Genomic DNA, 144,179 nt, shown 5'->3' with positions numbered 1-144,179 from the left:
GTAGATCAGCAGTTTTTGAAATACTCACACCAGCCCACATGGCACCAACAACCACGCCACATTACAAGTCACTTAAATTATCTTTCTTCTCCATTCTGATGCTAAGTTTGAAATTCAGCAGATGATCTTGACCTTGTCTACATTCATTGAGTTTATGCCATGTGATTGGCTGATTAGCTATTTGCGTTAACGAGCAGTTGAACAGATCAAGTCGTTGAGTGTATACCGGTGAGTGTATACTATATGTGTGCACACTTGGAACTAATTTCACTGAATTAAGACAGCTGCCAGGCGAGGGCATATCACAGGAGCAATATCATCAATTACACTCTTAACTTTTGAGTTAAAAGAATCAAGGAGAAAATCAACAGAGTCAGCAGATATGCTTGTTGTTAAAGATATAGCCTTCATAAACAGTACACTAGTGTTCTCATTTAAGCATCTCTTCTTGACAGACACAGATCTAGCTTCAATGGCAGGAGAGATCAATATATCAAAGAAAATGCAAAAATGATCAGACAGCGCTACATCCTTAATAACAATCGATGAAATGTTTAGACCCTTACTGATAAGTAAATCTAGAGTGTGTCCACGATTATGTGTGGGTCCATGTACATGCTGAGTCAGATCAAAAGTTTTTAAAACAGTTTTAATTTCTTTCGCCATATTGGTTTCTGCATTATCTATGTGAATTTTAAAATATCCAGCAATGATAAAACAGTCAAACTCTGAGGAAATTCTTGATAACAGTTCTGTAAAGTCATCAGCAAAGGCTGGAGAGTATTTTGGAGGCCTGTAAACAATGATAAGTAAAATGCGTGGAGCACCTTTTAACACAATACCCAGATATTCGAAAGACGGGTAATTCCCAAATGATATTTGCTTACATTGATAGACATCTTTATAAAGAGCAGCTAAACCTCCGCCTCCTTCTGACAGCTCTGCAGACACTCATAAAAGTAAAGTTAGGAGGGGCTGTTTCATTGAGGACTGTTGCACTGCAGCTGTCTTCTAGCCAAGTTTCATTTAGCAACATAAAATCCAGGTTGTATGTGGTTATTAAGTCGTTGACTAGAAGTGATTTGTTTTTAAGTGAGCGGATGTTTAAAAGTGTTAACTTAACAGTCTTACTTTTTCTCCCCACAGCAATCTTAGTTTGTCGTGTAATAGGCACCAGATTAGATGGGTTTGCTGTACGGTTTTTGAAGGCCTTAGACTTTCTATCATGTAATCGAACAGTAATAGCGAAAGATACAGGCACACTGGGTTCCCGCTTGTTCTGTAAAAATTTGAAAAAGTTATTGTTATCATAGCAGGACCCGACTAGTGTTGTCACGTTACTAGAATTTCTAACTTCGATACGATACCTTGAAAAATATCGATATTCGATACCATTTTCGATACCACAGAGAAAAAAACTGCCACAATATTAAGGGGTTTTTTTTTTTTATTTAAAGCTAAATATTACAAGTCTAGAACATGACAATGAGGTATATTTTACATGAACAAAAATGTCCTGAGTTCTATCTGTTAATATTTTTTCATTGGACCAGAGCTAACATGATCCGTTGTGTTTTTATTACCTACTGTTATCAAAGATTAAAATATACAGTAACAAATGCATTGGTCATCGGTAATAAATGCTGGTTAATACATTAACTTAATTTGATGAACAGATTTAAACGCAAACGTGTGTGCATCACACACGGAAACAATGCTCACTGGATCAGCATCTAGTCAAGTTACCTTTATTTATATATTGCTTTTAATAATACAGATTGTGTCGAAGCACTTAACTGTATCAAATTGGAGGATAGAGTGTCAGTAATGTATAATAATAAGGTTAAACATTCAATTTTCAGTTAAAGGCATTTCATTATTGAATTCAGAGATGCCATTGTCTAGCTCAGTTTAGTTTAATTAGTATATGTGTAATCAAATTGATGATAATCGCTAATGAAGGCAAATTGCAGAATTAAATAATAATTTTTGAATAAAGTTAAACAGACACAAGTTAATTTACATCTGACCACAGTTACAATATTTACTTGTCTACAATTCCTCAGTCAGATTATGTTAACTTTAAGAATTACAGTGAAAAAACGAAACACAGACTCATATCAACAACAATACTAGGCCATCTTGGTTAATGTTTCAGACAAGTAAAAATGAGAAGAGTTACAGTGTTAGGATGTTTTTAGCAGTGGTGCAGGTCTGTCCAAAAAACAAACACCCCTGATGCTGAGCATATGCTTGCTAAATGGTACCCCTGGAGCCAATTCCTTAAATGTTTTCATCTATAAAATAATTTTACAAAATGAGTGATGAGAGGGATATTGATAGTCAAACAATCTTTTGGGTGCCCGCAGCCCGCTCGCAGTGTGAAGCGCGTGTCCGCGCTATTCTCCGACATGCCCGCTCGCGGTGTGTAGCGCGTGTCCTGTCCACGCCATTCTCCGACATGCCCACTCGCGGTGTTCTTTATCAATCAACCAAAGCCGGTCGCGGGGACGCCGCACTCGCCATCTTTCCATTCACTTTTGCTATTTAACCAGAGCGAATGAGACGAGTGCGTCACGTGTGGTGTTTGTCAACGCGCCTTTGGAGAGAAGTGAAAGTGACTGCTCGGCTAGTATTGGTGTATCGATACTTCGGGAAATTAGTATTGGTACCGTTCAGATATTTCAGTATCGATATTTATCGAAATATCGATATTTTTGACAACACTAGACCCGACACATATCACTGAGAGCTGGTATCAGTTGTTTTTGGTTCACCTCGAGCAGATGGAGGGGGGTGTGGGCCCTGGCGCTGTGGCAGAGGCCGAAGAGCTCTCACAGGGGGAGGGGGGGGGGGGGGGGGGGGTGGAGGGGAAGGGCGAGCTGGGCCCGCAGGCTTTTGTGGTTGCAGGGTCTGGCGTTTTTTGGTTGGTATCGGGGGCTCGCAGCAAAAGAGTGGGATAGTCTAGTTCCAGCATACACCAGTTGTTCCATTTTCTCTGAGAAGCACAGAAGTGGAGATGCTGGAGAGAGAGATAACATGTCTGGTGAGAGGGGCTGTTGCTCTGGGGTTATCGGAGGCTGTGATATGCTGTCCTGGTTTCCTTGGCTGTTTTCCAGAAACTCATCCTTGGGTGCTGAATCTTGGAGCAGTGCTAGTAAGTCACAGTCTGTCTGTGGTGAGCCCTGTCAGGGCTCAGCTGAGATTGTGTCCGTGAGCAGAGGCTGTTGTGGCTGAGTGGTGTTATCATTGTCCTTGTGTGATGTGTCGACCGCATGTCCATTCAGGTGCTGAAGTGAAGTCCTGTGGTCATTCATACTGTATCCAGGTGTGTGTGTGCCATTCAGGTAGAGTGGATTGGCACACACTTCAGAAGGATGACGGAGGGAGAAGTAGATATTGTCCTTTAGCACTCTTGAACCAAGTTTGTTTGGGTGGTGGCCATCCTGTTGAAACAGTTGCCTATGACTCAAGAAAGGATTGAAGTTGTCAATGAAGTTCACTCCTTTTATATTGCAGGTTTTTTGCAACCATGTATTAAGCCCAAGCAACCGTGAAAACCTGTTTGTTCCTCTTGCTGGGAGTGGTCCACTGATGAATGTTTGAACTTTCAGTCTTTTAAGTGTTTCAAAAAGTTCATTGAAATCCTTCTTAAGGAGTTCCGACTGCTCTTTATGAATATCATTCTTTCCCACATGAATGATGAGTCGATTTGCAGTCTTATGTTTCATCAGAATGTTCTGAAGTTCCCTGTTTACATCAGATGTTGTTGCTTGTGGAAGGCAGCATGTAGTTGTATCCCTGCTGCTAATGTTTCTGATTACGGAGTCGCCCACTATCAGAGTCCTGGGCTCGGCTGCGCTGTGAGCTGAGTGCCGCTGTCTGCTCGACCTTGAGCCCCAGTTAGCATCAGTGTTAGCTACTGGCTGATTCAGTCTGTGTTCATTCATCAAATTTGGGGATTCCTCATTCATTAATACTTCAAATCTGTTCTCAAGATGTATAGGCGGTGGTAGGAGACCAGTATTTGCCATCCTTGTCATAGCCATATCTGGGGTAGAGGATGCTACTGCGGCAATATGTGATGCTCGTGACAATCTGATGTCTCGAGTGCCTTTGGGTCTCGCTCCCTTAGTCTAATAGAATTTGTAAAAAGAAACAACGGTGTTATACTAAACCTTATGATCATTGACACTTCTCAATAGCTTTTGACATAGTTGTGTTGACCTGATCAGACCTTGTGGCTAAAATTATAAGGTGCCGATTTTAGAGCACAACCTATAAGAGTGTATGCTGGCCAGTGTGTGTGAGAGTGACTGAGGGTGAATGGAGTGAGAGATGATGTTTGAAGAGACACTAAGGCAAATCAATTATTTTGCCAATACAGCTGTATTTCAAACTTAATATGTGGGCCCACAGGGCAAATTCTGCCCAATAAAATAATGACCATGGATGGATTTGGTTAAATTTCCTGGTCAGGAACTTTAGAGGCAATAGGAAAAAACAAAGAAGGAAAAAATAAAATAAAAATAGAAAAACCAGTGCCAAAATTGCGCAGCACATAACATATCTGCCTTTCTTTTTAGCATATCATGATGGAGCTTATCTTTGTCAAAAGTATGAAATATTATCTTGTAACTTTTGTCTTGTAACAAAGTGGGTTAAGTATTGTCCAAGATTCCTAATAAATAGTGGGCTAATAGTGGAACTCAGGACAAAGAGATAAATTAGTTGAATTGACTAATTTTAAGAGTACATTGGACATTTATTATAAGAAAAATGCAAAGAGATTGCAATTATGATGATAAAAAGCCAAACTGTATGAAAAACAAATGAGAATATATGGATTAAAGCACTGCTGTTAATGAAAGCAGAAAGGACACCACTCAGCCCACACCATTTTACAAGGAACACCAAGAAGGACAATGGGCCAGATGAGCAGATGATTGAAATCACATGTTGTTGTCACTAAAAAAAGAAATTAAGCTATAATTCACAGATGACAGCAGCTCAATTCCAGGACAGTTTCTGGGACGTTCTAACAAAAAGAGCCAGTGACTATGCTTTGTAATTTCAGAAGAAGTGATCAACAGACTGACATTTGAGTCCATGCCTCTCAACCTAAAATACACCAACTGACTTCAGCAACCCCCCATAACAGGAAGTGAGGGACAAAGGACATGCTGACAATGAGAGAAAAGAGTCCATTGCAACGACTCAAAGAGTCACCCTGGTGAAAAATGTAAAGATGACAAGATGACTTGACCAAAAACACAGGAATGAGAGGAGCAAAGAAGAGAGACTCTACATAGATGAGTACAAGCTCAAACAATAGTCAACATCAACCAAACTTTCCTATGATTGAATGTTCAGCCCTTGAATAGATTCAGTAGCAACTTAATAATAACCCCACCAGAACAAAAATTATGTTTTAGAAAAATATATATAAAGCAACGTAAAAAGATGATAATGATAAATTAAGAAAATAAACTAAAATAATGACAACGATTAATTTAAGAAATTAACATAACACAGTGGGAATTAAGACCATTTATGAAGGAAAAATTAGAACTAAAAAGAACATTTGAAATAAATCTTAAGGGGTACTGAGATGAAACTTTTCAATACAAGGGTATACTTAATTAATTTGAGGCAAGTTTAAATTTAAATTAAAGCAAGTATTAACATTGGGTATTAACAAATATTAGATTTCAATTTTAATTTATGCGATTACAATTTGATTCAATATGCAATTGATTAATTACAAATATGTCAAATAGTGCTGATAGAAAGTTTGTAGACTTACAGGAAGTTATTGAAACAATAACAAACAGGCCCTTCTGAACAATTTAAATGGTACAAGAGGGGGGTCAAAAAATAAATATTTGGCATTTACATGAAGGATAGATTGTTGAACCAACAATACTTTTGAATATTCTCAATCCAAATGCGCAATGGTATTAAACCAGTGCGCAAAGGGGGGAGTAAGGTAAGGAAATTCAAATGAAGGCAAAATTAATTAACAATAAGGAAATTAAATTAAAATGAAGTTAAAATTAAAGGCATTTTTGCAAAGTTTTGTGAAATTTGTGCCAAAAACAAAGTTAAGAAAAGAACAGCAACAAAAACAGGCCATATGTCAGTATAAGGACTATTAAAACATTTGGTAATGGATTATGTGGACATGTGGACTCAGCGTTTATATAACTCACACTCTCAGTGTTAATTTAACACTGGGGATTTTACTGTGTACAACTTTTAAATCACAATAATTTCATTTATATTTCTTTTGTTTGTAGTTACTGCATCTGTAACTTTCATAGAGCCAGATCTGCACGAAGTGATATGGAGTGTCAAGATTTATTTGCACGTCTGCAGGAACTCAGTTTGTCCAGTGTGAAACCACACAGACTTATCATGTGCTGCCTCATGATGAGCTCAACAGTTTACATTTTACATATCACAATCCTGCATCAGCTGTTAAATCCCACAACATGCACATCATCAGTGATATAAAAAAGCCACCTTCCTCATCTCTTTTAAACGTCGTTGTCGGCTGTGAGTGACTGACTTTTCTGATCTTCTCCTCTCATCATTGAGCTCCTGAAAAATAAAATAAACAGACAAGAATATTCTCAGGTAAATTTGGAAGTAAAGTAAAAGGTTAACATATCGATATAGATCACAGGTTTAATCGCATATTAGACGTTTTTTCAATCCAACAGAAAATACAAACGCATTTTAAAAATCTTTGGTGTACAGTTTAACTGTGAGACATACAGTACAGCTATTGCAGTCATAGATTTAATATTTGTGAGATGCTGAGGTGTTCAGCATCTGTTCTTCACTAGATCTACTAGAGTCTAGATCATCTGAGGGATTTGACTGGATCAAGATGCTGCTGATCATTGAAGCTCTTCTCATTTTATCTGCTCTAGGACAGGTAAGCTTGTGTTCTAGTATGAATATTACAGACATTAATACTGATGATGTGATCATTATGATTTCTGTTTCTGCAGGATCACAGCGCTGCTGCTGCTGCTGAAGGAAAGATATATCCATTGGATATGGCACCGGATTCTGTTGATGATCAATATGACGGTTGTAGAGAGAAAATGGCAAACCTGGTGAAGACAAAATATCTGAAGGAGGAAATCAATAAGTCTCCTGAATTTAATGATACTTGGCACGACGGTGAAATTAACGCCAAGAACCCACAGGATAATTTGGAACAGATTCATTCAGTCGCCATTTATGTGTACTCTAACAACAATTCTAATGTATTTCGTAAATTCAATAATGCTATCCGTAGTGAGAAACAACAATACAAAGAGCGGACATTCACATGGTATTCACTTCACTTTCTGGTAACAGATGCAATACAGATTCTGAAGAAAAAACAAAACAAATGCTATACAACTTATCGCGGCACTACAGTTGAGTTTGATAAGAATGTTCGGAACAAAGAGGTTCGTTTTGGCTCATTTACATCCTCCTCTCTTGATCGTAAGGTAGCAAATGATTTTGGACCGAAATCTTGTTTTGAAATCGAAACTTGTGAAGGTGCTAATGTGATCAAATACTCCAAATATCCTGACCAGAAAGAGGTGCTTATTCCCCCATATGAGAAGTTTAAAGTCATTGATGTCAAGACAAAAGGTCAGGAAGGTGCCTGGTGTGACACTGTGTTCAAGTTGAACAGTACTGGGAAAATAAGTTACCTGAACTGTGGTGTTGATAAAAAACTGGTACAGGACAGGGACAAACTTTAAATCTTCACTCATTGCGTCTCTTCAAGACGTTGCTTTCATTATAATGTTTGATGGCTTCATTAATTCTAAATTATAATCATCTTTACCATTTTTAAGTAAATCAACATTGAATTCTTCTGCTTTGTTATCGTTTGATCTTGTTTCTGTTTTTACGTGTAACTCTGTGTGTTGTGCTAGGGGATGGTGAATAGGCAAAAGCTTATAGGCAACATTTTAATTACATGTTAATAATAATATACCAGCTCACAGGGTTCCCTGTATATTTTTTTTTTCCTTGAGAAAAATTAACATGTACTGTACCTGATATATTGAAATAAATCGTTATTAAAAAGAAACTGAATCGTAAGCTTATGAATCAAAATCAAATCAAATCCTGAAATTTGTGTCAATGCCCAACCCTGATAAAAAACACAGTAGGCCTACCATTGTAGCCTACCATGTAAACATTGTAATGTTTTGTCAGGAAGCCTATTATGAAATTCTGTTCAGTTACCAAATGTTTTTACAAACACAATACAGTTTTTGTGATGCAAGGTTTTTGTGTTTTGTTCTTTAAAAAACTCACTCACCCACCGCCCACAGGAATATACTCTCAACTCAAAATTTGGCAGCCCTTGTATTTATTGGTTGAACTTCGTAGTAAAACTTTGTTTTGTCTTGTCTGTCGGCGGCTTGTCAATGTCCTCTTTGCTCCACAATGTTTTTTCACTACGTGAGAAAATGGATGTGGGGTGAGAACAGTGTCAGTTGCATCAATTGAGTCTCAAGCTGTGTGTGTGTGCGCGTGTGTGTGCGCATGTGTGTGTGTGTGTGTGTGTGTGTGTGTGTGTGTGTGTGTGTGTGTGTGTGTGTGTGTGTGTGTGTGTGTGTGTGTGTGTGTGTGTGTGTGTGTGTGTGTGTGTGTGTGTGTGTGTGTGTGTCTGTTTCATACGGAGCCCCTAAAGGGACATTTGCAAAAATAAAAATATACAGACTTTCGAGAAACAAAGACAGACTTTCCAGACTTTCCAATCAAAACAATACAAAAACAATAAAAGAAGAGAGGTGTTCAATCTCAAAGGGTTAAACTTAATATCATATGAGCTGATTCATTTCATGTTCACTTATTTTGACTGCAACTGCAACACAATCTACGATGCCTAAAAACTGTTTACAAACCTGAATTTGTTAGCATCAAAATCAAATTGACAAAATTCATTATTTGTCACAAAAGCAAAAAATAATGTATCCAAACATGATCCTTCTGCAGGTTCTACTGTATGTAATGTAGTTGTCATTTGAATACAGTACCACCCACTGGTCAAAATGTATGCATCATATTTAGAAAAAAACATTGTTAGAACATCATTTTGCTAGATGGGATTGCATCTGTAACTTTCAGAGTCAAACTGCTCAAAGTACAACTGATATGGAGTAAAACACTTTTTTATTTATTTATGTTTTTACTTTTTAGCCAAGAACTTTGTCCAGTGAGAAACCATGGACCTTCACAAGTTCTCTATTATGATGAGCTCAGCAGTTTAGTTGGTCTGAATCCATCCAGATCACACTTCAGCTATTATGCCTCAGAAAACACACACACACACACACACACACACACACACACACACACACACACACACACACACACACACACACACACACACACACACACACACACACACACACACACACTACTAGTGATACAAAAAGCAATCATCATCTTAGTTTGAAGAGTTGTCATCTGGCTGCAAACAAATTACTTTTCTGATCTTCTTCTCTTGTAGTTGCTCCTGAGCTCCTGAAAACATAAAAAATAACAGAATTTTACATACAAAAAAGACAATATATTTAGGAGGTAAAGCTTATTGTGCAATACTATGCACATTGCTAATTTCTCTCTTTTTTCTTTTCTTTTTTTTACATCAGATCCCCGTCCTGACACTCAATTTGTCATATCCAATGCACACAACCTGAATGTCTTCATGCTGACACAGGGAGAACCTGCAAACTCCACAAAGAAAGGCTTTCTAGCTCAGCCAGAAAAAACACTTTTTGACAGAACACTTCTTGCTGTGAGGCGACAGTGCTACCCACTGAGTCACCGTGCTGCCCCTCTATGCACATTGCTATGGAGTCATTTATTTAGTATTGGTGAGACGCTGTTGTGTTTCTGGTTGTCTTTCAGCATCTGTTCTTCACTAGATCTACTAGATAATCTGAGGGATTTGACTGAATCAAGTTAACAGAGTTTTTTGTAACTTAGAGTCAGAACTACTGACTCTATTTTTTCTGACTGGTGGTTTATACTTTCATCGCATACATTAAAATTCTGTTTCATTTTTTATTTTATTTTTTTACCATATGCTAACACAGGCTAGCAATTCACTAAAATGCTACTTTAAAAAAATATATACTTGTTCTTGTCTCGTTACACAGACTTTCATTGTTGACTGATAGACTGTATTGATATACAGGGAGAATTTGTGCTTGTGTTTGTGAAACCACAAACACACCAGGGCTTCAGAGGTGTTGCATTTTCAGATGAGCTGAACACTTTCTTACAGCTAAACATGAGCTGGATGCATCAACATCACACTTCAGCTATATATAGATTAATCACAACAAGCTAAATAATATCTGATAATGAATATTTGCTCCATCGTAACACATTTCAATTTCGATAAGGATGTTTTGAACATTTTGTCTTTTTCACTGCTCTTTAGGTTTTTAAACGTTTGATGCCGATAGGGGGACCAGAAGTCCCGAAATCTGAAGTGAAGAGAGCGCAAGTTGCAGCAGCCGCGAGCTCAATGGATGAATGTGCAGCAGCCAGTCGTAAAGGTGTGTGATTGATTTGTCGCGGCAAAAAAAAATACTTCGGCAATGGATATAGACAGAGCGTATTTATTTAAAAGCTGCTGTGTGACAAGGTGTACAGCAAACAAGCTAAATATCCCAGAAATATTTTTTCATAAGCTGTCGTCCCCCAAAAACGTGTAGCCCCCTGACGTCACTCAGCTAGCCGTGAGTGGCTAAACAACTCATTTGCGTCTAGGCCAGTTTCTATAAAACAGTCTGCACTGTTTGGCTTAGAGATTCTCTGGTGTTCAGATACATTTTCAGTCTGTTACTACTTGGGTATGTGGTTCTCCTGTGCAACGAAGGTATGATAAATGTTTATATGGTGTAGCAAGCTAGAGCATTTATATTGTATCTAATACTGGGCTATGGAAAATAGGTGTTTGACTGATTTTTTTTTATGTATTACTGAAGGTATTATTTGTGCATTTTACTGTTAATTATAATGTGGGTGTGATTGTTGGGACATATGCATTTTAATGAGCACATTTGCGTACAGGTCTTGGGCAAAAGCACCCGCCGGGTATCTGTACCGCAATTAAGCAGCAACAGCAAGAAGGTAAATGTTTATTGTTTATTGTTTATTGTATTACGAGTAGATCCAGTGTATTAGGACTAAATGTTTTGAACACATGTAAAATGAGTCTGATTGTGTTGCCACAATGCATGGCTGTGTTTTATTGTTAACTCTTAATATAAATGTATTTAATGAAGATGCTGTGTGTAACAACTGTTATAGGATTATGAAGACTGGCGCAAAGGGCTGTTTTCCACTGTGTCAGTTTGTTTGTCAACATTGAGGTAAAATAAAATAATATTTTTATGAAATGTTTGCGATGCTACGTGACTATTTGTGCATGTGTAAATCAAATTTTGTGTCTGCAGGCAGATTGCTCGTGCTGCTTTGCCTTGCCTAAATTAAGTTTTATATATATCTTTTCTTTTCTTTATTGTGGTTATTTTTCCATAGCCTCCGTCTAATGTTTTGTCTGACCGATGTGGTATTGGCTGTTCTAGTAGTGTATAGTTTTACATTCTCTATATACTCTGCTAGTGATAAATTTATCGTCCTTTTATTCCTTTTTTTCAGAGTACTAGAGTGACTGCTCACAAGAGAGGGTCCTGGTTCCGTCCTCGTGCATTGCACCACGTATTGTAGTGGTAAACTGCACTTCACAATATTGATTTAATCATTGGCTTGTATTGCCCAGCCAGCACAGCCATGTGGGGCCCACATGGGTTTGACCTGGGCTATCTAACTGGGACCCAGCCAGTTTTGCCCCCGGTTTCCATGTAGGCCCCACATGGGTTTGCACAGATGAAATGAACACTGCTCAGTGTGCACACTACAGACTGTTAAATGTAACACTGATCAGTGTTGGAGTTAATGAGATAATTAAGTGATTGAATAATGATTGAGCATTATTGATGAAGAAAAGAGAAACACAAGAGCTACTTCCAGTCACAGCCTTAGATGAAATCAACTGAAGATAAAATACACGAAATCTCTCAAGATCTGATTAAACAACTCCACAAACAGCATTACCAGCTTCACTTATTACCAACCAGGTTTACTTTATTTATGTTATACGTCTACAGAAGTTCTTATTGAGAATTAACAGAGTTTAAGATGTTGATTATTTATTGAAAATAATAGTTGGTGTTTTAAAAATCATTTGATGTTCTGATAAAAATGTGCTGGCCCTCTTGCTGTAGAATCACAGTTTTTAGTAAACTTTAGTACTGTGCCTCTAGTATGATGGTGTGGCTCTTTTTTATACCATTGTAGAATAAAGTTATTGTTTTTTTCTCCTGAAAGCACATCTCTGTCTATTTTATCTTAGGTGTATTTCTACAAACCTGCTTGCCTTAGATTAGGTTTTTAGCAGTTAAGGTGCAAAGTATATCTTGGTGTGAGAGGCACCAGGTGGCGTAGTCAAGAACCTTTAATCCTAGATCTGGTTACAGATACATCAGGTCACAAGGACATCAAATTGGATTAAATTGAGACAGAGCGCAACTTCTCGAACTACTCTGAGAACTACGCCCACTGGAACACGACATGATATTGTAAAAAAAAAAAAAAAAATCATAATTTTAACCATGTCGATTGCTTATTTCACCACCCTATGTGAACCTGAGAGGAGATATATTGTGCACACGTAGCCATAGAGTGTCAGGATCCCGCAATTTACCTATTCTTCCTGCTGATGCTTCACATCTTATTGCCTGTATCCACACTCAAAAAAAATAATTTGTTGTTGTGTTGGCTTTACTTAACTTTTTTATGTAAACAGGTTCCATTGGTTCCACATAAATGGGTTTCGTTAAACAAACATAATATGTTCATGTAACTTCAACATCATGGATGTCATTTTAAGCGATCCAATTACACACTGAGCTGAGTGTTAAATGAACACTGAAGCAGTGTTAAAGCTAATGAGATAATTAAGCGAATAATTGTGTGATGATTGAGCATTATTGAAGACACCTGATGATAACAAGCAGAATCACTGAAGGAGAAAACTGTAATATAAAGTCACCATTATGGAGATCAGTGTTTGTTTTAGTTGGGCTCTTGACCCCCATATTATTTACTTAATATTTTATCTGGCTGCTGTATTTGAATTAAAACAGTCAGATGAACAATTCGAAAAGGTGATCTGATGGTGTTGATTGTGTTTTAACAATCATTATATCACAATCATTTGACCTGATTCACTGAACTCATATAGATGCGCATTTCTGACCTAAGTTTACCTTATGGATTATAGCAGCACTGCCATTGTAGAGCATACAATTTTTTTAGCCTTTTCAAAGAAATTCAAATGATCAAATCAATAATAAAAATAAAAAAATATTCTAATATAACATTTGTATGCAGGCACACACAGACATCAATACTTAGCATATGAATCTCAGCAATGGTGACAAACAGATCACCTCTGAGCATAATCACATTATTTATTCATGTGGCAATGCATGATGGGAGCCATGAATGAGTTTGATTGGTGGCACCCAGAATGCACTGCAAAATGCTTTATAATTGTCACCATTGTTGAGATTCACAGTCTGATTCTTGATGTCTGTGTGTGCCAACATAAGCAATTTTTTTTAGAAATTTCTTTTGGTAACTTTTTTATTGATTTGATCATTTGAATTCCATTTAAAAGGTTAAAATAATTGTATGCTCAACAATGGCAGTGTTGCTATAATCCATAAGGTAAACTTAACATAACTCATAAACTTAATTGGCTTCTATATGAGTTCAGTGATTCAGGTCAAATGATTGTGATATAATGATTGTTAAAACACAACCAAAATCTACAGATCAAATTTTGTATCTGATCATCTGGCTGTTATAACTCATGTACAGCAGCCAGAAAAAATATAAAGTAAAAAATGTGGGGGTCAAGAGCCCAACTAAAACAAACACTGATCTCCATAATGGTGACTTTAAATTCCGGTTTTCTCCTTCAGTGATTCTGCTTGTTAACATCAGTTGTCTTCAATAATGCGCAATCATTACTCAATAATTCACTTAATTATCTCATTAACTTTAACACTGCTTCACAGTTTAATTTGATTGCTTAAAATGACTTCCATGATGTTGAAGTTACATGAACAAATTATGTTTGTTTAACGAAACCCAGTTATGTGGAACCTGTGGAACCTGTTTACATAGAAAAGTTAAGTAAAGCCAAAACATCATTTTTTTGAGTGCACTTTTGTCTCCTTAAAAGCTTTTTTTTCGGTTTGGAAGCTTATAAAAATGTATTTCTCGATTTTGTAGCTTGTTTGCTGTACAGCTTGTCACACAGCAGCTTTTAGGCATTTTTCTGTCTTTTGTTATGTCATAAATGACAAGGAGGCACTCAGCCTCTCGCAATGCAAAGTCAATGGAGACGGTTGGATTGTTTCTCCTCCGGGTGGGCGTGGTCTTCAGAATATGATGCGTTTCGCTCTGCCTCTATGACTACATATTAGACTCCCCCCAACCCCAACCATGCTTTATATAATAAACGTCTAAGTTACTAATGTAACCCCTGTTCCCTGAAGGAGGGAATGGAGACGTTACATCAGTGAGATGTAAGAGACTCATTGGTTCTTGCTGAAGCTCAAACGTGCTGTGTAACACACAAGAATGAACTTAAATGGTTCTTGCGGAAGCTCAAACGTCCTGCGTAACATGAGAATGAACCTCATTGGTTCTTGCAGAAGCTCAAACGTGCTGCGTAACACATGAGAACCAACCTCATTGGTTCTTGCAGAAGCTCAAACGTGCTGCGTAACACATGAGAATGAACCTCATTGGTTCTTGCAGAAGCTCAAACGTGCTGCGTAACACATGAGAACCAACCTCATTGGTTCTTGCAGAAGCTCAAACGTGCTGCGTAACACATGAGAATGAACCTCATTGGTTCTTGCAGAAGCTCAAACGTGCTGCGTAACACATGAGAATGAACCTCATTGGTTCTTGCAGAAGCTCAAACGTGCTGCGTAACACATGAGAATGAACCTCATTGGTTCTTGCAGAAGCTCAAACGTGCTGCGTAACACATGAGAATGAACCTCATTGGTTCTTGCAGAAGCTCAAACGTGCTGCGTAACACAGGAAAATTAACCTAATTGTTTTTTTGGAAGCTTAAATGTGCTGCGTAACAGGAGAATTAACCACATTGGTTCTTTGCGGAAGGTCAAACGTGCTACGTAACACATGAGAATAAACCTCATTGGTTCATGCAGAAGCAGAAACTGAACACACATCTGTAAACTGTATCCAGTGTAGACAGAGTCAGTGATTATAATGGGTTTATTTGCTTTTGACGTAACGCTCACATCCAGTATAGGCAAACATCAGCTGCTAAGCATCTGAACGCCAGTGGGCGGGGCCTGTGATGTTAAACTATTTGTCGATGTCTTGCTCTGGAGGCAGTCATATGCAAATTTGCCTGTGTGATGTCACAGATCCCGCAATATCAAAACGAGCCGTTTTTGGAGCTTGACTAAATAAATGCTTTAATGTTTATTGAGGAGGATATTTCAAGCTATACAATTTGCAGATTGTTTTAATAGTCTTTGACCTCTTATATGTCAAAAGATCAAGGAAAATTTAATTGATCATTTCATGACCCCTTTAAATATCTCCAAAATATGCTTACATGTATAAATTCTAGAACAATTTCCTTTAATACAAAATGTGTTGCCCTTTAGCTTTAAGTGCACTGCTGAATGCAGTGCCATCAACTATAGAAAAAAAAATAAAAATTGTTGTTTAATGCAAACGTCATTATTCATTCCTTACAGATAACACATTAAGAAACACACATCTGCATATTCAAACTGAATCACATACCTTTTTTCACTTTAACTCTGACAAAGCTTCAACACCATTCTCCCGAAAACCCCATTGTCAGTGTCATTGCACAGTGCACAGAGAAACAAAACCACAAAAGTTTGGTTATTACACTATCAAAACCTACTGGAGGTGTTGTGTCTTTTCTTCTTAGCATGCAATTATGACTACAGACAACTTGAATTAAAATAAAACTGTTTGCTGAGGTTTTGAGCAGTATTAAACAGGGATTCAATTGTTTCTGCAGCGCACATATTGAATCACGTTCTTAGTTCCCTACCCTGTTCCTCACAGCTCTTACTCTCTCCAAAGCATTATGGCATAATATCAAGGCAGTTTACCCTGCTTCTGTAATTATTCAGCACTATTATGAACATTCAAAACTATTAATATTCTAAATTATTCACAACAAGGGTGCATGTCATGTGTTTGTCTCTGTAATTGCTGCAAGCAGCTGTACTTACTCTTCAGATCTTAATTTGTACATCAGTAGATGCATCTTAAAAAAACATTATTTAGTGTTGTCCTTAATATGAGTGAACTGAATTATGCACATTTCCATGATCATAATCTGTTGTCAACCCTGCTTTCGCTGGCACTGACATGACAGGAAAGAGTTTGTCCTTGAAAACCACACATACACCAGACTTTCACAGGTGTTGCATTATGGAGAGTTAAACTAATCACATGAACTGTTGCACAGTTGTTCAGTACTCAAGCACAGACATTTTCAGCCGTATAAAAAAGCCACCTTCCTCATCTCTTGGTTTAAAGAGTCGTTGTCGGATAGCTGAGCGACTGACTTTTCTGATCTTTTCCTCTCTTCATTAAGCTCCTGAAAAAATAGAAAAAAATAGACCACAATATTCTCAGGTAATTTTAGGGGATATTTTGCCATTGGAGTAATGGATTTAGTGAAACGCTGTTGTCTTTCATCATCTGTTCTTCACTAGATCGACTAGATCATCAGAGGGACTGAATCAATATGCTGCTGATCATTGAAGCTCTTCTTCTCATTTTAGCTGCTCTAGGACAAGTAAGCTTGTGTTCTAGTTGAAAATTACAGACATTAATACTAATGATGTGATCATTATGATTCATGTTGCTGCAGGATCACAACGCTGCTGCTGAAGGACAGATATTTCCATTGGATATGGCACCGAATTCTGTTGATGATCAATATGAAGGTTGTAGAGAGAACATGGCGAATCTGGTTATGACAAAATATCTGGAGGATGAAATGTCTGACTCTGAATCTGAATTTACAATAGCTTGGAAAATTGCTGAAAAGAAATACAAGGCACCAGGGGATAACTTGACAAAGAATCACTCAATTGCTATTTATGTGTACACAAGCTCGATTTTAAAGCTATATAAGCATTTCAATGATGCTGTTCGTAATGACAAGAAAAAATACAAAAACAAAACATTCGAATGGTATTCACTTAACTTTTTGTTAACAGACGCAATACAGATTCTGAAGAAAACACAAAAAGGATGCTATTCAACTTATCGTGGTACAAATGTTAAGTTTAACAGGAATGTTCTCGACAATGAGGTTCGTTTCGGCTCATTTTCTTCTTCCACTTTGAATCGTAACAAAACAAGGTTTTTTGGAAATAAATCTTGCTTTGTAATCAAAACTTGTGAAGGTGCTGCTCTGACAAAATATTCTAAGCTTCCTCGTGAGAAAGAGGTGCTGATTCCTCCATATGAGAAGTTGAAAGTCACTGCAGTCAAGACAAGAAGAGATCAGAAAGATCTCTGGTGTGACACTGTGTTCACTTTAAAAAGCACTGGAGCAAGAAGTGACCTGAACTGTGCAGTGGCATTTAATAAACCATAACAAAGTACTAATAGTACTATTCTAAATGTCATAATCATTTGTTAAAAAAACAAGTATTCATTACTTCAATGAGATCATTGCCATCATCTTTCTTTAATTATTACATTGTTTAAATTAATACATTTTTAACTAACTGTGATTTTGTATATGTACATTTCTGAAATACATAACTTAGACAGTTACCTAAAAGATCACTCTAAATTGTAATGTGGACTCGTGCATTTTCTGTAAAGCTGCTTTGAAAGGATGTGCATTGTGAAAAAAGCACTATAAATAAATGTGAATTGAATTGAATTACTATGAATCATACTGAAAGTTCTGAACAAAGTGCTTTGAATTGATATGATTTAATCATGTACATCAGCTCCAAAATCACTTTGGTTTAGTTCATTAATACGTTGTCAGAAAACACAATTAACATAATTTCAACTAAATGAAATAAAGTTATTTTTAAGTGGCCTCAAAGTGATTTAATGTGTCTCTAATTCATTTCTCCATATACTTGCATCTTTTTGCATCACATTACTAAACATTTGTAGTGCTTTCTATAACTGTCAGCAATAGCATACTGACTGAATGACTTTCTAAGTGCAATGCAGCTTGCAGCAATATTTTCAATATTTTAATATTATCAATACGCTAAAAAGTTTTTGCTTTTGTTGAATTTAATTGGTTTCAATTAACTTTGAAAATTATTTGTTTATTATTTAAAATTTAAGGTAATATTTTTTAGTTTAGTGATGTTGGAGTTCTTGTGGTTTTCATTGTGCAGAAGAGTGAGGCTTGTGGTTTTGATGTGTTTGGCTTTACTAACACCATGACGCTTTATGAAATGAGCAATAGCTGCTAAACCCTGTGAAATGACGAGTCTCTTCTTAAGTGTTCATCCCTTTACATTCAGTCAAAAACTATGTTGCTAACTAGCAGAAAATGAAAAATATTCATTTCATTTCAAAACCATTGAGAAATTGGATTTCTTTCAACAAAATATAATTTGTTTGAATGGAAATATTCTATTAATTTATATTAAATGGGTGGAAATGTAATTGTTCATTGAATTAAAAAAAAATAAGCTTGTGAAATATATGCAAGATTATGACACATCCTAAGCAGAGAGAAACTCAGAGTTTGTCCTGCATGAAACCACAGGTCTTCACAAGGGTTGCATTATCAGATGAGCTTGATGATTCATGATTATTTTATTTAGATGACCTAGATGCATCACAAACACACACACACACACACATTATCAGCGGTATGAAAAGGCAACTTCCTCATGTGTTTGTTTGAAGAGTTGTTGTTGTCTGACTGTCAATGACTTTTCTGATCTTCTCTCGTCATTGCTCCTGAAAAACAATGAAAAGAAACAGACAGAACCGTACAAAAAGAGACAACAGTATTTTCAGGTGAGTTTAGGGTTAAAGTACAAGGTCAATACCCACATGGCAATCCCATATGGTCCACACAGTCCCTTTTCCCACGGCCCACATGTCCCAAAGAATGATGGCCCTAGAGTGGCACAGATCTGGATTAAAGACAAGAGCCACAACTGGCCGGGTCTCAACCAATTACAAACCCCTAACTGGCTCTGCACCAGGCCTGAAAAGTTTTTAGTTTTGGTACCGATTCTCAGCCTTAAATAAACCAGTAACTGCAAAACTGAGCCACACCTGAGCCTTATCTACATTGTAAAAAACAAAACAAAAAATCAATGACTGTCAGATACAGCCATCAAAACACAAACCATAAAATAACCTAAATTAAATAAAACGCAATTAATTTTTTTCCCAAAGAAAAAAGCTGTTATTTCACAGATTAATATAACTGTCACTGCATCAGCAACTTCAGAGTTCTTAAACAAAGCAAAATGCAGTATAACACCAATGAGTCATGATCTTCTCCTGGACTGAAGCACAGGCTCTACTCTTCAAAATCCAGACTTTTTTTATTTCATACAAAAATTCTTATTGCTAATGAACTGGTGCTTAGATGTTAATGTTTTATTGAAAATAATACCGTTTTTGATGTCACGATTACGGTGATCAGTGTTTGCATTAGTTCGGATCTTGACCCTTGACTCTTTAACATTAGTTTTTTTTTTTCTAGTTACTTTAACTGTGTGTCTCTGATACATGTTTGTCATAGCAAAAAATGCAAGAGAAACTCTGATCAGATAATTTTGTAGACTCTTTCGTGTTTATCATCATCATGTAGTGGCCTGATTAAATGATCCTAGAATCTAATCTCTGATTAATTTGTTTAATTAAATCTCTTATTTCTCATGCCAGTACTGAGGAAGAGGATACACATCCCTGAATCTGTTCCTGGTATAAAAAAAGGATAAAACCATCATCATCCCCACTAAGCAAAATGACGTCTAAAAGATGAATTGTCAACAAAACCAACAACTGTCACAAAAACTGTGTTTTACAAACACAGTGACAGTAGCCAAAGAAAAGCTTCACACAAGGTCGGGGGCCAAGAGCCAAACTAAAGCAAACACTGATCATCCCCAATGGTGACTTAAAATGAAACAAAAATCAACATCTAAACCTCTGTTGATTCTCACTAAGATCTTCTGTAGATGTCGGACAGAAATAGTCCAAGTATCTGTATTTTATGTCTGTGATTAAGGGCAGCACATGTCTCTGAGCCAGAAAGTCTTTCCTTCAGATCTGGTTTCTCTCATGATCCAAAGATGTGTCATTTATATGTTTCCTTTATGTTCATTATTTTTGGACAAACAAAACTGTCTGTGAGTTGCTTTGCAATTACAAATGGAAATAACATTGAAATAAACACGAGTTTTAATTCAATGCATCCTGAGAGTGTTTATTTGGTCCAGAAACAGTATAAATTATACTAAATGAGACCTTAAATGATGTTGAAAATATGTACACAGTGGCCACATTTGCACTAGTTTTTAACCTTGTACTAAGGTTCCATGAACGACTATATCAGACGTGCAGAACACGTCAAAAAAAGACATCATAAAAACTTTTATTATGGCTCCTAAGTCGACGTCTTTTCAACATACGACTTTTGTGACAACCCAGCTAGCACAGCCATGTGGGGCCCACATGGGTTTGACCTGGGCTATCTATGGGACCCAGACAGTTACCATGTAGGCCCCATATGGGTTTGCCCAGATAAAACGAACACGGCTCAGTGTAAGTAAAGTAAGTAAAGTTTATTTCTAAAGCGCTTTTCACAGATAAAATCACAAAGTGCTGTACATGAGAAAGGTAAAAACAAAACCTTATATAAACAATATAAAATGTATATACAGTACATATGTAAAATCAAAGTGACACTAGTTAAAACCCACCAACAAAAAGCTTTCTTAAATAAACAAGTCTTAAGATCTTTTTTAAAAGAGTCAACAGAGTCAGCCAGACGCAGAGACAGGGGTAGGGCGTTCCACAGTCTGGGGGCAACAGACTGAAAAGACAGGTCCTCTCGGGTCTTATAACGAGTCTTGGGGACCATAAGAAGGTTCTAGACCGAAGAGTGCGGCTAGAGGAGTGCGGACGCAAAAGGCCCTTGATGTACTGTGGGGCCTGACTGTTTAATGCCCTGAAAGTCAGCACTAAAATCTTAAAATCAATCCTATATTTTACAGGGAGCCAGTGGAGAGTCAACAAAGTGGAGTGATATGAGACCTTCTGGGGGCACCAAAAGTCTAGCAGCACAATTGTGGACCATTTGCAGTTTGTTCAGAGCAGACTTATTCAAAAAGGTAAAGACAGAGTTGCAATAATCAAGTCTAGTTGATACGAAAGCATGAATAATAATTTCCAGATCCTTCTTTGACAACATATTACGTATTTTAGAGATATTCCTGAGGTGATAGAAGCAGTTTCGGACAAGCTGTTTTGAGTGTATCTCCAAAGCCATGGCCTGGTCAAACACAACCCCCAGGTTTCTGAGGCTGGATTTGACAGAGGAGCCAAGATAGCCAAGGTGCTGTTTGATCACCGGGATCTTATGGTCTGGAGCAAAGATCAATGTTTCAGTCTTACTTGCATTTACCTGCAAAAAGTTAGAGCCCAGCCAGTCTTTGATAGAGGACACACACTCTAAGAACAGTGACAATCGATGTAACTCAGCATAATTTGAAAGAACAATACAACTGGACATCATCGGCATTGAGATGATACGATACATCCTTAAAACAACCCATAATATGACCAAGTGGCAAAATGTACAGTAAAAACAAAACAGGGCCTAAAACTGACCTTTGTGCCACTCCACAGGACAAATTGGTAGCATCTGACTGTACATTAGTTATAGAAACATTAAAGGTTCTGTCTTGAATATAGGAAGAGAACCATTTGAGCACATATCCAGATAGTCCCATCTCATTTTGAAGCCGGTTGATCAGTATACTGTGATCTACCGTGTCAAAAGCACAACTCAAATCGAGAAGTACAAGTACAGTGTAGCGGCCAGTGTCCGCTGCCATCATGACATCACTAGAGACTCTGATAAGAGCTGGTTCAGTGGAGTGCATTTTCCGGAAACCAGACTGAAAAATATCAAATAAGTGGTGCTGCGCCATAAAGGAAGTCAGCTGGCATGCCACTACTTTTTCCAAAATTTTTGAAATAAATGGAAGTTTTGATATGGGCCTATAATTATTAGGTTCTGAAGGGTCAAGATTGGGCTTTTTAAGGATCGGGTTTACCACAGCGTGTTTGAAGTAGCTGGGGACTGAGCCAGATGTAAGTGACAAATGAATTATTTTTACCACACAGAGGCCAACGATTTCGAACATTTTCAACAACAGGGGTGTTGGGACAATGTCAGCGGGGCTGGAAGATGGTTTCATATTTCCTATTAATGTCTTCACATCCTGTAGGCTAACAGGAGTAAAAGACGACAAGACAACACTATTGAGCATTTAGTAGAACACACAGTGATTAAGGGAACTTTGACACTGGCCCTAATGTTGTGTACTTTGATCACAAAAAATGACAAAAAGTTGTTACAGTCTTCATGTGTGTACACAGGCACCAGAGGAGCTGAAGGTGCAGTTAGATTTTCGATGGTGTCAAACAAGACTTTAGGATTTTTCTTATTACCTGACATAAGTTTGGAAAAATAAGATGATCGAGCGAGCCTGCTTTATAAACTCATTCAGATTGTAGTGTGCACACTACAGGCTGTTATATGTAACACATATCAGTGTTGGAGTTAATGAGATAGTTAATTGATTGAATAATGATTGAGCATTATTGATGAACACCTGCTGTTAACAAGCAGAATCATTGAAGAAAAGAGAAACACAAGAATTACTTCCAGCCACAGCCTTAGATTAAATCAACTGAAGATAAAATACACAAAATCTCTCAAGATCTTTTGTAGTGCGGGATTTTTAATTTATAAACTAAAATTGTACATGTGTGATCGATTAAGGGTACAATAATTACATAAATAATATCTAAATCATAAAAAATATTATTCTTAATGAGCATTACTAAAAGCCGGATGATTTTGTCTTTAAAAATAATTTGCTGTGTAGTGATCTTTAATTTGGAGTGGAAACAGGTGGAGTGACTTTATCGCATAAGACATGCGTCCCTTTGCTCACAGCTGATTGGACCAAGTTCGGTTTGCAACTTCTTACCTGGAACATAACCTGCCCCCGGCTCAGGTTAGCTATGGAGCGTAAGTTACTATGGTGATGAACACTGCTAAAAGCCAAACCACTTTCATGGTGCCTAAAACCCAGGGTTGGCATAAACTAAACTGAAAAATATCGGGCTATCATAATTCACTAATCTTATCTCTGACCAAAAGTGTTTTTTTGTTATTAATAGATTATATTTACCAACAATATTTTCTTGCCACAGATGAGATATTCTGAATTTTAAAATACATTATCGTGACAAGCTTCATACTGCAATGCATGTTCGGAGGCACCATAGTATAAAACCAGCATGCATGAAGCATGTCACCATTGTTGAGATTCATATGCTGATTCTTTATGTATGTTGTGTCTAAAAAAAAAAAATCTTACAATGTACTTAAAAATAAAAATGCAGAATGCCTGTTATGTGGCAAGCATGTGTTGTTGGTGAATATAATCCATTAATAAGCATGATTGGTCAGGGGAAAAATTTGTGAATTATTCTCATTCTAGTTATGCTGTAAACTATAACACCAGATCATCTTTGTTTGTGGTTTACTTTGCAACAAATTATGTGTTTTGATAAACACTGTTACAAAGACCACAAACTCACATGAAAATCCAAGTGTCAAACTGCCCCATTTAAGGAAACACTTTTTTTGTAAAACATCGGGGATTGACTGAGTGCACTCAATAACGTTCACTATGGTTGGGGACACCACACCAAATGACTGTCCCTTCAAATAGTGCTCTATTTAAGGGTATAAGGGGCAATTTTGGACACATCCCTTGTGTTTGCAATCCTGTGCCAGTTTGTCATCAAATGTTCCAGTCATGTGTTGCCCAGTCAAGCTGTTGCTCACGTTTTCTCACATTGGGTAGTTTTTGTTTGTTGTGTTTTGTTTAATGTTATTAATAATACATAGCCCATCTTAAGTTCTCGCCTCATCCCTTTACCTCAACCCACACTCAGGGATAGATTTAGGATTTGGATTAGGGGATTGATTAGGGGATGTGTAACGAGCCACAAGAGACCGACACTAACTGCTTATCGATCACCACACAAGCCCAGACACCAAAACTCCTGGGTAATCTGATCGAAAAGGGCATGGCACGCAAACTCTACCTTGCCAACACTTTGAAAAATGAGGTGAGTCTCAAAGCCCTGGTGGACACCGGCACAGACCTCACTTTGATATTAGCTGAAGTCTTTAAAAGACTCAGATTTGAAGCTAAGAGACAAAATCAAACTCTAAAATCTCAGAATTGTGTGCTGAATGTGCAGTCATCCATGGATGCCAACTAAAGCAAATACCGATCACCATAATGGTTACTAAAATGTGATTTTTCTTTTTTGCTGATTCTGCTTGTTAACATCAGGTGTCTTCAATAATGGTCAATCATCACTCAATCAATCAAACAAATTAGCTCATTAACTTTAACACTATTGAGTGTTAATTTAACACTCATTTTAACACTTTAACACTCTTGAGTCTGGAGCCAAATGAACTCCTAGGAAAGTTAATTTAACACTGGAGTTTTTGCTGTGTGAGTCCATGGGTGGAATAAAAATATGGCAGGACTTTTACTTGCTGACCCCTGCTTGACAGAGGTGGAAAGTCCAGGGTTCAGAAAGTAAAAGTCCTGCCATATTGTTATTCCATCCACAGCAAAAACTCCAATGCTAAATGAACCGTCCTGGGAGTTTATTGTGTTCCAGACTCAAGAGTGTTAAAGTTAATGAGATAATTAAGTGAATATTTGAGTGATGATTGGCCATTATTGAAGACACCTGATGTTAACAAGCAGAATCACTGAAGGAGAAACTCAATATTTTAGTCGCCATTATGGCGATCAGTGTTTGCCTTAGTTGTGCAGTTGACCTTTGAATGTTTAACTTAAGTTTTGTTTGGCTGTTGTAATTGAAATTTAACAGCCAGATGAACAAAAAGAAAAGGTGATCAGATGTTGTTGGTTATGTTTGACATAATCTTCATTGACCTCAATCACTGAACTCAGATAGAATCTAATCTTTGACTTTAATGTATAATGATCATAACAGCATCACAGTGATTCTATATCATTAGATCCAGATTTTTCAATATAAACCAAATGATATCTTAAAATTTGTTCTGATAAAAAAAAAATATATATTTTATCCACACATAGACATCAAGATTCAGTGTATAAATCTCAACAATGGTGACAAACAGAATATTCAATTAAGAAAAGGAAAGTACTAAGACAATTCAGATCATAATTATTCATACCGCAATGCATGAAGGGATCCATGAATGAGTTTTGATTTTCTGGCACCCAGAATGCACTGCAACATGCTATATAATTGTCACCATTGTTGAAAATCACAGGCTGATTCTTGATGTCTCTGTGTCCAAATAATGTGTTTTTTTTTTTTTTTTTTTTAAATAGAACAACTTTTAAGAAATGTTTTGGATAATATTCAAATTACGGAAAATATTATATTGTGTAATCAAAAGGTTAACTTCTACAAATGAGTTTTGTGACAAATGATGACTATGTCAAAACATAACAAACATCACCTCATGAGTTTTCCATGTTGTTAATCTGGCTGTTATAACTCAGGTACAGCAGTCAAACAAAAACTAACATTAGCAGTTTAAGGGTAAAGAGGCAATCTAAAGCAAAGACTGACCACCATAATGGTGACTTAAAAAAATGTGACTTTCTCCTTCAGTGATTCTGCTTGTTAACATCAGGTGTCTTCAATAATGCTCAATCATCACTCAATTATTCACTCAATTACCTCTTTAAATGTAACACTCGTGAGTCTGGATCCAAATAAACTCCCAGGAAAGTTCATTTAACACTGGAGTTTTTGCTGTGGGTGGAATAAAAATATGGCAGGACTTTTACTTTCTGACGCCTGGACTTTCCACCTCTGCTGCTTGATGGCAGGGACTTGAGACTTGAACATGTGTGACTTACTCCCATCTCTGCTGTACATGCTAAGAAAGAATTATTTTTCTGTGGCCATGAAAGATACCCTTTTCTTAGAATAAATGAATAATCAAAAGAGATCGTTTGACGAACTGATACATTGATTGTAATGTAAATTTAGCTACCTCAAGTTAATCCAATTAACTGACCCAAATATTCAAAATTAATCATAACAAGTTATGAGTTATTATTAATATTTCCCATTTGAGCTAACTCGTTACAACAGAATGAGATCCTACAGCATTTTAATCAGAAAAGCTGTGGTAATTAATGAAAACCAAAAATTGTGCACTATACATTTTAAACAACACAAACCTCAAGAATAAGTGCAAATGAGTTTGTATAATGCACCCAGAATGCACTGCAATATGAATAATTTCACCATTGTTGAGATTCATATGCTGAATCTTTAATGTCAAGTGTCAAACCACACAACTAAAATAACTGATTGAAATGGTGATGTCAAACAAAACATCTAAATCTCTGTTTATTCTCAAAAAGAACTTCTGTATACATCTGACAGAAATAATGTCTATCTGGTTAGTTATAAGTAAGCTGGTGATTAGGGCACTGCCATGTTTTGCAACTTTTTTATTCCAACAAGAATTTGACGCCTATCCAACGTCAAGTAACCTTTTTCCAGCATAAATGAATCCCTCCCTCCCCCTCCCTCCCTCCCTCCCTCTCTCTTCCCCCCCCTCCCTCCCTCCCTCTCTCTTCCCCCCCCTCCCTCCCTCCCTCTCTCTTCCCCCCCCTCCCTCCCTCCCTCCCTCCCTCTCTCTCCCTCCCTCCCTCTCTCTCTCCCCCCCTCCCTCCCTCTCTCTCTCCCCCCCTCCCTCCCTCCCTCTCTCTCCCCCCCTCCCTCCCTCCCTCTCTCTCCCCCCCCCTCCCTCCCTCTCTCTCCCCCCCCCTCCCTCCCTCTCTCTCCCCCCCCCTCCCTCCCTCTCTCTCCCCCCCCCTCCCTCCCTCTCTCTCCCCCTCCCTCCCTCTCTCTCTCCCTCCCCCTCCCTCCCTCTCTCTCTCCCTCCCCCTCCCTCCCTCTCTCTCTCCCCCTCCCTCCCTCTCTCTCTCCCTCCCCCTCCCTCCCTCTCTCTCTCTCTCCCTCCCCCTCCCTCCCTCTCTCTCTCTCTCCCTCCCCCTCCCTCCCCCTCCCTCCCTCTCTCTCTCCCCTCCCTCCCTCCCCCTCCCTCCCTCTCTCTTCCCCCCCTCCCTCCCTCCCTCTCTCTCTCTTCCCCTCCCTCCCTCCCTCCCTCCCTCTCTCTCTCTCTCTCTCTCTCTCTCTCTCCCAGACAAAGTGACCTTCAAAGTGACTTTAGCTCAGTTCAACAGTAAATCATTCTGTTTCATAATGATTATAAAACCATCAACAGGTAACCATTATCAGCTGATCTCATTTCACTTTAGCTTACTTTGCTCCTCCAAATGTGTTTAACAAACACACTGTCACAGCAGCCTAAAAAGACAATAGATATAATAAGAGTTAAGAGCCCAACTAATGGAAACACTAATCACTGTTATGGTAACTTTAAATGGAAAACAGAGTTAAACCCCTGTTCATTTTCAATAAAACTTTTGTCGACATCTGACAGAAATTAAGTCAGTATGGTTAGTAATAAGTATTATATAGAAATAAGTTAATCGAGTCACTCGTTTATAGTCTTTTGCATTTATTTGATACAAATTAGTTAGGTTAACTAATTTACATTCTGTTGAATGGACGTACTCAGTTTGAGTTGGGCCTACAGATATTTATTGGATGGAAATCCTGCCCACAACTTAATTGAGTTTATCTAATGAATAATTTTTTTTGTGTGGTGTCAAGGAGAAAGAGCCCAACTAAAGCAAACACTGACCTCCACAATGGTGACCAAACCAAACTATTACTTTCAAATAAACTTCGCCATCTAAAGCTCTTTAAAGAGGTGTCTGCTGGGAAACTTCCCGCTAAACCTTTATAAGAATGTTAGGGGATAATGTTCTATCAATGTTTTCACTAAACATGTTATAAAATGTTTTCAATAAAAATAAAATTAGCAACAGAAAACATTACAAGAACATAATACTTTCAAAACATTCATAGGCGAGGTTACACTTTTAGCTCGAACTCACAATGCTGATGTTGTGACCACATGTTGACGTCACTGTGAGATCAAAGTGTTGACTAGGCTGACTTCCAGCCGTTACACATTATTGTACTTATTACTGACCAATTTGTCTTTATTTCATACATCTACAGAAGCTGTTGTTGAGAATTAACAGAGGTTTAGATGTTGATGTTTTATTGAATATTCCGTTTAAAGTCACCATTATGGCGATCAGTGTTTGCTTTAGTTGGCATCTTGTCTCTTTACCTTTTAATATATATATATATATATATATATATATATATATATATATATATATTTTTTTTTTTTTTTTAGTAGATGAGACAATTTTGTGTTTATAAAGAACATTTGTTATGGCAACAAACAAAGTGATGAGTGGTCCTTTCTTTGTACTTTGTTTAATACATCTGAGATGAATCAGATCTGAGATGTCAGATCTTTTACTCGGGATAATTGATCCCTGGCTATTTTGGCTTTTCAAATGATTTATTATTATTATTAAAATATCTGGATTAAGTTGTCTGAGATTACTACGCATTCTTGTGTTCATTGGAAAGGGCAGATATATCAATACTCGAAATCATGAGCAGCAATGCAGTGATTGGCTGGCGGCAAGACAGCTACGTAATGACATCAAAAATATTATATATAAAAAGAGATTTTCACTGAATCAGCAACTCTCATATTCTCATATTCTCAATGTTTCTAGTTCTGTTCCTGGAATGAAGCACAGGCTCTACTCTGCACCACAAAGGTGACCAAAATGTTTTTAATTTTACAGTAAACTACAACAGTGGTGTTAGTATATAACTGTATTTTAACTTCCAGTTTATTACTGTTAAAATACATTTTGTGGGTGTGTCTTTTTATCTTATACTGTTAACCCTTTCAACCCCACAGGAAAATCATGTAGTGTTCACAATAGTTCACAGAACTCACCTTTAAATTTTGTCGTCTTATAGTTTGATATTTAAAATAATCCCTCTAAACAGATTTGTGTTGATAAAGAGCAAAAGGACCGTGCTCCAGTTGTGTGTAGCCTGCTTCCCGCAGTCGCTGCGGAAAATTCCCAAACGGCTGAAGAGAATGAATGAAACAGTAATTTGGCCTGTCATTGTACCCTTGATTTAAGAACAATTATGTACCTTCATTTCAATTGTACCGTAGAAGGTTCTAAACAGTATAATCAGAGGTCTTTCCTGTACCATTAAAGGTACTATTTTTGAAAAGGTACAAAACTGGTCTTGAGGAACATAATTTCAACTTCTTTTCTGAGAGTGTATCATACTGTCAGAATTTGGCCGTTTCTCAGTTTTTCTACAGCAAGGTTTTACAGTGCATAATGTAACATTCATTTGTTTGTCTATAATGAAGTATCAGCAAAGATTCCTCATCATAAAAAAAAAAAAATATATATATATATATATATGTAAAATTATATTTATGAGAAATCAACATTTATCCACAGCTATGCTTTGCTTTTTTCCACTCATAAACAGTGAAAGAGACTTGAAGAGCCCTCCAGACTCAGTTAAAGACCAGAATGAAGAGTCTTCTACCCTCGACCTTCTGAAACAGATCCTTCGGTCTGCAACTAACCGAAACGAGAGAAGACATCTCTGTCCTGGACCACATTGGCAAGAATCATAGATGTGATTTTCTTGGTTCTTTACTTAATCACCATTATTAGGGCCCGAGCACCGATGGTGAGAGGACCCTATGGTTTTTGCTCCACTTATTATTCTTCTTCTTCTCCTAAATGAATCGCTTTTTAGAGGGCCTAAACATGCTCGAAAACTCATGAAACTTTGCACATGCTTCAGAAGTGGTGAAAATTTACGTGTGATATGGGTTTCAGAATTGGGTGGGGCAAAATGGCTTAATTGCCCGCCCTAAATTATTGCCCCGGCTCTAAGCTTCATGTAGAGGTATGAAATTCGGTACATACATGTAATGACCCAATACCTATAAAAACGTCTCTTGGAGTGTAGCCCTAAACACAACTGGAAGTCAGATATTTTGAACTTCCTCTCAGATTTTGTGCAGTTTTTGCCATTTCCAGACATTGTACTTTACGAACTCCTCCTACAGTTTTGATCCGATCCTCTTCAAATTTGGTGAGTGTAATCTTAAGGCCTTTGCAACGTTAAATTGCGTAAATTGAGTTTTCACCGAAGGATGTGCCCTCGGCGGCCTGACAAATATAGATGTTCAAACCCAATTTCAGCCTCTGGGTGAAATATGCATCATCAGAGTAGTTCTCTGTCAATTTTGCTTGGAGTTCAGATGTTGCTAGGCAACCACAGACAGCCTGCGGTAACTCAGGCATATGATGTCCAATCTGCCCCAAACTTCACATGTTTGATAAAAGTCCTGTCCTGAACACATGACCTTGCTCATATTCGGTTATAGCAATAGCGCCACCTGCTGGTAGCAGAAAGTGTGGCAAATACAAATTACTTTAACATAGTCCTCCTATATTTAGATACTGCCCGCCGTGCTCTGTTTTCCTAAAGCCGCCGGGTGGTGGTGGCACACGAGGAAGGAGCAACCTCAGCAGCAGGAGGGATGTAAAGGTCAGTAAGCTGGGCTGAGTTGAGTGGGGGACGGAGGGGGGTGACTCTGGGACCCCAGAGTCACGGTCGAGCCCTCTTGGTGTGTCGTGGGCTAGTCGACGAAACACTTAGGATGGAAGGTGCCCACACGAAGACCCTAGAGATGTCCCCTACTCAGCTCAATCCAGAGGGTTGTTATGGGGCGACCGCACTGTGGTTGCAGCCGTTGTGTGTGCTGACGCGCAAAATACACTGCAGCCATTAACACCAGACAGAAGGAGATTCAAATCACCATATGGAAAGAAGCGTAAATGGATGGAGAAGCATAGGTTACTGTAAAGCTACGTCTTAGCTGGTGCTTATCTTGGTTAAAGCCGAGTACAAATCAGCATGAAGTTTTCACATCTACCTTCGTGTAATGGAAATCATGAGTGATGTGTCTTATGTAGAAAACTGTGTTTAGAGTTTTGCAAAAAGTTTGTTTTACAATTGCGTTTTGTGAGTGTAGAGTGTATAATGTGCTTGGAGACTTGGTCTGAAGATTAGGTACATGTGTGAATGGTTTCACTGAGTGAGCCTCAAGTTCCACTTTTAGTGTGTAAGAAATTTGAAAAAAACTGTAAATGCCACAATAATTTCCCGGTCACCTACACCCAATGTGTTACGATCCACACACGGGAAACAGGGAGATCCAATTGCAGTAAGAATTTATTGGGGAAATCCGTTATCATACATCCAGTCCAGGCAGGGGTCAAAACCAAAGTAGCAATCCAAAATAAACAAGAACAATACAAACGGGCAAGAAGGCAGTACTCAGAAGTGGGGTGATGAAAAACAAGGACTCCATAACAAACACTAAACAGGCAGGGTATTTATACACAAGAACTAACAATCATGATGTGGAACAGCTGGGTGCAATGAACAGTGATGAGTGCAGACAAGGATTGTGGGGAATGCAGTTCCAATGTGAATGACACCGTGGGGAAGAGGACCTCTAGTGGACACCCAGGGAAACATAAACCAGACACTGTGACACAATGATGTGTGAAAACCCAGTTGATCGCTTAGTTTTAAATTTTTTGAGAAACATATTTTTCACCCTTGCATTTCTGTTTATTTTGTAAATATATCCTGAATATAAATATATCAGCAATTCATCACCTTTATTCCTGTAGTGCTTTATACAATACAGATTGTTTTAACAATAGTAACAAATCAAGTTCTCTTGAAAAGCAGCTCCAAAATGCCCAAAGTGTCATTATTCAGCTCAAGTCACTCCAGTGTTGATTCAATTCAGTTCAAAAACTATAAAATGTATCAATTGTGTATATAGTGTATTGGTGCACATACATGTACGTGTGACAAACTCATGTAACTCCACTGCACACGGAACAAGCAAAAGACAAGAAAGTGGTGTTTTACGTTTTTCACAAACACGTTTTTCACGTGTTTTTCACACGTTTACACATGTGTAGTTTGGCGTGCATGTAGCTAATCATTTGACGTTTGTGAGTTACCACGCAAAAACACAATTTTTGGAAGAATTAAAATAATTTTGATTGAAGTGTGTGCCTTTGCAAGAGATGGCTTGCATGTTGTGTGCATGTTTCATGGTTTTGAGTTTCAAGAAATGGAGCCAGAATTTCTGAATCAGAAACTTTATTTTTCCTTTGCATTTTTTTTTTCTTGCTCAATATTTTATTTTTGTTTTGCAAAACTTTATTTTCTTGTGCAATACTTTATTATTTTGCAAATATATGTGGCATGGTTGTGACTATATATATATATATATATATATATATATATATATATATATATATATATATATATATATATGAGTCATTCCACGAAACCGGTATGAATTGAGTCCCTCTGATCTTTTTAAGAGTATTTTATCTATTGGGTCACCAAAATGTATTTTAAAAAGTTTTTGTATCAATTGAAATGTCTCCTTGAAAACATGACATACATTTTATCTTTATATTAGAAATTATCTCCTTTTTTTCAGTTGACACTACCTATTTTGTCATGTCCCTCATGGCCTTCTATGAAAGTGTACTTGGGATATGAACAATAAAATTAGAAAAAAGTCCATACATATTGGCATTCCCATAAATATCTATCTGTGCTTTTTTGCTGTTAATGTTTTTTTTTAGAGTAAGTTCATGATTATTCATTAAAATCACATTATTTAGTCCCGTACCTCAGTAACCCCTCAACCCCGTTACGCACATCATTCTCCCCCCATAAAAATAATGGACTGATCCTTATGTGGCATCAATAACAGGAAGTGACATCATTGAAGTCTTCAGAACAACATTCAATGCAGACACAGGCAAGTTACCCCCTTCTTTTATACTTATAACTTATTTATATATTGTGATATTGTGGTTGTCAAGCTCAACGACTCAACCCCGTTACATCAAATAAAGATAGAAAACTATTACTTGTGAAATTTATCTTCGCTATTTCAACAATATACACAATTCCTTAATATCATGCATGCCATGTGCTCTCCTTTTATTCACTACATATAGAGCAGTGGCCATTTTGAGCAAAAAATCACAACCCCGTCACACTCAACCCCGTTACTTCTTTGATCGTAACGGGGTTGTGAGATTGTGATGGGGTTGTGTTTTTAACACTTTGGTTCTGAAGTTATCCAGTAATTTAAATGAATTATTATACAACTGCCTATATTTCCATATCTCAGTGTTAAGTAAATTGCTCTGAAAGAATGTTTATTTAATTATATCAAATTAAACATCTACAGACATCTATGAGTCTGTGATGGCACCGACAACAGCGGCAGAAAGGCAGAGGCAGTATCGTGCACGGCTAAAAGCTGATCCTGAAAAAAGGGAGAAATATCTGCAAAATGAACGCCAGAGATGGAGAATAAATGTAGAGACAGGAAAAAAGAAAGGTATCAATAAATTAAGTAAAAGACAACAGCGGCTGAAGCGTAGAAAGTGGAGAGAAGCTTACAAAAGAAGCAAGGAGAGGAGAGAGGCACTGAAAAACATAACCACTCCTCCACAAAGTCCAGATCATGCCCAAGAGATCATCCCCCAGATCATGCCCCATCCACCGCCAGGATCTTCAAGGTAGAGCAACAGTGAGCAGTTAAGAGTTTTAGAAAATGACTAGGCTGTGTTAGAAAGTGTTAGAAAATTCAAAGTATAGTTAATAAAAGTAACCTACTATTAGTTGTTTAGGTTGCATGTGATAGGTTTACTGACTGAAAAAACATCCGGTTGATGGCTGCTCGCTGTTTTGGCAGCCATCAACCGGATTCATTTTTACCCTTCTACAGAGCCCTGATTTCTTTCATCCTTTTCCATAGTGTTCTTCTCGAGGCAACTTCTTCCTTTTTAGCACAGAATTAGACAGAAGAGGATTTAAGGCTGGCTCTTGGAATTTTTTTGAGGCTAGTCACGGCAAAGGAGCCCCGGATGGCGTCGGGGGAGCCTTAAAAAGAACCGCTGACATGATGGTGGCAAAGGGACGTGATATCCCGGATGCACATGAGCTGTTCAAGGCCTTGACCGAGACGAACACAACAGTGAAACTGTTCTTTGTGAAGAGTGAGGATGTTGAGAGTGCAATGGAAAAAATGCCAAAGCAAATACCAGCAGTCCCGGGAACAATGAGAATCCACCAGGTGATTACTCTGGCCCCAGGAGAACTGATACACCGTGATGTCAGCTGCATGTGCACAACACAGAAGCAGTTTAACTGCAAGTGCTTCAACACTGTTTCAGTTTTGGGCAGAAGGTACCAACTGCTGCGCCTGTACCACAGCCAGCAAGTGAAGGGAATCCAGAGCCACAGCCAGAAAAGGAAATCCAGTGGGGAAGTCCAGAGCTGCTTGGGCAGTGGTGCATGCTCAGATATGATCAAGAGCTGTATCCAGGCATCATCCTTAGCACAGATGAAACGCATGTCCAAGTGAAATGTATGCATCGTGTTGGGCCAAACCGATTCTTCTGGCCGGCTCGGGATGATATCCTCTGGTACCTGTTTGATGACGTCCTTGAAATCATTCCACCCCCAAAGCCTCTGACAAAGCGCCATGTGGAGATCTTGAAAGAAGTGTGGGCCAGATTTTGAATGCCACTCGTACACGCACACGCACGCACGCACGCACGCACGCACGCACGCACGCACGCACGCACGCACGCACGCACGCACACACACACACACACACACACACACACACACACACACACACACACACACATCAAAAAAGCAAAAGTTATGTTTTATTTTGAGGACCTATTCAGTCCGTTCTAATGTATACTATGTTATTGTTTTCCTGCAGTCGGGTTAATAAAACTCCGTTCAATTGCAATTTATATTTGTTGTCTTTCTTTGTTACATAATGAAATACAGTGTGTATAGAAAATGTTACAGTCAATTTGAGCAAAAAACAACTATTTATATGTTAAGCTGTATTTGTCTCTTCAACCCCGTTACCCTAGTCTCAACCCTGTCACACGTAAGTTTTTATTAATTATTTTTTTATGTTTATGAAAAAGTAATTTAATGTTTGTTGAACTTAGTCTAGAATGTTTAGAGCAATCATAAGAATACTGATTTTAGTTAAAATTCTTAAGTTTAGCCACATCTTTGATAAAAAATTATGAGGTTGCTGTCACAAAAAGTGCCCATTTCAGGCTTTAGTATAGCAAAAGTGTGACATTTTATGTAACTTTTATATTTGCAATTACTAAATTAGTGTGAGGGACATCTGATTAATAGGAAAATGTTGATTTCATTACAAATACATTTTATAATCATATTCAAAGAGCTCATATATTGTCCATAACGGGGTTGAAGACTAATAGTGCCCATATCTTAAAATAATAACCAATAATAATAGGGATTTGATGCCTGAGGTGGGAAAATATGTTTTTCTGGAAGTTAAATATGTCATTAATGTTGTGGGCTGTTCATAAAAGTAATATTTATTGGTAAAAAATCTAAAAATGTGTAAGTCCAAATCGTACCGGTTTCATGGAATGACTCATATATATATATATATATATATATATATATATATATATATATATATATATATATATATATATATGTATGTATATATATATGCATATACAGTATTTATGTATGTATAATGTTCTCCTAAAAGGTAGGATAACACTCTCTAATAACATTTTTAACATGTTTAGGGAAAACATTGCTAGAAAATTATCCTCTAACATTCTTATAAAGTTTTTGCGGGCAGTTTCCCAGCAGACACAGGACTGAACCTCTTAGAAGAGCTTTAGATGCCGAAATTTGTTTGAAAGTAATAGTTTGGTTTGGTCACCATTGTGTAGACCAGTGTTTGCTTTAGTTCGGCTCTTTCTCCTTGACTTTTTGATGTCAGTGTTTCTCTGGCCATGGTAAGAGTTTATTATAACAAGAGAAAAAGTGATCAAGTATGTTGGTTACTTGTTGATGATAGAGTCCTTATCATAATGTAATGGCCTGATCATATAAATCCAGGATTTATAAAGCATGAGATCCTGCATCATTTTAATGAGAACATCTTTGAGAATGTAATATTTAAAAAAAATAATACAGGGTTCAACTTTAGCACCATTACTGTTTTCACTGTTCATGCTACCCATGGGTTCTACATTTAGAAGATTATGTGCTATGCCGATGATACGCAGCTCTACATACCATCTATGCGCAATAACAGGTCTGCCGTAACTGTCTTCAAGATTTCAAAGCATGGCTAAACAATAACTTTCTCCATTTGAAGAATGACAAAACTCTAATTGTCCTGTTTGGGCCCGAGAAACACGATTTGAGCAATGTTGACTTGGGTTCTCTCACTTCACATTGTTCTTTTGTTGTAAAGAATCTGGGTTTTACCCTGGATAGTGGAGTAAAATTGAACAAACAAATCAATACAGTTGTCAGTTTCAGCTTTTACCACCTCCAAAGATTAGCGAAAGTTAAACCATTCCTTAGCAGGAAGAGTTTTGAGATTGTAATTCATGCTTTTATTTCATCATGGCTTGATTACTGTAATTCGCTATATCAAGGGCTGCCTGTCTCATCTATTCATCGACTTCAACTGGTCCAAAATGCAGCAGCCCGTTTGCCTATTCCACACCTTGCCTATTCCACGTCCACTGCACTAGCTACCTATTCAGGATCATATTGAATTTAAAATTTAGCTGTTTGTATAGAAAACATTAAACAATCTCGCTCCTCAATATCTTACTTGGTTACGGAACACAAACCAGTCAGATTGCTCAGATCACAGACCAATCATCTATTACGAGTACCCAGATCCAGATTGAAATGCAGGGGTGACAGAGCCTTTGCAGTAGCTGGCACCAGGTTATGGAACAAATTGCCGTCATCTATCAAAACAGCGTCCACAGTGTCTGAGTTTAGAAGTCTTTTGAAAACGTAATTGTACTCTTGTGCTTTTAATGTCTTGTGAATGTTTATTTTAATTTTGGGGATGGACCTAGATATTTCTTGTACAGCACTTTCGTTAACCAAGGTTGTTTTAAATGTGCTTTATAAATAAATTAAACTTGAATAAGGAGTTTTGTACATATATGACAGAAGCAAATCTGGTTAGTGATAAGTGAAGCTGGTAATCCTGTTTGTGAAGTTGTTTAATGATGTTGGAGCCTGACATCAAATGTTTAAGACGTCAACCCAATTTTAATTTTTAACCAAAAACGTGTTGACTGGGTCCAAATGGGGAAAAAATACTTGGAAAAATACGTGTCAAACCAAGGCTGCATAAAACGTGGATGGACACGGTTGCACCATTATGAAAATAAATGTCTAAATATTTTGACAGTGTTTTTCTATCTTTTATGTTGTTTTATTTAAGCCTCTATCTGAATATTTGTGTTTTGCCCATTAATTGTTTTGTGTTAAACTCTATACAACCTAATATAAACTCTGAATAAAAGTTAGTATTGTGTGCTATAGAAGACATCTCTATGGAAACCAATGATTTCTAATCACATAAAGAAACACAATTAAAGCTGCAAGCAGCGATGAAAAGGGCCCTCGCACCCGTGCCACCGCCACCAGGCGGCTTTAGGAAAATAGAGCACAGTGGGCAGTATGTAAATATAGGAGGACTATGTTAAAGTAATTTGTATTTGCCACACTTCCTGCTACCAGCATGGTATATGAGCATGGTCATGTGTTCAGGACAGGAGTCTTATCAAACATGTGAAGTCTGGGGCAGATTGGACATCATACTGTTCGTGGTTGCCTAGCAAATCGGAACTGCAATGCAACATTCATAGAACTTATCTGAGGACCTAGGACACGCTCTTTGACGAAAACTCAAGATCTTCACAATTTAATGTCAAAAAGGCCTTAAGATTACACTCACACAATTTGAAGAGGATCAGATCAAAACTGTAGGAGGAGTTTGTTAAAGTAGGAGGCCTGAAAATGGCAAAAAGTGTACAAAAAGTAGAGGAAATTCAAAATGGCAGACTTCCAGTTGTGTTTAGGGCTATGATCCAAGAGACTTTTTAATAGGTATGTCTCATTACATGTATGTACTGAATTTTGTCCACATTAGTCAAAATATTTGTTTGCCCCACTTTTTGCCCTTTTGCCTTACCCAATTCTGGAACCCATATCAGATGTAAATTTCGCACCCCTACCTCGCTGTTCTGCTTCAGTGGCCAGCTGAGCATACCGCAGTGTCCTCCTCTCATATGTCTAATCTACAGCATCCTCCCATGGCACTGTTAACTCTATCAGAACTATGCGTGCTCAAAAAGAACAGCTATTTAAATGCCACAATCATTCCCCGATTACCTACACCCAATGACCATGTGTGAAAACACTTATATGTAAATTGATCACTTAGAAATCAAAACTCAAAAAAAAAAATTCAAAACTAAAACAAAGATAAAAACAAAAAGTTTTTTTTTTACAGTACAATTGTAAAAACCTGACTAAAATGGTAATGTACTGTACTATAGGTTTCACAAGAAACTTCTGAGAGTGCAGTTAGACACAAGAAGTCCTACTGTCAAATTAGTTTGAAAGTAATAGAATTATTAACCTGGAGCATACTGTAATCTCACACATCTAAAAGTAACAGTATTTCTTTTTTTCTCAGAAAAGACTAATTTGACAGGTGGAAGATTTCTTTTTCCTGTTTATCTACCAGACACGGTGGCAGAGTTTCATTAAAGCCGCCTTAAAATGCTCCCCACTCTCTTGTGTTTGCAGGTAAACACATGGACAATACCTTGAAATTTGATAATCCATCCATTAAATTCATGCATTGTAATTCCTAACACTGATTATACAATTTTTGCTGCTCCTGCTGTAAACAAACAAACCATTTATTTTTGCATTTTGCCTTGGTTGGAACATATTTTAATTTATTTTAAATAGTTCATATATATATATATATATATATATATATATATATATATATATATATATATATATATATATCGCCATACGACCATGGCTAGTGGAATGTGTTTGTTGATTCAATGCCATTTATAACTTTCATACAATGCCATTATCATGACAGCATCATAGATTTATTACAATGTTGATTTCCCTGAAGCAATGTGGACTTAAGTGTCTCGCTCCAGGGCAAGATCTTCCCTGAATGGCCAAACAACATGACTCGCAGGTCACATATACAGACTGTGTACAGATCAATCACTATAGGGTGGGGGGGCAGCTGCTGACAGAGTTTTATTTTATTTTATTTTTATTATAGTTTAATTGAGATTATTATTGTTTTAGCACTTCCACTAAACGTGCTGATGAATCTTCTTGAGAAATGTCTTGGAGTCAAAAAGGTTGAAAACCACATTTTTCCTTTTGCCTTTGAGCAAACACTATCGGTGGAGAATGTACTGTCCCCATGAGGTACACAGCATGCCTTTGAAAATAGCAATAATGATAATAATAATAAAAATAAATATACCGTAAATATATATAAAAACACTCAAATTGTTATTTTTTGTCATGTCATTTTGCTTTACGTGTCTACAAGAATCATTCATAGCCCGTATTTTAATTCAGCAGGAAGTGATTGTGAACAGGTCAGTAGAAAGGTCTCTTTAGTGTCCTAAGTTACTGTAACTCTGACCTTAATTGTCTACTGCTTGTAAACTGTTAGTGTCATAAGGACTGTTCCACAGGTACATGTGCATTTATTGCTTCTTTGAGAAAAATAAAAGAAAAAAGATTTAGGTTTGGAACGACATGAGGATGAGTAAATGATCAAACTGTCAAACTGATTTGTAGTGTTATTTGTTCTTACATACACTATTTTGTAGAACTAAGAGGTGACTGGGGGAAGTAGAAAAAACCTTTTGTCAGAAGTCTAAGAAACTTCTAGAGCTAATGTGTTCATTGACAATAATACAATTCTTAGAGAAAAATCATTAAATAATCACGTTTTTATAACCTGACCGAATTAGTAATTCTACCATTCTACTATTTAGTAAAAAAATAAAATAAAACAAAATTAAAAAAATTATAGAACATCTCTTGCCGTATTGCTCGTTTACGAAGATCAATGAGAAGGATTTTGTCTAAGGTGGCAAGCGCTTAAGTGATTGCAAAGGCCGATCTTAGATTTGCAGACTTTAGAGCAGGTGGGGCTGGCAAAGGTTGGGTCGTTGGGTATCCAATTCTTTATTTTGTTTAACAAGTTTGTTTGCCCATAAAATCTTTAACATATTAGGTTAACTTCTTTGGCGTGCTGTCCACTCCTTCAATTCAAGCTCTGATATACCCCGACAGTTACTAAATGTAGGATATGATTACGAAGGGCAAGGTATACCTAAGATTAAGGTGGAGTTTGGAGAGTTGGAGGGATGCTGGAACAGCAGATACTGGAGAGAGGTAAGCGGCTGCTTATATATTCTGGCGGTTGATTAAAAGATTAGATGGGCTCGCCACTGTTATTCAAAGCGAACCTCCCTATGCCAGAAGAGGGAGCCTATGGTATATAGAAAAAATGCAGAACTGCCATTCTTCTGACGCAGGCGTTTATATCACGTAAAGCTGCGCCCAAGGGACATACAATCCTTGATGCATCCCCAGTCCGCTTGTTCAGATAGGAGTCCCCACACTGCAATCCGAACGGGAGAGCCTCCATGGTTAAAAACATGAACGTTCACCCAGCTTTTCGGAGAGAAAGAGCCCCCACAGACCGGGAGAGCTACCACTGCGTTGTGAAGGAGAGAGCAAGCCAATATGTATAAATAGGAAGTTCACTCTGCAATCAAAACAGGGGAGCCCACACTATAAGTTGAACGGGTGAGCCTGCACTGCATCTGGACAGGGGAGCCCTCACAGCTATTCGAGAGGGAGAGCCCACTCCAAGAGTGGTAGCACACCCACATCCGAAAAGAGAGAGCTCTAACTGCATTCAGATGAATACAAGCCCTGCTGGGCTAGGTAAGCAAACAGATGCAAAATAGTAGGGAGAAGCGGTCCAGACTGAGAAAGATGCTATGTTTGGTGTGCTTGTCTAATGGGATGTATCGAATATGTTTATCGAATATATGTTTCAAAGGCATGGAACGGCCATCGACCTAGCATTTTTTTTTTATTTGGTGTTCGGATAGGCCCCTCTGCACTGCTGTTGTGACTGGCCCTCTGCTTAAGGAGTGGGAAGAGAAATGTTTGGTTGGGATGCCGGAACTGTTGAGGATGGATTTGAAGTTCTTTTGAAACCAATAACTGGAGGCAGGGAGGATTTTATCATCGATATAAAGAGGGTCGAGAGGAGAGGTAATTTGGGAAGAAAAAGGGCTAGGGAGTGGTATGGTTGAATGGGGGTTTGCAAACTGAAAATGAAAATTGAATGACCCTGTTTCAATTGATCGATTTTACTTGTTGTTGATGTCAAAACGTATGGTGTCTTGGTTTATTACTTGAAGGTCAGAGATTGTAGGATGTATAGTTGGGTTGAAGTTTGAATTCTGAGACTCTGAGGAAGCTAAAGAGAGCCAAATTGAACGTTATCTAGGGTCCTTGTTTTGTTGGGGGAAAATAAACCTGAGCGGAGAGTGATTAGGCAGATTCTTAGAATGTCGATGGTTAAAGGTGGTCTGGAGTCTACGTTTCTTGAAAACCTTTGATGAGGAGGGATATCCGAGGATTTTAAATGTTGGGGCACGTTTGGCTATGGATGAGTTTTAAAAAGAAATGAATGCTGCTGAGGGTAGACTTTGATTGTTCCTGGCTAAATTGAATTGATATGATGGCAGTATATGATGAAAGAAGATTGTTACCGTATAAAACATTACTTGGTTTTGTATATTGTTTTTTATTGTTCCCTTGAGAATGGTTTATAAGGGGCCAACATGTGTTACCACTAGCAGCCACTTGAGGGCGCTAGAGTTATTTGATTACCGGATATAAGCCTGATCACAGACGAGCAAGTTAGTTTGTTTTGGTAGAGGGAAACCTTGCGGTTGAACTCATGACTGCCTACTTTCTCATAAGTCCTGTTTGAGAACTGTTTAAGTTTACACTCAAACTGAGTATAAATGGTTTAATACATGTTAAATATGGGATATATTGGAAATTACAAAGGCTAATGTGAACTATTTTCTTCCTTTTATAGAAAGGACTTTTTGGACAGTTGGGATATTTGGTGAAAGTTGTTTGAAACCTTTGTTGGTCCATGCTGCAGTTGATCACTTATTTGATCACTATATATCATTCGTTCTTCCATAAGAAACGGGGTTTGATGCTAAGGATCAACAGGGCTGTTTATCTCCATTTCACATTAATTTGGCTTTCTGGATTATAACACTGCATCACTCTCAAAAAATGTTTTGGATCCTAATAATTTTAATCTCCATCATCTTCTTATTCATTTAACTCTGACCAATCATGATAAGTTTACTTTATGATTGACTCTCTTTGATGCGAAAAGACAAAGACTGCTCGGTTGTTTATGTTGTTTATGTTGTTTATCTGGTTTATCTGCTGTGCACTTGGGAATAAAACAAAATAGAAAGGTATTTGTCTGATGAAGTTTTTTTTTTTTATCAGTAGCAGTCGAATTCTGTCGAACCCCTCAGATGTATCATCTTAAATAAAGAGAGGTTTTACAAGATATTGAAATGAGGGATAACTCTGGAAAAACCATGTTGTGTGCTCTGTGGAAGATTTTGAAGGAACTCCAAGATAAGTGTGTGTGCTCTGGGAGAAACGGCTTCTAATATGGTATTTGTGGATAGGTTATGGAGATGTCTGATGGGGTGGTCTAGAGTAATATGAGTTCTGAATAAGAAGGAACTGGAATTGGGTTGGAGTCTGCTTCCGGAGCCAATGTTCTGAATTTTTAGATAGAATCAGGGAGCCGAGGTGGGGTGAGACATGGCTACTGCGTTGGGAGGAGTTGGAAGATGGGCTGCTCATGCGAAAGAATGAGCTGGCAAGCGGATTAAACCTGAATAGTGTTATTTTTGAAAAAAGAAGATACTGACTGGTATCCAAGATGTCTGGCATGGGCTGAAGTGAGAAGATTGGGAGGGTTGGTGGGCAAAAAAGAGTGGAAAAATCCTTTGTTAAGGCAGCATTACGCTAGGATCTGTACCGAGAAGAATGTTAGAAGAAAATTGGGGAACAGAAGGCGCAAAGCGAAGGCAGCCTCGAGCTAGGATCCACTCTCTGAGTAGGTTGGTTTGGGGGAGAGAGAAAATTAACCATCGGCAAGGACATCCTGGCACATGGGTTATCATGAAGAGAATTGAAAAGAACTGGAGAAACAGAAGGAAGTACAGTAGAATATGTTTGGATAGTTGGCTCTTGCCTGGGGAGTTGAGCTGACTGCATAAGGAAGTTCATGAGAGCTGGAGAAGTGTTTTTCGCGACCGCTGTTGTTGGGCTAAGTCTTGGTTTTATGAGATGTTGTAGTGTTTGTTGGAATGCTTGAAGTATTATGGATTATGGATGGAGAAGCATTACTGAAGCATTACAGGTTACTGTAAAGCTATGTCTTAGTTGGTGCTTATCTTAGCGAAAGCCGAGTACAAATCAGCATGAAGTTCTACTCTCGTGTAATGGAAATCATGAAGATCTGGATACGTCCAGTGACTGCAGTGAATAGTGCTGCTGGCAACAAGGGAAAGACCCGGAGAGACAGCTGACAGGAGGAAAGAGACCCCAATGGGGCTGGTAAGGGTTATTTACCCTTGTCGGCAGTATCCAGCTCTGTGTTTACAGGATGGTGGAGACACCCGCCCAAGGCTTCTGAGAAATTAAAGAGAAAAATACCCCTAGAGTCTGCGAGAGCAGGGGCGGAAGATGACTCAATGAAGGACAACATGGTTAACGACATTGGAATGGAAACGGATATGAGTATGGAGAGTACTTCACAAAAGACTAGTTCAGGTTCTGCAGTTAGCAAAGTCATTGAACTCCAAGCTTGTGTCTGTGGCTGGAGAAAGGCGACAACATTCAGGGGGTTGAAGATTCATCAAGGGAAATTGAAATGCTTGAGGGAGAAGGGACGAGGGCCTCGCATTGATCAGTACTTCTTACGAAGTCAGTCAAGTCAGTCGAATGAAATCCAGCGACAGGAAGCAAACCACAGTTCGCAGGATATCAGTACCCCTGTTATAGAGGAGATGAGGGTTTGCACAGTTAGTGATGAACACATTGATACTTGTGAACCCCGTCAGACTAACCAGCATAAGAGAGAAAAGAACCTCAACGGGCATAGTTCTGGAGTTAGATGGCTTGTGAGAAAACTGCATGGGACACGGTAAACACAGATCTATGCTTTGCATTGGAAAGATTAACTGGTACAGTTGAAAAGAAGCTGGATAAATTTGGGGACATCATTTACGCATATGGAAGTGAGAGGTTTGGTGTGGAAAAAAGGAAGGAAAAAGTACAAACTACTCCTGCTGTATCTAGACGGCAGCAGAAAATTGAAGGGTTAGTTAGAGAAAGGAGACAGCTGAGGAAGCAATGGAAAAAAGCAGAACAAAGTCAGAAGGAGGGACTCAATCTCTTACAAAGGGCCATAAAAGATAAGCTTGCAACATTACACAGAGCTGAGCGCCTACGGAAACGCTACAAAAAGAAGGAGCGTGCGATGGCTAATTTCTATAAAGACCCATTCAAATTCGTAAAGAAGTTATTCACCAGTGAGAAGAATGGCACTTTAAAAGCATCTAGGGTTGAGCTAGAGAGATATTTGGAGGAAACGCATACAGATGCAAAAAGGCATGAGCCTATGTCAATTCCGTCAGATATCCCACCTATCAATCCACCAGAATACCAAATGGAGGTCTGTGCACCTAAGTGGAAAGAGATAGAGCAGGTTGTGAGAAAGGCAAGGGCTTCATCATCTCCAGGGCCTAATGGAGTTCCGTACGGAGTGTACCAGAGTGCTTCAGGTGTTCTACGAATTCTGTGGAAATTGATAAAAGTGGCATGGGAAAGGCAGGTTGTACCTAGAGCATGGCGCCGAGGAGGTGGAGTCTTTATACCTAAAGAAAAAGATGCTACAAGCATTAGTCAGTTTCGTCCTATTTCACTATTAAACGTCGAAGGTAAGATTTTCTTCAGCATTATTGCGCAGAGATAGTCAACCTACCTATTAAAGAATGGCTTCATTGACACTTCAGTTTAAAAAGTGGGCATTCCTGGGTTCTCAGGATGCTTAGAACATATCAATGTTATCTGGCAACGAATTCAATCAGCTAAAAAGGAGAGAAAGGAGCTCCATGTGACATTCCTGGAGTACCAATGTCAATAACAAATTTAGTGAAAGCCTATTTTGGAGATTTGCAATTTAGTTTCTCAACTCCAAAATTCAGCACCGTTTTATTCCAACTTAGACTTTGGAATAATGGCAGGATGCACCATTTCATTACAACTGACTTCAGACACAGTCTTAGATGAAATCCACTGAAGAGAAAAGAAGACATTAAATCTGTGAAGATCTCAGCAGAGGAGGAATAAACAACTCCACAAACAGGATTACCAGCTTCACTTATTACTAACCAGACTGACTTTATTTCTGTCAGACGTCTGCAGAAGTTTTATTGAGAATTAACAGAGGTTTAACTGTTTAATTTGAAGTTACCATAACAGTGATTAGTGTTTCCATTAGTTGGTCTATTAACTCTTATTATGGCTTTTGTCTTTTTTGGCTTCTGTGACAGTGTGTGTGTTAAGCACATTTGCAGCAGCAAAGAAAGCTAAAGTGAACTGAAATCAGGTGATGATGGTTTCATGTTGATGGTTTTATAATCATCATGAAATAGACTGAATCACTGATGTCTTTTGAACCTAACAATTGTGTTGTTCAATTTTTAAAAAATTAATAAGTTTAACTAACCTTCACAGTAAATTAGAGAGAGAGTTAGTGGTTATTTACAAGATCCTCTTTGTTGTCTGAGGATGCACCACAGTCGTCACGGCAACTCAACTCTCTTAACCATAGACAAAATAAATACATAGACGCCCTATTGGCCGCTGGATCGTACGTCAACTTTCCCATACCTCTCATTACGGGAATTGAGAAAAATGCCTGCTTCGTGTGCTGCTTGGGGCCACACAATTGAAAACAGGTCTCGGGGAATTACCTATCACAAACAATACTGAACATTTTTTTCAGGTTGTATTTGGTCATTATATAATTAGTAATAGTAACGTACACCACGTACAAACCACTGAAATCGGTTGATAAATGTAAACGTTATTATTGTTTTTATCCAGGAAAACCGCAGCTCACCCATTTAGCCTACTTGCATTTGTTTACAGTGCAGTCATGCCCTCAGCAAAATGGCGGACTCGTTGGCGTATTGCAGCAACGTTCCAAAGCGGCCAATAGTGCGTCTATGTATTTATTATGTCTATGCTGCTCTCAACTGCCACCCAGAATTCCGAAAATGCGGCTGAGCTGCCCAATGTAAACTCATTACAATACACCAATCTAATTAATAATAAAAAATGTATACACATATAAACTGAAATAAACATATCTAGGTAAAAAGAATTAAGAAAGAAATATACAAACAATCCAATATCCCTGTGACCCAATTACATGCAGGGTGGTCACATATACCTTTAAGATAAATGTTAACGTGTACCCCCTAAAAGCACAAGTGTTGCCTGTTTCATCAAACCCTATACTTTCTGTGAAGTTTCAAGATGGACTTTTTAAACTTTAATCAAAAAACATCATAAGACACATTTCAACTGGGTCGCTAATCATTCGGGCCATTGTTGTTTGGATCTCGATGATTGCCGCGTGTAGCTGTTTTGTCTTTAATAATAGTATAGATTAGTATAGATTATATTATGATATTATATTTAGTAAAAATGATTGAATGTTTTGGTGTTGCCATCCCCTCACAGTCCTCATGCCATCCCCCTTGTAATTAATAATAAGGGAGGGTCATTGTGTAATTTCAGAAGGAGCTTTGACTTTGAAAACCCCTGTATTATATTAAACTGACAGGTCTGTTGCCCTGTAGCAATATGAATAAACAACACATAATAGCTTTGGTCATTTGGTCATCTGTGAGCGGTAGCTTTTCTCTCCCTGCAGGGGTGTCATCTCACATTACATGTAGAAATGCTCAAAAGATTATTGTTTTAAGTATAGTCATATATTTGGACAAATATTTGACTTTTTATATGTTTAAGGCATTATAATTCCTGTCTGTGATGCGAGTCCCCGGGTGTTATGTCAAGGTTATTGATTCTCGTATTTGGGAGGTGGTGCATGTTTCTCACAGTGCTTAAATATGGCCATATATCTGCTCAAGAGTGAATCCTCATCCTTTAGCCGAAGCATTTGAGGCACTTGGGATCTATTGAGCATGTATGTACTCTGGCTAATGTTTGCTGCTACCTCAGTCTGTAAGTACATTTTTAAAAACAAACTAAATTCCAATTAAAACACCTTACAAGTGAGGTTAAATTCATTAATATTAGTTAATGTATTAGTCTTACCAACACGTGTTCACTCAACATTTAAATGTTTTTAACACTTATTATTTTGGACATATTGCTTCTACACCAAGAGAAATCAGAATTGCTTTTAAAAATGCAAAAAAAACATCATTGATTCAATGGAATAACCAATTAATAGTGATTAATGATATGTTGTTTTAACCCTTATAATCAAGCGTAGCGTAAGTTCTGGCAGATCACGTTACTGAAGCTCGCATCAGTGACTCTCAGCTGATCCACGTCTATAGGAATACGGCGCCTAACACTGTATTCATAAGCTCCTTCAGTATTATCAGCAGCTGTTGCGTTCTCAGGAGTTTATTACCCTCCTCCCTCCCCAGCTCCACCTCTCGTCAGTCAGGATTTGGCATTCTGATTCCCCTTGAATCTGAATAAATTCTCGAATTATGTTGTACTTTAAAATATTGAATTAATGACACCTGCAAAACATTCCTGTTGGTTCTGGCAGAACCACACCGCCAATCCAAACTGTATGCTAATTGTCCATTGTATTCGACCATAGTGGTCCTGACAGAAGTGATAGAAAGTACACTTTTTTAAACAGAATGAGTGTTAATCCTAAAAGAACACACAATTTCATGTTTCAGCTTTTCCACAAGAGCAAAAGTTATTGAAAAAACTCAATTTAACATTTAATACAGCTCAATATGAAAAAACAAAAACAAAAAAAAAACACGAGAAATATAGGTTGAACTTACACATCAAATTTCTAAGAGTATTGTGAATTTTGAACTCTATACTATTGGTAATTGCATCGATTTAATTGAGAATAAAATAAGATTGAAACCTCAATCACTTTTAAACTGGACACGCATCATACCTCAACATTTAGGAATATCTCAAGTGTTCAGTCTGTAGCTCACAGTCAGTGTTTAAAATCTGCTGCAGTCGTTGGAAACAGTCTGTAAGTGTGTTGTGTTCAGTCATTCTTAGAATATTTCAGCTAGTCGTTGACTGTCCCGGGTATTATAAGAGTCTGCAGCGTTCTGGCGCTTTTTTTAATTGCATTGAACTTTTTCCACAGAACGTATAATTTCCTCATCGCTCCAGTGCCACCTTCAGGCATCTTTTAGAAGACACTTAAATCCATCTAACATTAGAACCCTTGTATTAACTGTATTATCTTAAGTATTAAAACTGAAGAGATACATTTTGTCTTTCATTGTCATATAGCCAGTATGTCACATTTTTGAAATAAAGAATTTGTTTTTTCGTGTTTGTCTTCTAAACGGAAAAAACGAAGAAACCATTAATTATTCACATATTCAACGCTTCTCATGAACATTAATCAACAAATAATTTTTTTCAATTTTTATTTTCGTCACACTTTGTTCTTATCCACCAAATTGATAACCAAAAACAAAAACAAAAAAATTGATAAACAGGATGAATATTCAATCTCTAGATGGGCGGGAATAAAAAGCCCCTTTCTGCTGATTGGTCAACCAAAGATCAAGCCGTGCGGTCATCAGTTCTTACTCAGCTCCGCACAAAAAAATAATCCTTGGAACTGTATCAGAGGACTGAGTTTATTGCAACTACATTTAATCTCTTTCTCATCAAACAGCCAGACTAATAAATGGCTCGACAGTCGACACAAACCATAGCCTACCGGGGCAGAGCCTAGACAGAGCTTAATTGCATGTAACATTAACCATTGTTTCTTGGGGAAAATATTCTGGTATGTAACAGAAAGTCTCATTTCCACAGTGTGGGTTTCTGCTGCTGAAAACTGCAGTGATATAGAACATGCTGCAGCTTATAAGGCACTTTTTGAACATCTCGGCCTGGACAAGAACGTTCAGATGACCCACATGCGGCCTTTGGCCTGGGGCCCTGTTACCCAAGTTTATGTGGACCTGTATGTGACCTCCATCATAGATGTGGTATGAGTCCAGCATGCTTTACCTTCTCATTTGGGTCATTATGAATGTCAAGCAGGTGTAGCATGCACTCAACACCATCATTTTTATCTACAGAATGAAAAAGACCAGAGCTTCTCGACACAGGTCAAAATGATAAGTGTAAGTGTTTTCAAAGCCAAATTTCCTTCTTTTTTCACAAAGTTTTAAATGATTATTCATCAAGCATCTCATCCTTAGAATAAATTTGAACTTTATATTCTTAACTTTCCAGGCTTGGGCAACTGAGAATATGGACTGGGATGAAGATAAATTTTGTGGAATAATGACAATAGCAGCCCTGAAAGACAGGTTTTGGACTCCAGACATTGGAATTGTAGAAAGGTATAAAATTACTTTTCAGAACTTTTATATTTTTATTTTGGGGATGTTGCTCTCTTTCATTAATAGCAGGGGTGACCAATCCCGCTAGGGCTTTTGATTTTACATTTTAATTTAATTAATTAGTTATGGAAAATAACGCAAATACAATGATTTTATGCACCCCAGACCTATGTCTGTTGATTGGTGATGAACATGAAGCATGACAACCACTCACTGCGTAATGTAACCCACACTGTAAAACCTTGCAAAATACTGGCAAATTTACTGTTAATTGTTCTTTACTGTATTCTACACTATTTTACTGTAAAAATACACTGGCAAAATGCACTACACTGTTAGACCTTACCAGGCTTTTTTACAGTAAAATATTGGCAAAACTGTTGCCAGTAATTTATTGTTAATTGTACAGTTATTTACTGTAATCTAGCATCTTACTGTAAAAATGCACAAAATTAAAACTCGAGTTAACCAATTTCACTTGCAGAAGCCGACTGCCTTAAATTGACCAACTGCCATTTAAATGTATTAGCTAAAATTTATAATGTACAAATAATGTGAGTAAAGTATTATCGTGTACATATTTCATTTAAAACCACTAACAAAATATTGTACATAAAAATAATTCCAATACAGAGTCACCGCAACATGCGGTTGCAAATAAAGCAACACGTAACATATCAATGATTGTATATCTTCTCCTGGACTGAAGCACAGGCTCTACTCTTCAGCACAAAAGAACAAAATCTTACAGTAAACTACTGGCAACAGTGTTGCCAGTATAAACCTGTTTTATAACTTACAGTTTATTACTGTTAAAATAAATTTTGTGGGTGTGTCTTTTATCTTACACTGTTAACCCTTTCAACCCGACAGGAAAATCCAAACTACAAAGAGTAAAAACTAACATTGACGCAGTCTTACAGTGAGATAAATAAGTGATTGAATAAATGATTGTTGAGCATTAGTGATGAACACCTGCTGTTAACAAGCAGAATCACAGAAATAAAAGAGGAACACACAAACAGAAAATAGAGAAACACAAGAACTACAACTGTCTTCCAGCCATTACACATTATTACACTTATTATTAACTAGTATGACTTTATTTCTGTCATACATCTACAGAAGATGTTGTTCAGATGTTTAATTGAAAATGTTTGGTTTGAAGTTACCATTATTGAGATCAGTGTTTGCTTTAGTTGGGATGCCGACCCTTATCTTTTTAACATTAATTTTCTTTTTGCTGCTTGAACTGTTTTTCTAGGCCTTTCATGGTATCTGAATGCAGTTTGTTATACTCATTAAGATGCCATAATCATCATATAGCCTGTTCATACACTAATCTTCTTCAAAGTTTAATCATGTATCAGAGGTGTTACATTAACACCGCTGTGAAACTAAAATGACTCACTTTAATGTATCATGCACAACCAAGAAAACAGAACTACACTGTCTTGCAGAAACACAATGATATCAAAGATCAGGACATGTTTTCCAACAATGGTAGTATCATTTTTTTATGCAGCAGTGCATGCTGGGAGTTGTATACTATCCTGGAACCCTGCATGCATTGTGACTTTTGATTGTCACCATTGTTGAGATTCAAATGCTGATTGTTGATGTCTGTGTGTGTCTGAGTCAAGCAGGAGTTCAAAATGTTTTAATGCATACTATGATTTAAATATGGCTCAGAATAACTGGTTATAGATACATTGTTGAATTTCATGCTGTAGATATATATACAAATATATGATTAACTTAAACATATATTCAAATTATATACACATGATGAGATCAGAGAATTAAACAGAATGATTATGACATCATCACAAAACTATAACCACCTAAGCATCTTCCTCTTAACTTTTCTTGCCATATCAAAAAGTTCTCACAGTTAAACTCACAGTTACAGCTGTCAGAGTGACAGTGAATTTATAAAGTCAATGGTCAAGATACCAACTAAAGCAAACACTGATCACCATCATTGTGACTACAAATTTTATTATTTTCAGAACACATAAACAACTAAATATCTGTTAATTCTCAACAAGAACTTTTGTACATGTATGAAATAAATAATGTTAAACTTATTTGTAACCTGTTATCACACAGTTCTTGTGTTTCTCTTTTTTTCCTGTTCTTGTTTATCTGTCCTTCAGTGATTCTGCTTATGTGATTTGGAACACAGACTCTGAGTGTCGACTTTAAACGCTGTTAATTTACAGTATATTCCTGTAGGCTATTTTCTCAAAAATAACAAATATAACCCAGAATGCATTATTATTATTTTATCCATTTAGCATCAAGACAGAGTTTGGAACAAATGATTGTCCGTATGTGCAGTTGATCAGCTATGGCTTAACAGTCACATCTGACGTTTTAACTCTGACCACGGCCTGTAAGATGAACTTGTACAGGTTTCCCTTTGATATCCAAAGCTGCAATCTAACACTTGTATCTTCAGCGCATTCAGGTACATCTGAAACCCATGAATCAATGTTGACAAACACATAAATGGAAGATAACATGATTTATAAACAGTTAGACTTTAATTTCAATGAATATAATTCTGTTCCCACAGTAAATGAGATTGTAATGGACTCCGTCTATGGTTCTGAATGGCTGACCCACGAGTCGAAGGAGACCTTTCAGACCCAGGGAGAGTGGGAGCTCTTCAGTATAGATATGACATCCTCTAACCTCACTTTCATATGGGGTGTCAAGAATCAGCTGATATATCAGGTACAGAGCACAGTGTAAAACATTAAGTAAAAATGATCAAACCAAATGGCAAAATATGTGCTAAAATACATAAATTATAAATGTTTTTTTCTTTATGTGAACCCTTTAAAAGAGAAAGCAAAAAATATCTTAGCAAATAATTTAATGCTATTATCCAACGCATTATCAGGGCTCGCAAAATCGCTAGCCCGACGTCCCGGGGCTATTGTGTTTTCAAGTAGGGCTACCAAAATGCATAACTGGTCTGCCCGACGGGCTATCTGAAAAAGTGTAATCAAATTCCCCTAAACTTCTGCCTCGCCCCCCTAAAAATGTGTGATTAAGTGTAAGCTACACAAATTCGTTTTCGCTTTAGTCTTGTTATAATCAGATTCAGCGCGTTCATCTTCAATCCTCAGCGGTGCGCCGCGTGCGATCAGAGTGCACATCAGAAAAAGAGGACAGGGGGTGTGTGAGTGTGTGTGTTTGTGTGTGTGTGTTCATCTTAGCCTCATTGGTCTGTCACTGCTTGCAATGTCAGAATATTTGAGATGACCAATCAAATAGGTGGGCTTTATGTCACAGAAGCTGCTGACTATGCTGAGAGCGAATTTTAGCAGAGTGACTGACGCTTCAGTTTATGGTCAAGTACGAGATAAGATGTTACCCAGATAGCAACATTGTTTCGGCCCAGATCCGGCCCACATCTGGCACTTGTGGGATGCGGATCTGGCCCACATGCAGCTTGGAATGACGGCCCTTGGGTGGCCCACTCCTGTTTGCCAGGTCTTGGCCACAAGCAGGCCATAGCAATGCCACATGTCAGCCAAGAGCAAAGAAATAAACCAGAACTGGACTTTATCTGAGCCACAAAATCTGTGTATATTAAATATGGAGTCATCTCAACCTTAATAAGCCTGTTAACAAGCAGAATCACTGAAGGAAAGAAGAGAATAGAAAAAAGAGACGAGAAGAAACACAAGAACTACAACTGACTTCAGACACAGTCTTAGATGAAATCAACTGAAGATAAAAGAAGACATTAAATCTGTGAAGATCTCAGCAGAGGAGGATTAAAAGTACTCCACAAACAGCATTACCAGCTTCACTTATTACTAACCAGACTGACTTTATTTCTGTCAGACTTCTACAGAAGTTTTTATTGAGAATTAACAGAGGTTTAACTCCGTTTCATTTGAAGTCACCATAACAGTGATTAGTGGTTTAATTAGTTGGGCTCTAAACTCTTCATATATCTTATGTCTTTTTATGGCCGTTGTGACAGTGTGTTTAGTCAAGTACATTTGCATCAGCAAAGAAAGCTAAAGTAAAATGAGATCAGGTTATAATGGTAACCTGTTGATGGTTTTATAATCAGCATGAAATATCTTGATTCACTGATGTCTTTGGAATCTAACAATAGTGTTGATCCATTAATACACAGCAAAATCCCAAAGTGTTAAATTAACCCTGCTTTGTGTTTATATGAGTCCACTCTCAGAGAGTGTTAAATAAACACTGAAGCAGTGCTAAATTTAATGAGATATTTAAGTGATTAATTGAGCATTATCGAAGACACCTGATGTTAACAAGCAGAATCACTGAAGGAGAAAATCGTAATTGGTATGTTACCATTATACATTGGGGGAAATAAGTATTTGACCCCTTGCTGATTTTGCAGGTTTGCCCACTTACAAAGAATGCAACGATCTATAATTTTAATCATATGTACATTCTAACAGTGAAAGACAGAATCCCAAAGAAAATTCCAGAAAATCACATCATATGAATTTATAAAAATTGATAACCATCTGATGAGGAAAAACAAGTATTTGAAGTATTTGATAGATCGTTGCATTCTTTGTAAGTGGGCAAACCTGCAAAATCAGCAAGGGGTCAAATACGTATTTCCCCCACTGTAGAGATCAGTGTTTGCTTTAGTTGGGCTCTTGACTCCTATGTCGTTAACTTTAGATTTTGTTTGGCTGCTGTACTAGAATTATAACAGCCAGCTGAACAAAGAGAAAAGGAGATATGATGGTGTTGGTTGTGTTTTAACAATCAATAGTTGGCCTGAATCACTGAATTCATTGAAAGCACAATTTCAGAGTTAAGTTTACCTTATGGATTATAGGAGCATTGTCCTCGTAGAGTATGCATTATTTAGCCCTTTCAATTGAATCAAAATGATCAATTCAATTACAAAAAAAACCCTGCTTAAAAGTATTTCAGGTAGGCACATACAGACATCAAGAATTAGCGTATGAATCTCAACAATGGTGACAAACAGATCACCTCTGAACATAAGCTCATTATTTATGCATGCAGCAATGCATTATGGGAACCATGAATGAGATTTGATTGGTGGCATCCAGAATATACTGCAAAATGCTTTATAATTGTGACCATTTTTGAGATTCACAGGCTGATTCTTGATGTCTGTTTAAAAAAAAAAAAATCTTGTATTTGATTAAGGTTTAAGAAATTGTTTCGATTAGATTGTAAATTTTACAAATATTATGCTTTTCAAAGACAGTGCTGCTACAATCAATGAAGTAAATGTAACTCGGTAATTGGGCTCTACATGATTCAGGTCAAATTATTGTGAAATAATGACATTGTTACAACATAACCAACACCATTATATCACCTTTTTCTTTATTCATCTGGCTGTTATAACTCAGGTAAAGCAGCCAAACAAAATCTATAGTTAATGACTTAAGGGTCAACAGCCTTACTTAAGCAAACACTGATCTCCATAATGGTAACACACCAATTACAATTTTCTCCTTCAGTGATTCTGCTTGTTAACATCAGGTGTCTTCAATAATGCTCAATTATCACTCAATTAATCACTGAATTATCTCATTAATTTTAGCCTTGCTTCAGTGTTTATTTAACACTCTGAGTGTTGACTCATATAAACACTGAGGAGTGTTAATTTAACACTGAAGATTTTGCTGTGTATTAATGGATCAACACAATTGTTAGATTCCAAAGTCATCAGTGATTCAAGCTTTTTATGATGATTATAAAACCATCAACAGTTTACCATTATAACCTGATCTCATTTCACTTTAGCTCTTTTTGCTGCTCTAGACACACTGTCACAACGGCCTAATAAAGAAAAAAAATACTTTAAGAGTTAAGAGCCCAACTAATTGAACCACTAATCACTGTTATGGTGACTTCAAAAGAAAAACAGAGTTAAACCTCTGTTAATTCTCAATAAATACTTCTGTAGAAGTCTGACAGAAATAAAGTCAGTCTGGTTAGTAATAAGTGAAGCTGGTAATGCTGTTTGTGGAGTACTTTTAATCCTCCTCTGCTGAGATCTTCACAGATTTAATGTCTTCTTTTATCTTCAGGTGATTAAATCTAAGACTGTGTCTGAAGTCAGTTGTAGTTCTTGTGTTTCTGCTCGTCTCTTTTTCTATTCTCTTCTTTCCTTCAGTGATTCTGCTTGTTAACAGGCTTATTAAGGTTGAGATGACTCCATATTTAATATACACAGATTTTGTGGCTCAGATAAAGTCCAGTTCTGGTTTATTTCTTTGCTCTGGTTTATTTCTTTGCTCTTCTTTGTTCTTTGCTCTTGGCTGACATGTGGCATTGCTAAGGCCTGCTTGTGGCCCAGATCTGGCAAACAGGAGTGGGCCACCCAAGGGCCGTCATTCCAAGCTGCATGTGGGCCAGATCCGCATCCCTCAAGTGCCAGATGTGGGCCAGATCTGGGGCCGAAACAATGTTGCTATCTGGGAAGTAGCTAAACTAAACATTTCATATTTGACAGTTTGTTTAGGTCATAAATGTTAAACGAATGACAAAAATAATCAGGCAAACTAATAGGCTTATGTAACGTGATTCATGTAATGTAATAATTAGTTTACTGTCATTGTGAGCTGACAAGAAACATTAACAAAGCCGTTTGCATCATGTTGGGCACAAGATTAATAATGAATGTGTACATGTTGAGAATTAATAAAATACAATTTGTAGCCTTCAGTAAATTAAAAAAGTTCATTTTTCGGAGGGGAAGTGACAGGGCAAAATGAAGAGACTGAGAGAAAAAGAAAGAGTGATGGAGATGAGAGAGTATGTATTGACAATCTACTGCCACTGACATGATTTTAAAGCTATTTCTTATCCTTTTTTGGCCTTCAAATGTCTTGAAATGCACACATCAGAGAAATAAAAAATTTGAACCCCCTGACAACCTTAAATTTAGGATCTATTTGATTATAAAGCCCTGTCTACGGCCCTGTGTTAGGAATAAGATCAATAATGAATGTGTATATTGTGAATGAATTTAATAAACTTAGTTAGGCCACCTAGCTTTCCTAGTAGCTTTCAGTAAATGAACGCTTCTGAGAAAATTATTCATAAATCAACCTATCAGTTGGCCCTATGTTTACTTTCTTCACTGAAATAAGTAAAATAATCAGTTGCATGATATGTTTTTAAAGTTATTGTAATCCAATTTTTTGGGATGTGTAGATCAGAGAAATATTTTTTTTCTCGAACCCCCCTAACTAGCATACTCACATCCGGGACCTCAGTAATTATAAAACCCTGCCATCTGCATGTTAATGAAACTAGTTAATAGTGAGCATTAGACACAAAACTAAAGTGTTAACTTTTTTAGTCATACCCTAATTGGGGGCTGAGCCACAGACTGATTCATGTTCCATACTGGTCACACAAATTTCAGTTCAGTTATAACCAGATGCATATTTGTATTGATGATTCTAATTTGATTATTTTATATCCAATTGTTGATATTTGTGTTTTGAAAAAGTTTTTGATTGATGTTTGATGTTTCAATGTTCTACATTAAAAATTGTCTTTTTATTTGGGCTAGTAAAATCCATTTCGGGCTACCAAAATCTGAAGAGTGCCTGCCCGAAGGGCTACCAGCGATTTTCAAATTTTTCGAGCCCTGATTATATAATTGTATTCAAATAATACAATTATAGATTTATCTTCTTTGTATTTGCCATGAACATTTAAATTAAAATCCAATGTACAATAAGCATGTGATTTAGTCAATTTAGTCTTAGAGTAGCTCTAGTACACTGGACTAGACAGAGTCTAGGACTATTTAAAACCATGACACAGAAAGCAGATCTGTCATTAGTTAGTCTGCCACAAAAAAGTGGCGTGTTGGAGTTCCGGTACACCAGCCATGTCAACGAAACGAATGAATGACAATTAACTTATCAATGCAAATGGAAATTTGCACCTATGGTATCTTTGTATAACTTCAAAAAAAGAAACAAAAAAGATGCTGCAGATTCGGGATTCGGGACAACAGCTTAGATTTCGGGACCGTCCCCAATTTTTCGGGACGTCTGGTCACCCTACCTGTTGATGAATTTCTAAATATCATGAAGGAACCTTGTTCAACAATAGCAATTTAATTTAACATTTCAGTAGTGCTATTATCATAATCAGCCTACATACAAATTATGTTTTTGCTGCATGAGATCAACCAGTCCTGCGAAAATTAGTTAGAAGATTTTACGAACATGAAAACAAAAAATTGATTTCTCATGACACACACAGACATCAAGAATCAGCGCATGAACATCAATAATGGTGACAATCAAAACAATATTCCGATACTCAGACCTGGACATCACTAAAAAGGCAACTAAATATCACAACAAATACAACAGCAAAAAATAAAAACAAATATTTAGGGTTAAACAAAACATGTCTTCTTTTCTCTTCATGTGATTTCATCTAAGACTGTGGCTAAAGTCAGTTGTAGTTCTTGTGTTTCTGCTCATCTCTTTTTCCGTTCTCTTCTTTCCTTCAGTTATTCTGCTTGTTAACAGGCTTATTAAGGCTTATTAAGGCTGAGATGACTTTGTGCTTCAGATAATGTCCAGTTCTGGTTTATTTCTTTGCTCTTGGCAGACATGTTGCATTGATATGGCCTGCTTGTGGACTAGATCTGGTAAACAGGAGCGGTCCGTCATCCCACGCTGCATGTGGGCCAAATCATATTTCCATATGTGCCAGATGTGGGCCGGATCTGGGCCGAAATAATGTTGCTATCTGTGAAACTTCTCTTGAGTACCATCCACTGAATAACATAGAATTTACATGTTAAATTTTACAATTAAATGGTAAACTTAGCATTTTAATTGAACTTCTGTCAGTATTATTGTATTCCCATTATTACAAAAAGTTTTTTAAGCTAAGTTCCATTGCTTTTCTCCATTTCAATAATGACTGCCTTGCCATGAAATTACAGTGAAACTGGAATGCCACACTTTCAGGTTTTATTTTTCAGCTACAGTGCATAACTGTGAAGATCCAAATGCTTATTGAATCATGTAATTTTAAAAATTTGCCACATTTTGCATTCACTGGTGAATTAAATGGCATTAGTTGGACATGCTTAATTGATGCTTCTTGATTTAGATTCACTGCTTTAATTGTTAAACTGTTTCTGTTCTTATATGACAGATCACAATCAAGAGGAGACCTCTACTGTATCTCGTCAATTTCATGCTACCAATATTTTTCTTCGTTGTACTGGATGTGACCTCCTTCTTTATTGACATAAGTGGATCAGACAAGCTGAGCTTTAAAGTGACTTTACTTCTGTCTATTTCTGTGATGCTGCTGATTCTTAATGACACACTGCCCTCTACAGCTGATAAAATCCCTCTGATTGGTGAGTTTAACTTAAACATGATAATCATGGCTTAATTTGTTAAAAATGCAATTGCATAAGATGCGACTTAATTGGAGGCTTGTAGTTAAAATCCAGTTTCATTCACAGTCTGTTTCTGTTTCTTTTCTTTTTTTAGACTTACATTTGTATTAATATTTGGTTTACACAAAAGCTTATTAAAGCTTCTTAAGTTTACAGCTAAGAGCAGTAAATTATCAAAAATCAATATTTTAAGTATCTGTCATGACCCCAACTATTTATATTAAATTTTAATGTTCTTTGAGGTTTTACATGTAAAGTCAAGTCATGTTTATTTATATAACGCTTTTTACAATACATAGTATTTTTAAAGCAGCTTTACAGTGATAACAGTAAAATAATGCAACAGAGATTGTTCAGCTGTACAGCAGATCTAGAAGAAAATAGCATCATAGTCAAGCTCAAGTTAGTTCAGTGATGGTTAATTTTTTGTTGTAAAAAATGTATTAATTTAGTTCATTTATAGCCGCTCTGGAGAAAACAGTGATGTCATCATCCAGCTCAGTTCAGTCCTCATATAATGGTGAATGCAGGCAGATCAATAATATTGTTGAATGTTAAATGTCCCCAACTAAGCAAGCCAAAAGCCAAAGGTGACAAAGGCGACAGTGGCAAGGAACCAGAACTCCATCAAGTGACAAAATGGAGAAAAAACCTTAGGAGAAACCAGGCTCAGTCAGGGGGCCAGTTTTCCTCTGGCTAATGAACGATCAGTGTAAGATTATGATTCAGGCAGCATTATAGGTCAGTGGTCAGATTGGATCGGAGCATTCAGAATATTATCCAGTTACATCTGGTTGAAGATCAGAGTCATCACGCGCCTATGGAGACTAGTTTGTTGAGGATCAGTGCTGATGGTTGTCGAGTTGATGAGGCTTCCACATGGGAGAGTCTAGTTAACACAATCTCTGCTGACACTTCAGGGATGCGTTGTGGTCCTTCATCTGATCTAGATACGGCCCGAATCGTCTGACATCATGCGTTGTGGTCGAGTCTAGGCGCAGGTCCACCATCTGACCTGGATCTGGCCCACTACATCATGCGTTGTGGTCATGTCTAGGTGCAGGTCCACCATCTGATCTGGATCCGACCCAGATCCGGCGGACTACACACAGTAAAATCCCTGGTGTTATATTTAACACCGCTCTGTGTTTATATGGGAACCACCAGCAGGGTGTAAAAGTAACACTGAAACAGTGTTTGAGTTAAGGAGATAATTAAGTAATTAATTGAGTGATGATTGAGCATTAAAAATACCTTATAATAACAAGCAGAATCACTGAAGAAAAGAGAAACACAAGAACTACAACTGACTTCTGGAGATGAAATCAACTGAAGATAAAAGAAGACATTAAATATCTTAAGATCTCAGCAGAGGAGGATTAAACAACTGCACAAACAGCTTCACTTATTAACAACTAGTTTTTAATAGAATTATTAGATGTTGATGTTTTTTATTTGGAAATAATAGGTTTTGTAAAGTCACCGTTATTGGGATCAGTATTTCATTTAGTTGGGCAGTTTGACTCTACGCTTTTTATATGCAAGTGTGTTGTCTTTGTAACAGTGTATGCCAAAATCAGAGCTGATCTGTCTTATATGCACACTACGCAAGTTGTGTAGGGTCCCGCAAATTATTGAAGGCCCCGTCTCCCACGCTTCAAAGCATGTCAATTTAAAGTTTACAACATCGATAAGACAATTAAGTGGTACTAACCTTCTGGTCATAAAAACCACGGGAACAGCAATCAGGTAGACTTGTGTTCTCTCCTCTCCACGTTTAATGTCAGCCAAGAACAGTCTGTATTTCTAACCTAGCTGGGCATCTTTTGGCCTTTTTGTGTCTTGCTTGCTAATGCCGGCCACTTCCAGGGCTGTGTTCTGTGACTTTGGGCCTGACAAAAATAGTGAGTGTGAAATACAACTATTTATTACGTTTGATAAACGACAAAAGTGCAACAGTGTTTGTTGCAGCTCGGAAAAGATAACCCCGCTGCGCATTACCATGCGTTCATATGCGCATGCACGAAATGAAACGCGCACTTTCCAGCAAAACATCAGTGGGGATCAGTACAATATGGGCGTGATTGCTCTCCTCATTTTACACGCACATACTTTTAAAACAAGACAATGATTATCTAGTCTCCAAGTCAGTTTAGTTACAACTCTGCAATAAAGGAAGATTAAAGCAATGTATTGACATTGACTATTGATTTATAGGCTATTGCATTGAAAATGTTGATTGGCTGGACATACTGGTCAATTATGGATGCACATCCCTCAGTAAATAATAACCATCAAGTATTGCTTTTATCATTTAAAACACAGTGACATGCTAAGGCAAGCCATTGTAGCTTTTATTCATTCACAGTATGCATTTTTTATATCAATAATTAAATTTGTACTATTTAAAATGTGAATTCTTGATATTAAGAATGTACTTTTTCTAGTAACAATGTCTATTTCTGATATCAGGAATTACATTTTGCGTTAGTTAAAGGAGGGATTGTAGTGGGAGCACTGGGGTGTCAGGTGTGACTGTGTGGCAATGACTAATGGTTTACATGGCTCATGGGTCAAGTAGGAGGGCTCCTTAACAGAATTTTGCTTACGGCCCAGATCAGGGAGGTCAGGATCGGCTCTGACCAAAATACATAATTTGTTACAAAGGAATTCAGAAACAATAATGATCAAGTGAAATAGTTTTAACTTTCATGAAGTAGAATGATTTTCTAATCTCATCACTGACCAAAAATGGTTATTCGTTAATAATAGATTATTTTTTACCAATGACAACTTCTTGCCACAGACCAGACAATTCTGAATTTTGATTTTTAAAATACATAATGGGGTAAATGTGTTACTTTTAACACCCTGGTGGTGGTTCACAAATGAACATCGAGCGGTGTTAACTTAACCCCAGGGAATTTACTGTGAATGGTTCATGTGTTTAGCAAATGCAAGGAAGCTGCTTTCTAGGGCCAGGAGGAATCCCAGGAGTTTTCCATCAAAGATGTCCCTCTCTCGGGCTGAGGCACTTTCTAAAGCCAGCCATTAGATGTTGAGACGAACGGCCTCTCCCTCAAAAAACTCTAAGAGGACCAACTGGGGCAAGGCTGTGGGAGCATTAGCCTGAGCGGTTACAGATGAGGGATGGTTTGCTCATCTTCCGCGCCATCGAGAAGGCCTGCATCATCCTCATCCCCAGATCAGGGCAGCTCATCAGTGTGTATAACTGTTGCCCACTGAGTCGAGCTGGTTAAAACAGTTCATTTAACAGTAATTGTAATGGTCATCATAAACCACACTCAAAAAATGATGTGTTGGCTTTACTTAACTTTTTTATGTAAACAGGTTCCACTGGTTCCACATAACTGGGTTTCGTTAAACAAGCATAATTTGTTCATGTAACTTCAACATCATGGAAGTAATTTTGAGCGATCCAATGAAACTCTGAGCTGAGTGTTAAATGAACACTGAAGCAGTGTTAAAGTTAATTAGATAATTAAGTGAATAATTGAGTGATGATTGAGCATTATTGAAGACACCTGATGTTAACAAGCAGAATCACTGAAGGAGAAAACCAGGATTTCAGGTCACCATTATGGAGATGAGCGTTTGTTTTAGTTGGGCTCTTGACCCCCACATTATTTACATTATATTTTGTCTGGGTGCTTTATCTGAGTTATAACAGTCAGATAATCAAATATAACATCTGGTTTCTAGATGTTAGATGGGTTTCAACATAATCATTATATCACAATCATTTAACCTGAATCACTGAACCCATGCAGAAGCCAAATTCTGAGTTAAGTTTACCTGATGGATTATTGCGGCACTGCTGTTGTATAGCATACAATTTATTTAGCCTTTTCAAAGAAATCCAAATGATCAGATCAAATAATAAAAAGAAAACTTCTAAACGACTTTTGTATGCAGGCACACACAGACATCAATATTTAGCGTATGAATCTCAGCAATGGTGACAATCAGATCACCTCTGAACATAAGCTCATTATTTAATCATGCAGCAATGCATGATGGGAGCCATGAATGCGTTTTGATTGGTGGCACCCAGAATGCACTGCAACATGCTTTGTAATTGTCACCATTGTTGAGATTCAAAGTCTGATTCTCTATGTCTGTGTGTGCCTAAATAAACTATTATATTTTTTTAAAGTTCTTTATTGTTTCTTTTTTATTGATTTGTTCATTTGGATTCCATTGAAAAGGCTAAAAATGGTATGCTCTACAATGGTAGTGCTGGTATAATCCATAAGGTAAACTTCACTCAAAATTGAGTTCTATATGAGTTTGAATTTCAGATCAATGTTAAAACACAACCAAGATCATCAGATCACCTTTTCTATTTGATCATCTGGCTGATATAATTCATGTACAGCAGCCAAACATAATATAAAGTTAATACTGTGGGGGTCAAGAGCCCAACTAAAACAAACACTGATCTCCATAATGGTGACCTGAAATTCCGGTTTTCTCTTTCAGTGATTCTGCTTGTTAACATCAGGTGTCTTCAATAATGCTAAATCATCACTCAATTATTCACTTACTTATCTCATTAACTTTAACACTGCTTCAGTGTTCATTTAACACTCAGCTCAGAGTTTCATTGGATCGCTTAAAATGACTTCCATGATGTTGAAGTTACATGAACAAATTATGTTTGTTTAACGAAACCCAGTTGTGTGGAACCAGTGGAACCTGTTTACATAAAAAAGTTAAGTAAAGCCAACACGTCATTTTTTTGAGTCCATTATACATATTTCCCATTACTACAAGCCCAAGTGTTTCCCATTTACTTGGCCCGGTGTTGACTTTTCACACAGATACATTTGTGTTCTTAGTTCTTGCTTGCTAGATTTTTGGAAACTTTAACTGCATTTGGATCAAACTCTCCCTCATCACAGTTTACAAGCTGTATTACATAATTTGTGTCTATGAGCCATAAACATAAGACACAGTAGAATAAATACACTGAGGGGTTTCTGGGTCACATGATAAAAAAGTTGTTTTGTTACATTTCAGAGCAGGAAAGCTTTTCCAGTCATAGTTTCCTGTTTTTCACAGGGGTTTACTGTAGCGTGATTTTCAGTCTCATTGGCATCAGCATTCTGGAGACCATCCTTGTGAACTTTATAATGGCTAGAGGACCTGAGAAGATATCAGTGGAAAACACAGCTGCTGTTACTGACCGTGATGGTAAGAGTAGACACCATCTGATTATGATATTTGATAACACTTTACAATAACCGTGCTTGACTAATCATGATCTCATACCTGAATTAACAGTTACTTCAACAGGAACTAATTAGTAAATGCAATGACTCATCAAAAACTAATAAAGAGCCATACCCTTTAGTATTACTGGAGCCATAGGGATTCATTCCTGAATAATAACCACATTAACTACAAGTGAGAAGATGTTTGATAGTTAATGTATACATTTTGTCAGATTAAACCAAATAGCTATATAGGTGAGAATGTGAAGTACTCTGACTTAAATTAAACATTCATAATTTAAAGGTGCTGTATGTCATTTCTTTGACAGTACTAAAGCATAAAATAGTATAACATCACAGATTTTGGAAACATTCTAAGATCAAATTCTTGTTTCTCTGAAAAATAAAAGGTGTGTTCGACTTTATGTGGCGCTGCGCAGACCGTTCGGTGAGAGTTGCCACTGGGTTGCAGTCTGGGGCGGTATTGAAAACGGAGCTGTCAAGTCGGGCACTTCTTCCCGTATGATGCTCGTGTTGTGTTTGTGTACTTTAGAAGCAATATTTGTCAAATACACAGACATATCAGATGTTTTTATGAAGAAACAGAAACACATTTCATGTTAATAGAGCACAATTTGTACAAAAATAAAATTCAACATAAGCCTATACTATGTAAACTCCAATAAAGTGAGTCTATATATTTTTTATCAGTTTTATTTTGATAAACATGACACAATATAACATTATGGTTACATGAAAAGATCTTTTACTGTTATAAAAACACAGATTTGTGAACAGTATAGAGGAACTGAAGGTTTCAGAATAAACAGGAAACAAACGTGATCGTTGTCATGCGTTGAATCAAGCCAATCATGGAGCAGTCGTGTCATCATCAGAGCTCGTGCAGCCGCTCTGGAGAACATTTCCCTTGTGCCTTCTCTAATGTTTGGTTACCACAGTCACTAATTATCCACACCGGATCCTCATCAGTCCTATAAAGCACCTTACATTACCTTACCTTACCTTACCTTACCTGCCTCGCTGTCATTATGCCAGTGTGAGTGTCACATATGCCCCTCTGTGATTCAGCTCTCCGTTACCCAAAGGAAAAAAAAAACTGTCTATCCCTCATTGACTAGCCTGGATCCATTCACAAGCCATTGTGTCAATAAACAGCCGCATTTCGGTTCAACTAACTTCTCTATTTCTGACTCTGGTATACCCTGACAAAATTTATATAGAACTCATTAATGATTATCAATTTGTCCTCAACATGTTGCATGGTTCTTTCCTTTCCCTTGAAAGGTTTCGTACCAGGTAGGAATATCTTCACAATAATGCTGTTTTAGTTGAAGTTACCCTTCATTCGGACTAGAAAACAGCATTATTGTGAAGATAATAATATGATTTATTATTTTATGCCTTAATTAATCTAACATTATTGATAAACTGAATCCTCTGGAAATAATCTACTAAAGTATATTGCACATATAGATATTCATATATAGCTATAATTGCAGATACACACTCTCGACTACACGAACCAACGTTAACATCCAGTACAGTTTATGTATAGCGGCCCAAAGAAAGAGCTGCTAATGAGGCACCTATGTATACATTTGATGTGAAGGAGCATTTAGACCAGTAAATGGTTTCAGACTTAACTAATTTTCACTCCATTGGTGCAAGATATGATATACAAAAAAAAAAAAACATATATATTGATCAAAGTCACAGTTTAGATTTAATTATACTTAATAAAAAATCTGTTTTTGAATAATTTAGGTGCCTTAACACAAACTAAATTACTTTATACTATATAATATTATACTTTATAATATACTTTTTTTAATGTAAAATGTATATCTGCCATTAACACAAACAACGTCTTTCTTTCTTTTTACTGTTAAGGTACCATTTGCACATCAGCACCAAAATACTATAATTTCGATGACACAATACTGGGGCCTCATGTATAATTCTTTCCATAGATTTCATCCTAAAAAGTCCAAAAGTCCCTTTATAAAACCCAGTTAGCGGAAGATTGTGCATACATGCATCTCCACCCCGTCTTCTCCCCGAAATAACCATATAGAGAGCTTACAGCGCTTAGTTTTTCTATGCATATACCCATCGTGATACATTGTTTAATGGTACAAGACAGTGGGAAGATATGGTATATGAAGTATAAATGTAATTTGTGCCATCACATTACATTGCTAAAAATCATTAAGTAGCCTCGTCTTGTTTTATAATAGCCTAAATATATCAAGATATCTGTAAAAGCAAAATTGTATAAAAACTTCTAAGAGATAGTTTTCAGAAAATAGTTATTCTCATTCTTTTCCACTGACCAAATAGTATTTTTTTAATTGGTTTAAACTAATCAAATTCATGCAATTATGTCTATAAGGTAAACATAGGTAATAGGATATTTTTTATTTTTTTTGTGTAAAAAGATTTTTTGCAGTGTAAATAGGCTACAATTGTCTGACTCATTCCATTGACGCATCATGGACAAAACGTTTTAAAAATAACACATGCAAACTTACTGTTTCCAATTGTTCCATTTCATCACATGAAAATAGCATTTGAAGCTTTAAATTAGCACATGTGAGACCATGTAATCACATGAAAACAAACCACACCAAAATCACATGTAAAATTCAGTTGGTTATTCTAATAATTTAAGCAAAGATTCCCTATTGAGGAATTTTACATTTAGACAAAACACAAGAGATATAGTATTTATCAAGAATAATGTTTTGTCTTTCCTCTGATAGACAGTGTAAGTGGCCAGCAGAATCCTCCAGACTCAGTTAGAGATCAGAATGGAGAGCAGTCTTGTACCCTCGAACTTCTGAAGCAGATCCTCAATGAGTGTCGGGCTGCAACTCAAAACCCTCGAGAGAAGACATCTCTGTGCTGGACCAGAGCTGCAAGAATTATAGATGTGACTTTCCATATTTTTTATGTAATCACTATTATTGTGTTTCTCTCTGTGCTTGGGAAGGTTTGGGGACTATATTGATTTCTTATATGAGATGGCACACAACTTTCCTGTAGAGTTGATCAAACTCAGCTCCGTGTAATTTACTGGTAATCCTTACGACCTTGAATGGCTCAGGTGTGTTTGATTAGGGTTGGAGCTGAACTTGAGGGCCAGAGTTGAGTACCCTTGATTTAGCCAAAGAGTGTCCAATCCTTCCCAAGTAGGGCTCGCTGCATCCTGCGGTGGATATCCAACCCCGCCCACATCCAAGTGTGATGTCAGAAGCCACTCCCATGTCCAATAAGCAGGTTAGGTTTTAGGCGAGTTTCAGTATGTAGGTTCTAGATTAAAAGGGTTTTTTAGGCGTTAGGTTACAGTGATGGGTTGGTTTAGGGATCAGTGTTTGGTGTAGGCAATCAGTACTGTGATTGGCATGACCTATAGTGATGGGTAGGTTTAGGGATCATTTGGTGTAGGCAATCTATGGACATGGGTGTGGCTTTTGACATCACACTTGGATGTGGGCCGGGTTGGATGTCTACCGCAGGCTGCAGCGAGAGGCTTCTCAATCCTGCTCATGCCACTGTCCTGTAGAGTTTAGCTTTAGCTCCAGTTAAACACACCTGGGGCCTATACCATGAAGCCGGTTTAGGTGGCTAGCCAGCTATGTTTCAGTTTAGTTTGCGTCAACCCTGGGTTTTAGGGACCATGAAAGTGGTTTGTCTTTTAGCAGTGTTCATCGCCATAGTAACTTATGCTCCACAGCTAACCTGGTCTGGGGCAGGTTATGTTCTAGGTAAGTGGTTGCAAACTGAACTTGGACCAATCAGCTGTGAGCAAAGTGACACATGCCTGATGCGATAAAGTCACTCCACCTGTTTCTACTCCAAATTAAAGGTCACTACATAGCAAATGATTTTTAAAGACAAAATCGTCTAGTTTTTAGTGATGCTTATTTAGAATAATAAATTTGTATGATTTAGATATTATTTAGGCCTATGTAATTATTATACCCTTAATCAATCACAGATGTACAATTTTAGTTCATCAATTATTATTACGCAGTTTAAATGAATAAATATATAAAGGTAATATAAATACACTTTAGCATCAATAGATGAAGCTATAAAATAACTTCATGTGAACTTAAATGTTCAATTCTCTCTATACCTTTATCAGCTGTATAAAATAACTTCACAACTTTTACTTGCACTGATATACAGTAGCGAGACTTTTTCTTTTAGTTGTCCTCTCTCATAGACAGCTGTTTTCTTCTTGCTGTGTAAATTTGTTTAAAGTCTTACTATTTTAATACTTTTATTTAATAAGTGAATTGCGCTGCTTCTCTCGCGAGAAATTAATCTCAGTTTCACTCTTTCTCAACATGTGATTGGCCGTTTGCTACTGATGTCACACTTAAACTCCTAAACTCAGGATCAAAGCCTGAGTTGACAGAGAAAGTTGATGATCAGCATCATGTTACCAACAAAGCCTGTTTGGATTGTTTTGGTTTTGTCAACTCTAAACTAATCCTGTAACCCAGAGTTTGTTCAACTAACATCATGGTACAGGCCCCTGAACCAGCTACTAGACATACTAGAAACTTCTACCCAGGTGTGTTGAGGCAAGTTGGATCTGAACTCTGCAGGACAGTGGCCTTCCAGGACCAAGTTTGGTCAGCCCTGGTTTAGACTATCAAAAGATTATGGTGATGAAAGTTCCTAGGATCTAATTTGAGATTTTAATCCAAGATGAGATTTACAAAATGTGTTGCTTATAGCTTTTAGAGAGAAATAATTTCTGTTTCATTAAAAAAAATATCATTACTTAATTTCCTCAAATATCAAACTACTAAAGTCATGTGATTTCAGTAAACGAGGCTTCGTTACATCATAGTTGTTTCAAAATGGCAATGGTTCACCGCTGGGGAACGATCTCTTTGAATTGACTGAAGAGTTTGAGACACCGTTTATGATTACTGGGGAATATAAAAAAGGAGTGGGTGGATTTTTACCATTGTTCGGTGGTTGTGTACACACACTGCCGACACATGTTTATGTTCAAACACCATGTAAAATTGAATTTTGCATAATAGGTCCCCTTTAAATTTGATTCAAAACATTCAGTAATTTTAATCTAAACTGTCTGTTTAATGTTTGCTGACTCTTTATTATGATGGTCTTCCAACAGACATACTACTGACTATAAGTAACTTTGCAAATACATGTCGCCTTATTCTAATTCTAACCCTACCAGTCTACTAGTACTTTACTAATGACGCTTTTCCACTGCATGGTATGGCTCGGTATGGCTCACTTTGGCTCGCTTTAATGCTACCACCTCTGTTGAGGTTCCAAGCGTACCGTACCGATACTAAAATCCATTGTGAAAACACTTCAGATCACTAATTGGTCAGAGAGAATCCTCACTAGCAGCATCATTGGATTTGCAACACGAGAAACCAAACCCGCTATAGATTTAACCCTTGTGCATCCTTGTGGACATTTTTGGCTTTTTCAGTTTTGTTTTTTTGATAACTTTGTCTCTGTTAATGCTAACTGCATAACATTTGCCACAGGTGTGTATTTTTATTGGAATTTTTATATTTCCCCCCATTTTCTTTAAAAAAATCTATTTTGCACTAGGAACACAAAATACTCCCTCTTAGCATCGTTTAGCCAAAAATGGCCCCATTGAAACCCATTAAAACTGCAATTTTTTATCCCATGGCCATTTAACTATAAAATTATGCAATCTTTGTTAAGAGGCTTTCATTCTGTTGGCAAGGCTTCAAAATTTAAAATTTTACTATTTTTTATCAGATGGTGCCATTTTTTCAGGTTTGGCCTATAAAACAAATAGTCGCTTTATTCCTGTTTTCTGCTTCGGCATATTATAGAGCCAATTGGATAAATTGTGCAACGATAATTGTGTGGGTGTGTTGGTATGGATGTCTGAGTGTGGTTTGTATGTGTGTAATAAAAAATTGTGTGTGTTTGTGTGCTTGTAATATTTGAGAGAGAAAAACTCAACTGCAAATCTAAAATCCAATCACTGTGTGCACCAGTGGAGTTTTGCTGGCATCCAATGGGGAAAATCTGTTACTGCGCCCAAACAAACTCTTACCGAAAGCTAATTATTTTAGATATCATCCTCAAATTTGGAACACAACTTGTTTAGATTTATGGCTTTAAATTTATATCAGTTTTGGAGTTCAACATGTTTCATAAAATATAAATTTTATATAAAATAATGATCATAATGTTCATAAATAATTTTCATAAACTTAAACCACTATAAAACAATTTTGGTTTCACTTTTTTCACCTATTTTAACATCAGCTACAATCTGCCAAGGGTCTTCTTTAAAATGAGACCAAACTTAAGTCTTTGCTCCCAAGCCTAACATTTTTATGACAGTTTTTTGACATGGACATTTTTGTCCACTTTGGAGCTATGTGTAACTTTTTTTGTTGTTGTTAATGCTAACTGCATGAATTTTGGCACAAGTGTGTATTTTTATTGTAATTTTACTATTTCACCCCCATTTCCTTTGAAAATAAATTTTTGCACTAGGTACAAAAAAACTTCCCTCTTAGCGTTGTTTTGCCAAAAATGGCCCCAATGAAACCCATTAAAACTGCATTTTTTTATCCAAGGGCCATTTAACTATAAAATAATGCAATCTTTGTTAAGAGGCTTTCATTATGTTGGCAAGGCTTAAAATTAAATTTTTACTATTTTTTATCAGATGGTGCCATTCAAGTTTAGCCTGGCTCCGCCCTCCTACGCACTTCCGCTCAATTTCATTTTCCTTCAGTACTACGTCTGGGATTGCGCTGTAGACTTTGGTTTTCTCCGATCAATTTTTTACCGGGCCAATCAGTGAACAGAGGGAGTGGCTGAGAACGATGACGTTGATGTCGACTCGTGCGTTATTTTGAGTTGTAGTTCAAAATAAGAAAGATGCGAGTTTGTATATGTGTAATAAAAAAAATTGTGTGTGTGTGTGTTTGTGTGCTTGTAATATTTGAGAGAGAAAAACTCAACTGCAAATCTAAAATCCAATCACTGTGTGCACCAGTGGAGTTTTGCTGGCACCTAATGGGGGAAATCTGTTACTGCGCCCAAACAAAATCTTACCGAAAGCTTGACGCACAAGGGTTTTGAATAATCAAAAAAAAAAAAAAAAAAAAGCTACCGCAGTATTATTTGTTCGCACATTTTTTATTTTCTTTTGACTTGCTTGAAAAAAATACAAAAATAAACTTGAAAAAATAAATGGCTGAATCGTGGTGACTGGTCTGTAGACGAGGTGCAGACGTTCCTCTCGATGGTAGCCGAGGGGCTGAGCTGGATATTGCGAGAAGGAATGAAACGTTTTTCGGCAACTTTAAAGGGATAGTTCCCCAAAAATGAAAAATCTGTCAGTATTTACCCACCCTCGTGTTGTTCCAACCCCGTAATACCTTCGTTCATCTTCAGAACACGAATTAAGATATTTTTGATGAAATCTGAGAGCTGGATCACTCCTCCATAGGCTTTTAAGGGATTGAAACTTGCCAGCCCCGAAAAGTTATTAAAGACATCGTTAAAATAGTCCAAGTGACTACAGTGGCTCAACTTAAGTTTGTCAAGCGACGAGAATACTTTTTTTGCACAAAAAAAACAACAAAAATAATGACCTTATTTTAACTATTAATTTTCTTCTCTGTGGGCCTCGAGTGAGTTCCCTAGTGTAATAGCATAAGCTTCTGTGTTGTACGTCACACGCATCACACACATGACCAGCGTCAGCCAATAGTGAGCCTACGTGTGACGTAGCACTACGCTATTAGACTAAGTAATTACTGACAGAATTTTCATTGTTGGGTGAACTATCCCTTTAATGATCAGCCTATAATCCCACCCACTTTTTTGAAGCGGTACTAAACTGCAGTGGAAAAGCAAACCGAGCCAAAGTGAGCTGCGGTGAGCTGAGCCACATCATACTACGCAGTGGAAAGTGCCATAATACTCTGAGAGTTAGTAGACATGTAGGTGCAACGTTACTTATAGTCAACAGAATGTGTTAAATTAACTATCAAAAGTGAAATCAAACATTATTTTCTTACTGAAACCAGAATGAATTTGCCTCTTTCAAAAATAAGGCACTTGAAAGAACAGTTCCTGAAATCTATGTGGTCTAAACTGTCCCATGGGTTGTTTCACATTTTAACAAATTATTATTAAAGTTGAAGAAATAAAAAGCCGAAATTTGTCATGTCAGCAACTCACAGTTCCTGTTTGAGCAAGAGGTCATTTAAAGATCTAGTTAACTTCAAATAAATGTTATTGATTTTGAGATTGGAAAAATAACATAAGATTATATGTGAAACACATGTTTGATTCTTGATAACATTTCTAGGGAGTCCAGGTTTTGTATTTTTTTGTAAAACATAATGAGACATCTGTTTGGTTTATTCTAAGCTTTTTTTCTGAGGTTATGCCTGACAGGTTTTTATACACTAAACTGAAAGATTTTTTTTTAATGTTAATTTGGTTTAAAAACTTCATGGTCAGAATATAATTGGCCAAGTGTAATACATTTTGCAGACTAATCTTCATTTGAATTATAGGCTACTTTATTATACTCCAAAAAATGGCAGCAAATCTCAGCTTGTGCATTAATTAAGCTTATACTTGAAACTTTCCATTGTTTATTATTAATAGTTTTGGCTCTTACAACAGCTTGTAATGTTCCACATTAACCACTTTGATTAAAACTGTTTGCAGAATGAATAAACCCTTATATAACAGAATAACAGGTCTTCTTTGATGTGTGGACGTCTTCTATGAACCAACCACTTAGTTAATGTAATTTGGGCTATAAAAGAAAAAAATAAAAAAAAAAATATATATATATATATATATATATATATATATATATATATATATATATATATATATATGCAGTGGTGCCGTGACCCGGATGGAAGTGAGGTTTAGGAGGTCAGTGTAATGCAAGTAAACGAGTGTGAGCGGTGCAGGTAAATCTCACTCCCCTGGCCTCAAAAGGCACATAGAATTTTTTTTTTTCTGTTCAATTTTTGGGCTTTTTGCCTTTATTTAATTAGGACAGCAGAAGGACAAATAGGAAATCATGGGAGAAAAGACTGGGGATTTGGTCCAAAAAAGGACCTTGAGTTTAAAAGAATATTTTTAAGTCATTCAAAATCTGTGTATATATGGAGTCTTTCAGCCTCAATAAGCCTGTTAACACACAGAATCACTGAAGGAAATAAGAAAACAGAAAAAAAGACAAGCAGAAACACAAGAACTACAACTGACTTGCAGCCACAGCCTTAGATTAAATCAACTGAAGATTAAAGAAGATTTTAACATACACGAAAACTACAAGTATCTATGATTACACACACAGACATCAACAATAATCCCATGAATTTCATCAATGGTGACTTATTAAGTACTGATGACAGTTTGTTCAGCTGTTACTCTATTGTAGACAGACCAAGACCACCTGGATGATCCTTTAACTTTTTTGACACAATACTATATATTTGTTTATATGTAAAGAAGTGTTTCCTATCAATATTATACTTTGAAAAAATCGGATCAAAAGGCATCAACTTTTAATGATCTGGACAACTTTTAATATCAACTTTTCCATGACATCACCTAACTCCCTTGTTTTTTCCAGAGTGTTAGCCCGTCACTTAACCCAGGTAGAAAATCTGGATTATTTTTTATAGGTGTATTTGGGGAAAGATGTATAGCATAATAATGTTTTGCAAGCCAACCTCCACACTTTAATCATATTTTTAAGAATTATGTTGCCTTTAATTAAAACAGACAACTTTGTGAATGACATGCATTATAAATTGCGAAGAGAGATAGAACCGATGCCTGCCGCTTCTGCACTGACCCAGGTCGAGTTTAAGTCGTCTAGATGCTACTCCAGTATATATTTTAGTTGAGCAGATATTTGATATAGGTTGCTTATTTTGTTTCCCATTATTTCCCATAATGCATTGTTATGTGTATTTCCATAAATGTTCCGGTGTCACCCTATCTGATCCTAAACTGAGTAAACAGAGCAGTCACGATAAGTTTGTGTGTGCGTGTCATCAAATGAGGGATCCAAATCTGCTTGGGAGTGAGAGTCTATACAGCAAAATCCCCAGTGTTAAATCAACACCGCTCAGAACAAATATGGTTCCACTCTACAGAGTGTTAAAATAACACTGAAGCAGTGTTAAAGTTAATCAGATAATTAAGTGATTAATTAAGTGCTGATTGAGCATTAGTGATGAACACCTGCTGTAAACAAGCAGAATCACTGAAGGAAAGAGAAACACAAGAACTACAACTGACTAGTTACAGCCTTAGATTAAATCAACTGAAGATAAAAGAAGACATTAAATCTCTGAAGATCTGCAGAGGAAGATTAAACAACTCCACAAACAGCATTACCAGCTTCACTTATTACTAACCAGACTGACTTTATTTCTGTTATATGTCTTTGGACAAAGGTTTAGATGTCAATGGTTTGAAAATGTTGGTCACCATTATGGTGATCAGTATTTCCTTTAGTTGGGTAGTTTGACTCTTGTCATTTAAAGTGCGATTTTGGTCTTTGTTACAATGTTTACCGAAGCACATAATGTGTTACAAAGGAAGCCAAAAATGCGAGACGTTCAGGTGTTATAGTTTTCATAATTAAAAAATTTAATGATTCACTAATCTTATCCCTGACAAAAGTTGTTATTAATAACTATCAATTTTTTTGACACAGAGCAGACATCCTGAATTAAATATTTTATATACATTGCAGAATTTTTTGGAAAGTCATTAGTATATATATATTTTTAAAACAAAATACATCAAAAATCAGTTTATGAATCTCAACAATGGTGACATGCTTCATGCTGCAATGCATAATGGGAGCCATGAGTTTTATACTATGGTGCCTCCCAGAATGCTTTGCGGCATAAAGCATGGTACCATTGTTGAGATTGATATGGGGATTCTTGATGTCTGTGTGTTTGTCCAAAGACTACTTTCCCAATAAAAAATAAATAAAAAAATTCAGCTTGATGACTGATCTGTAGAAAGAAATTAATGTTAATTAATCTATTAATCTAGATAATCTAGGTAAATAATCTATTAATACCAAATAACCATTATCAGTAAATTATACAATTTGTGAATTTTTGTACTTTATGATGTTGAAAACTATAGGCCTATCACCTGACCATCTTTGTTTCTGGCTTTCTTTGCAACCTTTGTGTGTTTTGGTAAACACTGTTACAAGGACCATGAAATCACATAAGATAATAAGAATCAAATTGCCCAACTAAAGATAACACTGTTCACCATAATGGTGAGTTTTAAATGGTGACTAAAACAACATCTAAACCTCTGTTAATTCTCAATAAGAACTTCTGTAGATGTCTGACGGAAATAAAGTCAGTCTGGTTAGTAATAAGTGAAGCTGGTAATGCTGTTTGTGTATTTGTTTAATCCTTCTCTGTTGAGATCTTCAGAGATGTAATGTCTTATTTGTATCTTCAGTTGATTTAATCTAAGGCTGACACTAGTCAGTTGTAGTTATTGTGTTTCTCTTCCCTTCAGTGATTCTGCTTGTTAACAGCAGGTGTTCATCACTAATGCTCAATCAACACTTAATTAATCACTTAATTATCTAATTAACTTTAACACTGCTTCAGTGTTATTTTAACACTCTGTAGAGTGGGACCATATTTGCTCCGAGCAGTGTTGATTTAACACTGGGGATTTTGCTGTGTAGGCCTTTTGTTTTATTACCAAATAAAAGTTATAACTGAACCGTGTAGTTGTGTTCGAGCTCTAGCAAAATGGGAAGCATCTGGAAGAGGTATTGACAAGGTGAATTCTGTCACGATCCACACATGGGAAACAGGGGTTAAATCCAAAAGCAGTAGTTTTATTAGGGATAATCCAAAATCGTAAACAAGTCCAAAGCAAGGGTCAAAATCCAAAAGGCAATCCAACATGAACAGGAACAAAACAAGAAGCAAGGAAAACTGGATGACAGAAGTAGCGTGATACATACAAGGACTCCGTGACACATACTGAAACAGAGAGGGTTATATACACAGGGAATCAACAATGATAATGGGGAATTGGCTGAGTGCAATGATCAGTGATAAGGAACAGCTGAGTGCAATGATGAACAGTCTCTGACTGGGCAGACGGGACGTGAACAGTCTCTCGCTGTGCAGACGTGACGTGAACAGTCTCTCGCTGTGCAGACGTGACGTGAACAGTCTCTCGCTGTGCAGACGTGACGTGAACAGTCTCTCGCTGGGCAGACGTGACGTGAACAGTCTCTCGCTGGGCAGACGTGACGTGAACAGTCTCTGACTGGGCAGACGGAACCTGTCTCCTCCTTCTCCTTGACCTCCACGGGCCCCACGAAAAATGACTAGGCGTGTTCCCTGAAAATAATCTCTCCTCTCCCACTCAGTGGTTGGGAAAGAGAAGTTTGAAAACATACCGCTGGATTTAGGGTGTGACAGAGTCCTTCTGTCACAATCCACACACGGGAAACAGGGGTTAAATCCAAAAGCAGTAGTTTTATTAGGGATAATCCAAAATCGTAAACCAGTCCAAAGCAAGGGTCAAAATCCAAAAGGCAACCCAACAGGAACAGGAACAGGAACAAAACAAGAAGCAAGGAAAACTAGATGACAGAAGTAGCATGATACATGCAAGGACTCCGTGACACATACTGAAACAGACAGGGTTATATACACAGGGAATCGACAATGATAATGGGGAATTGGCTGAGTGCAATGATCAGTGATAAGGAACAGCTGAGTGCAATGATGAGACAAAGGATCGTGGGAAATGTAGTTCATAAGTGAAGAACACCGTGGGAAAGGAGGACATCTAGTGGACATCAGGGGAACACAAACCCAACACTGTGACAAATACGCCCTATCAATGATAACGGTATACTGCACCATCTATCCAGATCATTAATAATTGATTTGATAGTCAGGGTAAATTTTATCTTTATACCTAGATAAGTAATCCCAGAAAGAGACCGCCTAAAAGGCAATGATACTTCCAAGACCAAAGAGTGAGTGTCATTTAGCGGCACCCCAACTAACAGGGATCGTTCTCATGGCTAACCTTCAGAACCTAGCAAGGTTCTCTCAAAGTTATTAACAAACGTTCTTTCAGTAATGTTAATGTTTTTTTTAAAATTGTATCTGGTTTTTAATAATGTTCTCAAAAGGTTAGCACAATTTTTATTTATTTATATATACATTGTTTGTAGAAGGTTTTTTAAATGTTCTCATAATGTTGGGAGAAAATGTTAGAACAATATTCTTAGAACATCTTTTACACATTTAGAATGAAACTAACTTCAAATGAATAAGGTTTACAGATGACTCTAAATTGTAGAAAAAACTTTCCCACGTTCCAAGGATGTTCTTTTAAAACAGCACACACAACATTTCAATTCAATTCACATTTTCTGTAAAGCTATTTTGAAACGATATGTCTTATGAAAAGCACCATACAAATAAATGTGAATCAAATTGAATTGCAATGTTGTGTGCTGTTTAAAAAGAACATCCTTGGAACGTTGGAAAATTTTGTAGCCTGTCCCATACTGTAGTTATTGTTTCTAACTTTTCTCTTAAATTTATGTAAAGGTTATGCTAGTATTTGATTGAAAGTGTTTAATTCTATGTTCATGTAATCACTAATGTCATTAGTATTTGATGAATGTTCTCATAATGTTGGTGTAAAACATTAATTGAACAACATTCTTCGATTGTGCTTTAAATATTAAGATTCACTTGGCTAAAAAATGTAGTAAATTACTTTTGCCATGTTTCTGTAGCTTAGCTTGCTAAATTTCCTAGGGGGTAGCTTCAGTGTAGTGAAGCTTCATTTAATATAGAGAAACTGCTAGCTTAGCTCACTTAATTTTCTGGTCATACGTCTAAAGAAGTTCTTATTGCGAATTTACAGAGGTTTAACGTTATTAATTCATGTTGATGTTTTATGGGACGTAAGGTTTGTTCAAAGTTACCATTATGGTGATTAGTGTTTCCTTTAGTTTGGCTCCTGGCCATTGACCTCCATTCAATCAATTTTCTTTCAGAGGACTGGTAAAGTATTTCATGAAAAATGTTTGTTGTGTTGATAAAGAAAGAGTTTCATAAACAAATAGATCATCTGAAAATAATAGGAAATGTTAAATTTGTCTCATTTTTTTCATAAATTCCCAGTGATAAATTAACTCTGCAAGAGTAACACTGAAACAGTGTTAAAATTAATTAGATAATTAAGTGATTGATTAATTAAGTGATGATTGAACATTATTGATGAACACCTGCTGTTGACAAGCAGAATTATTGAAGGAAAGAGAAACACAAGAACTGCAATTGACTTCCAATCACAGCCTTAGATGAAATCAACTGAAGATAAAATAAGTTTTTGTGAAAATGTTTAGTTTAACATTATGGTGATCAGTGTTTATTTTTATGTTGGGCAGTTTGACTTGACTTTTAACAGTTTTTATCGTAACACATAATTTATTGCAAAGGAAGCCAGACACAAAGATGATCAGCTGCCATATCTTTTATCATCATAAGGAAGAATGATTCACTAATCTCTTCAATGATCAAAAGAGGTAATTAGTTATTAACACAACACAGCAATTTTTTTTAGCAATATGATTAGTTAAGTACCCTTTTTTGTGCTTCTGAAAAGCATATCACCAGACCATTTATCTTTCTGTCTTTCTTTGCAACAAATTATATAAAAGTCTGTTATAAAGATCACAAACTCACATAATAAGTCAAGTCAAACTACCCAACTGAAGCAAATACTGATCAACATATTGGTGATCAAACATTTTCTATAAAACATCGGTATCTAAATCTCTGTTAATTCTCTGCTGTGTTTGAGTCTATCACTGAGTGTGTCTTCTGTTAAGGCTTAAGGTTGGACGTAACATAGCAAAATCCTTTGTGTTTCATGAACACTGCTCAGTGTTCAAGTGACCACACTGCAGAGTATTTAACTGAAGCAGTGCTTGATTTTATTAGATAATTAAAATGATGATTGAGCATTAGTGATGACACTGAAGGAAAGAGGAACAAACATTTGAAGTGCCATTGCAGTGATGAGTGTTTGCTGTAGTTGGGTTTGTGATTGCTCATAAGATTAATAACAATGCAGTTGTGTGTTCAGAAAACATTTATTGCATAAGAGGAAGCTGAGGTAGAATAACATCGGGTTGGTGATTAATTAATGTCATTGAGAAGTGTAGCTGTTCACATCTGAAGTCTAATCACATTAACAGATCATCAAATTATGAGCAGAGAGTTATTAACTAAGGTGCTATTTAGACACTCACAGACATCAACAATCAGCATCTTAAACACAACAATGATGACATGTTTTCATGCCAGCACACAAAACTCATTCATGACTTGCTCATCAAGCAACCCTGCACAGCATGCATCGCTGCATGAATAAATGATGCAGCTTAATTTGTTTTTATTTGAATATTTTTATTTGAATATTTTTTAATTTTTTAATTTTTGAGGTTTGTCAGACTTCAGTTCCATCCCAGGCACACCTGTCTGTAATTATCAAGCAACCCTGAACATCTTGATGGACTGGTTCAGATGCAAATGATTGAAGTTGGAGCTGAAACTGGAGAACAGTAGCTCTCCAGGAACAGGCCTGGAGACTTCTCCCCTAATGCATCGAGATAAGACAAATTTAGATGTTTGGATATCTTTTGTGATTATGCAGGTTGGGAGTGTTTATAAAAGCTTGACCCATTTAACAAAAGTATTCCTCAAGTTAAAACGATCTAACACTGAAAATAGATTGAAATGTCTCGACATCTAATGAAATGACTACACCCCCTTTTGCGCAGAGACCTGAGTAGTTCATAATATTAAGTAACCATAGAATATTATGGGATGAAGATCTCTTAACGAAGCCCGTCTGATCTATATTAATTAGAGTGGGTAGCACCAACTCGAGTTGAGTCTCTAAAATATTTATTAGTATTTAAAAATCTATATTAAGTAAAGAAATATGGCGATAAGATCCACATTCGTCAGTGGGTTTAACTTTCTGTAAGAGAACACAAACATTAGCTTCCAACTAAGATCTAGGCAGATTGCCAGACTCAACAAGTAAACATATGCAGTTGTTGCTTTAAGTCGTAGAGTGGAGTTGTGCAATCCTCCTCTGCTAAGAACATTAAACATTATTTAAACATTATTACTACTTGTTTGACCATTAAAGAGAATTGAAGAGAACATGAAGTCACAAGACAGATACAGTAAAGAATGAACATTAAATGCAAGTTGTATATAAAATATATAGGCAAGCAGGAATAATACACTGACATTTCAGCTAAAAATATGTTCTTAGAATGTTTTTCTAACATTCCCATTCAGCTATGAGAACGGTATTTCTGAAGGTTTTCTAAAAGTTAAAACACATATATTTTTTAACCTATTAAGAATGTTTTTTTTCTTGGTTTATGTGAACGTTAGATTAACATTCCATTCTATCATTTTGAAAATGTTATGAAAACGTTATTTCTGAAAGGTTTCTGAAAGTTGAAAACATCCGTTTTTAACGTATTAAGAACGTTTTTACTCAACATTATGAGAACATCAGTCAAGTACCATATAACATTTCCAAGAACGTTGTCATAAGAAAGTTTTCTCTCAACATTACGAGAATGTATTTTAACTATGAAATGATTATAAGACTGTTCAAGAAATATTATTTCAGGAACGTTTTTTACTAACATTTACATAACTATATGTTCCCCGTTGGGAATACACAGAACAAACTTTTATTGCGTTTTCTTTTTCTATTGTGTTGTTTTCCACATGTCTTGTTACATTTGACTTGTGTACTGTCTACTTGTTTGTTTGAGTCAGTGTTCTTTTTCCCTTTTCAGATTTAGAAAATGTAAGCTTTGCTCTTTATGATTCCATGTTTTGGACTGTGTACTTCCCAGAGACTGGTCCACCTCAAATTTTTTTTTTTTCTTCTTCTAAAGATTTACTAAAGTAATTCTGGGAAATGGAGTCATGTTCTATCGTGTTACACAAAATTACAATTACAATAAATCAAACTTAATTATTTGTTCTGTGACTAGAGCTTTTGACATTCATTGCTGGGGGAAAATATTTCCTGTTAATGTAATCTGTACAAGTAGTTCAAACTAATATAATTTATAGAATATGTAATGCAATCATATCTGACATATACTGTAAAGCTTCATTGTTAAACACTTCACTTAAAATATCTATATGAATTTCTTAGAATTTGTTTTGAATTGCAAGTCTGCTTCCTTTAATTCAAATTCGAATTGTAATTCTAGATCCTGTTTTTGACATCAATTCAAATTCAATAAAAATTCAAGAATTGAATTGGAATTCAGGAGTCATTCTCAATTCAATTCTGAATTGTGCGCAAGCCTGGTTCACATAGACCAAGAACCCCCTATGTAATTTCTTATGTTTTCTCAGAGAGTCACCCTCTCTTCCAGTTTTTCCAGTTTCTCCAGTCTTACAGTCTGTAAATATCCATACCTTGTTTCCAATGAAAGTCAAACATTGATCTAGTTTTAAAGTCATCAACTGCTTCAGAGTGGGGTGTATCATGGTATGCATAGGAAGGCAGGATGGTTAGACACGAAATCCTCCACGTTGCTTATTCATCCTCGCATCTATCTTTATCAGTTGTGATACTATGATAGGTACCTGGAGGTCCAATCGGGTCAGCGTGTTTTATTGGCTCCTCTTCATTCTCAGAGTCTTCAGCATCTGATCCCGTTTTCCCTAGGGCCTAGACGCTTTTCTCTTACCACTTTGGTCAAAATGCGCAAGAAATGCTCTCCAGCTTTTTTCTTTCTATTTGTCTCACACAGAATCTGAACACACGAGAACTAACATCCCTACAACAGCAAGAGACACACCGCAAATGGCTTTGGGAAACTCAAGTTTGACAGACAAATAGCCATCATAAGGCATTCATGGGTATATAAGTCCTATATTTCCTGGTAATCCACTGGTTGCAGTAGGCAGTGCTTCAAGTATGCGTCATAACCATCATGATTCAAACAAAAATGCAGTGTTTGAATTAAGAAGGTGAATTAAACTTTTTCCAATTCCAAAAGTCTACCATTTGCAGCTTTTTTTCCACTCTCCTTAGTTTATCATTTTGGTAAAATTTGCATAATGCAAACAAATAACCAAAAAAGTAAACATTTTTTTTCCCAAATGTTTAACCATACTGTAATATCAATACAATATTGTAACTTGGTAGGCACAAATTAAATAATTCAGAATGACTGATCTGTGGCAAAAAAGTATTGCTGGTAAAATCTATTAACCATGATAGGACCAACTGTTGGTCCAGTGTGATCACCCATGTGGGCCCCATAAGGTTTTTTTGTGTTTAACGCACCTTGGTCCTATTAGCACCCATTTGCAAGCCATGTGAGCCCATATAATGAACATGTAAATGGGCCCCTCTTAGAGCCCTCTATAGACCCATCATGTGCCCCTATGAGCTAACATGCAGTACATGGGGCCCATGTGGAGCCGATGGACAAATTTCCACATTTGGGTTGTCCAAGCAGGGCCCAAATGACAGCCCATCAAAAACCCACATGGGGCCCACATGGCTGGGATACTTATCTTATAGTTATTATATCTTTAGTTGGGCTCTTGACCCTTACATTTATAACTTTAGATTTTGTTTGGCTGCTGAAACTGGGTGGTGAACAGCCAGATGAACAAAGAGTAAAGGTGATCTGATGGTGTTGGTTATGTTTTGACAATCATCATTTGACCTGAACTCATTTAGAGTCTAATCTCTGATTTTTATTATATTGGTAATTACAGCATCACTGTGATTTTACAGCACAAGATCCAGAATTTTCAAGTTAATCCAAAGAATTTCCTAAAGGTTGTTCTAATAAAATAAGTCTTTGTTTTAGACACACACTGACATCTAGAATCATTGTATGAATCTCAACAATGGTGACAAACAGGATATTAAATTAGGAAAAGGAAATTACTAAGACTAATCAGATCATAATGTATTCATACCGCAATGCATGATGGGAGCCATGAATGAGTTTTGATTGGTGGCACCCAGAATGCACTGCAACATGCTTTATTATTGTCACCATTGTTGAGATTCACAGGCTGATCATTGATGTCAGTGTGTCTAAATAAAATACAATTTGAAAGTGTTTCAATTAGAACAACATTTAAGACATATATTGGATTATATAGAAAATGCGGATAATTGTTTGCTATAGAAGCACAGTCTTGCTGTAATCAACAAGGTAAAGTCTCTCTAAATAAATTTAGTGATTCAGGTCAAGTGATGACTATGTCAAAACACAACCTGATCACCTTTTCTCTTTGTTCATCTGGCTGTTATAACTCAAAGCAGCCACAAAAAAAAAAAAAAAAATCAAATCCTAAGAATTTAAGGGTCAGTTTAACACTCATATTTTAACATTATAACACTCTTGAGTCTGGAGCCAAATAAACTCCCAGGAGAGTTCATTTAACACTGGAGTTTTTGCTGTGGGTGCAAAGTAACTTGTAGTTAACAGAATGTGTTAAAGGGTCCATCAAAATAAAGACTAACCAAAAGTCTTAATGAAAATGTAAAGGGCATGAGAGGTAAAAAGCAAAAATGAAAATATCCAGGCTCCGCCTATGATTGGGTGTGAGAATGTGTTGCTCACGCAGTGTATAAATATGACCATATGAAGACTCTTCAAGAGTGTATTCTCATCGTATACAGAAGTATCTCAGACAGATTTTTTTCCACTATTGAACATGCACCTGCACTGGCTAATAGTTTTTCTTGTCTTCATGGGTAAGTAAATATGGTTTAATGATAACACTTTACAATAAGGTTCAATTTGTCAACAGCAGTTAATGCATTAGGCATCACAAATGACTACATTTTTACAACACTTGCTAATTTAGATCAGTATTTCCCAACGCTGCTCATGGAGGCACACCAACACTGCGCATTTTGGATGTCTCCCTTATCTGACCCATATATTTCTCGTCTGAGCTGATGAGTTGAATCGGGTATGTTTGATTAAGAAGAGTTCAACCAGGTGTAGTGTTGGTGTGCCTCCAGGAACAGGGTTGGGAAACACTGATCTAGATAATATTAATTAATAGATATTGTTCATTCATGTCTGTTAATAATATCGTAATAATATATATTAATTATTATAACCAATGCTGTTTTGTCAATTTTAAATGTTAAAAATGTATTATAAACCATTGAAACAGTGTTAATGCATCAACGTTAACTGCATCGAATCAACATCACTGTTATACTCACAATTAATGCTAAAATAATGTTGAACTTTCATAAAAAAAAAAACACAATGGTAATGGTAGGCTATTAAATCAATGTAACATTGTGATGTTGGTTCATCATGCTTGCACTCTCAGAAAATGAAACACAACTACAACTGTGTACAACACCACGCAACATGAAATCAGCTGCAAAAAAAGAAGACTTTAAATCTCTGAGGATCTCAGCAGAGGAGGATTAAACCACTCCACAAACAGCATTACCAGCATCACTTATACTAACCAGACTGACTATTATTATCACTGTCATATGTGTACAAAAGCTTTTATTAAGAATTGACAGAGGTTTAACAATAATTCATGTTGATGTTTGATTGGATGTAAGCTTTGTTTGAAGTCGCCATAATGGTGATTGGTGTTCCCTTTCGAAAGTTACTCTTGAAGCTGCTAATTTATATTCAATGGGAACAACCTTTGATTGATTAGTTGTGAAGTATGTATGGCCAGGGGCGTCATGCAAGCCAAAATTCTGGGGGGGCTCAATCTGAGATGTTGCAATTGTTTTCTGACGGGTGATATGGATCATGTTAGGAGGGGTCAGGGGGTTTCTCCCCCCGAAAAATTTTAAATTCTGGCTGCTAAACATACCTTTTTTAATGCAGTTTAGGAGGGACAGAAATACCTTAACGGAGCTAACAGCAACCCTCCTCAATCTATTTTGTACGGTTATGTAAAAGACAGGTTGATGAAAGAACTGTAAGCTCAAATTCAAAAGCTTTTGAAGTCTACTTCATTAAAGCATGTTTACACACACATTTACTGTACACTTAGGCCTACTACACATGATTTTAAAAACAGTACTATTGCCGTTTTTATGTAAATTGGTATGTGACCTAAGAACGATCTTACATTAAAGGTACATAAAGGTGCTGAGGTCTGACTTTGTGGTGCTCTGAAATTAAGTTATTTTAATATTAATATGTGATGAAGGACTTTGAAAGAAGTTTGACAGATTTCAGTGCTGAATAAGGTTAACACTACCCCCTTTATTTGAAAATGGTTAATCAACCGTGAATAACAGTCTACACAGCAAAATCCCCAGTGTACATATGTACACTCTCGGTGTACATATAGGTCCAACTACAGGGTGTTAAAAATAAACACTGAAGCAAATTCAAAATTTGGCCATTAGTGGTGACACCTAATGTTAATAAGAAGAATCATTGAAGGAAAGAGAAACAACAAGAACAGAAAAAAGAGAAACACAAAAAATACTGATTTTGAGCCATTACACATTATTGTACTTATTATTACCAGTGTATTTCTGTCATACATCTACATGTGTTACTGCAAGAGAAACCATGATATGGGCTGTGTTTCCTGAAAGCATCATAATCCTAATTTGATCGTTTTGTTGCTATCGTTCTATGATCAAGTTAGGCTTACATGCTTTTGGGAAACACAGCCCAGGTCATGATGGTTATGTTTAAATTATGAAATTTTGAATTCCGGCAGTGCTTTAGTAATTTGAAGGTTTTAAAATCTCACACAGATATCAAGAATCTACATATAAATCTCAACAATGGTGACAATCACACAAAAGATTCATATTGCAGTGCATGATGGGAGCCACCAATCAAAATGCATCCATGGCTCCCATCATGCAGTGCAGTATGAATAAATTATACAGCTGAATTGTCCTGTAATTTTTTTTTTCCTGTTTGCATGTTTTTTTTTTTTTTTGCTATTGTTTTGTTATGACTTTAATAGCTTGTATTGTGATGTTCAGAGTTGATCTGTGTGTCACTAGTTTGTTTATTGTCACCATTGTTGTGATTCATATGCTGATTCTTGATGTTTGTGTGTCTAAACACAAGAGCTCCAGTGCACAAAGATTTTTCAAAATTGTTCATATTGCTGTTGGATCTCAAACTGTAGAATCTCAGGCGTACAATTACCAATACTAAAACGCAACATCAATCATATAGTCAAAGATTTAGACTCTGAATGACATCAGTGAATCAGGTCACTACATGATGATAATGTCAACATCACAACATATTGTTAGCAGGTTTTCTCGTGCAATAACAAATTTGCTTTATAAACACAATGTTGGAGCAGCCAGAGACAAACTAACAATTAAAAATGAAAAGGTTCAAGAGCCCAACTAAAACAAACACTGACCACCATAATGGTGGCTTGAAATGAAAAATTCCATAAAACATTGCCGTCTAAACTCCTGTTGATTCTCAATAACTTTTTGTAGATGTATGACAGAAATAAAGTCACACTGGTAATAATAAGTGCAATAATGTGTAAAGGTTCGAAGTCAGTATTTCTTGTGTTTCTCTTTTTTTCCATTCTTGTTGTTTCTCTGTCCTTCAATGATTCTGCTTATTAACATCAGGTGTCACCACTAATGGCCAATCATCACTTAATTAAGCACTTAATTATCTCATTAACTTCAACACTGCTTCAGTGTTCATTTTTAACACCCTGTAGTTGGACCTATATGTACACCAGGAGTGTTCATTTAACACTGGGAATTTTGCTCTGTATGGGAGAAACATCAAGTCGATGCCTTGATAACGTTAGGCTGCATTTTGCAGTTAGCCTACAACAAATTTAACACCCTCATTTCTATGAAACTGAAAACAATTGAACTAGCTGGAGACTTTGACACAAGACAAAACAGAACAGATGTTTCAAAACCAATCAGATAACGTTACTATGGCTTATTGGCTTTGTATGGCAGGCAGTAACGTTAGCCAAGTAGTTTACGGTTAGACTAGGCTAGCTATCGATAACGTTACACTGACACAATTTAAGTTAATGCTCTGAATTCGCAGCTAATATCAAATCCATAACTTTTTGATCAAGTTAAAATTTCCAGGTCAACCACAAATAATCCCACTACCTTTTTAATATCATCCAATAACTAATTCAATGCCGATTTGTTGCTTTGCCCACTTACCACTTTAAGACCATCTGTAAAACATTGCCAGCTCAACGTGCGAGACGAGTGAGTTGCTTGAACATACACAGCAAAGATTCTATGCGCGTAGCGCTCTAGATTTAATATACACAGACACCATATTAGGAAAAAGGGGCGGGCTGATGCTGACCGATTAATTACACATCCAGAAGAATACATTTGGGTCGTTATAGGCTCTGGTAATTATGGAGCATAATAGGAATAAATTTGTGACAAAAAAATTATCAGGGAGGAAAAATCTGAAAAATCACTTTGAATGGGCATGACGCCACTGTGTATGGCAAACATGCCAAGATTAAGGCTTAAAATTATGGCGCTTGTCCCTTCTTTCCTAACCTAGCTTAATGATCTGTTAAACTATATGTGGAGAACGTCTGCCTGTCATAACATCTAAACTAACAATGTGCATAGATGTGTGTGTGACATGCGTGTGGGGAATATCTGCCTGTCTTAACATGCCTAGTTATTGAACTGAATTGAATCCACACTGAAAAAATGACTGTAATGTTTTCTGTAGATCTGCTTTATAGCAGAATATGTCTTATATTTGTTTGGATCCTTGATTATTATTTTGCTGTTCATTTGCCTTCTGTAAAGCCGTTTTTAAACAATCCTTATTAGTAGCCTAAAGCGCTAGGTATAGCCTATAAATAATTTCATGTGCATCTTTTTCTTTATGATAAAAAAAATATCCCTAGAGAATGTCTAATAAGGGGAGAACTTCCAATCTCAGTAAACCTCCGGCTTCTGAACTGGTTGCAGTTCCACTCTGGTTCCATATGAGGGCGCTCACAGGACGAGTGCAGAATGAATGGAGGTCTATGTAGATATACCCCTCAAAATCCACTTTTCTCAGGATATAATTGTTTGCCTAGTAATTTGAATGTTGTATTCGAAAGGAGATTCAAAGAAAATAAACATTGCTGGGTGTTAATTTTTTTAGAGTCACTTATTTGCTTTAAAAAGTCTTTTAAAATGTCAATGACGACATACACATCGTACCACCAGAGTTACTGCTTTACGGCAATCCTTCAGTCACTTTGGTGCTTTCACGCTCTGCACTTTCTTTTCATCGACAAGACTGCTGACACAGGTAAATACACGGGCTAGAGGAGTTTTTGTTTTGTTGTTTTAAAAGACCATGCTGAAAATACACACACACATTCTGGTCCCGCTTCGGATGCCACAATGCCATCAAGCGGTATCTCTGGTCGTAATCAGTCCTTCACTGTCCAATCAGCGTTCATTAGCAGAATGCTAGCATGTTATGGGCAACAACAACTCAACCTGTAAAAAATCAAAAGGGCATAAGTACTCGTTCATTCAACTTACGACCTATAACCCATGTTGAACTTGCAAAACCTACAATCAAATCTAGGTTTTCTCAACGGCAATAGGGTGAAAGAGACAAATTTTGCCGTCTAGCTCCATAGACTCCCATTCATTTTGCACTCATGGGCAATCGCCCCCCAGTGGAACTCTGGTGGAACTACAACCAAAATTCGGTACAATAGGACTTAATAGGGAGTGGCCAGGCTCTCCGTAGACAGGCTCTGATATCCCTTTAACCTTGATTTGTTAATAAATCAAACAAATAAAATAAAGAAACAAAATATAATCCTGGGGCCCTATGTATGTTTTTGACTGTACTAAAGCATAAAAATACCATAATATGTTTGCAGATATTTAGGAAACATGCTGAGTTCACATACTCATTTCTCTGATAAACAACACTACAGCCAGTTATTTTACTTTGAAATGTGCGTTCTGTGTCGGAATATCTGTTTTTGTTTTGGTCTGTTTGATTCCGACCGTTGCCAATATGTAAGTATTTTGCCACCACAGGTTGCCAGTTAGTGGAAAACACAGTGTATTGCAGCCATTGAAGTCAGCAAACTAACTGGGTCAGAGATCACAGATTCTAACCGAACTAAAAAGCCTCAGCACCCATCTAAAAATCACTATGAACAGGAGCATATTAAAACGCGATATCATCTCATCAAATCATTAAATCAACTCATCAACTTACATTGTGTAAGTCTCCTCGGCTTTATTATCAATTGCGCTCGCTCCTGTTGCGAGTGCTCAATCTGGCAACCAATGTCGAATTTGAGGAAGAGTGGGCGGGGCAAACAACTCTCTCTAATATTTAGAATTTGGACTGCAGTGCCTATTTTAATGCTACATACTGCACCTTTAAATCTTAAATGTCAAAGATGCTGTAAAGAAAACTGTGCGACTCCACTCTAGGGACTAAACAACATTCCTCCCGGGTTAGTGACATCACTAACCCTTAAATTTACATAAACCCCATCCATGCATGTTGAGAAGAGGAAGAGTTGTTGTGGTACAGCACATTTGTGAGTTTGTTCAAGCTGTTGTATCCGTCTATTCACATGCAATACAGTATGTAACACAAATGCAATAGCATGTCACTAGGCATCTTAAGACAGTCCCACACGAGCGATTTATAGATTATCATGACAGAATATGCTAATTGAATATAATGAACTCCACATCAGCAACATAACAAAACGACACGTTTTTACTGCCCCTAAAAAGGGACGATTTTATCATGCTGTAAAAAATGATCTTTGGGGTATTCTTGCAATGTTTTTATTGTAGAAACATGGAATGTGAAATGTAGAAAGACGAATGTTTAAACATGAAATTCTTTTTCACTGTGTGCTTAGAGAATATATTCAGCTGTGTTACTGAATGTCTCATGTGCACAGGGCAGGAGTCTGATGCTGAAAACTGCAGCAAAACAGAAACAGCTGAAGCTAAAAAGAGACTTTTTGATCGTCTCAGCTTTAACGAGAATTCCTCTCAGAATACTAGAATGTGGCCCTTGACATTCCATGACAACCCATTAGATGTCCCTTACTTCGACCCTGCCTTCATATATGTGGACATATATGTGACCTCCATCACAAATGTGGTAATTGTCCAGCATGATTCAGGTCATTATGGGATTTCAAGCAGTTGTTGTATCATCTCTCAACACTTCTTTTTTATCTACAGAATGAAAAAGCCCAGAGCATCTCGACACAGGTCAAAATGATAACTGTAAGTGTTTTAAAAACCTATTGGTAACACTTTACGGTAAGGGAACATGAATTATCATGACTTCATATATAAATTCATGCATGAAATAGGCATTAATTAATGCATTAATATCCCATGAATCATCAGGAACTAACACGAATTTAACGTTTTCATTAATGACTTCATGGATGAACAACACCTTAATTAAAACATTAACTAAGATGAGTACATTATCATGAATTATGATTTATTACTCATGAATCAAGATGTTTCTTTGTTCACAAAAAATTGGTCTTTACTATTACCATTGTGGATAAAGCTACGGTTATGGTACATGAATCATCATGAACTCATGCATAAAAAAAAACATTAATTCATGCATGCTAGAGTACTCTTCGAATTATTAAAGGAATATACAAAAATCCACATTACCTCATACATGCATACAGGCTAGAACTGTATATCAATTAATGTGAGAACTGTTTTTCTGAATTATGATCTGAGTTTCCAAGCATGTTCATGTCTTCTTCATAGCCTGCAGGTAAATGGACAGACCCCAAATGTGACAAATCACAGCACATAGCACACAAATTCTGTTGACATTCAAATACAGTAATCATCATTAACTAAGCATTATCTTTTAATGACTTCATCATGTGTGTGGCCCCTCAACTAAAGTGTTGATTTGGTCCTTTGAAAAACTGATGAACAATGTGCTATTAATGGTGCCATAACTGTGAAATGACATGAATATGAACATGAAAGTTCTCACCTGCAAACAATGTACTGTGGACACAAATGGACTTTGATCCTAACTTTACTGCTTTATTCTTAAACAGTATAAACCAGTTAAATCAACAGCTACCTGGGAAGAGCTGAGAAGGAATTCAGTAAATACACCATGAACTTTATTTTAAGTGCCTGTATCTGAAAACTCAACTACTTTAACTTTTGTAAAACAGCTTTATGGTTTTGTAAAAAAAAAAAAAAAAATTAGAAATATCGTGCAAAAGTTTATTTATTTTAGTAATTCAACTTAAAAGGTGAAACTAATATATTATATAGACTCATTACATTCAAAGAGAGATATTTCGAACCTTTATTTGTTATAATTTTGATGATTATGGCTTACAGCTATGAAAACCTTTTCACAATATCCTAATTTTTATTTTGGGGTTTTCATAGCACACTGTTCATCAGTGTTTCGAAGGACCAAATCAATACTTTAGTTGAGGGGCCACACACATGATGAAGTCATTAAAAGATAATGCTTAGTAATAATAAGATAATGCTATTGTTTTTGAATGTCAACAGAATTCATGTGCTATGTGCTGTGATTTGCCACATTTGGGGTCTGTCCATTCTACCTGCAGGCTATGAAGAATGTAGTGATAGTGTAGTTCTGGATGTGAGTACAGAAACTAACCACTAGGTGGCAGTAGCATTCCACTTACCTGTAGAGTATGCAGAAGGAGAGTCAGAAGAGGGGACGTGATGATGCTGTTCTTAACTCGCGACCTGAAAGTTAATAAAATATAGGTTTTGTTACACAACTGTTTCTTTACTGAAACAAGAAACATTACATGGTACCAGGAGTGGTGATGATCATCAACACTGACAGCCGTCATGGAAAGTGTTAAACCGCCTGACGCTGTGAACTGGACTGGAAATATTGATCACGAATGGCGTATATTTAAACAGAGATTTACGCTGTATTTGCAAGCGGTGGGCCTTGATGGAGCGTCGGATGCACGCAGGATTGCGTTGCTTCTCACCGTCGCGGGACCTCAGTCGATAGAGGTGCTTAACACTTGTGTTTGAACAGGCTGACGACAAAGGCAAATACGACGTGGTCATGGAGAAGTTTGATTCACACTGCACGCCGAAGAAAAACGGGACTTTTGAAAGGTATGTTTTTCCTTCTCGTTTACCACAACAAAGAGTGACTTTTGACAGTTTCTTGATGGATTTAAATTTGAAAGCAAAAAAACTGTTGCAAGATACAATGATCCGTGATCAAATTGTGTTCGGCATCAATGATAAAAAAGTGAGGGAGAGGCTCTTGAGAGAGACAGAGCTAACCTTGAATGAAGCAGAGCGGATATGCCATGCCAATGAAATAGCTCTTCAGCATGCTAAAACCTTTGGTGACAACACAAAGATGAGTGGAAGTGACAGTTCAGCTGTAGCTGCAGTAACAGAGAAGATGCAGAAAAGCAGAATGAGTAAACTGAAACAGCAAAAGGAGAAAGAACTGTTTAACTCTAAGAGATGTGTCAAAAGACACCCGCCAAAACAGTGCCCAGCCTACGGCAAAGTCTGTGCCAAATGTAAAGGACAGAATCATTTTGCCAAGCAATGCTTTTCAAAAGGTGGACAAAGACAAAGAGAGAGTGTAAATACAGTGGAAGAAACAGCCCTCAGTGACACATTCTTCGTTGGAATGGTGCAGCAGGCTGATATCAGTCAAGAAAGAATAGAACAGATTGATGTGAATAGTGTTGCACGGGACAAATGGATGACTGCTCTGGAAATAAATGGAGCAACAGTATCACTCAAGCTAGACACGGGAGCAAAAGTCAATATGATTTCGGAGTATGATATCAGAGCAATGAAAATCAAGCCACGTATATGTCAGAAAACGGTGCAACTCAAAGTCTATAATGGACAGGACATTCCAACAAAAGGAACATGCACTCTCAGGGTGAAAGTTAAAAACAAAGAACATCCCCTCATGTTCGTGGTTGTTCCAGATGGCCATGATTCTGTGCTGGGAGACAAGGCATGTGAAGACCTGGGTCTAGTAAGAAGAATATACACCATAAATAATGGAGAAACACAGAACAGTGTGGAACATATAGTGAAACAGTTTCCAGACATATTTGAAGGGTTTGGAGTATTACCATTCACAACAAAATACAAAATACAGTTGAAAAAAGATGCGCAGCCAGTAGTCCACGCACCAAGACGGGTTCCAGCACCACTTTGTGATAAGTTGAGACAAGAGCTGGAAAGAATGACATCAATGGGAGTTATAGAAAAAGTGGAAGAGCCTACAGAGTGGGTTAACTCAATGGTGTGCGTGTAGAAAGCCAATGGTGATCTACGTGTGTATGGATCCAAAAGACTTAAACGCAAACATTCAGAGAGAACATTATCAGATTCCGACACAAGGGGAAATTATAAGTGAAATGGCAGGTGCAAAGTTCTTTACAAAGCTGGATGCATCTCAGGGCTTTTGGCAGCTGAAACTACATGAGGACAGCACAAAGTATTGCACATTCAACACACCCTTTGGCCGATATTCCTTCTTGAGGATGCCGTTTGGAATTTCCTCAGCTCCTGAAGTATTCAACAGGACTATGGAACACATAATAGAAGGTATCGAGGGTGTGCGTGTTTATGTGTATGACATTGTATTGTCGGGATCCACAATAGAACAGCACAACAAGAGGCTCATGGACGTCCTACAGCGAGTAAGGAAGTATGGGCTCAAGTTGAATAAGGACAAATGCCAGTTTGGAGCGAAGGAAATCACATTCCTAGAAGATAAACTGTCAGAAGGGGGTGTGGAACCAGACAGCAGTAAAATACAAGCAATACTCAAAATGCCCAGTGATGGGGATGATCAATTTCGTCTGAAAGTTCATACCAAACCTGTCTTCAAAAACAGTTTATTTGAGAGAGCTGTTATGTGATAAAGGCGAGTTCAAATGGACAGCTGATCATGAACAATGAGGACGACTGAAGACTCTCCTCACTACAGAGCCTGTGCTGACATTCTTTGACCCAATAAAGAGGACAAAGATCTCAACAGATGCATCAAAAGATGGACTGGGTGCAGTTTTACTGCAGGCGGAGGGAGAGAATTGGAGGCCAGTCGCATATGCCTCCAGAACGATGACTTCGTCTGAATGTCGGTACGCACAAATCGAAAAAGAGGGCCTGGGTTTAGTGTATGGAGTGGAGAAATTTCACGGCTATGTGTACGGCTTACCGACATTTGTGGCAGAGACCGATCACAAGCCATTAATTGCCATCATTAAAAAGAACTTGAATTAAATGTCTCCAAGAATCCAACGGCTGATGATGCGACTGCAGAGGTATGATATGGAGCTAATGTACACTCAAGGAAAGTATCTACTTCTGGCAGATTCTCTGTCCAGAGCTGCGGAACAGAGTGGAAAATGTGAAAGTTCCACAGAGGTTGATGTGACTCAGCATGTCAACATGGTAGCTGAAGCTCTTCCTGTCACAGATGCAAAACTCAAACAAATTGCAGTGGAGACTGAGACAGATAAATGTCTGCAATTGGTCATTACACATCTGAATGAAGGTTGGCCTAGAGGAGAATGTGCCCAGTACTACAACATCAGAACAGAGTTGAGTGTTGTCAAGGGACTTCTGCTGAGACAGAACAGGATCATTATCCCTCAGTCACTGCGACAGGAGATGTTGAAAAAACTGCATGAGGGACACCTTGGTGCAGAAAAATGTAAAAGACGGGCTAGAACTGCAATCTATTGGCCCGGAATAAACGCAGACATCGACAGGATGTTGTCAACCTGTGATACTTGCTTGAAGCATCATGCTAAGCAACAGAAGGAGCCAATGATCATCACTGATCCACCTGATGAACCATGGCAAAAAGTTGGGAATGACTTGTTCTTCCTGGATGGACGAAACTATTTGCTTGTGATAGACTATCTGTCAAACTATCCAGAGATTGCATTGCTTCCCCATACATCTGCTGCTTGTGTGATAAAACACATAAAATCCATCTTTGCGAGACACGGCATTCCGCAGGTGGTTTGCAGTGATAATGGGCTGTGCTACAGTGGCAAAGACTTCCAGAAGTTTGCTGAGGAATATGGGTTTCAACATGTGACATCGAGCCCATTATATCCACAGTCTAATTAAAAGGCAGAGAAGGGAGTACACATAGTGAAGCTACTACTCAAGAAAGCAGTGGACAGCCAATCAGATCCTTATTTAGCTCTGCTGAATTGCACAAGACTGTGCTGTTATGAATCCAGTAGGAAAAGAGATCTTATGTATTGTTTATATATTTCGTGTGTGTATGTCTCTATGTGATAGAATTATTATTTGATGCAAATAATTCTAGCCGGCTCAGCCAAACTTTATCAGATGGCGGCTCAATTTGGCTTACGAAATTATAAGCTGGCGGCGGCTGAAATTCTAAATGCCGCAAATGGTGGCGCCTGGCGGTGGCTTCGGGTCTAGACCTAAGCCATAAGTGTCTGCATTCTGCATTGCAGCCAATGCTCTGCTTGCACTAGAGGAGTGTGTAAGATATCTAGGGTTAACCCAGCATCTTTGCAACTCCTCAATATAATCCTTTGATGGTGGAATTGTAAAAGGAGAGAGTTGCGCTGAACCTCTGAAAAAAGCACTAGAAGATGCTGCCACCGCAGGGGCTGTATCAAGACCCAAGCAAGCCAATGCAGCCTGAAGAGCTTGCTTCATCACCTCTTGCTCTGACTGTGGACCTTCTGCAGATCCATGACCGGCATTCTGGGAGCCATCATTGGAGAAATGGGATTGATGATCAGATATAACCTCCACTTCATCATCATCATAGAACTGGCTGTGAGAAGCCGCTATTGAAAGGACATCCTCGTCCACAATGACCGACTCCATAACAGTGGCTTCGACTGAAGATACTAGTCTCCCGCCCAGTTACAAATTCATAAGCGAAGACTTCATCTGAGCAACCTCAGAAGTCAGCGCATCCAACCTCTTACCTAAGGGGTCATCGCAAGGGGTTGCGGAACTCTGAAGAACGGATTCCAAAGGTTTTTTTTTCTTTTCTTTTTCTTTAATCTATGACCTGCAATATGTGCATGTGAGAAGATTATAGGGTGAGCAGTCTGCAGGAAGCCATGGGGTTAAATAGGGGATCACCCCAAGTCATCCTATTAGACTCGACCTATGCATTTGCAACAAGAGATACTGCCTCTGGAAGTTAAGAAGAACGATAGAACAGTGTTAATTCAACACTGGGGAATTTACTGTGCAATGTCTTATAATCGCTCTGAACTTCATCTAATTTTCCAGGGTTGGCCAAATTCCAATATGACGTGGTCTCCTGAGGAATATTGTGGAATCAAATCCTATGCAGCCCCTAAAAATATGTTTTGGACTCCAGACATTGGTATAATGGAAAGGTATAACAAATACTTCAGTCAGAACCTTTTATTTTGGCTGTTTTTACCTTTTAATGATAGATCAGAAAGGTTTAAAATTATGTATAAAATAAGGGTAATGGTATGACAATGGAATTGACAAGGAATTTTAAGACCGATTCAAAGGCTTTGTTTATAGTGCACATAAAACAGCCTGTGAGATACGTTTTGGCTGGTCCCTGGAGCGTACAATCACACCAGTGTGAATAGAATGTTTAGTGCATCATGTCATCAACTCAGCGCTGTCAATATATCATAACTAGTCAGTGTTTTCTACCACATAAGGTGTACCTTAGGTTTCAGACAGCAAAATCCCCAGTGTTAAATGAACACCCCTCCTTGTACACGTGTCCACACACTAGAGTGTTAAAAGTAACACTGAAGCAGTGTTGAAGTTAATGAGATGATTGACAATGATTGACAATTATGTAATGTAAAGAAACCAGGCTTAATAGCCTACCTCAGGGTTGGTAGAGACAGTGTCCCGTTTCTATGTTGACAATGTTAATATTGCTGGAGTCTTGGTTCAACCTTTCAACACTGTCAAAGACCTTGGTATAATCTTTGATTCTTCTCTCTCCTTCCTTACACACATGTCATTTCCTCGCTCACTAAGTCTGCCTTCTTTCACCTTTGTAATATAATGTGCTTAGGTTAGTTTCTGAATATCAGCAATGTTGAGTTTCATCACTTCACAGCTTGACTACTGTAATTCTCTTTTCTATGGCTTAGCCATTATGAAGGACTAAAATGACAAAAGGAAAAATAAATAAATGAATAAATAAAAGTAGAAATAAATAAATAAATAAATGCAGAAATATAGTGAAAATAAATACATGTTGGTAATATAAATGGCTATTTCTGTATTTTTACATGTATTTATTTATTTATGCATTTATAAATGTATTTATACATATTTATTTATTTATTTATTTATACATTTATTTATACATTTATTTATTTCTGTATTTCCACATTTCCAAAAATATTTATTTCTGTATTTCCACATTTCCAAATTTATTTGTCCCTGCATCTGTATGCTTGAGTGAGGGGTGCCAACATCAGTCTGAAGCTTGATTGGTTAGCTGGGGGCCGCATCGCTAACCAGACAGAAGCAAATGATCCATTCATCTCTGGACGCAGGCTACCCAAGAATGCTGTGACTAGTGTGTAATACAATCTATGGTAATGAGCTATGGTAATGAGTGAAATAAGTGTTGTAGTATAACCATCAGGACAGCAGTTATGTGTGAACTGAATTTGGCAACAATGCAGTGTATTATAGTGAAGTTATTGACTGTTTTCGTAGTAATGCTTTTCGGGGTTTGCACTTTGCAGACGGTCCCTTCGGATCTGTCTCAGCCGCCTACGCATAGAGATCAATGTATTTTATCCATTGCGAAGGAAAGCTCGTTTCGAGGAAAATTAGGTTGTAGCTGCTTGTCTACGTTACTACGATTAAAAAGAGGCATCATTTGTGTAGCAACGTTTATCTGTGAATCTGTGAATTTGTTGCCAACTTTACTCAACTAGAAAAGTTTACTGCTTTCGAGCTGGTCAGCCACATCGCGCAACAAGTCCGTCAGCGGCCTCCCACTTGAAGCCATTTCGTCTCTCCAGCTGGAGACCCCACATGCATGCTAGAGACACACGGGATCCGCTGATTGATGTCACCATAGATTAAGAAGATGTTAATCAGTAGATCTGACTGCGCAGTGCATGATGGACCCGTCCAAAGAAAAGCATCAGGCTCACAACAAACTGTAAAACTTGGCAATGCTGATCAACAATGAATCAATATTCTGTTGCTGGATTGTCTATTTCTCGCCTTAAATCTTTTCAGAAATATATTTCAGTGTACTGTTTACCCGACCGCCAAAACAGACTATAGTATCCAACTGCAGACCCGCAGCACCACCAGTTTCAGAACCCCAGTGCCAGAACTGGAAGTAAGGGGCGGAGCTTACGTTGTAACACCAGCGCCAGGACCATAAGTGAGGGGCGGAGCTTACGTTCTAAACCGAGTAACGCCACCTAACGTTTTGGAGCGTAATTTGCTTAGACACGAAACGGCATGCTTTTATTACACATGAAACGTCAAACCTTATACGTATGTTATAATGATACATTAAGGAACAGTACAATAAGCATTTTAAAACATTGATTTTGTGTAATATAATTGAATATAGTGATCCGTTTCATTGTATTATGAGAGTTACTTCCTGATCATGATGGTGAAAAATAATGCTTGAAACTTATGGGTATTTTAATGTATAACAGTTTAATTATTTTAGCTAAGCAGTTTATGTAGATTTATGAAGGTAAGACCTTTGTTTTTGGTTTTTATGAAGGAGTTAACTCTGTATAAGAAAGCTTTGAAAGATATAAAAACAAGACAAGCCTTGGAGGTTTTCAAAATTATACACAATTTGATAACTGATTAGACCTCTGTGATATTTTATGTTCTATTTATTTATTTATTGTGTTTACAAATTTTTTAAATTGTTTTGATATTGAAGGTATGTATTTTTAATATGAATTTGTAATGCCTGGTTTTGATTGTTTAATTAAAAAACAAAACAAAAAAAAAACGTATGGGCATTTTATATAAAATATACTTTATTTCACAAGCGTCCAGCATGCATTTTTCTTTATGTAAAATAATAATGTCAAACATCTAAAAAAGAGAGAGAAAATTCGGCATTGTTTTAAAAGAAACAATAAAAATGTATACAACAAATGACCAATTTACCCCTAGGTCCATTTTATCACAACAATCCTGTATAAATTTAACTTACAATGTATCAAATGGGGAACTCACTCTCAGGCCAATTTTGTCCTTACATTCTTGCAAAAATAACTACAATGTAATAATAATAATTCCGGCCCTCCCTCACTTCCGGTTCTGGCGCTGGGGTTCTGAAACTGGTGGTGCTGCGGGTCTGCAGCTGGATATATCTCAAAACGGACGATCCACAGTTAAGCACCGCTCGGCTCATTACCATAGCTCATAACCATAGATTGTATTACACACTAGTCGCAGCATTCATAGCGTCCAGAGATGGATAGATGGATTCGTTCGCTTTATTTATTTATTGCTGTATTACCATACAGGCGCAGGGAAAAATAAATGTTAAAATGTTGAAATACAGAAATAAATAAATGTAGAAATGTGGAAATACAGAAATAAATGTTGAAATACAAAAATAAACAAATATAGAAATAAATGTATACATAAATAAATACATAAATGTATAAATAAATGTATACATACATAAATAAATACATATATGAATGCATAAATAAATAAATAAATGTAAAAATACAGAAATAGCCATTTATATTACCAAAATGTATTTATTTTCACTATATTTCTGCATTTATTTATACTTTTATTTGTTTATTTATTTTTCCTTTTGTTATTTTTAGTCCTTCATAAAAGCAATTTCATAAATAGATAAGATTCAATATAAACTGTAAAAAGTAATACACTATATCTAATCAATAAAATTGTGGCAACAGATTACAAGCAATATTATTAATCAAATTTAACAAATTAGAATTAAGAATTAATCAAATTAATTATTTAGAAGCCAACCATTTAAAATGTGTAAAATTTAAACACAAATATCTGAATAACACGCAGATGTTAAAGATGAATTTAGAACTCTTTTTAACTCTTTAAAACATTTTTTATTGCTGATAATAAGCTGATAACAAGCAGAATCACCGAAGGAAAGAGAAACACAATAACTACAAGCCTTCAGCCACAGCCTTCAGTCTTAGATGAAATCAACTGAAAGGACATTAAATCTTTCTTATTACTAACCACACTGACTTCATTTCTGTCATTTGTCTACAGTTCTTTTTGAGAATTAAGTTTAGATGTTAATGGTTTATTGAAAATGTTTGTTCACCATTATGGAGATCAGTGTTTCATTTATTTGGGCAGTTTGACTCAGGCTTTGTATATCAGTTTGTGGTTTGTGTAATGGTGTTTGCCAAAGCATTTAATTTGTTGCAAATGAAAACCATAAACAAAGGTGATCAGATCATAAAGTTTTAAACATTGTTAAGAAAAATAGTTGCTAAGTTTTTTAACTGATCAAAATGTAGCTATTTGATATTATGCTGGTAGCCAGTGGCGGATGCAGAACGTGACAGATGGGTGGGCCTGGATTAAGTCGAGGTGGGCCTGAATCTAGGGTTTAGTATGCTATATTTATGGAGATGAGAAATAAAAACCGCACTGTACAGCTATGATCAGCTGTTCGGCCGAGCTTTCGAAGTTGTTAATACGGAAAGACCGATGCTGACCGGTTGTTTTTTGTCAAATGACCTTGCGGCACTCTCTGAAAAGTTGAGATGTTTTTCATCTCGCCGCGACATATAGGCGCGCCTGGAAAAACGAGCGCGCTGCAGCCTGCACCACATGCGTATGGCAACTGCAAGCAGTGTTGCCAGATTGGAAATGTCCAATTATCGTACCAGGAGTTCAAAATGATCTATTTGGAAGAACATTATCGTACACGACGTAAACGTGAAGAATACAGCTATTTATCCCAACATGTAGGATGGATTAGATGGAGCAGTGTTGACGTGCGGCCGGGCGACATGTGTGGTGCCTGTGTGTGTGTGTGTGTGTAGGCTATAGGCTACGTGCTTGCGTGCAGGCAGGTGAGCTTGCAAAATGATTCTGGGTCAGAGAGAGAAGCGGTAGGATGTGTGTTTGGACGAACGACTGAAAACTCTGAAATTATCTTACATTATGGGATTTTTTTCATTTTTGATCGTACATCGTACAGAGGTCAAAATTATCGTACAAATACGATAATTATCGTCCATCTGGCAACACTGATGGCAAGCTAAAGTATTCATAAAGCATGCGGGACGCGCGATTTGCCATAAAAGCGCGCGTTCTTAACGTGCACTTTGTGGTTACGGAAAACGCGCGCCAGAAATTTGTGGTTTTTGCATTAAAAAAAATAAATAAATAATGTATGAAACTTTATAGTAAAGTGTTACCGGAATTACAACTGGAAAATTTGCGAGATGTGTCTCGAACGAAGGGATTAAGGGACTGTCCGAGGTGCTGAAATAAAAAACAGTGAACTTGAAACCGAGAGTTGTTTTTCTTTTCTTGTTACAAAAACACTTCAGAGGCATAAAACACCTGCAGACCGAAACAATATCATTTAAATAGCAGATCACACGTCGATGACGCACGTTTTGATGCAAAAAACGCGCGTTTCTGACGCGCATTTTCCGTGACCACAAAGCACACGTTAACAACGCGCGCTTTTATGACAAATCGCGAGTCCCTTGGCAGTCGAAACGCATGCGTTTGACGAGTCAATCAGATGCCTGACCATGTCTTTCACGACCGCGTCGCTTCCATTATGAGCGCGTAGGCCTACATCTGAAATAACAAACTTGAGCGCGCAAAAGACGTTATATGTGAACGGGCCCGTCTTTGTCTTTCCAAGACACGGTGTTCATGTGAACAATGAGCCTCGTCCCCTCTCCTTGCAAGGGTGTCAAAGTCTGGACAAAATATGTACAGTGACATGACATAACTGCCAGATTCAAACTGTGCGTTCGCGCGTTGGCTGGCCCTGAGCCAGAGATGGACGCGCTCAGACTTGTCATATATCATATAAAGTGTTCGTCGGGCCGTAAATGGCCAAACTTAATTCATTATTATTATTATTATTATTATTATTATTATTATGCAAATTAAAAATTTCGTTTTTATTAATCTGATTGGGTGGGCCACCTGTCAATCTGGGTGGGCACGTGCTCACCCAGGCCCGCCCATAAATCCGCGCCTGCTGGTAGCTATGAATTTTATACTATGGTGACTCCCAGGATGCATTGTGGCATGAAGCATGTCACCATTATTGAGATTCATATGCTGATTCTTGATTTCTGTGTATTAAAAAAAAAAATATTAAATTATATTAAAAAATCCTATAAATTAAAATTAAATTAAATTAAATTAAAATCCTTTAATGTATTTAAAAATCAAAATGTAAAGTGATCTGTGCCAACAAAATGATATATGTGAAAATCTATCAATATCATGTAAGATTTGATCAGTTAAAAGACTTAACAACTATTTTTCTTTACAATGTTTAAAATGTTATCATCTGATCAATTTTCTTCACGGTTTTCTTTGCAACAATTTAAATGCTTTGGCAAACACCATTACAAAAACCACAAACAAAAAGCCTGAGGTCAGAAAAGCCTGACCCGGTATCACTTTGAGAAGTCAAGTCGCAAATGTGCGCTTACAATCACAAACTAGTCAGTTCTGAAATAGTCAGAGGATGCAGTGCGAACTATTTTACCCGTCGCTCACTGCAGACTCATAACAAAGGTGTAATATTTTAATATTCGCAAGATGCAACGTGCTAAGTCAGTGATAGTCAGAAATCGGAAGGTCTCCTTAATGAGGTGCCCCGTGCTCAATTCATTAGTGCCTTTGGTGTGATCTATCCTGGACAGAGATTTGTGGGAATACCAGACTGCACATTAATCTACTAGAAATAATGATTTCAGAGTAATGCTGAATAAATCAAATATAACATTTTATTTGTCAGGTAAAAATGTATCATGCCAATTCCACAATTAAATGATTAAAAGCCAATTCAGAAATAATAAATACAAAACATCAATTGCCCAAATATGACTCTAAGAGTAAGAAATGCATTCCTAACAGCAGAGATGGGCAAAAAGTATTTAATTACAAATTAAAAATACTTTCTCATCAAATGTATTTAAATCAAATACAAAATACTGTTGTGAAAAATGTATTTATTTAATTATTTAAGTATTTAATTAAAGTAATTTGTAATTTGAAGATACAAGAATCCAAAAAAACTAAAGCAATCATTTTAACCACAGGATGTTAAAAATGAACACTGAAGCAGTGTTGAAGTTAATGAGATAATTAAGTGATGATTGGCCATTAGTGTGCACCTAATGTTAATAACAAGAATCATTGAAGGAAAGAGAAACAAGAACAGAAAAAAAAGAGAAACACAAGAACTACTGACTCTGAGCCAATACACATTACTGCACTTATTATTTGTAGACCAGTTTGACTTTATTTCTGTCATACATCTACACACAGTCTTATTTAGATTTACAGAAGTTTAGATTGTGATGTTTTATGGAATGTTTCATTTCATGTCACCATTATGGTGATCAGTGTTTGCTTTAGGTGGGCTCTTGACCCTTTACCTTTCAATAATAATTGTTTTCTGACCACTCCAGCTCCGTGTTCATGAAGCACATTTGTTGTGGCAAAAGAAACTATGACCTGGACTTTTCCAAAAGCATCGTAAGTCTAAGTTGATTGTATAGACCTTTCATTTCAATTGTTCTACAATCAAGTCAGGTTTTAAGATGCTTTTGGGAAATGAAGCACATGTAATGATGATAATGTTTAGATCAAATCCAATCCTGTAGTGGCCAGAAAAATTGAGCCAGCATTATAAACTGATTATACAAATTTATTATTCATATTCATTACAGTAGCTAATTCCAGCAGTGTTTTAATACTTTGAAGATTTTAAGATCACACATAGACATCAAAAATATGAATCTCAACAATGGTGACAATCACACAAATGATTTATGTTGCAGTGCATGATGGGAGCCACCAATCAAAACGCATCCATGGCTCACATCATGCATTACAGCATGAATAAATTATGCAGCTGAATTTTCCTGTAATTTTCATTGTTTTTTCCTCTTTGCTTTTATTTTTCTTTTGTTTTGTTATGACTTTAGTAGCTTGTTTTGTGATGTTCAGAGTTGATCTGTTTGTCACTAGTTTAATTATTGTCACCATTGTTGAGATTCATATGCTGTTTCTTGATGTCTGTGTGTCCAAACATAGTAACTTCTATGCTCAAAGTATTTTAAAAAACTTTCATATTTCCTTTGGATCTCAAACTGTAGAATATCAGAATACAATCACCAAAGCTAAAATTAGGCATACAGTCAAATATTTAGACTCTAAACGTGAATTAGGTCACTACATGATGATAATGTCATCACATAACATAAGCAGGGTTTCTTTTGCAGTAATAAATGTGCTTAATAATCACAATGTTTGAATAGACAGAGAAAATCTAACAATACAAAATGAAAGGGTCAAGAGCTCAACTAAAGGAAACGCTGACCACCATAATGGTGACTTGAAACGAAATGTTAATTTTTAACCCTGTAGTTGGACCTATATGTACACACGGAGTGTTCATTTAACACTGGGGATTTTGCTGTGTATAATGACATGCAGTGAATAATATCTTATATTATATTTTACTAGATACTTTACCTTAAATCAGTTTGAATGTGCACAAAAACAGCTTCTTTATTCTGATCTTGGTCGTGCAATGGAATGGATCCAACAGGAACATGTCACGTGATTTACTTGCATCTTGCCCAAAAATTGTGATAGGCTATTTGGTAGTCCTATTAAGCCTGGTGATTAAAGTTATTGTATACGAAAATAAAATGACATAGGCCTATTTAAATAAGTATTTATGTATTTGAAATACAAAATAGAGTATCTCAAAGTATTTCAATACAAATTACATTTGATTTTTTTTTCTGTTAGGGAAAATACAAATTACAAAATACACAAAAGTAATTAAATACGTATTTCAAATACATGTAATTAAAATACTGCCCATCTCTGCCTAACCGAGACACACACTGGTGTGTGAGTGTATTCTGAGTGCAAGACTCGAGAAGCCACTGACACAGCACTGCATGGGGGTTTTCCTGGTTACAGTTTCCCAAAGACTGCTCTTTTACCTAGCCTTAAATACCTAGACCAGAACAAAAGGGTTGTTCCAATATTTATCAGAGTTTGCTTTGGTTCAATTCCTGTACCTCAGGGGGTAGCACCTGGTCTCGAGGGAGAGGGGAGATATCTTGAAAAGACATCATACATGGAGGAGAACAGGATTCTCTTAAGTTCTCAATGTTTCTTATAATCTCAATGACTGCGATGAAACTAAGACCATTTTACCAATCGCACTGAGACATTTAAAATGAAACCAAACATGAAAAGGAAAAACAATAGATTCACAAGATACATCATACGTGATATACAGGCATTCTTAGTGAACTTTTGGTGACTTGACTCAGGGGGAGAGGGGATGAGGGAGAGAGGGATGCAGAGATAAGGGACAAATGTTTGGACAGAACAATGTCCCTTTGCTCTGTCTTTGCAATCTTCTGTCCAGAGTGCGTTTTATGGCTTTATTGCAGGAGGAGTTTTATTTTAACAGGAAAATCAATTCTTACACCATTAACCTCTAAACTTATGTTAATTCTCAAAAAGAACTGACGTATGACAAAAATAAAGTCAGTCTGGTTAGTAATAAGAGAGATTAAATGTCCTTAAATTTGATTTCATTTAAGGCTGTGGCTGAAGTCAGTTGTAGTTCTTGTGTTTCTCTTTCCTTCGGTGATTCTGCTTGTTATCAGCTTATTATCAGCAATAAAAAATAAAGAGTTCTAAATTCATCTTTAACGTCTGTCTGTTATTCAGATACTTTTGTTTAAATGTTACTCATTTTAAATGGTTGACTTTCAAGGAATCCATTTAATTAATTCTTACTCAATTCTAATTTGTTAAATTTAATTAATAATATTGCTTGTAATCTGTTGCCACAATTTTATTGATTATATATAGTGTATTACTTATTCAGAACTCTGCAGCTAGGGTCCTTACGTACACAAAGAAATCTTCCAACATCACTCCTATTCTACGCTACTACATTGGCTACCCGTTTGCTTTCGTATTGAATACAAGATACTCCTTATCACATTCAAAGCACTAGGTTATCTAGAGATTTTATGTCTTTTTTTATCTCCAGTTGATTCCATCTAAGGCTGTTGCTGGATTGTTCTTGTTGTTTCTCTTTCCTTCAGTGATTCTGCTTGTTAACAGCAGGTGTTCATCACTAATGCTCAATCAGCACTTAATTAATGACTGAATTATCTCATTAACTTTCACTCTGATTCAGAGTTACTTTAACACTTTAGAGTGTGACCAAATGTTCTCTGAGCAGAGTTAAATTAGCTTTGGAGATTTTGCTATGTAGGAGCAGGATTGTACACCCCTGACATGATACTCAGTAGTTTGCAAGTTTGCAAATACATTTGATTTGAATACCAATCATCATGTCTTTAATAATCAATGTTAATTTACATTTTATCCATTTAGCATCAAGACAGATTTTGGAACAAAGGAGTCTCCATATGTGGAGTTGCTCAGTGAAGGATTTACAGTATCAACTGATGTTTTAGCTCTGACCACGGCCTGCAAGATGGATCTCTACAGGTTTCCCTTCGACACCCAAATCTGCAATATAACACTTCAGTCTACAGTGTATTCAAGTATATCTGAAACACATGAATCAGTTTTGACGAAAAAAACATAACATGGTTTGTTCTTCTAAACTATTTAATTTCAATATCAAATAATACAACTTTAATGTCTGTTCCCACAGATCAGGAGATTATACTTGATACATTATCTGATGCAAAGTGGGCGACCTTCAAGTCGAAGGAGCTCTTTCAGGCCCAGGGAGAGTGGGAGCTCATCAGTATAAATAGCACTAGTGCTACCGTTGATGAGGATGTTGGAGAGTCTGAAATAAATCAGCTGATATATCAGGTACAGAGTACTGGGTATGTAATGTAAACCAATATTGAATAAAAAAAAAATAGTGCCAAAATATGTGCCATAATTTAATTAAAAAGGCAGGGGTATCAAATATCTAATAAAATAAGAGAGTATATACTTTAATAATATGGTTCTCACACCAGAAGGTGCACAGATGTGAAGGGAGATGTGTGTACGTCTATCAGCATTAAATTATTCATTAAAAGACCCTTTTACAGCATTCAGCCAAATATGTTTGGAATAAACCATTCATATTGATAAAAAATATTTTAAGGATATTCAATTTTCATGGTGGCCGAGAAGTGCAAAACAAATCACAATAATGAAAACAAAATTCAAATTACAAATTCAAAAACAAAACAACAAATTGTAAACACAGTGGCTATACTAAAACTACAATGACAAGACTAAAAACAAAATAACACAATGACAAGTCAATAAAAACAGAAAAGGTTGGTATATTTTGCAAATGGAATACAGCTGATTGGATGAGACATCTATGAAGAGGGTCGATTTGTCTGTGTGTATATATATATATGTATATAAATTTTTTGTGTGTGTTTATTTAATCATCTAACACTAAACTAAAACTGCCAGTAGGTGACGGCAAGTCACTGTCTTAATGAGTCATTCATTTCGTTCAAACAGCTGATTCATTCAGGAAAAGAAAGTGTCTGGCTGTGTCTGAAATCTCCCCCTATTCCCTTAAATAGAGCACTATTTGAAGGGACAGCCATTTATGGTGGTGTCCGAAATCATAGTGGACGTTATCGAGTCCACTCATTAAATCCCACAATGCACCGCAATAACAAGTTTACAACTGATGTTCCAGTCCAAAATTATCATGCCCTTCACTCGCTAACTTCCCTCCGTCTTGTTCACTCGGATGTACGTCATTGCTTACGTTGAATAAGTGCCCACTACTGGCGGAAACCTTTGCAATAGGCTGAATTGGAACGTGCTAAGCCCTTGATCACGTAGAATCCATTATGGGGTTGATTTATTATTTATTTTTTCCCTTACGAATTTTTCTTTTTCAATAATTTAAAGTTCACATGTGCGTGTCTAAAAGTGGACTGGAACGCAGTCGTACACTCAATGTCTAGAGAATACCCATAATGCACTATGAGAGTCACGGGTATAATTAATTCCCGCGTCTGACCAGAAGATGGCGCCCACAGCTGTACAGGCTACAATGTAATATCATACAGCTATGAATTCGTTTTTAATTGATTATTAAATTGTTAAATTAAGGTTTACACATGATAGTTTCCATGACAGAGTTCAAGATAAATCCTCTACAGCATCACTACTGGAATTGCCAGTTTCAAATGATTATCAAACAGCAAACACAAACTATGCAGACGCGGCAGCCCTTCTAGTGCACTCCGTGTCCAAATTCACCCATTTGTTTTAGTTCACTCCTTCAAGTGGACTATATTAGTAGAGTAATGTAGGGAATAGATTTCAAATACAACCTCTGTCTTTATAAATGGGTTACTGATTCATTGACGATTTGTTCAAAACATGCGGATTCATTCAGTAATGAAGCACTGCTAGAAAAGGAATGTTGCTTTTGTTAATCCATTAACATGTGCTTTAAAAACAAGACAAATATGGCAAACCATATGCTGCATTTAAGTTTACAATTCTCACTGTGTACAATAATCTCTCTCGTTGTGATGAGGGATGACACTATGACCTCTGCAAAATTATCCTCCACAGTGTGGAAACCAAGCATTTGGTTACACTTTATTTCGATAGTCACTTTAGACATTCTATTAACTATAAGTAACTTTTCAACTACATGTCAACTAACTGTCATTAGAGTATTAGTAGACTGTTGTAGACTGTCAGTAGACTGTTAGGTTATGGTAAGGTGTTAGGGTTCGGGTTAGGAGAACAAGTTGACTTGTAGTTGCCAAGTTACTTATAGTCAGTAGAATGTATGTTCGGTCTCCAACAAAATAAAGTGTTAGCAGATATTAAGCTGACAGTCTACTAATACACTAATGACAGTTAGTTGACATGTAGCTCCAAAGTTAGTTAGTAGAATGTCTAAAGTGGACTATCGAAATAAAGTGTTAACAAGTATTCTCCTTTAGTACCACCCACAGATTAACAAGAGATTCACATGTTGAGTTTGACAATGTAAAATAAAACATAAAATGATAGCACTTTACAATAAAGGTTTGTTGAATTAATGTTGTTAACATTACTTAATGCAATGTGATCTAACATGAACAAACAATGAACAGATATTTTATTAACTAATATGAACAAAGATTCATAAAAACTATAATAATTGAATTGCTCGTTGTTAGTTCATGTTAATACAATAATTAATGTTCACAAATGAGATCTTATTGTTAAAGGTTACCATAAAATGAAAAATTTAGTTCTAACCAAACATTTCAATTCTTACTTGTAACATTTATGAAGATAGCTCTCTAATTCAATCAGTATTGGTAATAAGAGACCATATACTGTTTGTTATTTTAAACTGGTGTACCACCCACCCCTTTATTTATGGGGAATGGTGGTGTAGTAAACCACTGAACTGGTTTAAACTGAGTTTACTCCATGTTGCTCCAGGGGAATTGTCCCTATAATAAGTGCAATCTAAGTCGCTTTGGATAAATGCTTCTTCCAAATGCATAAATGTAAATTTATGTCTCTTAGTGGTGTCTATGTTAAAGTCTATCATGATGCTAATGTCTCTCTCTCTCTCTCTCTCTCTCTCTCTCTCTCTCTCTCTCTCTCTCTCTCTCTCTCTCTCTCTCTCTCTCTCTCTCTCTCTCTCTCTCTCTCTCTCTCTTTTCATGGCAGATCACCATAAAAAGGAGACCTCTACTGTATGTCATAAACATTATAATACCTGTATTTTTCTTCCTTGTGCTGGATGTGATCTCCTCCTTCATTGACACAAGTGGAGCAGACAAAGTGAGCTTTAAAGTGACTTTGCTCCTGTCTATTTCTGTGATGTTGCTGATTCTTTATAGCACACTTCCCTCTACGGCTGAAAACATCCCTCTGATTGGTAAGTCTAACATAGACCTGATTATTTAATATTACTTCATTTATGTTAATTTTTAAAGAATGTAAGATTTAACCCTCAGGGGTCTAAGGTGTTTTTGGGGTCCTTGAGATGTTCTGACATGCCCTGACATTTGTGCTTTTTTCAGTTGCTTATAAACATATTAATGGTAAAGGTGTAATTAAACTATTTAGCACAAACAGGGCTACCATAATATGTGAGCAACATGTGTGTACATGTTTGTATTTTTGAGGGAATATTGTTTATGCATGGTTATTGAAAAAAATAAAAAATAAAGTTTCTGAAATAAGGCCACAAAACACATACTAAATATGTGTCCACAAGACTTTTGACTAATGGATGTCGTTGCCTAGAGTTTTTTCTGCAAAATGATGTGAAAATCATCCTGCCTAATTATTACATAAAACAATACATTGATTTAAATTTTTTAAGACACTTTTTGTTTGGAAAGGCAATATGTGCAAGGGGCGTCAACGATTTCAACACCATCATGCTTATTTAGTAGTTTACACCTGAGGAGACAATGGGGCCCGCATATTTAATGAGCCATTCATTCAGGTGTGTCACTGAGCCTATATATACACATATATATTATACCAAATTGGTTCACAGTTGGAAGCATCTCATTTTTTTATATATTTTTCCATGTCTAGTAATGTTTCTTTCCATGTTCCTTGTGCAGTTAATTCTCATACTGTATTTTCAGTTTTGGAATATGTTTGCTCTCCCCAAATTTGTCACTAATAAAACTCAATAAAAATTATTTAAAGAAAGGCTTATATTTACCTTTTAATAGTTTGTTTACATCTACCTTGTAAATATATTTTTTTATTAAAAAGTTTACGTAGGTATTTCATTTTAATAAGAAATATAAATGTTAATTTGCCGTTTAATACGTTGCTTATACAAATACATTTTATTTCAACATATTTCAGTCGATTTTTACTCATCTCAGTACAGCAATATAGTTTGCTAAAAGCGGTTCATTCATTCACACACAGAAACGCGATTCAAATTTAAACTGTCTTTTTGCGAGTTGTGGTAAACAGCGCATCTCTGCCGTTCATTCATTCACACACAGAAACTATAGAAGAATAAAACGAAGAATAGAAGAATAAAACGTCATCAGCATACGCTTCTGGTAAACAAATAGAGCAAGATGAATCGCACTTGGGCAACTGTGGTTTTTATGTGCGCTGAAAAAAAGAGAGTAGCGAAAGAGTAGAATATGGACGTGGTCATGGCTAGGGAAAAGAGGTGAACTTGGCATGCAATCTTGCAAGTGGAGCTTGAGGTCAGTAGTTTTAAGTTTTAGCGTCATGTTGTGTTGATCAATTCGCCGTTCATGTTGCATTTTTATTGGCTAATCAGTAGACGTAGGTCTTAACAGCAAACACACTGTGAGATGATCAAGCTAAATCTCAGAAAATAATTGCAGGCTATCTTTGGTCGCAAGACCGTGACAACGGCCGTCTTTGAACCTCTCTCACTGTACAATGTAGTACCGCAGTTTAAAAGCCACAACCACAGAAATCGCCACGATTGGCCATCCTTCGTCTGGGAAAGGCCAAAATCGTATAATGTGTACTGGGCATTAGATTAAATCGACTGAAGATAAAAGACATTAAATCTCTTAAGTTTCAAGATCTTAGGAGAGGAGGATTAAACAACTCCACAAACAGCATTACCAGCTTCACTTACTAATCATGGCTGCGTTTTTCAAAAGCATCATAAGCCTAAGTTGATCATAAAAACAATTGCCAAGAATGGTCTCTACTATCAACTTAGGCTTACAATGCTTTTGTAAAACACAGCCCAGATTTCCTTTATTTCAGTCATTTTTATTTTATTGAAAATAAAAGTTTTGTTTGAAGTCACCATGATGGAGATCAATGTTTGCTTTAGTTATGCTCTTGACCCTTGACTTTTTTAAATTGTTAATAAAGAACATTAGTTACTATAAAGAAAGCCTAGACCAAACGAGAGTAGATGATATTGGCTAGTTAGTGATGATCACATAATCATCATGAACTGGTCATAATCACTAATCATTCAGTCTAATGTTACAATTAAAATAAAAAAATAAAAAAAGGATTAATCATTTTATGTTAATCATAATAGTATCTATGTGATTCTACAGCATGAGGTAGTGGTAGGCGATACTGCAAAATTTGGTATCGATCCGATACCAAATACATATAGGGTCAGTATTGCCAATACCGATACTAATACGATACTTTTTACTTAAAAAAAATAATGTTGTGTAGGGGAGAGCAGTATGTCATTATTTATGAAATGAGTGAATGATCAATTCTTTAGGCAATATTTTTTTTTTATTAATGTATTTAAGTGCACACAATTATTAGTTATTAGACACTGTAGAATGAATGCTTTACAGCCTTTTTTAAAAAAGAAATATAAATAAAGAATAACAAAAATCTCTCCCTTTTTTCTGGTTTTAAAAGCAAATTAAATAAAGTGAAATAAAGTGCACACAATTATTACTGAAGAACAAACAAAGAACAAATATCCCTGTGCAATTACATTCCCTGAGCCCCCCTTCTGTTCCTCTCGGCCATCCTGATCTCTCATTTAATGTGCTATTATCAGCCTTCGCTGCTCTTCGGCGCGTTGTGTCGGTGAGTCACGTGACGACACAACAACGAATCACAGAAGAGCAGCAGGAGGGGGAGGAGGAGCAAATGGATGTGAAAGCAGCGTTTGCTCAGGATTGTAGAGGTAGAAGACACGAGCAAAGTATAGTGAACGTAGAGGAGAGATATTTAAATTAAAATATCGATTCAATTACAACTGTATCGATCTGATACCAATACCAGTGTTGGCATTGATACTATCGATATTTAGATCGATCCGCCCACCCCTAGCATGAGATCCAGCAGTGTTGTGGTAATCAAATATTATGCAGGATTTAAAAAATATTTAGTGCACAAAAGATTTTCATCTACAGCATTACAGACACACATAACCTACAAGAATGGTCATAGTTTCCTGTTTTTCACAGCGACTTTCTGCTGTGCGGTTTTCTGTCTAATTGGCATCGGCTTGCTGGAGACCTTCCTTGTGAATAGTCTGATGGCTAGAGGAGCTGAGAAGAGATCAGTGGAAACAACATCTACTGTTAGTGGCCGAGATGGTAAGAGTCGACACAGCATCTGATTATGAGGAACATTTTCATGTATTTTATACTTTTACCTCACAAATTAAGGTTTAGTTGTGAAATTAAGTTTAAGGTTTGTTTGCTTTGTCACTTGGTACTTTTGCAAAGAAATGAAAATAAAATTAATCTTTGAGTAAATTAGACTCCATGAAAAAAAATGAACATGTTCCAGCGTCCTCGTGCCCCTAAAAGTACAAACAGTTTGGATAATGGATGGATGGATGAAAATAGCATTTTAAGTCTGAAATTAGCAAACATAAAACCATGCAATCACATATTAAACAAGCCACCCCAAAACCACATGTGAAATTCATTTATTTTTCTATAATGGAGTATCAGCAAAGATTCCCCATCAAAAAAAATTTATGATTATGCAGACAAAGCAGAATTAATCCGGACCCGTGCTTTGATTTTTTTCCTCTCACAGACGGTGAAAGAGACTTGAAGAGCCCTCCAGACTCAGTAAGAGATCAGAATGAAGCGTCTTCTACCCTAAACCGTCTGAAGCAGATCCTCACTGAGTGTTGGGCTGCAACTCCACCAAACCAACGAAAGAAGCTGTCCTGGACCAGAGCAGCAAGAATCATAGATGTGGCCTTCTTGGTTCTTTACATAATAACTATTATTGTGTTTATGTCTGTGCTTTGGAAGCTTTGGTTTCAATTGTGATGTCTTATATACATGATATAGCACACAACATTAACTTTTATTCAGGGTTTATATACAGTTTATAGAGTTTAACACAAGGATACATGGGCAAAACACAAAGATGCAGACCGAAGACACACTCACTGGCAGACTTACATGAAATACTGACAGAGGTTTACAAAAAACTACACTAAAAAGACAGAAAAAACACAATCATAATACTTAGGCGAAGAACCAATGCATATTGTGGTGGAAAGAGTACTAAAAACATATATACTTAAGTAAATGGCTACTTAAGAAATAATTTACTTGAGTACAAATTGAAGTTCTGAAAAATAATGTGGAAAAACAACAACTATTCAAGTTATTATGGTACAAAGTACTTTAGTATTATTTTTCTATTTTTACCAAAAATGAGGCGATGCTAGCAATATGGCACTCTCATGTAATTTCGGTTTCATTTATACTGGAAGCCAGAGGACGCCCTCATGCAGAAAGTCCACAGGTGATACTCATAGAAGTATCAAACTTATGACGTTCCAGGAAATCCCTTATATGGACATTGGATATCATAACAGCTGAATAACATGCAGATAGAGATGTTTTGACTAATGAAACAAAGACAATAAACACACGATTGCGATGATATATCTGTGTTCTTCAAGCCATCTCAGGTATTATTTTCATAAGAATTATGTATATCTATAATGCAACGATAATCAGTATTATCGTATAGAATAGTATAGAGTTTTATAAAATATTTTCTGTCGCACTCTGTGTTAAGAAACAAGTTATTTCAAACACGACTGACATGTATATCGAGATTTTGGAGCAAAATGTTATATTAATCTCATCACCTATCCCTTTTGCCAAGAGCGATTGTTTTATTACTAATGTTGAAAAGAAAGTACACGCAAGATTGTTTGAATGCTTTTTTAAGGAGGGCAAAAAAAAAAAAAGCAAGGAAGGGTAAGTGAAATGTCTAATCAAAGAAATGAGGGATTAAAATAGTAGGAATAGAGAAGTGCCAGTAAAAAAACAATTGTGGTAACATTTTAACCCTCTACTGCACGCATTATTATGCAATCATGGAAAAAAAATTTACAGTGTTTTTTTATATATAAAATAGACTCAAATTAACATTTCTTTTTTTTATTATTTCTTTTTTTTGGGGGGGGGTACTTTTGGGTGCGTTGCCATATGGCAACATTGTGCGACAATGGAACAGCCTGATGCGTTTTCTCCCAAAATGACATGAAATTCATAGATGATTACAGACCTGTCTTTTAGAAATGAAATTGTTTTTATTATTTAAAATGTTTTCAAGAGCTTTGTGTACAAAATATGAAACTAATTTTCAAAGTATTATTTCAACAACATTTACAAAACATCTGACGCAAACTCATAAGAACTGTTCAAGTGAAACTACTCGATGTGAAACGCCTTAAAGCAGTTGTTCTCTCTGTTAAAGGTGGGGTATGTGATTTTCTTTTTTGACCATTTTTTCAAAATCACTTGAAATCCTATTCCTAACCCACTTACAGCCACTGAGTTAGAAGCACTGACATGAAAATTAAAAAATTTAATCATCTGTGGAACGGGCAGGACTCGAAAAACTCGAAAAAACTCGAAAAACAGCCAATCATTTCCAAGACCACCTAGAATCATTGGACAGTAAGTGCGTCAATCAAACGGTCGTACCATACCCCCCTCCCCCATGCCCCTCTTCGAGTGGGTGGAGTCAGGGCCAGCGTTGGAGGAAAGAAGGTAGGACCTTTTGAGTTATGTATTTTCAAAATCTGCCGGCCGTTTTGCAAATCACATACCCCACCTTTTAAGCAGAGGTGCACCTTGCACTTAGAGCAAACCCCTCTGACGATGCCCTTGCAGCCAGGATTCTTGCACCTTCCTTTTGGTGCACCCATCTCTGGCCAGTGATCAAAGCGGTCAAGACGGATATATATTTTACTTTTATACTTTACTTTACTTTTACTTTACTTTATAAATATATAAAAATATATATAAATATATGAGTAGAATACAACCATCCAACTATATCAGTGCATCCATACATTGTCATTCATACAAAGCTACTCTGCATTAGAATGGGCAAAATATTGTTCCATTACCGCACAATGTTGCCATATGGCAACATACCTATTTTATTAAATAAAAAGGTAATATAAGTATCAAAACAATGTGACAATGATTGAAATAAGATTAGAACTCACCCCAGATGCTTGATGTATTTTTTTATTCCGAAGAAATATGAAAAAAATGAGGAAAATCTTCACATATACACAAGCACTTTTTCAGCAGCTGGAGTCATCAAAAGTGTGTGAAAAGAATGAAGTTGTGTAGTGCCGTGATGTCATCAAAGCATATCATTGGTTACCACCAGGTTCTACCATGAATTTAAGATTAATCAGAGCTCATATTTATTTTCAAATTTCAAGAAAATTTCTATTTTCAATTTCCAAAGAAAGTGTATGTTGCTATATGGCAACACCGTGCAGTAGAGGGTTAAATAAAATGTTTTTTTTTTTCATTCTACCCAAAATGTGCCGGGAGTCCAATGTGGCTATAGCAATGAATTACACTTTTACATGCAGCTGATTGACAGATACAAAATGCACTCTTATTCCATTGTTTTAATTGTTTATTTCAGCTTCGTACATTAAGTTTAAGTCCATTGTTAAACAGGTCAAGCATTACCATTAAATTGAACTGTGTGCATGGCATTTTAAACACTTACATTGTTCTTTCTTACATTGCAAAGCTCACAATTTCATTCACTAAAATATTGAAACATCAGCGATACTGTTTCAATGTTATTGATTGTCAGAGCGAGGTTTGAACGCCCCCATCCACAGCTTCAGACCTGTCTGTTATTGGCTGAAGCGCTTCAGACCTGTCTGTTATTGGCTGAAGCGCTTCAGATCTGTCTGTGATTGGCTGAAGCGCTTCAGATCTGTCTGTGATTGGCTGAAGCGCTTCAGATCTGTCTGTTATTGGCTGAAGCGCCTCAGATCTGTCTGTTATTGGCTGAAGCGCTTCAGATCTGTCTGTGATTGGCTGAAGCGCTTCAGATCTGTCTGTTATTGGCTGAAGCGCTTCAGATCTGTCTGTTATTGGCTAAAGCGCTTCAGATCTGTCTGTGATTGGCTGAAGCGCTTCAGATCTGTCTGTTATTGGCTGAAGCGCTTCAGATCTGTCTGTTATTGGCTGAAGCGCTTCAGATCTGTCTGTTATTGGCTGAAGCGCTTCAGATCTGTCTGTTATTGGCTGAAGCGCCTCAGATCTGTCTGTTATTGGCTGAAGCGCTTCAGATCTGTCTGTTATTGGCTGAAGCGCTTCAGATCTGTCTGTGATTGGCTGAAGCGCTTCAGATCTGTCTGTTATTGGCTGAAGCGCCTCAGATCTGTCTGTTATTGGCTGAAGCGCTTCAGATCTGTCTGTTATTGGCTAAAGCGCTTCAGATCTGTCTGTTATTGGCTGAAGCGCTTCAGATCTGTCTGTTATTGGCTGAAGCGCTTCAGATCTGTCTGTTATTGGCTGAAGCGCTTCAGATCTGTCTGTTATTGGCTGAAGCGCTTCAGATCTGTCTGTTATTGGCTGAAGCGCCTCAGATCTGTCTGTTATTGGCTGAAGCGCTTCAGATCTGTCTGTTATTGGCTGAAGCGCTTCAGATCTGTCTATTATTGGTTGAAGCGCTTCGGATCTGTCTGTTAAGATCTGAAGCGCTTCAGATCTGTCTGTTATTGACTGAAGCGCTTCAGATCTGTCTGTTATTGGCTGAAGCGCTTCAGATCTGTCTGTTATTGGCTGAAGCGCTTCAGATCTGTCTATTATTGGTTGAAGCGCTTCGGATCTGTCTGTTAAGATCTGAAGCGCTTCAGATCTGTCTGTTATTGGCTGAAGCGTCTGTGATTGGCTGAAGCGCAGGGTTCCTCCGCGGTAATTTGAAACATTCCAGCTCGCCCAGTTGATCTGTCTGCACCTTTAGTTACTTTGTACTTTTGGTGAAAATTAAATGTTGCAAAGTTGAATACTTTATTTTTATTAAACTCAAGTAAAAGTAAGACAATTTAATTATACTCAAGAAAGAAGAAAAAAAAAGTACTGTAACGAAAGTATTTAATTAGTTACTTTCCACATCTGATAGTGACCGCCATTTTGAGGGGCAGGCGCTCAAGTGAAAAAGGGCACCCCTCTTCTAATTTTGTATAAAAAGTAAAGTTATTGTTGATCATCTCTTAATTAATTACACTATTTAACACTTTATGGCTGTTATACCAATTAAATGACATCAGTTTCAAAATCCATCTTAACATTTATCAAAATCCATTATACTGCAATTATAATTGCCTAAAAAATTTAATGAGATTAATGTTTGAAATAAAACATTTTGAATATAGAAATATGATATAAAAATGAAATTATATTATTATATATGAAACTAAAACCACCAGTAGGTGGTGGTAAGTTGTAATAAGTGAATCATAGAATCATTCATTCAACCAATTAATTCAAACGGGCTGATTCATTCATGAAAAAGCAAGTGTCCCCTGACTTTATGAATAAGTCATTGAATCATTGACTCACCTGTTTCGTTTAAAAAATGGTGTATCATTAAAAAATGACTTTTCTGCATTATTTGGAACACATTTTTTCGTGGCAAAATAGAGCAAAAACAGTCAATTTTGACAATGTTGTTTTCTAAAATTAGTCAATTCATATTATCAACATATTTTATATAAAATCAGTTCTACCCACCGACACTAACTAGGAAATAGGGGGGTGAAGGGAACATAACTTGATTTTGATTAGTTTTTATCTATATTATCAACATTGTTTTGTATTATTCTGTTTTGTTTGTTGTTTTATTTACTTTGATTAGCTGAATTGTAAGTATAAAATGTCTAATTTAAGTGGGCCCACTGCTTAAATATCTGTCTGTTGTCTCAGATAGGGGTCAGTTCTGTTCAGTTCTTAGTTTTTTGTAAAGTTGAAGATTTACGTTTATTTTGTTGACCTCAGTTATTTAAGTCTAGATATGATTTGTTGGAATAAGTTGATTCAGTTTGACCCATTTTTGTCACACATATATAAACAATAGGCCTGTATTAAGTTTATAGCAAAATATGCATGTACAGTATATGCAAATATTTAGTAAGTAGTAGAGCATACAGAGATAGGCAGTTGCTGCAGAGTTATATTTGCTTGTTGTGGAAAATTGTAAAAATTATTTGTATTCCAGTAAACTGACGTCCCTTCTAAACAGATCCAAAAGCAAAACGATGCCTCTATTAAACCAGTAGTCCATAAAAAAAAATAAAGATTTGTTTCAGATAAAAAACTTAAATAAGTTTCACAGTATCTCTTTGTGTCTTCACTTGTTGTCTTAAAAACTAGCAGACGCACAAATGTGATTCTGAAAGCTTTCATCTTTGATCATGTTTGATGACGATTGGTTATATATGCAATAGGAGGAAAACTTCATTTAGCTTTGTCCGGCCACAAATGATGTTTTAATTTTAATAACCTTTCTGATTAGTCAGTTTAGTAATGAGAGAAGCCATTATGCGGTCAGCCTCCTCTAACAATCATGCATAATTAAAACTGGCTTCAGCTCTTGTGTATGAAAGAACATTTAAAAAACAAATGTGTATATTTCAATGGAATATTTAATTAAATACAAGTTTTAGGCTTAACCTTCCTCTGGCAGAGCACTTCTAGTGTGTTCAGTGTGTTTAACTTTTTTTTTTATCTCAAAAGATTCTCAAATGCATATTATCAGTATAAATTTGCATAATGAACTGAATTGCACATGTTGAATTGAATTGACTGATTTAGGTAGCAGAAGTTAATACCTAAATAAAAACTATTCATGGGCCAGGTAACTTTATTTGTTGCTGCATATTTTTAATTTTTATCATTCTCTTAGTGACTGCATACAATACAGATGTGTCTTTAATTCAGGAAATAGACTCTTATTTGTATAGTGCTTTTCACAACACACATTGTTTCAAAGTAAGAAATTCATAATGTTAATGTTTATAATACATTAGTGTCTAATAGTCCACACTGAGCATTTTAGAGGTATACGTGAAGTAATGTGCAAAGGTTTTAGGCATCACAAATCACTGATCATTTCACTGATTCATCACAAAACATTTGGTTTAAGTCACTTAATTCAATATTTTGCTTTAGTGTTCCAGTATAAGACTCATTTTTTAGATTAACAAACACTCCGTTAACAATATTGTAATAATTCAGCGTGGGGAATGATTGTATAACCTAGTGAAAAAAGCCTATAAAAAATGTTTTTAAAATACATTTATTTCACACTATAGTATTTAAATATTTCACACTAAGGATTCTGGATGGAAGTCGATCAATTAAAAAGACAGCATGAGTCCAGTTTTCAACATGCTTCCTCCAGACAGAGAGGCTACTCACCTGAACGTGGTAGAGATAAACATTGTTACTCTCCGCTCTCATCCCCAAGGAGATACCCCTCGTCACCTGCATCATCTATATATCGTCAAGATGAGCCTTACTCCCCCATCCACAAAGACGGTGACAGACATCGAGGCTATAGAGATCGTCACGTCAGTCCATCTCCACATTATTGAGAACGCCACATCAGCCCGTCTACCCATCACCGTGATTGTAACGTCAGCCCATTGCCACATCATCGAGAACGCCACAACGCCTCCACATTATGGTGCTCAACATACCAGCCCTACTTCTCATCGGCCCGACTCTACATCTTCGTGATTATTTCAGCCCGACATCCGATGATTGCTTACATCATGCCTCTCATCATCAGGATCGTCATGTGACAGAATTGCTCTCCAACAAGTTTTCTGGTGAGAGATATGGTCAACAATCTTCTAGTGACCATCTACCCTCGTCTGGTGATCATCATGTCAGTTTCGATGATGAGGATGTTGATCAGCAGGGAAACGTCTGGTAGCAGGTACTATGGGCCAAGTATCTGCTGAGTCTATGAGTGGGCCCAAACAAACTGAACTGGTAACTTCTGTCACTCCCACACCTTATGTTTTTGCTATCATTGAGAACATCGCTGTGCACGCATTTGTAGACACAGGCTCAGACATATCTTTGATCAGTGAAACACTGAGAATGTCCATACCCTCTCTAATGAAAAAGCCTATTCAGAAATCCTGCTGGCAAAATCAGTGACGGGTGACTATTTTGATACTCTTGGTATGTTGCCTATTACTATTAGGCTGGGTGAGGAAGTGTTCTCCCATAATGTCCAGGTGGTTAGAAATGCTACACAGCCTGTTATCCTTGGTTGGGATTTTCTTAGCAAACATCACACTGAAATTGACCACAGGGAGAATCATTTAAAATTGTTGAACTGGACTGTACCTTTCTTGTGTTCACAGCATATAGTCCCTCTTAGGAGTAGTGCTGTGACTTTAGAGCCCATTTTGATCCCAGCCAGGTCACAGATGAATATTTTGGCAAAAATTCAGCCCAATATTGGGAAAAAAAAAGAGTTCACATGTAATTATGTTGTAATTTTAGACCCCGAAATTCAGTAACCTCTGTAAGAGCAGGCGTGACTTGTGTTCGAGCTATGAATCCGACAAGTGAGGATTTTCATGTCCCCTGTGGCACGAGGCTAGGTGATTTCCATTCTTTATTCTCTCAACCAGGTGAAGAATACACAATGTTGGTACTCACAGTAGCTCAAATACAGACTCAAATTGAGAGAACAAAAGACTCAGCTAGAGACTATGATTTTCAAATATGAAGATATCTTCAGTGCAAATGGTTATAACTATGGTCGTACAGATTTGGTCAAGCATACCATCCGTATTGGGGATGCGCAGTCCATCAAGCAGAGGGCTTGACTTGTTTACCTTGATGCTGTGTTCTTTCAGTGAACATCTTAACAGTCTTGAGGAGGTTTTCAGTCGATTTCGTTCGGCAGGTCTAAAATTGAAGGGTAGTAAATGTCATTTGGCTTGCTGTGAAGTGTCTTACTTGGATCATGTTGTGTCTAGAAAGGGTCTCCAGCCAGATGAAAAGAACCCGGACAAGGTCTGGTCATGGCCTACCCCCAGGACTGTCACAGAGGTGAGAGCCTTTGTTGGTCTGTGCTCCTATTATAAGAGGTTTGGTAGGATTTTTGCTATAATAGCTACACCCCTTCATGCTCTAACCCAAAAAGGTGCTGTCTTTAAGTGGTCGAGTGAATGTGAGGATGCTTTTAGATCACTGAAACATGTCCTCACTAATCCTCCCATTGTAGCTCACCCTATATTCACACAGCCTTTTCTACTATGCACTGTTGCTTCTCATGATTGTGTAGGTTCAGTGCTTGCTCAGTTGCAGGATGGGAAGGAACGACTAATTGTGTATACCAGTCACACTCTGACTCCTTCTGAAAAGAAATGATCAACTTTTGAATAATCAAGCAATTTTGAATGGGGCGCCTGACAAGAAATGTCTGATATCTAATTACAATGTAATAAACCAAAAACCGATGAGTGTTTAATTTCAGAACAAAAAGTTTTCAAATAGCCCCACATGCTTGCGATAGCTGTAAATGTAAGCACAGCAAAAGCTCACGTTGTTTTCCAAAGACAGATATTGATTACAGTGGTCTGTATCTTAAACCTGCATTGATTGGTTACCTCCACTGTAACTGACTTCCACACACAAAAGTTAATGCTTTAATGTTAAAGCTAGAATGTCCCCTAATGTGTTTATTTACACAAAGGCATGAGTGGAGAAAAACCAAGGCAATTTTATTTTTATCTAAATTTTCATAAAACGGCTATTTAAATATATTATTTCTATAGGTTATACAAAAAATAACCGAGTAGGCTGAATAAGCTGATCTCTAGCACATAAACTGGTGGTAGCCTAGTCTACGAAAGGTAAACCCCTCTAAGCTCACAGAAATGGTTAGACCCAAGTCTTCAGCAGCCAATGACACTGACCCGTTCAAACTGATTTTAAACGCGTATTGCACGCGTAGTTCTATGGAGCGCTAAAAAGGCTCACAATGCGCCACTTTCCTACCTGGTTTTGTTAAAAAAGCGGCGTAAAAAGCGCCGTTTGAACGGCCAGGACGCCAATTTTTTACGCTAGCAAAAAGCGAAACGCTGTAAAAAGCGCCGTGGAATTGTGGAAACAACAACGTATTTTTCATCAGTCCGGAGGCGGCGAAAAAAAACCACACTCTATATGCTCATGTAACGCCGCTTTTTACGGGGCACAGTGTCTGTCACAAGACGCATAGTGTTAAATGATAATGATCTCCACCCTGTCTTTTCCATATCCAATAAATTTGAACTGTTATCACCCAATAAGTAAAGAACAAGAACAGACCACATTAATCCAACTCAGCACAAGGATGAGCTTCCATGCCTCAGCTCACTGAATGTATACTGAATGTTGCTGAAACTGAGAGAGGTGCTTTAGCTCACTGCTAACGTTACCGCCTTGTAAGGCAAGTCTTTAGGCATATTTTATTTATCATTATAATAGGCCCACTTTAATCTTTTTTTTCTCTTTGTTCTTTTACTGCACATTCTCTGTGTTTTTTCATCTGATTATTTGTAAAGCACTCTGAATTGTCACTATATGCATTGCGCTTTATAAATAACCTTGCCTTGCCGCTACTCCCTTTACACATTTGAGACCAATCACGGAAATTAGAGACACAAGTCGGTTCTGGGGCATTTTGAGTTATTCATAGATTCTGAAAGTGTAGTCTCCAAGCTTTCCAACGATGTGTAACACATGGAAGTCTGATAATATTTGGAGAAGTTGTGGCCATTTGAAGGTAGGCACTCAAAAAAGCTAAAAGGTTATATAAGGGCCTCTAAAGATTGTGCAGTTCTCACCTCTCTCTGCTGCTAGGAGTGACAATAGGGCTCATTTACATCTCATTTAGATAAGCCATACCCCCTGTAAAGCTTCCCCCTGTGCTTTACAGCTTTTTTTTCTTTCCTGAGCTAGCTAATAACAATAGGTAGGTATGGGAAGGTTTAAACATGGACTAAACATAATGTGTACGTGTTCTTAGAATGAACACAAAATGACAAACTTTGATGTTTATGGAAACTCACCCCCAGGACCGTCAAATGCACTTCTGCCGCTCTAGGTGAAAAACAATTGTGCCGCCCCTCTATTTGCAACGTATACCAGCAACAACACACAAAGACCAATATGCCATATACATAACGCAAAACCAGCAACAACACACAAAGACCAATATGCCATACATATTGGCCTAACGCAAAACCAGCAACAACACACAAAGACCAATATGCCATAGGCCTACATATAACGCAAATAGTGCACACGTGTGCCCAAAATGTCAACAATATTAAAGTTTATGCAGGAGGCAAATGCCGGCTGGCATTTTTCTTTAAGCAGTTATGACAGGAATTTTCCAAATAATTACATTTCACCTCCTCAAATTACTGTTACAAATCTCTTTACACCACTTTCTTATGTGCGTATACACACACAAATGAAATGTCCGCAAGCACATTATATCATCAGCAGGTTCAGCATCTTAAATAACGACTAAAGAGCAAATGAAGCTTAACTCACGTTTCAGAAGCGTGCACGGCGGGCCTTCATCGCAGCAAAGGTCTTAACTGCAGTGGCGGCCGTTGCATTTGAGGGGCCCGTTTCAATAACTAATATGGGGCCCTACTCATATAAAACATAAACATAATAGAGCAGAAATAGCAAGGATTCCTGTTAGTTTGCATCAATGATATATTATTTTATTACGTGCACTTTCAGCTTCAAGAACAGGCAGCTCAACATAGAAGTCATCCAACCTTATTTGATTAAAACTATATACAAATATACAGCGTTTTACGTTGGAATAAGCCTCGCCCTCACGGACAACTAATTTGATTAGCGCAGTATATTTTCAGCTGTCTGGGCTGACATAAAATAAACAGCTCAAACATCCCCTCATCTTAAATTATTAACAAAAGCAAAGAAGAAAACGTGTCTGCCTGACACCGAACCGAACATAAATACAATGATGGGCCCGCGTCCGTGGACAGCTGAGCTCACCGGGCGGCGGGCGTAGATTTCACCTGAGCCCTTTTTAGAAATCCACCCTTCTGTGTTTGAGTGCTGAGAATGCCCTGATAAGTTCATCTTTGTCCAGCGATTTTGTCATCTCGCCTGGACCAAAGAAAGAGGTCACTTTTGGTAGACTGAATAAAGCGTTTCTTTTGTTGTCCAATATCTTTTCGTTTTTAAGCACCACTGGCATATTTAGGCTACGTTTCATTTTCCTGCTCAAAATAACATTTTAACTTAACGACAAAAAAGGCCAATGTATAAACAAATTGTCACGGTTTATATTTTCATTGTCTCCTTTTAGTCTCGTGTTTCTGTTGTTAGATGTGTGGGTGTGTGTGAGTGGGCGGCTCCACTCTCATCAGATCTATTAGCGATCAGCTGATCGCATCATCTTCCCAGCTGCTACCCATCATCTCACCCTTTAAATACTCACGGAACTTTCCTTTCCTTGTCAGATCGTTGTTTGATGTTCCCCGTGTGTGATCCTGTTCCCGTCATCGTCTCGTCCTGTTTCCAGTCTGGTTCCTCGGTTCTTCACGGGTTTGGATTTATTCTTCACTTCATCACCACGGCACTTCACTCGGGATCACTGACCATCTTGTCCAGGCGTTACCAGCCTGTTGTGTGTGCTCTGACTGTGTGTGTGTGTTACACAATTAAATGAGTTTTACTTGCATTCTGCTTCCGCATCTTCTGTCGTGATAGAACGATCTGACCAACGATGGAAGCAGCAGGTGAATCTCCGTCGCTGGAAGGATTCGTCCAGGCCAGTCTTCAGCGTATGGACAGTCAAGAAAGAAACCTTAATGATACGGCGCGCGCCGTTCAGGCGCTGGTAACGCAGGTGTCCGAGCTCACTCAGCAAGTACAACAGCTACGAGCTCCCACTGCGCCACCCGCACCAGCCGTTCCCCCCGGACCATCAGAGGGCGCTTCCCAGTCAGAGCCTCGACTACCAGTCCCGCAACCCTATGACGGTGAGCCCAACTATTGTAGAGCCTTTTTGAACCGTTGTTCCATGCACTTCTCGTTGCAGCCTCGGACTTTTGCACACGAACCCGCCAAGGTGGCATTTGTGCTGACTTTACTGACTGGGAAAGCCGCTCTCTGGGGAACGGCTGTGTGGGAGAACCAGGATCCATGCTGCGCCTCGTTCCTGACACTCGCCGCCGAGATGAAAAGAGTGTTTGACCGCGCGGTCGCGGGAAGAGAGGCGGCAAGGATGCTCGCGGAACTCAAACAGGAAGAGAGATCGGTGTCTGATTACTCTATTCAGTTCAGGACCCTGGCGGCTGAGTGTCACTGGAACGAGGAGGCGCAGTGGGACATGTTCCTGCATGGGCTGGCTGACCGCGTTCAAAAGGAGATCTACGCCCTGGACCTGCCCACGTCTTTGAATGGACTTGTGGACCTAGCGCTTCGGGTAGACGCACGACTGACCAGAAGCGAGCGTCGGACTCTACACAGCCGGGTTGCGGAGGGCACTGAGAGTCAGCGGTCCAGTGGCGGGAGCGCGGTCAGCCCTACCTACGATCACGAGCCCATGCAGGTGGGGCGAGCTCGGCTTTCCCGGGAGGAGAAGGAAAGGCGGAGATCCCAAGGTCTCTGCCTTTACTGCGGGACCGCGGGACACTTTGCCTATAGTTGTCCGGTAAAAGGCCAAGCCCGGCAGTAAGTATGAGGCTACTGTCGGGTGGGATCTCCGCCAAGAAGACCTCATCCACATCTACGCTCCTCCCGGTAAGACTAAGATGGTCAGTACACAAGCAGGACTGTCAAGCACTGGTGGATTCAGGGGCAGAAGGTAACTTTATGGACCATTCATTTGCTCGCAAGTTTCAGATTCCCCTTTTCCCTCTCACCAGTAGGATATCTGTACATGCACTCAACGGCCAAGACCTTCCCACCATCTCCCTCATCACCGGACCAGTCGCACTTACCACTTCAGGCAACCACACCGAGACACTTTCCTTCTACATACTGGACTCTCCACTCGCACCTGTTGTCTTAGGACACCCCTGGCTCATTAAACATAACCCTAGAATTGATTGGCAACAAAGATCTGTGTTGGAGTGGAGTAGTAAATGTTCTGAGTCCTGTCTTGTGTCTGCTTGTTCGTCTGTTCCTGTCTCTATGTTTCAGGAGGAGGCAGTGGATTTATCAAACGTGCCCGCAGAGTATCTTGACCTGAAGGAGGTGTTCAGTAAGTCTCGCGCTGCTTCTCTCCCTCCGCATCGTCCCTATGACTGTGCCATAGAGTTATTGTCAGGTAAGTCTCCGCCTAAAGGCAAGTTATATTCGCTCTCTGTCCCGGAGAGGGAGGCTATGGAGAAATATATTTCTGATTCTCTAGCAAATAAGTTTATCCGCCCTTCCTCTTCTCCAGCGGGGGCGGGGTTCTTTTTTGTGGGGAAGAAGGATGGATCACTGCGACCTTGTATTGATTACCGAGGGTTGAACAGCATCACGGTAAAGAATACCTATCCTTTGCCGTTGATGTCTTCAGCCTTCGAGAGGTTGCAGGGAGCATCTATCTTCACGAAATTGGACTTAAGAAACGCTTATCATTTGGTTCGCATCAGGGAGGGGGATGAATGGAAGACTGCTTTTAACACCCCTAGGGGGCATTTTGAATACTTGGTCATGCCTTTCGGGTTGTCCAACTCCCCAGCAGTCTTCCAGGCACTCGTCAACGACGTGCTGAGAGATATGGTTGACCAGTTCATATATGTTTACCTGGATGACATATTGATATTTTCATCTTCTCTCCAGGAACACGTTCAGCATGTCCGACGAGTGCTCCAGAGGTTGCTAGAGAATGGGCTTTTTGTCAAGGCGGAGAAATGCGCTTTTCATGCACAGTCTGTTCCGTTTTTAGGATTCATTGTGTCGACTGAGGGAGTTCGCATGGATCCTGAGGCTGTGGTGAATTGGCCAAGTCCAGAATCTCGTAAGGCCCTACAGAGGTTTCTGGGGTTTGCCAATTTTTACCGGCGGTTTATTCGCAATTTCAGCCAACTAGCCGCTCCTCTGACCGCCTTGACCTCCCCCAGAACTACGTACAGGTGGTCAGACGCTGCTGAAGCAGCGTTTGCCAAACTAAAAAGCCGCTTCGTTTCGGCTCCCATTCTCACCGCACCTGATACATCACGTCAGTTTGTGGTGGAGGTCGATGCGTCAGAGGTGGGGGTAGGTGCAGTGATATCCCAGCGTTCTCTCACAGACGACAGGATGCATCCGTGCGCGTTTTTGTCACATCGCTTGTCCCCTGCAGAACGTAATTATGACATTGGTAACCGAGAGTTGTTGGCAGTCAAGTTAGCGTTGGAGGAATGGCGTCACTGGTTAGAAGGGTCAGGGGTACCTTTTATCGTCTGGACTGATCATAAGAATTTGGAATACATCAGAACTGCTAAAAGATTGAACTCCAGGCAGGCTCGGTGGGCACTTTTTTTCCGACGTTTTGATTTTACTCTCTCGTACCGCCCGGGTTCTAAAAACATCAAACCTGATTCTTTGTCGCGCATTTTTGATCGCTCCGAACGCCCGTGTACTCCCGAGTGCATTTTGCCGGAGAATCTATTCATCTCCACACTCGTATGGGAGGTCGAATCGAGGGTCAGAACGGCCCTAGAAGGGGTAATGCCTCCGCCCGGTGGCCCACCGAATCGTTTATTTGTGCCGGAGGGATTACGGTCTGACGTTATTCAGTGGGGTCATTGCTCCAACGTGGCTTGTCATCCAGGAGTTAGTCGCACTAGCTTTTTAGTCAAGCAACGGTTCTGGTGGCCACTTATGGCTCGTGACATTCACAGTTTTGTTTTGGCTTGCTCGGTTTGTGCCACTGGTAAGACTTCCAATCGACCCCCAGATGGGTTACTCCAACCGCTGCCTGTCCCTTCGAGACCCTGGTCCCATATCGCTCTAGATTTTATCACCGCCCTCCCACCCTCCCAGGGTAACACGGTTGTTTTAACTGTGGTGGACCGATTCTCGAAGGCGGCACACTTTATTCCCTTACCCAAATTACCCTCAGCTAAGGAGACAGCGTTGACAGTCGTTGATCACGTCTTTCGCTTACATGGCCTCCCGATAGACGTGGTCTCCGACAGAGGACCCCAGTTTGTGTCCAAATTTTGGCGAGAGTTTTGTAGGCTACTGGGAGCGACCGTTAGTCTGTCCTCAGGGTTTCATCCCCAGAGCAATGGCCAAACCGAGAGAGCCAACCAAGATTTGGAGAGGGTGTTGCGATGTATGGTTTCCAAGAACCCTTCCTCATGGAGCCAACAACTGTCTATGGTGGAGTACGCCCACAACACATTACCAGTGTCATCCACGGGTCTATCTCCATTTGAATGTAGTGTAGGGTACCAGCCACCTATTTTTCCCAGTCTGGAGTCCGAGGTCGCGGTTCCCTCCGCTCACGCCTTCGTCCAGAGGTGTCACTGCACATGGATTAGAGCCCGTGAGACTCTACTCCAGGTGGGGGCGCGCACCAAGGCCAAGGCCGATCGCCACCGGTCGAAGCCTCCCGTATACGTCGTCGGTCAAAAAGTGTGGCTTTCTACTAAGAATATTCCTCTCCGCTCCGTCTCTAATAAACTTGCTCCCAAATTTATTGGCCCGTTTACTGTCACCAAAATCATTAGTCCGGTGGCAGTCCGCCTCAACTTGCCTCCAGTGTACAGGAGGATTCATCCCGTTTTTCATGTATCTAAAATCAAACCCGTGTTTCACTCTCATATTAATCCGCCAGTCCCGGTTCCCCCCCCCCGCCGCGTCTCGTAGAAGGGGAACCCACTTATTCGGTCAACCGTATTCTGGACTCTAGGCGGAGGGGACGCGGATTCCAGTACTTGGTGGACTGGGAAGGTTACGGTCCGGAGGAGAGAAGTTGGGTACCTGCTAGAGACATCCTGGATCACTCCCTTATTGATGATTACAATCGACAGGTAGGGGAGCCTGGGACCGCCAGGAGGCGTTCCTAGGGAAGGGGGTACTGTCACGGTTTATATTTTCATTGTCTCCTTTTAGTCTCGTGTTTCTGTTGTTAGATGTGTGGGTGTGTGTGAGTGGGCGGCTCCACTCTCATCAGATCTATTAGCGATCAGCTGATCGCATCATCTTCCCAGCTGCTACCCATCATCTCACCCTTTAAATACTCACGGAACTTTCCTTTCCTTGTCAGATCGTTGTTTGATGTTCCCCGTGTGTGATCCTGTTCCCGTCATCGTCTCGTCCTGTTTCCAGTCTGGTTCCTCGGTTCTTCACGGGTTTGGATTTATTCTTCACTTCATCACCACGGCACTTCACTCGGGATCACTGACCATCTTGTCCCTGCGTTACCAGCCTGTTGTGTGTGCTCTGACTGTGTGTGTGTGTTACACAATTAAATGAGTTTTACTTGCATTCTGCTTCCGCATCTTCTGTCGTGATACAAATAAACTACCTGTATTATACTTCAGATCACTTAAGCCGTTCGGGGGGAGGTAAACGTCGCCATGGTAACCGTGAGTTCGACCAATCAGAGACCTCAGTGTTATGCTTAGGATTGTGGGTAGTGTAGTATTTTCATAGACAGTAAAAGAGTATTTCTCCAGAAGATCACAAATAAAACACCTTTTTCTTAAAACAATGTTGATTTCATACTGACTTGTGGTTTTTATAGGAGTAGAAACTTTCGTTTCACAATCTCGTAGCTTGTGGTCAGTCTACCTCGGGTGGTTTAGACATTATGGCTGAAAATCAATATCCTATGGAGAAAATGAATGGGATTTTTGCCGGTATTGTGGGGGCCCCCTTGGAGGGCGGGGCCCGTTTCAATTGAAACGGGTGAAACATAGGTAAGGCCGCCTATGCTTTACTGCATCCTCCATTTCGATTCTCTGTGCCAGTTCATGTTCTATGGAGATTGTTGCCAGTCCATTAAGTCTGTTCCCTGTTCACAAAACATTCCCCATTCAAAGCAATCGGGACGTCACATATGAAACCGCCAGCCACCGCTGTCAGTGAGTCGCCGTATTTAAGCACCGAGGGCGCGCGCGCTGCGCCCACACCTCCGGTTCAGTTTCCTGAGCCCACGAAGTGCGGCGATCGGAACCCGGAGGCCATTCTGCCCCTAGCTGTACATGTAAAAGCATGGGAAGCGATTCCAGGGATATCAGAATGCAAAGAGGCCATAGAACCGGTACCTCCTTCTCTGAGCGAGTCAGGCTTTTACAGCCGGTTCTATGGCCCCTTTGCACAACAGATTTGCTATTTCAGCGCGGCTTGTCGAAGAAGTACTTCAAAACATTTTCGGTGTAACTGCCACGGTTCAGCTTGTCTGCGACAATCTTTGCGGCGTCCATCTTCATTGAATTTTGATATCAGATAGAGCCGGCCAGAGCACAGCATAATAAGTAGCCATGCTGTCCACTTGGAAGGCGGGGGCAAAAGCCGGCTTATTCAGTATGGAAATACACACAGACAATGACACGCCGCGCCCCTACTGCATGCTAGAATCTCCGAAAACAAGCCGATTTCAACCTCAAAATGTAAGCTTTTAAATATACCAATACTGCTATCTCAAACATGGAGAGGCTTCTTCGTGATTTCAACTAACAGATTCTGCAAAAAATTTAAATTCACCAATTTTGAAAAAAAAAACGCTTCTTTCTCATTTTGCTCGAAAGTTGTGCTGCCGACTTGTGTCTCTAGTTTCCGCGATCGGTCACATTTGTTTGTTAGACAATGTCATTGCTTGGGAACAATGACTGTAGACAGATACATTGTAGCTTATACAGTCGTATTGTTTCCCCCAACAAATATTAACATAATATAACTAATCCAGTTGATTTGAAAAGCACAATCCAAACATAATGCAAGATCTCCACTAAGTGGCACTCAGACACTACCGACATTGCAGGGGGCCGGGGCCGGGCCGGGCCGGGCCGGGCCGATATTTCCCGCCACTATGCTCGGGTCGGGTCGGGCCCTTGATCAAGCACGTCACGTGTCACGCGCAGCGTCTCCTCCACTCGCACGCTGTGCTGTATTGTGTAGCTTAAGTGCAACATGGAGCTTGAAGAAGTAAAGAAAAAAATTAAAACAGGAGAATTAACTTTGAGCAAGTATGAAGGAAAGTCGGAGGTATGGAAATATTTTAAACTCGTGGGCAGTGACAACATATGTGTTGGCTTTGTTGAGTCCAAGTGTGGCGCGCTGCTAGAGAGTCTGTATGTGTTGTAGCCATTAAATAAGCGCATTTAGTTTCATATTTATTAAAATATTATAATGTATTTTTTTTCCATCTATGTTGATTATGAAAGTGAACAGAGTAGATAGGAGGATGCGCAATAACAGGAGACATGGAGTGGTTCAGGCATGATTTTGACCACTTCATTATGTTTTGTTTTGTAGAAAGCCTTTCTTTAAAGTGAATTTCGTTTTGTATAAATTGTAACTTAATTTTAATACATTTTTCATCAACCAATTGCCTGAAGAAGAAGAAGCATTAATAAGAAGCAAATATAGCAGGCAATATTCATGACATGGAGGCGCCGGCGAGCCGTGTTCACCATAGCAAGTGAACTGGAGCATCTCATCATAAAATTAAATCAATTCTCGGCACGCTTGTCACCGAATTTACTAATTGTTCAATTTAATAAAATTAAAACTATCATTGTGATAATTAAAATAATTGAATATTAAATATTAAGTGGCCAATTTTTGCACATTTATTAATAGTATATATATATATATATATATATATATATATAATTGCGCAGCTCCACACTGTCAATGGTCTAGCACCCATTCAGCACCTGCATTAAAAAATGATATGTCGTCGCCCCTGGTTATAACGGCCCACGTATTAAAAATGGTCGGGTTTAAATCGGGCTCGGGCTCATAATTACAGTTAATGTGTCGGGCCGGGCCGGGCTCGGACACAACGTGCACGGGCTCGGGTCGGGTCGGGCTTGATTTTTTGGGCCCGATCTAAGCTCTAGCTATAAGGAAAAGACAAAGCAGTAGATCATGTGTTTGTTTGTTTGTGTGTGCATGGACAGGGGTTTGATTTGAACATAAAAAAAGTTCAGTCATTGGCTTATTCAATTCAATTGTTTTTGTATGTGTGAGTGACTTTTTATTTGAAAAAAAAAGCAGCTCTGTTATAGGCTCATTGAATGCTTTGTTTGTGTGTGTGTGTGTGTGTGTGTGTGTGTGTGTGTGTGTTTGCCACATTGAGAATGTTGTACAGGATCACCCCTTAATTTGTGTCGATGTATGATATGCATTGTGTTAGATCTATTGATTTTTTATTTGACAAAAAAATAAATGCTCCGAATTACAGTTTTTCCCATTCATTCCTATGGGTGCCCATTTTTGTCCACGAAGGATTAAGGATTTTTTTTTTCACCCACTTTCAACCACATTGTAGAATAGAGTAAAAAAAATGTTAATGTTCAATGTTTATGTTCAGGTGACAAACTTATGAAAAGTCACCAAGTCTTGTACCGCTCAGATTAATGCTCTTCAATGCTATTTGTGGAAAAGTTGTACCAGACCAGGTTTCAAGGTGCATCATGATGGACACACTTGCTTTTCTGCCTCCTGAGGTCTGATCGCCCGTTCTGCTGTGCTGCCAAGACCTGCAGATTCAAAGCTTCTATAAACAAGTGCATTTGCTGAACAGTCAGTTGCACACACCAACCAACCCTTCTTTCTCAAGCTTGCAGATGTTGCACCTTAAAGCAAGCACGGACAGTATATTAATGTTGGATCGGTTCTATTAGGTTAATAAAATAGATGAAAACACAATAAGGTTTGTCTGCCCGCAACTTAAGTTTACAGATTGCCATTCTAATAGAAAACAGACTTGTACAAAAAGATAAAAACCTCTCTCAAATAACAGGATGTGAGTGGGCGCGAACCCACGACCCACAGAGACTTGCCTTACAAGGCGGTAACGTTAGCAGCAGGGGCGTCACTAGGATTTTCATTTTAGGGGGGCTAAACCCCCAATGAGGGTATGATTTTTTTTTATAATTATAAAAAAAGGTAACACTTTAGTTTAGGATCTAATGCTCACTATTAACCAGTTTCATTACCATGCAAAGGCAGGGTTTTATAATCACTGTGGTCCCAAATGTGAGGTAGGGCAGATAGGGGGGTTCTGGGTTTCCCCAAGAAGATTTTGATTTCTCTGATCTACATATTTTAAGATCTCAGACGGAGGTAAAGTCCTGCGCCTCGTTTATACAGAGGTGTGTAGAAAGCTCCTAAATCTGAACGCACAACCGTTTCTGAAATATTCCTACGATTTATAAAACGTCCATTTGAAGAAAAAATAATCACTGTGGTCCCAAATGTGAGGTAGGGCAGATAGGGGGGTTCTGGGTTTCCCGAAGAAGATTTTGATTTCTCTGATCTACATATTGTAAGATCATAGAAGATCAGATTTTAAAAAAAATGGATATCAGCTTTAAAACCATGTCAGTGGGCAGCTGATTATTTTTCTCTCCTCATCAGCATCACACTCTTTTCTCTCAAATTTTTTATTTCTCTGATATGTGTATTTCAAGACGTTTTTAAGACCAAAAAAAAGGATAAGAAATAGCTTTAAAACCATGTCAGTGGGCAGATTATTTGTCAATACCTGCTCTCTCCTCATCTCCATCACTCTTTCTTTTTTTCTCAGTCTCTTCATCCCTTTCTCTTCCCTCCTAAAGCTGAGCTAATTACTACATTACATGAGACACGTTACATAGGCCTATTTTCAGTTCAAAATGGCGAAATTAGACGAAACTAACGAGTTTGCCTGATTATTTTTTGTCATTCGTTTAACATTTATGACCTAATAAAATGTCAAATATGAAATGTTAAGTTTAGCTACTTGCATCTTATCTCGCACTTGACCGTACGCGTCGAGTCGCACTGTTAAAATTCGCGTTTCAGCAACATTCAGTATACATTCAGTGAGCTGAGGCATGGAAGCTCATCCTTGTGCTGGGTTGGATTAATGTGGTCTGTTCTTGTTCTTTACTGATTGGGTGATAACAGTTCAAATTTATGGTCCCGAGTGGAAATCATTATCATTTTATGATACGCGTCATTGGGGACACTGTGCCCCGTAAAAAGTGGCGTTACATGAGCATATAGAGTGTCATTTTTTTCGCCGCATTCGGACCAACAAAAAATACGTCGTTGTTTATACAATTCCACTGTGTTTTTTACGGCGTTTCGCTTGTTGCTGGCGTAAAAAGTGACGCCTGGCCATTCAAACGGAGCTTTTTATGCCGTTTTTTAACAAAACGAGGTAGGAAAGTGGCGCATTGTGAGCCTTTTAGCATTCCATATATTACACGCGTGAAATACACGTTAAATTTGCGTTAAAATTCACATGTTTTTGGCCCTCTTGGCCTTCCATACGCATCACAGATGATCAGATGAGAATCTCTTCATCAAGCCAACGCACAAACTACTGCAAATAAAACTGAAAGTAAAGCCCAACACGGACGGAATTGAGTCATAAAAACTGAATTTACTGTATAACACGGGATATAATGGATTGAATTGTTCATGTTCTCAGAATTCGTAATAACGATGTTTTTGACTCCACTAGGGCACATAAACACAGCAGGAAAGTGACTCTCATTGACCAAGAATGAGGAAGCTGCTTTACACACACTCCTGTTTTACACACGTCACTCAAACACACAAGCAGGAAACCATTTCAACTCCTCAGTTCAGGGAAACAGAAACTGAAGTATTGTTGAGCTGTTGTGTGTTTGTGTCTCTGTATTCATGCGGTAAAATGGCAGAAGCCAGAATATCTCAGGATGAGTTCATGTGTCCAGTGTGTCTGGATCTCCTGAAGGATCCAGTGACTCTCCACTGTGGACACAGTTACTGTAAGATCTGTATTACAGACTGCTGGGATCAGGAGGATGAGAAGAGAGTCTACAGCTGCCCTCAGTGCAGACAGACCTTCAGTCCAAGACCTGCTTTAGCTAAAAACACCATTCTGGCTGAACTGGTGGAGAAACTGAAGAAGACTAAACTTCCTGCTGACTGTTACGCTGGATCTGGAGACGTGGAGTGTGACGTCTGTACTGGAAGAAAATACAAAGCCGTCAAGTCCTGTCTGGTGTGTCAGGAATCTTACTGTCAAACTCATTTTGACCGTCATGAGGAATTTCACTCTCGTAAACCACACAAAGTGATTGATGCCACTGGACGACTGCAGGACATGATCTGCCGTAAACATGATAAAGAGCTAGAAATGTTCTGTATTACTGATCAACAGTGCATTTGTGTGTGGTGTAAAGAGAGTGAACATAAAAACCACAACACTGTATCAACTGCAGCACAGAGGACAGAGAAACAGGTATGAACTGAGAGGGACTCACTCATTTACTCATGTTGTTCCAAACCGGGTTGACTGAGTTTCTTATATGGGATGTAAAAGATGATATTTTGAAAAATGTCTCATATTTTAGTCTATACATTGAAAGTCAGTGAGGTACAAAAGTTTCAATCTCCCAAAAAGAGAAAAAACATAAAAGTAATCTAAACAACTAGTGGTTAAAAAAAGAAGTACATTTAAGTGAATTGACATGCACTTGTACTGTACTTCAAATTTAAAGTATATTTAAAAAAAAACTGCAGATATTATAATATTAAATTAAATGAAAGGCCACTTAAGTGCACTTAAAGAGAGACAATTTTCATAACTGTTTTATAAGTACACTTTACAAAGTACATGCAATTACGTGTTTGAAAACATTACGTTCAGTTCACACCATTATATTACTTTATATTATATTATATTTTCACCATTATATTACTATATTATTTCCAATAAGTACACTTTTTAAAAGGCCCAAAGTTTGATTCACAAATTAAAACAAATCATTGATGAACGTGGAGCCCAAATCAAATATGATGACATCAAAAACATCAAACTACAGTGGTGTTTGTGTCATGACATCATGATGTTTAGTCATGTGACTGTGACGTGCAAGAACCAATGAGGTTTGATGTTATTGACGTGTCACCATATTTTATTTGGCCTCTGTAAACCACTGAGACATTCTTCAAAATATCTTCTGTTGTGTCTCACAATAGAGAGAAAGTCATACAGGTTTGGAACAACATGAGCGAGAGTAAATGATGACAGAATTAAAACTTTAGGGTGAAGTATTCATATAAAACTGAGTACTGATGAAATAATGTTGACATTTCAGTTGTCATTTGCTGTCATTGGTTTGTCCTCCAGAAACAGCTGAAGGAGACACAGATGAAGATCCGTCAGAGAATCCAGCAGAGACAGAAAGATCTTCAGCATCTGAGAGAGGCTGTGAAGTCTCATAAGGTGAGTCTGGAGAAGAAGAGAAGTTTGAGACGTCTCAGTTTGGACTCTGTCAGTCCTGCTAAAGCAAGTGTGTGATTGTGATGTGTGTGTAACAGCGCTCTGCACAGACAGCAGTGGAGGACAGTGAGAAGATCTTCACTGAGATCATCCGCTCCATTGAGAGAAGCCGCTCTGAGGTCACACAGCGGATCAGAGATCAGGAAAAGACTGCAGTGAGTCGAGCTGAAGGACGACTGGAGCGACTGGAGCAGGAGATCAATGATCTGAGGAGGAGAGACGCTGAGCTGGAGCAGCTTTCACACACACAAGATCACATCCAGTTCCTGCAGGTAACAGAGATCTAGGGGAACAGGATCATAGTGGACTTGAGCAAGATCCTGCTATGACAGAGAAACATTTCATGAGAGCAGAATGAGCCGTTGACTGAGATGTTGTCAGGAATTCAGTCAGATTCAGTCGAGTGTTGTGTTATCATATAATCATCAGTCAGACGCTCATCTGATCATCTTCTGTTTAAAGAGATGCACTTACAAAGCCCTGGGACATTTACCATTAAATATTAACTCATTTTTCCTTCTGGTTTCTTTTGTCTTGATGAAATCAGTGAACTTGATGATATCAATATCCAGCCAACTAGATTTTCCAAATCTTTTATTTCTACTAAAATATGTTTAGTAATTTCTACCAAAATCGGGTCATGTGATCTTCAAAGTTGATAATATTGATTTTTATTTCCATAACTGTTTACCTGTAAAACATTGATGAATTAGTTCACAAAGTCTCCAGACAGGAAGTGAGGCTGTATATTAGCAATGCTTATAAAAGCCAAACAAAACCTGACCTTGAGATCCTTAAGAGTCCTTGTGAAGTTTCAGTGTCACTAACAGCCAAAAGTTACATATGATAGTCAATCTACTCGTAGCCTTTGAGCTGCTTTTCCTCAAATCTTCTCAACATGCAGATGTTTTATCATCCAAACACCTGGAAAGTTCACACATAGTCCCTCGTGAAAAAGAAGTGTCATTAATTGAATGCATTTGTAGTTAATTACATCAAATCTTACAAATATATATTTTTAAAAAACCTGACTTGCAGATAATATAATATTTTGAAATAAAAGTCCTCTTAAAAAGAGACACTGTCATGACTATTGTCACAGTTTAGCAGCGGTAGACAACAAGATGAAGAAGATAAATGCAAAAGACTTTATTGACAAAGGATTAACGATAACCAAGCATAGAACATTAAAGAGAACCAACTAATGAGAACTGAAACACAGGCTTATAAATACTAGAGCAAACTAAGATACAGAGTTTTGATTTCTGTTTTCTGTAGAGTTTCCAGTCTCTCTCAGCACCTCCTGAATCTACAGATGAACCCGGCGTTCCCTTCGCTTCTCTCTCCTCTTTTGATGGCATGAGAGAATCTGTCCGTCAGCTGAGAGACAAACTGGAGGATTTCTGCAAAGAGGAGATCAAGAAGATCTCAGACGGAGGTAAAGTCCTGCACCTCGTTTATACAGACGTGTGGAGAAAGATCCTAAATCTGAACGCACAACCGTTTCTGAAATATTCCTACGATTTATAAAACGTCCATTTGAAGAAAAAAATTCTTAAATGCATCACAGTTTATAAATCACAGTTCATGTTAAATTCAAATGCAATGTGAACAAGTGCATCAAATCCACAGAACGGCCACAAATATCCCTTGTGTATTCATGACGTAGGATGATATTCATGGAATTTAGGATCAATCCGATGTGTGTGTTTTATAAATGAAGCCCCTGGAGATTATTCATCTGCTCTCAGAAATCAGTCCATCATCTAATTTCATACAGCATTATATTAGAAATGTCTCAGAAATGAATGTATTTTATCTTGTCATTTCTCTTCACACTGTTCATGTCTGTTTATTTCCACAGTCACATTCACCAACATGAATCCCAAGACCAGGAACGACTTCCTACAATGTGAGTCACTAGAAAAACAAGCAGAAAAACTCACTGAATGTGTTCATGTTCTTCCTGTAGAAGGAGAAATAAATCATGATAGAAGAGTTTTATAATTGATCATGTAAATGAGGATTTGCTCAGGATATTTGGTAATCTGTACTGAGACACTGATGATACATTGAACATTGATTCATGAAGAGATCAGATACATTAAAAGATCAGACAGATTCATAATTCCTGTTTCTGATGTGTTTTCTCTCCATCAGATTCCCATCAGCTGACTCTGGATCTGAACACAGTGAATAAACACCTCAGTCTCTCTGAGAGGAACAGAGTGATCACAGACACTGACACAGAGCAGCCGTATCCTGATCATCCAGACAGATTTGATCAGTGGCGTCAGGTGTTGTGTAGAGAGAGTGTGTGTGGACGTTGTTACTGGGAGATTGAGTGGACTGGGAGTAGTGTGTGTATATCAGTGTCATATAAGAGCATCAGCAGGAAGGGACGGGGTAATCAGTGTATGTTTGGATATAATGATCAGTCCTGGAGTTTGTACTACTCTTCCTCCAGTTACAGATTCTGGCACAATAAGATATGCACTTCTCTCCCCGTAAATTCCATCAGCGGAAGTATAGGAGTGTGTGTGGATCACAGAAGAATAGGAGTGTATGTGGATCACAGTGCAGGAACTCTGTCCTTCTACAGCGTCTCTGACACAATGAGTCTCATCCACACAGTCCAGACCACATTCACTCAGCCGCTCTATCCTGGGTTTTATGTTTATTATGGATCATCAGTGAAACTGTGTTGATGTTTCAGAACAGATATAGAGAGATTTTACCCATAATACTTTGAGCTGCACAATAAATCAGTAACAGTGAGATGTTATAGAGACTCTTATTTCCTCTTCATTATATTAATACAGATGAACTTCATTGAAATAAAACAGAATAAATGTGTGTAACAAATCCTCATAGAGACAGTAAGAACAGTGTGTGTGCTTTTCTCAAACACTGTTTTAATGAAAATGACGTGGAGATAGTGGAGAAAATAGTGGAGAAAATAATGTTGGAATACAATCACAGTTCAAAATGTGAGGAAAATTGTGATGCAGAAGATGAGGGATGAAGAAGCACTTTCTGATATTTGAAATATTGGGTCACAAGGGATTCAAATCATGAACTCTTTAGAAGAAATAAATGACTTTCACAACGTTTGATAAAGTTGTTGATGTAAAATAGTTATTTCCAGATAAGGAGAAATATATCAGTGTTGTTGTTGCAAAAAGCAGTAAGATCTAGTTCTGGATAATGTGGTTGGTGGTGGGTGGGGTGCTAATAAAATGCTAAATCCCATATTATAACCTAACATATAAGGAGGGGGGCTACCATGTGATCATTATCTTCTTATGGTAACGTGTGTGTGTGTGTGTGTTGAGGGTGTTATGAAAAGTGGTAATGTGAACCATCTCATAATATTTGCATTGAATAAATCACAATATAGCATTACATGATATCTTTGCTTGCACCAGATGATACAAGCACCGAGTCTCTCCTATCTGCATCTTCTGTGTCTTCTGCACCATCTACATCTGGAGAAAGCTCATCAGCTGCAGGCATTACAGAGACCACTGGAAGAAACACAACAGCCACCAAGTCCTCTGGAAGTAAGAATCATCATGTTTGTATCAGGCTTTTGCTAAATCACTAGTAAAGTATTCGCTTAGCTAACCCATCCATTACTATTTTGTATTCTGTTATTACTGTACTGTACTGCATTACTGCTAAGTTTTTCCTTATACTCATGTCTACCCTCCAAGCCTAACTGCTTTTTTTGTAATTGTGATACAATGGCCAAACACTTTCTCCTCTTTCTTACATCTGCCAAGAGCAGGAAAAGGAAGACCAAGATGGAAGCAACACTGGAAATCTTCACTGAAAAGATCAGCTGTGCCCTCAACAACACAAACAACACCGAGCTTCAATTGAAAATGCTCAAAATGCGGCAGTTGCTCACAATGTTCACAGTTTCTTGCACGGTCAAATTCCCCATGTCCACCTTTCTAACAGGCACCAGTCCAGCCCTTACAGTACAACCCAAGACAACTGCCGCCTCAGCCTACCTTTTACAACTTTACTCAGCCCCCTAAATTTAGCATGGGTTCACCTCAGCCTCCACCATGTAACAGGACGACCAATCAGCCTCTATCTTTTCTACAAGATTCTGGCTCAACCTCTACCTTGCAATCATCTTCAGCACACCCTCCAGATCTACCTCAGCCCTTCAGCCAGGTGTCAGCACACCCTCCAGATCAAATTCACCCTTCAGCCAGGTCTCAGCACACCCTCCAGATCTACCTCAGCCCTTCAGCCAGGTGCCAGCATATCCTCCAGATCTACCTCAGCCCTTCAGCCAGGTGTCAGCACACCCTCCAGATCTACCTCAGCCCTTCAGCCAGGTGTCAGCACACCCTCCAGATCTACCTCAGCCCTTCAGCCAGGTGCCAGCATATCCTCCAGATCTATCTCAGCCCTTCAGCCAGGTGTCAGCACACCCTCCAGATCTACCTCAGCCCTTTAGCCAGGTGTCAGCACATCCTCCAGATCTACTTCAGCCCTTCAGCCAGGTGTCAGCACATCCTCCAGATCTACTTCAGCCCTTCAGCCAGGTGTCAGCACATCCTCCAGATCTACTTCAGCCCTTCAGCCAGGTGTCAGCACATCCTCCAGATCTACCTCAGCCCTTCATCCAGGTGTCAGCGCATCCTCCAGATCTACTTCAGCCCTCAGCCGGGTGCTAGCACATCCTCCAGATCTACTTCAGCCTTTCAGCCAGGTGTCAGCACATCCTCCAGATCTACTTCAGCCCTTCAGCCAGGTGTCAGCACACCCTCCAGATCTACCTCAGCCCTTCAGCCAGGTGTCAGCACTTCCTCCAGATCTACTTCAGCCCTTCAGCCAGGTGTCAGCACATCCTCCAGATCTACCTCAGCCCTTCAGCCAGGTGTCAGTACACCCTCCAGATCTACTTCAGCCCTTCAGCCAGATGTCACTACATCCTCCAGATCTACTTCAGCCCTTCAGCCAGGTGTCAGCACACCCTCCAGATCTACCTCAGCCCTTCAGCCAGGTGTCAGCACTTCCTCCCAACCCAGGCTCATGGGAAATACGTTACTCTGCCTACATTTTTGCAAAACCTAAAATACGTACCTCCAGGTACGTTTCCCTGCACTTTTCGGGTGAAAAGTCCACTAGAGGCGCTAAGTGGTATCATTTTTTCTCCGTTCCAGATGGTTAAATAAAGTTTATAAAAACAATAATATGAGTAATGTACAGACTTCTCAGTAGGCCTATACACTCATTTTAATATAAATTAGGATTTTTTCCCACGCTTTTGAGGTGCCACACAGCCCAGTCTCACGGCAGTTCGTGATATGGTCACGTCATTTAATCTACTGGTTCGTGATACTGACACGTTTATTTCGTTATTGTTATTCG

At 37.8% G+C, this 144,179-nt stretch overlaps 5 protein-coding genes across 5 annotated transcripts in view; all 5 read left to right on the top strand.

Annotated features, from left to right (window-relative positions):
- Positions 1–7,055: 7,055 nt before the first annotated feature.
- Positions 7,056–7,772, top strand: LOC143738581 (NAD(P)(+)--arginine ADP-ribosyltransferase 2-like; the record flags this gene model as incomplete). Its single annotated transcript, XM_077230574.1, has 1 exon — positions 7,056–7,772. A coding segment is annotated over one exon (717 nt), but the record flags the coding sequence as incomplete, so codon positions are not given.
- Positions 7,773–16,954: 9,182 nt separating this feature from the next.
- LOC143738580 (T-cell ecto-ADP-ribosyltransferase 2-like) lies at positions 16,955–17,815 on the top strand. Its single transcript, XM_077230572.1, has 2 exons — positions 16,955–17,005; positions 17,081–17,815. The coding sequence occupies exons 1-2, from the start codon at positions 16,955–16,957 to the stop codon at positions 17,813–17,815; spliced, it is 786 nt and encodes a 261-aa protein (XP_077086687.1).
- Positions 17,816–40,946: 23,131 nt separating this feature from the next.
- LOC143738588 (5-hydroxytryptamine receptor 3A-like) lies at positions 40,947–68,113 on the top strand. The gene is made up of 10 exons (XM_077230580.1): positions 40,947–40,974; positions 49,798–49,973; positions 50,067–50,111; positions 50,224–50,333; positions 52,634–52,806; positions 52,915–53,075; positions 59,532–59,742; positions 64,870–65,001; positions 67,805–67,943; positions 68,035–68,113. The coding sequence occupies exons 1-10, from the start codon at positions 40,947–40,949 to the stop codon at positions 68,111–68,113; spliced, it is 1,254 nt and encodes a 417-aa protein (XP_077086695.1).
- Positions 68,114–87,697: 19,584 nt separating this feature from the next.
- LOC143738665 (5-hydroxytryptamine receptor 3A-like) lies at positions 87,698–116,306 on the top strand. The gene is made up of 8 exons (XM_077230735.1): positions 87,698–91,356; positions 91,440–91,484; positions 97,542–97,651; positions 107,919–108,091; positions 108,205–108,371; positions 111,210–111,420; positions 114,461–114,592; positions 115,044–116,306. The coding sequence occupies exons 1-8, from the start codon at positions 91,081–91,083 to the stop codon at positions 115,283–115,285; spliced, it is 1,356 nt and encodes a 451-aa protein (XP_077086850.1). The 5' UTR covers positions 87,698–91,080; the 3' UTR covers positions 115,286–116,306.
- Positions 116,307–137,021: 20,715 nt separating this feature from the next.
- Positions 137,022–144,179, top strand: part of LOC143738653 (tripartite motif-containing protein 16-like protein) — a 10,324-nt gene continuing 3,166 nt past the window's right edge. Inside the window, exons 1-7 of the mRNA XM_077230709.1 lie at positions 137,022–137,741; positions 138,633–138,728; positions 138,824–139,057; positions 140,064–140,223; positions 140,650–140,697; positions 140,946–142,348; positions 142,576–143,897. Of these exons, the coding sequence (XP_077086824.1) occupies positions 137,169–137,741; positions 138,633–138,728; positions 138,824–139,057; positions 140,064–140,223; positions 140,650–140,697; positions 140,946–141,493 (1,659 nt within the window). The 5' untranslated portion in view covers positions 137,022–137,168 and the 3' untranslated portion in view covers positions 141,494–142,348; positions 142,576–143,897. The remainder of the gene's footprint in view (positions 137,742–138,632; positions 138,729–138,823; positions 139,058–140,063; positions 140,224–140,649; positions 140,698–140,945; positions 142,349–142,575; positions 143,898–144,179) is intronic.

The sequence above is a fragment of the Siphateles boraxobius genome, unplaced genomic scaffold (genome assembly GCF_051911475.1).
Source record: "Siphateles boraxobius isolate OS27281-9 unplaced genomic scaffold, OSU_SipBor_1 15, whole genome shotgun sequence".
Taxonomy (NCBI): domain Eukaryota; kingdom Metazoa; phylum Chordata; class Actinopteri; order Cypriniformes; family Leuciscidae; genus Siphateles; species Siphateles boraxobius.
This window is presented reverse-complemented; position numbering and strand designations above follow the sequence as displayed.

What these genes read in the sequence shown, in the direction of transcription:
- LOC143738580 (XM_077230572.1), top strand. Translation starts at nt 16,955, where the DNA reads ATGCTGCTGATCATTGAAGCTCTTCTTCTCATTTTAGCTGCTCTAGGA. An exon ending in TTTTAGCTGCTCTAGGACAA is followed by an intron (nt 17,006 to 17,080) that starts GTAAGCTTGTGT and finishes ATGTTGCTGCAG; the next exon opens with GATCACAACGCTGCTGCTGA.
- LOC143738665 (XM_077230735.1), top strand. Translation starts at nt 91,081, where the DNA reads ATGAAATTCTTTTTCACTGTGTGCTTAGAGAATATATTCAGCTGTGTT. An exon ending in CACAGGTCAAAATGATAACT is followed by an intron (nt 91,485 to 97,541) that starts GTAAGTGTTTTA and finishes CTAATTTTCCAG; the next exon opens with GGTTGGCCAAATTCCAATAT. An exon ending in TCAGTCTACAGTGTATTCAA is followed by an intron (nt 108,092 to 108,204) that starts GTATATCTGAAA and finishes CTGTTCCCACAG; the next exon opens with ATCAGGAGATTATACTTGAT.
- LOC143738588 (XM_077230580.1), top strand. Translation starts at nt 40,947, where the DNA reads ATGCTGGAACAGCAGATACTGGAGAGAG. An exon ending in TGTATCTTCAGCGCATTCAG is followed by an intron (nt 52,807 to 52,914) that starts GTACATCTGAAA and finishes CTGTTCCCACAG; the next exon opens with TAAATGAGATTGTAATGGAC. An exon ending in TGCTGTTACTGACCGTGATG is followed by an intron (nt 65,002 to 67,804) that starts GTAAGAGTAGAC and finishes TTCCTCTGATAG; the next exon opens with ACAGTGTAAGTGGCCAGCAG.